General features: G+C 45.4%; 1 protein-coding gene across 3 annotated transcripts; it reads left to right on the top strand.

Annotated features, from left to right (window-relative positions):
- Nucleotides 1-23,776: 23,776 nt before the first annotated feature.
- SPSB4 (splA/ryanodine receptor domain and SOCS box containing 4) lies at nucleotides 23,777-112,336 on the top strand. Of its 3 annotated transcripts, none has more exons than XM_005545943.5 (4): nucleotides 24,395-24,556; nucleotides 38,498-39,344; nucleotides 110,668-110,767; nucleotides 110,872-112,336. In XM_005545943.5, the coding sequence occupies exons 2-3, from the start codon at nucleotides 38,651-38,653 to the stop codon at nucleotides 110,724-110,726; spliced, it is 753 nt and encodes a 250-aa protein (XP_005546000.2). In that variant the 5' UTR covers nucleotides 24,395-24,556; nucleotides 38,498-38,650; the 3' UTR covers nucleotides 110,727-110,767; nucleotides 110,872-112,336. The 3 variants fall into 3 exon arrangements, with proteins under 3 accessions (XP_005545998.2, XP_005546000.2, XP_005545999.2); XM_005545942.4 differs by having other exon boundaries at nucleotides 110,718-110,767; XM_005545941.4 differs by lacking the exon at nucleotides 110,668-110,767 and having other exon boundaries at nucleotides 23,777-24,556.
- Nucleotides 112,337-144,179: the final 31,843 nt, after the last annotated feature.

Below are 144,179 nucleotides of genomic sequence, written 5' to 3' on the forward strand. Positions count from 1 at the left end.
GCCTGTTTGACATATGTATGACAAAATGTGTCCAACATAAAATAAACTTTTATTTTGCCGAGTTCTAACAACGTTGAAATGAACAAAAATCTAGAAGTACTAAGATGAAGCCTATTGACACCTCCTCCAGTTTTCCACAAGAAAGGGTTCATTCTTGTGTGTTCTAACATTTCTGAAGTGCAGACCTTTGCAGGACACTTTCCCACAACAAAGGTAAAGCCATTAGCTCAAATTAGGAGACCACTGAGTGGGAAGAACTTGAAAGGAGCCATGCTAGGTAAACAACGCCCCACTCCATATTGGGAGACTTGCCCCTTGCAACCCCCTTAGATGATTCATTTACTCATTAATACTTATGGAGCACCTCATATGTGTCATATGTGGTGCTAAGTGATAGTGAAATGATTAGCAGCAATTTACTAGGGGAGCCAGATGTTAAACAACAGCCCACAGATACAGAATTTTAAACTGTGATTGATGCCATGCATGAAAAGCATTGATGCTACAAGAATGCATAATGGGGAACTTGGCTCAGCCTGAGAAGTCACAGAAGGCTTCCCTCAGGAGCAAAAAGTCATTTAAAAGGAAGTAAAAGTTAACTGTGTGTGCTAGTTGGGGTAGTTCCAGTTAGAAGGAACAGCATGTGTGAAGATCCAGAGGTCAGAGGGAGGATTGAAAATGCAAAGAATGGAGAGCAGACTAGTGAGCTAGAGCCTGAAGGACAGTGAAATGAGTAGCACAAGATAAATCCATAGAGGACAGAGCCATGGCCAGGCAAACTTTGTGATCCAGTTTAGAAATATGTTTTTCTTTTTCTTCTCTTGCCTCATCTTCCTTCTCCTTTTACCCTTTGTTGAACAATGAAAATAACCTATAGATTTATTCAAAGAAAACCCAGTGACCTTCTCTTGCCCCCTCCCTGTCCAACTCCATAGCGACAACCACCATCGAGGTTTCTAGAACTATTTCACAAACACAAAAACATATGTGGAAATGTAAAGCTTCTTCTTAAAAAAACTGATATGCAGCAAGAAGGGAGATGGGGTTCTATACACAATGTTTTGAACCTTCCTTGCTTCATTTGATAATACACAAAGAGACTTTTCCACATCAACACAGTTAGATGTACACCAATATTTTCAAGAGCTGCACGGTACTCCAGTGAACAGACATGCCATGATTTATTTACTCAGTCCCTGATTGATGGATATTTTAAGTTTCTTCTATTCTTTGTTATTACAAACAATGCAGCAATGAACACTCTTGTAAAGACATATTTGGACACAGGGAGGGGAACAGCACACACTGGGGTCTGTCAGGTGGTTGCAGCAAGGGGAAGGAGAGTGTTAGGACAAATACCTAATGCATGCAGGGCTTAAAACCTAGATGATGGGTTGATAGGTACAGAAAACCACCATGGCACATGTATACCTGTGTAACAAACCTACACATTCAGCACATGTATCCCGGAACTTAAAGTAAAAAAATATATATATATAAAATATATATCATATTTAAAATATATACATATATTTTAAAGACATATTTGGGTATATTTGTGAGTATATGTGTAGGATAAATTAGTTTTGGTGGAATTTCTTGGTGAAAAAAGTATGCACATTTACAATTTTTATAGACATTGCATAATTGTCCCGCAGAGATGTTTGTCTAGGGCCATTTCATCATTAAAATGTTCTGTAGGCATAGTTTATCATTAGGGGTCTAGGAACAGGTTTGGGCACTGAAAAGCCTATATTAGCTTCCTAACACAAAGGGAAACTGCAATTTGAGATCAATAAATATTTCATCAAATAGCTCTACAATGTATTACTTGTAATGTTATTATTCCTAAAAAGTTCATTATATTTGAACAAAAAATTGTAGGCTATATATTTTACTCATTTTGCAGGAATTCACAAGTATGTGAATTCTTGTTGATAAATGGCCTATCATAAATCAAATAGCCTATTATAAATTCAATAGCCCATTATAAAAATTACTTATAGCCAAGACATTTCAAAAGAAAAATTATTTTAAAAACCCTTTCAATATTTCAATATCAGCAAAAATTACACTTACTATGAATGTATGTGTAGTTTAATATATTTTATATACTGTAGGGTATGGCTTTCAAAAGTAAGACTGCCTGAGACCGCCTGAGACCTGTGAAGGTTTTTAAATACCTTAATTGTACAACCATGTAGGAACTTGCCTGTATCTTTATATTCTCATCAACTTGCATATTTTCACAACCTTTTATTTATGCCAATATGATAAGCAAATCTTTTGCTTATTTCTTAGTTTCATATTTATTTAATTACGGCAGCTAAGAACCCTTTTGTGTATTCATATGCCCTTTCTCTCTTTTATGTTGGCTAAAGTAGAGCCAAATTTTTTTGTTTGTTTGTTTGTTTTGATGGGGGTCGGCTCTCAAGGAGGTGAAAATGTGGGTCTGATTTAGGTTATGCTGAGTTGCAATATCGCTGAGATACCCAGTGGAAAAGCAGAAGAACCATGGGAATACCAGAGAGGCAAGCTCTTTTGATAGGATGTTTCCATTTGGATGAATCTTAGTTCCACATTGAGGATCTAAGCTCGACGAACCCCTTCATGGTTTCGATTCATAATGTTTCACTCAGAGAGCTCAACTTGGATCCAGAGATTGGCACAGATTTAAGAAACTGCTGAATGATTTTCCCGCTGGGAGAAAGGGCCATTGGTTTAAACAGAAATACATACTCATTTTAGCCATTCATTTCTGGCTCTAACTTTTTTCTTTTAATTTAAGAATAATATCAAATGTTCAGAAAAGTTGCAAAAACAATACAAAGAATACCGTTTTTATCAGTCACCTAGTGCTAGTTATCAATTTCTGTATAAAGATCTACTCCAAAACCTGATGGCTTAAAACAAGCACCATTATAAGTATATATTATTCTTTTCTATGACAAGAATTTGGGCAGAGCTCAGTTTAGTGATTTACGTTCAATGTGGTGTTCACAGAAGTCATAGGATAGTATTTGGCAAGTGGATGGATGGGTCTGGAGAATCCAAAAGAGCTTCTGGCACCTTGCTGAGGATGGCTGGAAGGCTGGGTCCAATGGGAACTATTGACAGGAACACCTACACAAGACACTTTCAGTGCGGTGGTGTCAGGGAGTTGGATGTCTTATAGCAGTTCAAGGTTCCCAGACAACGTGTTCCAAGAGCCCCAGGTTGAAGGCGTAAAGTTTCTCATGACAGTCCTGCAAGTTGCAAAGCATCAGTTCCCCCACATTCTGTTATTCAAACAAGTCACGAAAGCCAGCTCCAGCCGGGCACAGTGGCTCACGCCTGTAATCCCAGCACTTGGGAGGCTGAGGCGGGGGCATCACCTGAGGCCAGGAGTTCAAGACCAGCCTGCCCAACATAGCGAAACCCTGTCTCTACTAAAAATACAAAAATTAGCCAGGCATGGTGGCGGGCGCCTGTAGTCCCAGCTACTTGGGAGGCAGAGGCAGGAGAATTGCTTGAACCTGGGTGGTGGAGGTTGCACTGAACCAAGATCGTGCCACTGCACTCCAGCCTAGGCAACAGAGTGAGACTCCATCTCAAAAAAAAAAAAAAAAGAAGCCAGCTCAGATTTAAAGGTGGGAAATTGGACTCCATCTTTCAATCAGAGGAGTAGCAAAAAACTAGTGACCACCTTTATTATACAACAACTGACCAATTGTTAACATTTGCCACATTTGCTTTATCATTCTTCATCTGGGCTCGTTGAGAGTAGGTTACATACATTATGCTCCTTTACTTCTAGATACTTCCTTATATACACTCTAAAAACAATTCTTTTTAATTTTATTTTTTAATTGACAAATAACAATTGTACTTATTCACGGGGCACATAGTGGTGTTTCCGTACATATAATGTATAGTGATCAGATTGAAGTAATTAGCATTTGTACCATCTGAAATATTTGTCATTTCTTAAAACAAAGAATTCTCTTACATATCCACAATATAGCAGGAATTTAACACTGATAACCACTGTTATCTATAGTCCATATTCCAATTTTACCAATCATCCAAATAATATCATTTATAGCGAAGTTTTTTCTAGGCCAGGATCAAATCCAGCATCACATATTGCATTTGATCATCCGGTCTTTTTATTCTCCTTTAACCTGGAACAATTCCTCCTTCTTTTTCTTTTACGACCTTGATATTCTGAACGGTATAGTCAGGCCAATTGTTTTACAGAATATCCCTCTATTTGGGCTTGTCTGATATGTCCACATTGTTAGATTTAGATTATATACTTTTGGCTAGAATACCACAGAAGTGATGTATTCTTGTCAGTGCATCGTACTAGAAAGCACATGATGCAGATTTGTTCCATAGTGGTGATGACTTTCATTCCTCTTGCTAAAGTGGTGCTTACTGAGTTTCTAGTTTTCCTTTTCAAATTAATAATTATGTTTGTGGAGAGCTTTGTTGGGACTGCAAATATCTTGATCCTCATCAAACTTTCACCCACATGTTTTAGCATTTCTTGATAATTATGGCCTGTGTCTATTACTAGAATGGTAGCAAAATGGTGATTTTCTAACAGTGTTATTTGTTCTGCATTTATTAGTTGGCATTCTACAGTAAGGAAGAGCTGTTCTTTATGTATGTATGTATGTATGCATTTGTACAAATTTATGAATTCTTATTATATTCATTTGCTTATAATCTATTACTGCTTTATATTTGGATACTTAGTGCCTTCAGGTGTGTCTTGCATACTTTTGATATGGTGCCATTATTTCTTAATTTCTGTTATAGCATCATGTTCCAGATTTATCTTACACTTTTCCTGCCCTAGTCCTTGAATCAACTGTTTCTTCAAGAATTTCTGGTTCTCTTGAGCAGAAGAAAATGTTTTTCTGTTTTTCAGAAACCAAGAATTGTGTGTTAGAGCATGCTCATTCCACTAGAATGTCAGCGCTTTGGGCCTTTGGCTGGACAAAGCCAGAAATACTAATCATCTCTAATTCCAAGCCGCCTCTGTAAGGTTGTGCTTGCCTTGCTGGTTTCGTAGTTATGTCTCCTTAACTTCCACAGTAAGAACTCTGGTTACCAACAACATTAGCGTATTTGCTTATTTGTTCAGATCTGGAAATCATAGAAAATAGTTTCAGAATTCTTACACTTCTACAGAAAACCAGATCTATTAAGTTGAATATAAGATTTATTTGTTTATCTATGCACTTCTTTTTGTTGATAAACTGAAGGTTTATAGTCAAAATACTGTGCTGAAAAATTACTTAAATTCATTCTTTATTCCCCTTCACTATGGATATTCTTTTGAGATACAATTGGGTTCATTTATCTGTTTGTATTCCATTTTAGTCTTCCCCCAATTACTTTAGATTAGTTTGAATATGCAAAACGCTAGCACACTTCTAATATCCAAAACTATGCAAAAGATTAAACTCAGTGAAATGTTATTCCTTCTCCCCGTCCTTTTCTCTTCCTTCCTGCCCACCTGTCTAAGCAACAAACTTCAGTGGTTTCTAGTTTTTATTCCTGTATTGCATTTTTAAACAATGAACAGTTACGTGTGTATTTTCTTATTTACACTTTTTCTTACATGAAAGGTTGCATATTCTTTTGTGCTTTGCTTTTTTTCTCTTGACAGTGTATCATGGAACTCCCCCATATGAGTTCATAAAGATCTTTTTTGTTTGTCTGTTTAGAGATGATCTCGCTCTGTCATGTCACCCAGGCTGGAGGTGAGTTGTGTGATCACAGCTCACTGTAGTCTTGAACTCCTGGGCTCAAGCAGTCTTCTTGCTTCAGCCTCCTTAGTAGCTGGGACTACAGAAACATGCCACCATCCCTGGCTAATTAAAAAAATATTTTTTGTAGAGACAGTGACTGCTTCACTATGTTGCCCAGGCTGGTCTCGAACTCCTGGCCCCAAGTGATCCTCCCACTTCAGCCTCCCAAAGTGCTGGGATTACGGACATAAGCTACCACACTCAGCCATGAATTCAAGATCTTCTGCATTTTTTCTTTACAGCTGCATGATGCTCTATTGTGTGAAAGCATCACAGTTTATTCAACGATTTCTTTCTTTGTTTTTTTTTTTTTGGAGATGGAGTCTCGCTTAGTCACACAGGCTGGAGTGCAGTGGCGCGATATCGGCTCACTGCAAACTCCGTCTCCCGGGTTCACACCATTCTCCTGCCTCAGCCTCCCAAGCAGCTGGGACTACAGGCACCCGCCACCATGCACGGCTAATTTTTTGTATTTTTAGTCGAGATGGGGTCTCACCATGTTAGCCAGGATGGTCTTGATCTCCTGACCTCGTAATTCGCCCTTCTCGACCTCCCAAAGTGCTGGGATTACAGGCATGAGCCACCATGCCCGACCTTATTCAATCCATTTCTTAACATTTTGGTGGTGTCTCATAATTTATAACACAAAATAATGCTGCAATAAATAACCTCGTGCAGATGTATTTTCATATTATTTGAGGTGTATCTTCAGGGTAAATTCTAAAAGAAGGATTTTCTGGATCGAAGGGTAAATGCTTATGACATTTTGTTAGATGTCAATTTCTCCTCATGTGGCAGTACTACTTTGCATTCCCACCAGCAGCAACGTATGAAAGTAATGGTCCTAACTTTTCAACTCTCATTCTTATTTAAAATAATTTTGAGGCCAGGCGCAGTGGCTCACGCCTGTAATCCCAGCACTTTGGGTGGCCGAGGCAGGTGGATCAACTGAAGTCAAGAGTTCAAGACCAGTCTGGCCAACATGGTGAAACCCCATCTCTACTAAAAATACAAAAAATTAGGCAGGCGTGGTGGCAGGCACCTGTAATCCCAGCTACTCAGGAGGCTAAGGCAGGAGGATCACTTGAACTAAGGAGGCAGAGGTTGCAGAGAGCCTGAGATCACACCACTGCACTCCAGCCTGGGCAACAAGAGTGAAACTCCATCTCTAAAACAAAACAAAAAATAAAATAATTTTGACAAGTTTTCTTTTTCTTTTTTATGTTTTGTAGAGACAGAGTCTTGCTCTGTCACCCAGGCTAGAGTACAGTGGTACAATTGTAGCTCAATGTAGCCTCAAACTCCTGGGCTCAAGTGAGCCTCCTGCCTCAGCCTCCCACAGCACTGGGATTGCAGCTGTGAGCCACCGTGCCTGGCCAACAAGTTTTCTTTTTTTTTTTTTTCTTTCAACACAGGGTTTCTCCCTGTTGCCCAGGCTGGAGTGCAGTAGTGTACGAGCACAACTTACTTTAGCCTCAACTTCCCGGGCTTAGGTGATTCTCCCACCTCAACCTCCTGAGTAGTTGAGACTACATATGCATACCACCACACCTGATTTTTCTTTTATTGTTTTTTTAAATTTTAGTAGAGATGAGGTTTTGCCATATTACCCAGGCTATCAAGTTTTCTTCATAACCAAATTCTGTTTGTATATAGGCAGGAAAACCTATTCACTTGAGATTCAAGAGAACTGAGAAAAGGAGCTAATCCAGGGGCTAGGAAATTCATTTATTCATGGAGGACCTTTATGTCAAGTCAAGAAGTCTGTATTTTATTCAATGGGAAGTCAGTCAAGGATTGTGCTGAAAAATTACTTAAGTTCATTCTTTTTTTCCCCTTCACTGTGGATATTCTTTTGAGATACAGTTGACTTCATTTATCTGTTTGTATTCTGTTTAAGTCTTCCCCCAATTACAAGGCAGTACTATGACTAGATGATGTACTAGCAAGATTATGATAATGATTAGGAATCATTTTGACTGCAAACAATGGACTACTGTCAATGGCTCAAGTAGAGAAAAATGTGTAATTATCTATTTTATAACAAGAAGCTGCAATAACGAAAATACTACTTCAATGGCCTCCTAATTTTGCTCCTGTCCTTGTCCCCCTATTTTCAATATCCCAGTGGAGGGCATAGTCATACTAGTCTCTTTGCTGTTCTTGAACACAATATGCAATTCCCTATTTAGGGCCTTTGCACTAGGTGCCTGGGAATTTCTTTCCCCAGTTACATGCATGGCTCACTCACTTACCTCCTTGGGACTTTGCTCCAATCTCACTGTTTCCATGATGCCCCAGTACTTGCAATCACCTTTCCTCTCTTCTGTTCTTTATTTTCCTATATACTCATCACCCTCTTAAATATTCTATATTTTCTATGTGTGCTGTTTATTGTCTGACTTCCACCTCTCCACCCCCGCCCCCATCTAAAAACCACAAGGTTAAAAATCATTGCTGTTCCTTGATATATCTTTAATGCCAGAAACAGTGCCTGGCACACAGTGGTGCTTAATAAATGTTTGTTGAATATATGAATGTAGTCATGGGGTCGTGGTTCCCAGTTGGTTTAGTGACTCAACAACATTGGAATGCTGGGCTGGCATCTCTATGATTCTCTTAGTCTTGTCTTCATGGTTGAGAGGTGTCTACAGCTTCAAGCATCATTTTCTTACAGGGTAATGTCTGAAGCTAGAAGGAAGAAGCAACAACAAGTGGAATTTTCTCCTTTGCTCAAGATGGACCTTCTATTAAGGGAGAAAAACCTTCCCCGGAGAGTCCCAGTAGACTTCCCCTTAAGTTTCATTAACCAGAATTAGTTCACTTGCCTAATCCTAGATCAATCACTGGTAAAATAAAATGTGGTTGCCAGGAAGGACTGAGACCTATCAGGATTCCTCTCCTGAGGCTGAATATATTGCCACTGGACCAAATTTAAAACTATTGTTCTGTTGATGTAAAAGGGATGGGGAAGGTTTTTCGGCATGCAATCAATAGTGATTGCCACATCACCATGGGTGTTATTTTGAGAAGATGGTGGGGAAAGGAGTGAGGACAGGGAGAGGAGACTCGACTGCCAAAGCCCAGGGGAGAAATAATAAAATCCAGAAATCAGAAAAAAGTTGATTTCATGTTGCCTATGAAATCAACTTTTAACTTCATGATCGCCTGTGAAATCATGGGCAATTTCATGTTGCCCATGAAATCAACTTTTCACAGGTCACTTCAGCTCTAGGAGAAAGGAAATGAGTCTGTCTGTAATGCTGCTCAGAGAATTTTTCCAGATTTACTTCTAATCAACAATTTTGGCCAATGGCATGCTTTTCTTTAATTGGCAATTACATATTCCTTTTAACTCTACAGGAATCTCAGATTCTTTTAATAGATGGCATTGTAATTGCAGTTTTCTTCATAAATCACTTTATTTTTGGAGAGAATGAGCAACTATGTCAAAACATAAGATAATTCAGTGAAAAAGATAAAATGCTTGACTACCACACAGGTAATAGCTTACAAGTCTCAAGTGGCAGTAGATTGGGCAGTGTGGAATGGGTAACTTTCAGTTGTGTGGTGGAATATATTCCTGGTTATTAATTCCACAAGTGCTTGAGACCAGCCGTCCTCACTGATGGCTTGAACTGGTTTCCTCTCAATAGGGCTTGTGCTATTCAGGCTAGTCGTGGGGTGTAACAGCAGCAATCAGGGCTTTAGAGTCAGTTAGACCCGTATTTAAATTCCAGCTCTGTTATTTACTGCTGTGTGATGCTGAGCTGTTAAATGAGGGTAAGAAATCCTCTCCCCAGAAGATATTATGTGCCTTGGCTGAAATAATGAATGATGAAAGCCTGGCTAACAGGCACCCTGTAAACGTGAGTTCCTTTCTGTCTCTCTGTGACTTCCATGGCTTTACTTTTGTGCCTTGACAAAGCCCTACTTATCTATCTTCTCAGCCCCAAAGTAGTCTCAGCCTAATACACCATCAACCAGCTATGAGGATTAGACCACCAGAGGAATGAGAGCCAAAAGGAATAATAATTTTTACAACTCTATACCCAGTATTTCTTTCAAGACCCTAGGAGCACTGCTTCTCTCTTTGTAAAGAAAAATAAATAAATGTTTTTGAACAGCCACCCAGTGTCCTGACTCTGTATTAGATTTTTTAGATGATTCAAAGAAGTATATGATATGGTCCCTGCTTTCAAGGGGCTTAAAATGCCCCAAAGGAGCCCAAATAAGCACAATGCAAAGTAGACAGACCTGGGTTTAAATCCAACCTCTGCCACTTACTAGCTCTGTGGCCTCCTATATCATTCATTAAGTTGTCACGAGGTTTAAAATTGCACTACATGTAAGGGACCTGGTGCAGAGTAGGCATTTGAAAAAAATCTGAATTCCATCATCCTCAAACCATATATTAGTTAAATAATAAAGCAGAAAATCTATTACAAGATAACTTATAATTCATTACCAAGTGAAATGCCCTGAAATAAAGGCTCTTGGAGTTCAGTGAAGGCCAGGACCATTCAGACTGAGGTAGGTGGGGTAAATTCCTGGAAAAAGAAGAAAAGTGACTGGCATTTCACGATGGGCTGATTTTCTCTGATGAATCATGGGAGCCTTGGCCCTAAGCCGTTGCTCTGCACTATTGGTAAGAAATAAAGACTTGAGTATCCAACTGATACACTGAAGACTGAGAAAGTAATTCAGGTATTCTCTCAGTGCTTAGACCACTGATACTGTTTGCCCTCAAACTGTGCTTTTACCATCCACCTGCCTCAATGGCCTTCTAGCCTATTATGAATGAAGCATCCCACTTCCTGCAGTGTGAGTAACCAGAGTTCACCGAGCAATCAAAAGCCGAGTGGAGGGCAGAGATATGCCGGGGATAAAGGAAATGTGAATGGACAGAGATGCGTTCACCTTGAGATTCCTGAGAAAGTATAGCTTTTAACAAAAACGTATGTTGCTTTTAACAAAAATATACAGGGAAATTTACCTGCAGAAGAGGCTTTTAATAACAATGATCAGACTGGGCACAGCAGCTCACGCCTGTAATCCCAGCAATTTAGGAGGCTGAGGCAGGTGGATCACCTGAGGTCAGGAGTTCAAGACCAGCCTGGGCAACATGGCAAAATCCCATCTCTACAAAAAATACAAAAATTAGCCAGGTGTGGTGGCTCACGCCTGTAATCCCAGCTCCTCGGGAAGCTCAGGCAGGAGAATTGCTTGAACCTGGGAAGCAGAGGTTTCACTGAGCCAAGATTGTGACATTGCACTCCAGCCTAGGTGACAGAGTGAGACTCCATCCCAAAAAAAAAAAAAAAAAAAAATCAGCTGTGGTAAATTACATTGTTGTTCCCAATTATCAAGTTCCTCTTCTGTAAGAAATATCAAGTGCCTAATATAAGTTCATTTGGTATCATCCTCTTGTCTCTACCATGAGAACAGCACCACATCTCAGATGATTCTACTATCAGCCTGGGTCTCAGAATGAGAAAGCCTTGTGCTCAAGGTGAGCCAAGCAGAGCTGAGCTATGACAGACAGAGTTAAGCAGGCCAATAGACCGGCAGACCCAGGAGCTAGAAATGTTATTGCAAGCCACTGAAACGTGGAGGTTGTTTGTTGCCACAGCAAAAGCTGACTAATTCATCAACAGTAATTAAACACTTGCTCTGTGCTGGCATTGTCCTAAGCATTTAACATGTGTCCTCTCATTAATCCTCGCATTAATCATGTAATGTAGTGTTTCAGTCAGGGTTCTCCAGTGTAAACACCAGAAAACTACTCTGGCTGTGTTCAAAAAGACTTCTGTTTCCAGCCACGATAGAACAACAGAATCTGGATGTACCTTCCCATCTGAAAGAACTAAAAAGGCAGAAAAAACATGTGAAACAATGGTTCTCAAGATATTAGACAACAGGCAATATGGGAGACTGATTTCTGAGAGATGACAAACAAACATAACGAACACTGCAAATTGACTCAGCTGACTACCTGGATAGAGTTTCCAGGCCATGGTGCAAAACAGAAGAGGCCAGGCAGAGCTTGGCAGTCTCCTTGATTTGGGAATATGGAGCTGAGAGAAGGAGGCCAAGGGGACTAAGATTTGTGGGGCAGAATTCTAGAAAGGAAAAAGCTACATAGAGAGGAACACTGAGATTTACATAGAGTTCCCCCTTGAGGATTTAGCTGAGTACAGATCAGCACACACATGAGAGGAAACTATTCAAGACCTGGAAAAAAACAACCAAAGAGAGGGAACAATTAGTAGAGCTCACATAGGACTCAGAATAGTGCCTAGTCTTACCAGGCAGAGTGGACTTTGGGTGGAATACTCACAATTTTTTTTTTTTTTTTTTTTTTGAGACAGAGTCTCATTCTGTTGCCCAGGCTGGAGTGCAGTGGCGCGATTCTGGCTCGACCACTGCAGCCTCCGTCTCCCAGGCTCAGATAATCCTCCCACCTCAGTCACCCAAATAACTGGAGCGACAGGCACATGCCACCATGCCTGGCTAAGTTTTTAATTTTTTATAGAGATGGGGGTCTCACTATGTTGCCAGAATTGGTCTGGAACTCCTGGGCTCAAGTGATCCTTCCACCTTGACTTCCCAAAGTGCTGAGATTAAAGGTGAGAGCCACTGAGTTCAGTCCCTTAGAGGGATCTTGCTCCATAGTTGGAAAAAACTAGCAGGCATACAAAGAAGCAGGTATATACAATCCTAAATTTGGAGAAAAATCCATCACTTGAAACTGGCCTAAAAATGACATGGATAATAGAATGAGTAGACAAAGACATTTTTAAAAGTATTATGACTCTATTTTATATGTTCAAGAAGCTAAAGGAAAAACTAAACATGTTAAGTTAAAGGTATAGATGACATAATAAAGTCCCAAGTTGAATTTTTAGAGATACAACTACAAGGTCTGAGATTAAAAAATATGCTGAAAGGGACTAATAGCAGATTCTACATTGCAGAAAGGAGTGGTGAACTTGAAGACGTAAAAATAGAAGCTACTGAAAATTAAGCACACAGAGAAAAAGGATGAAGAATGTTCAGAATAACAGGACAACTTTAGGCAGCCTATACATGTGTAATGGAGTCTTTGAAGAAAATGAAGGGGGAAGAAAAGTATTTGTAAAAATAATCGCTAAAAAATTTCCCAATGTGATAAAAACTGTAAACCAACAGATCCAAAAGCTAAATGAAACCCAAGTACAAGAAATATAAGGAAACCGCCACAGGACACATCATACTTCCCTTTATTAAAACCATTGATTAAGAAAAAACATTAAAAGTAGCCTGGAGGAAGCAGGACATATTACAGAAAAACAAAGAGGAGAATGGCCTTAGATTTTTCGTCAGAAACAATGTAAGCTAAAGGACAAAGAAGCAACATCTTTAAAGTCTGAAAGAAGAAAAAAAATTAATCAGTCCAAAATTATTTACTAAGGGAAAATATCACTCAAAAATTAAGGCAAAATAAGACTTTTCCATACATGCAAAAGCTGAAAGAATTTATCACAATCAGACCTGCACCATAAGAAATGCTAAAAGGAAATCCTCTAGGCAGAAGGCAAATTATACCAGATGGCAATGTGAATCTATACATTGGAATGAAAAGTATTTGAAATGGCAACTATGTGGATAAACATAACAACTTTAAAATACCTAAATCTCTTTAAAAGATAACCATTTGGGGCAAAAATAACAATATATTAAGGGGTTTATAACGTATCTAGGAGTAAAATGTATGACAACTATACATAAAAGTATACAAAAAAGGGTAAAAATGGAAATAAAAGTTTTGTAAAGTTCTTATACTATACATGAAATGGTATAATATTACTTGAAGGTAGACTATGGCAAGTTAATATGTATCCTATTAATATAAATTCTAAAGCAACCACCAAAATAACACAGTAACTTACAGCCATGAACCAACGAAGGAAATAAAAAGGATTTATAGAAAATAATCAAAAAGAAGGCAGAAAAAAAGACAGGAAAAAGCAGCAAAGAACAAATGGAGAAAATACAAAACAAATAGCAAGATATTAGATTTAAACCCAACCATATCAATAATCACATTAAATATAATAGTCTAAATATCCCAATCAAAAGGCAGAGATTACCCAATCAGATAACAAAATCAAATCACAACTACATGCTGTCTATAAGAAAACCTTTTGAAATATAAGGACACGTGTGTGTTAAAAGCTAAAAGATGGGAAAAGATATATCATGTTAATGCTAATTTTTAAAAGAGTCTAGCATAGTTATATTAATATCAAACGGTAGATTTCAAAGTGGTATTAGCAAGCTTAAACAAGGTAATTTCATAAAGGGACATAACAAACCAAAAATATATGCATGTAAAACAAAGCTTCAAAATACCTGAAACAAAAATGGATAGAACTACAAGAAGTAGCAGACAATCCATAAGTACATTCATAGATTTCAATATCCTTCTCTCAGTAATGGACAGAACAGATAGACAGAAAGTCATTAAGGATATAGGAGACTTGAATAACACAACCAACTTGACTTATTTGCCATTTCCAAAGCACTCCACCCACCAATGGCAGAATACACATTCATTCCAAGTGCATCTGAAACATAAAGATCAACTGTATTTTGAGCTGAAAATACATTTAAATAAATTTAAAGCTATTCAAATCATGCAAAGAGTGCTGTCTGATCACAATAGAACCAAATTAGCAATCAATTCCAGAATGCTGTCTAAAAATCTCCAAATGTTTGCAAAAAATAACACAATTCTAAGTAACTTATGAGTCAAAGAAGAAATTTTTAAAATTACACAGTATTCTGAATTTGAGGAAAATACAAACACAATATAGCAAAATATGTGAGAGGTATCTGAAACAGTGCTTAGAAGGAAATGTATAGCCCTAAATGCCTATATTAGACAAGAAAAATGGTCTTAAATAAATGATCTCAGTTTTCACCTTAACAAGACAGAAAAAGAAGAGCAGATGGATCTCACCGTAGGCAGCATAAAGGAAATACTAAAGATCAGAGTGAAAAAACTCAATAAAATAGAAACCAGAAAAACACAGAGAAAATAAATAATACCAAAAGCTGTTTCTTTGAGAGGATTGATAAATTGCTAATGAGACTGAACAGACAAAAAAAAAAAAAGTAAGAACGAGAGCTGGGGGTTTGGGGGAGATCCAGAGAGAGACCCAAATTAACAATATCAGAAATGAGAGAGGTGACATCATTATAGATTATGCGGGTATTTAAAAGATTAGAAAGAAATAGGATGCACAACTTAATGTCAATATATCCTATAATTAGATGAAATGGACAGATTTCTTGAAAGGTGTTAACTACTATAATTCACTAAAAAAGAGATAACCTGAAGAGCTCTGTATCTATTAAAGATATTGAATTTCCACTTAAAAACCTCTCCACAAAGAAAACTCCAAGGCCCTATTACCTCACTGGTAAATTCTATGACACACTTAAGGACTAAATAACTCCAATTCTATACAAATTGTTTCAGAAAATAGAAGAAAAAACAACACATCTTAACTAATTAAGGTCAGTATTAGTTTGTTGCCATAGCCAGACAAAGATGTCACAAGAAAAGACAAACACAGACCAATATCCCTCATGAGCACAGACGCAAATTGAATCCAACAATATATTAAAAAGACAAATACGTTATGACTAAGTGGGATTTAGTTCAGGATTGCAAAGCTAGTTTCGCATTCAAAATTCAATTAATGCAATTTTCTGTATGAAGAGACTCAAACTGAAAGGAAATTGGGAAACTCACAGAGTGGACGGGGAAGGATGGAAAACCAGATCCAGAAAACAAATAAACAAACAAACAAAAACAGACAGGAACAACAACGACAAATTCTAGGCAGCAGAACCACCACGGAGGAAATCTCGCCTCAAACCCAATCTCGTGAGGCCCACTACTGCCACTCCCAGCACTGATCACTGGATATAGAGGTGACCACCAAAGCTAACATTGCCCATGGGCTCTTCTGCCAACCCTGCCCCCAACAGAAAAAATTCTCCATCCTTGCTTTTTTGAATGGCTGGTCCCAGCTTCAAAAACCTAAGAGGGAGGTTTTGATTGGCCGAACCGTCAGGAAGGCGGAATAGTAAGGAACCAACAAGGGGTCTTAGTTGCTAACAACAGAATTCACTCTAACTACTACATTCAGATAGGGACTTAGTTTAAAAGATTGACTAGCTCACAGAATCATTGTGATTGTTGAAACGTAGGTTCTGAACGGAGTTTTCAGGAACATACCTGTCATTACGCTGCAGAACTGACGCGGTAAGGGAGCTTCTGCCATAGCCAAGAGTAGGAAATTGCTACTCCTACCACTGACTCCAAACAAGAGTTGCATCTTCCTCACAGCAGCCAGAATGAATGCTCTAGCCCTAGAGAGTTTCTTCAAGTAGTTCACTTCTGAGTCAGATCAGTGTGTCCGTTCGCAGAATCTAGATGACATCTGCATAGATTACTAGAAAGGAGTCTTGATCCAGATTCCAAGAGAGGGTTCTTGGATCTTGGGCAAGAAAAAATTTGGGGCAAGTATAGTGAAAGCAAGTTTATTAGAGAAGTAAAGAAACAAAAGAATGACTACTTCATAGGCAGACCAGCCTTGAGGACTGCTGGTTGACTTTTTTTTTTTTTTTTTTTTTTTTTTTTGAGATGGAGTCTCGCTCTGTAGCCCAGGCTGGAGTGCAGTGGTGCCATCTCGGCTCTCTGCAAGCTCCGCCTTTCAGGATCATGCCATTCTCCTGCCTCAGCCTCCCAAGTAGCTGGGACTACAGGCGCCCGCCATCACGTCCGGCTAATGTTTTGTAGTTTTAGTAGAGACGGGGTTTCACCGTGTTAGCCAGGATGGTCTCGATCTCCTGACCTCGTGATGCGCCCATCTCAACACCCCAAAGTGCAAGAATTACAGGTGTGAGCCGCTGTGCCCGGCGTGGTTGACTATTTTTATGGCTGTTTCTTGATCATATGCTAAACAAGGAGTGGATTATTCATGAGTTTTCTGGAAAAGGGGTGGGGATTTCCTGGAACTGTGGGTTCCTCTCTCTTTCTTAGACCATATAGGGTAACTTCTGGACATTGCCATGGCATTTGTAAACTGTCATGGCACTGGTGGGAGTGACTTTTAGTATGCTAATGCATTATAATCAGTGTATAATGATCAGCGAGGATGACTGGAGGTCACTTTCATCACCATCTTAGATTTGGTGGGTTTTGGCCAGCGTCTTTAGTGCATCCTGTTTTGTTTGTTTGTTTGTTTGTTTGTTTGAGACGGAGTCTCACTCTGTCGCCCAGGCTGGAGTGCAGTGGCGCAATCTCGGCTCACCGCAAGCTCCACCTCCCGGATTCACGCCGTTCTCCTGCCTCAGCCTCCTGCAAAGTTGGGACTACAGGCGCCCGCCACCACGCCCGGCTAATTTTTCGTATTTTTAGTAGAGACGGGGTTTCACCGTGTTAGCCAGGATGGTCTCCATCTCTTGACTTCGTGATCCGCCCACCTCCGCCTCCCAAAGTGCTGGGATTACAGGAGTGAGCCACCGCGACCGGCCTGCTGCATCCTGTTTTATCAACAGGGTCTTTGTGACCTGTATCTTGTGCCAACCTTCTATCTCATCCTAGTCTGAAAATGCCTAAGCTCCTGGAAATGCAGCCCCACAAGTCTCATTCTCATTTTACCCAGCCCCTATCCAAGATGGAGTTGCTCTGGTTCAAACGCCTCTGACACATCCGGTGCAAGGGAGGCTAGGAAATGAAAGACTTTTGTTTATTTGATTTTACCAAAAACAAATTGTGAAGAGGGTTTTCAAAAGATTGTGAGCATCATGTCATGACTGAATGCTGGGCTTTTTGGACATTACTGCGAAGTGACTCTGCTTCCTACTTAGAGTAATGTGGCAGGGAATTTCCCAGCTTAGGCAGGGGAGTTCAGCTGCTCAAGGTCCAAAAAGTAACAAATGCCAATAGAGGAAAGTACTTTTATTAGTTCCATTTTACAAATTGGAAACAGAAATTTCCTAGACATTTAGCAACTTGTGTAAGACCACAGCCCAAAGAACAAACATTCGCCAAGCCCTCATATGCATAATCTCCTTTCATCTTCACAATTTTATGTGGTAGGTGTTATTGACCCCATTTCATGTAAGAGAAAAATGAGGATTATAGAAACTAATTAAAAGCTAAAGATCCTGTGGTACATGCAACCCTGCCATAATCTGCCACGCCCACCCCAACACTTCCTTCCAGGGTACCAAGTCATTTTATAGCAGAACTCTCCAGGTCTCCGTGCGTGTGTGTGTATGTCCTTAATATCTTGTCCTACACAAAATTCAGTGATCACTGGATATATTTGGGTATCTGTCACTGAGCCTCACCTGTCTTCTTTCCTACTACAGACTAACTCATGTCTTTTCCAGAGTTCTCCTGGGAGGCTGAGACTTCTGGGCCCCAGTAGGTCTAATTATCTAAGAAGTAAAGGGAAATGGGGCAGGGAATGGAATGGCCTGGAATCAGAAGCTCTGTCAGTATGCAAATAACTTACTTGCATGCAAATAATTCCAAGGAAATGGAGCTGGGTATCCCTTGTGCAAACATTTTTGTCTCCTGTGAATGATGTAAATTACTTTTGGTACATACAACCCTCCTTGTTTTGTGGCTAGATTGAAAAAGTTTTAGCCCTTCATTTGAATAGGCTGACCCATGCTAGACAGTGATGAAGAGGACAACAAGACACAATGATTCCACTCCTACGAATAGACCCAAGAAAACAGTAGCACAGATGCACCAGGGAACCTGTTCAGAAATGTTAATAGCAGCATGGTTTATAGTAGCTGCAAAATAAAATCAATCTGAACACCTATGGAAGGAAAATGGAAAAATTAATTGTGTATGTTCACTCAATGAACTATTATAGAGCCATGAAAATGAATGAGATACTGTTACATGTATCAACATGGATGAATCTTGTTAAGTCCAAATGGCAATTCCTAGAAAATGATATATAATACAGTATCTTTTAATAAAGTTCAAAAATCAAGTAAAGCTAAATAAATTCATGTTACATGTATTTTTAAATCCAAGGAAATGATAAACCATAAAAATCAGGATAGTGGCCAGGCGTGGTGGCTCATGCCTGTAATCCCAACACTTTGGGAGGCTGAGGTGGGTGGATCAAGAGGTCAGGAGTTCAAGACCAGCCTGGCCAAAATGGTGAAACCCCATCTCTACTAAAAATACAAAAAATTAGCTGGGCATGGTGGCGTGTACCTGTAATCCCAGCTATCCGGGAGGCTGAGGCAGATAATTGCTTGAACCTGGGAGGTGGAGGTTGCAGTGAGCTGAGATGGTGCCACTGCACTCCAGTCTGGGCGACAGAGCAGGACTCCATAAAAAATAATAATAATAATAATGATAGTGTTTTTTGTTTTTCTGGTTTTTTTGAGATGGAGTCTCCCTCTGTCGCCCAGGCTGGAGTGCAGTGGTGCAATCTCGGCTCACTGCATGCTCCGCCCCCTGCAGTTCACGCCATTCTCCTGCCTCAGCCTCCTGAGTAGCTGGGACTACAGGTGCCCACCACCACGCCCAGCTAATTTTTTGTATTTTCAGTAGAGACGGGGTTTCACTGTGTTAGCCAGGATGGTCTCCATCTCCTGACCTCGTGATCCTCCCACCTTGGCCTCCCAAAGTGCAGGATAGTGTTTTTGTGTGAAGGGGAGGCAGAAAGATGGGCTAGGAAAGGAGCACACAGGAAGATGTAGGTGTTGGAAATGTTCCAGGTCTTGGGTTCAATAGTGGGTTCATGTGTGTTCATTATGTTATGAATAAATACATAAATTAATAAGTGCCATACTTGGGCTAATGTTGACAATGTGTCATGATCAAGGACTATGATTAATTCAATTCTGATCATTCAATACCTTAAATGGAAGACAGAACTAGAGAGAGAGAAGACAGAACTAGGCAGTTAGCCTTCCTTCCTTTTTTCCTCCCTCCCTTCCTCCCCACCTGCCTGTCTTTCTTTTCTTCTCCTTTACCTTTAATTATTCCACAAACATCTACTGTCTGTTGACTGTATACACTGTGCCAGGCTGAGAACTAGGAACACTGGGATGAATCAGACACAATCCTGCCCCAAAGAGTCACCATGCAATGCGAGAGTCTGACAATTCCTCAAAGGTTTTCAAGGTGCTATGACAAATGTAAAGCAACAAGGTGTGGTAGGGCTTACAGAAGGGGCCCTTAACCCAGCCTGGGCTATTTGGGAAGACTGTGGAGCTTTCTGCTTTGACAAATTAGCAAGAAGAAAATGTGGTTGGGGGTGTAACAGGTATAAAAATGAAAAAGACAGCCTTGCCCTGGAAGAGCTCATATCTTGGGGTGAGGGACAAGAAAGGAGGCCACAACAGTGGGACTTGGGGTTGTGAGAGAGGCAAGCACAGTCTTGAGATGCACATAGGAGGGCACCGTGCTGTGCCTGCGGTGTTAGGAAGGCTTCCTGGAGGAGATAACATGTATATAGGCAGAGAGACAAAGTATGAATTAGTTACCTGGAAAGTCTGTACCAGAAAGAAAGGTAAGCATGTACAATGGCCTGTGGCAGGAAGAAAGAGCATGAAGGGGGCCCCAGTGTGGCCTGGCCCAGAGTGCAAACGAGAGGAGGTGAAACTAGATGAGTAGGCAGGGAGCCAGATTCCATGAAAAAGCGTGACCATTATCCTGTGGGCCATGGGGTACCTCTGAAGGGAGTGGCAAGGGTGGTTTTTCCTTTATGAAGAGAGCCCAGCAGTAGAGTAGAGGTGAGGGGGCTGCTTTCGCTGCTGGGGAAAGAGATGGTGATGTTTGGGTTGTAGAGAGGAACAGAATTTGAGAGCTGAGCACCTGATGGGCAATGCCGCATGGCAGACTGGGCTCAAACACGATTGCTCCTGAGGGGTGGGCAGAGGACATTCAGACCTCACACAACACAGTTTTATGTTGCCACAGACCTCCTGGGAGCAAGCTTCAAGCTCCAAAATTTCTCAGAACTGAAAGTTTTTCCTCCAACTTCTATAAAACCAAGGTAAGTACTTTTGCAAGACAGAGAAGGAGTCCAAGATTTCAATAGCTAAAAACTGGGAAGTAGACTGTATACCATGTCTTGTGGGAGAAAGGCAGGAGGAGTGAGGGTCACAGCTTTGCTTTATCCAAGGGGTTCTGGACTCCTGACTCCAGCAGCTCCCTACTGCACCTTCTGCCCCAGGCATTACTCCGCCTCAGTCCAAGAATCCCACAAATGCTACAGAGCTTGGTCTACTCCTGAGAAGTAGAAGGAAAAAGATTTATTGTGCACCTACTACACGACAAGCTACAACCCACAATTGTACTCGAGACATTCTTCTGTTCCTGTTTACAAATGAGAAAGCTAGGACCCAAAGGCTTGGAACCGAGATTTAAGCCCAGAGCTGTCTGACTATGCCGATGCAATACTGCACATTCTTTAGAGCAATACTGTGGCTAGTTTTTCACAGGTGTAGTTAGACTCACTCTTGGACAGTTAAGAACATCTTGTATTAGTTATCTACTGCTGAATAACAAATTGCTCCAACATTTAACTGATGAAAACAACAAACATTTATTATCTTACAGTTTCCATGCATCAGAAATCTGAGCACAGGTAGTTGGTTTCGGTGATTCACGATCTCCCATGAAGTTGCAGTCAAGGCATCACACAGGGCTGTAGTTTCCTACGAAGGCTCAGCTGGGGGGGCAGAGATCTGCTCCCAAGTTCACTCGTGTGGTTATCAGCAGGTCTCAGTCACTCACCATAGGGCCTCTCTCCACAGTGCCGCTGCAGGATATGGCAGCTGGGTTCTCCAGGGGGGTGATCCCAAAAGAGAGCAAGAGTGCATGCTCAAAACAGAAGCCACAGTCTTCTTATAACCTAATATTGGAAGGAACATCCCATTACCTCTGCTGTATTCTGTTAGTGAGAAGCAAATCAGTAAGTCCAGCCCACACTTTAAGGGAAAGGGTTTACACAAGGGAGTACATACCAGGAGTCAGGGATCACTGGGGGCCATGTAGAAGCTGCTGATCGCAATCTAAAGAATTTTAGTAACCAGGCTATCCTGGCTTCTCCCCAAATAGCAAGTTGTTTCCCTTGGTATCCAGAGGCTGGAGGATTTGGGGGTCTACAGGGACACAAGAGGGCCCTGTTTTGGACCACTCTTTTGTGCCTGGGGCATCATCTCATTGGGAAAGGCCAGTGTGGTGAACCTAACTGGAGCCCCTAAGGGAGAGGGGAGTTGTTTTCTCAAATTATGGCCACTGCTCCCTCCCTCCCTTGTCCTTGAAGCTACTGTGATGCTTCCCAGCAAACTGTGGAAGCAACAGGCATCCTGCACACACACACCCAGCCTGTTAACCAGATTGGTAGAGAAACCATCAGCATGAACATCTTCTTTAAACTTTCCTTTGCTTCTGAGCTCCTTTCCACAAATTTTCTTTTCTTGCTCCCCAGCCACATCCATAACCCCCACAGTAGCTCACAGCAGAGGTGCTCCAGGAGCTTGTCAATAGGAGGTAGGAAGGAAAGACACCAAGTGTGGATGTAGATTAGCACTGTCACTTAGGGCAGTTCAAATGACATTCACTGTCCTCAGCATCTATCCTGTGCTGGTGCAGGCCATCCAGAGATGTGTGAGGTACCTATACTTGCCCTCCAGGGGGGGCTCACAGTTTTAGGAGGGGCAGACATGCAAACAATGATGAAACGTTAGAATAAGTACAATGCATACATGTCAATACATACTTTTGTCACCTCATCATGGTTATCTTAGTTCATAAAGCATCATCTTATGCTTAGACTATTACAATAGCTGCCAACCTGATTTCCTCCATCCACCCATCCACTTGGCTGCTAAGAGGTCTTTCTGGAATGCAAATCCGACAACATCACTACCCTGGTTAAAGGCCTCCCCAAGTAATGGGGAAGGTCAAGCTCTTGATACAGTCCCCACCCAAGACCCTAGACACCATCCATCCCTACAGCTCCATCATACTCCCTCTGCTCATAGCACAGGCTCTGTGCTGTGATAGGTAGCTCTCCAGGTGACCATGTTGTACCCCTGCCTCCAGGAGCTAATTCATGTAGACACATTTACTAGGAAACATTCCCAGTTGCCTTTTCCAGTCTGACAAATTCGCCCCAGAACCTCTCTCAAAACGTTTCCTTCACAGAGTTGGATTGTCTTTACTTGTTTTCCGCGTCCTTGATGAAATGGGCACTCTGCATCTACTCTTTGCCTCTTACCTGGCACAGAGAGGGATTGGGTCAGCAAATGACTGCGTAATGGACCTGAAGTCAATTCTGGGAGGCAGACGAGAGCCACCAAGACAAGAACTTTCAATTTCCCCAAGGAAGCGCAGATACCAGAAGCTCCCTGGCGGCTTCTGTTTTGGCCACGCCCTTTTCCTCAACGCTCAGTTCAGGCTCCCAAAGACGCAGCCCACCATCAGCGCTGGTAGAGCAAAGAGACCGATTTTCTGCGCCTCGAGTGGGCGGGGAACGCTCCTTGAGCAGGTGCGGTATGAAATTGGACTTTAAGAGATGAGTTGGAGCCTGATCTCAAAAATAAAGTGTGGACATGTGTGTGTCCGAGGAAGGTGGATATTAAACCACCCTCTTTTCCTCCCGGCTGCTATTTCCCACGTGCGTTGAGTAAAGGCACCAAAGCTGCCTAGTGACTGGGTGTCTACTCCCCGTCAGGGGCACCCACCCTGGCGCTCCAGGCGCGCTTGAATGAATCCGGGAGGACCCGCGCGCATGAATGAGTGCGAGAGCTAGAGAGTGAGCGCGCGAGCGGGCGGGTGAGTGAATGGCGACCGCGCCGCCGCCTCGGAACAGGGGCGCGGGCGCGGGCTCCACTTCCCTCTCCCGCCAGCTGGTGGCCTCGAGAAGGTGGCGGCGCCGGCAGCGGCCCGGGCTGGGACGGCTGGGGCGCGGGATGGTGGGGGAAGGGGCGTTCCCGGCGACCGCGCCTTCCGCGGCTATTGGATTAGTGGCCTTCAGGGATGAGCTCAGCCAGATCGGCTTTCAGCTGCAGCCTCCGGGCCGGCCGGGAAGGCGGGGAGCGGGCGGCGGCGGAGGAGGAGGGGGAGGCGGCGGCGGCTGCAGCATCTAGAGCTGGCCGTGGCTGCCGGGGCGCCCCGCGCACAAAGGCGCCCAGCCCCAGGGGAGGGCGATGAACACACCACATCCCGGGCGCGGACCCCAGCTGCTGCTTCCGCTGCGTGCGCTCAGGACGCTGGGGAAGACGCCCGGCGCGCCCGGGGCCGGCGGCCGAGGCGCGGCCCGTGCGCCCTGAGCGCGGGACTCGTCGCCCTCCGGGTCAGGCGCCAAGCTTCCAAGCGGCTAAAGCGCGGGCCTTGGAGCGCCCCCAGGATCGCCTCAGTAAGGCGCTTCCCCACTCCAGGCCCGACCCCCGGCGCCTGAGCTCCAACTTCGCGAAGAACGCTCCTAACTCCAGGCCATCCTGCAGCGCAGAGGGGGCGCTGCTGCCGGGCATCAGCCGTGAGGACGCGCCCCTGGCCGTGGGGAGAGAGCGGGCATTCGCGGGTCGCTCGGGCGCCCCTGAGTGGGCAGCGGCGGCGGCAGCAGACTCCTCTCCCGGGAGTCCAGGACCTGCCAGCGCTGGGGATTCTTCCCGAAGAGGCGCTTGCCCTCTCGTTTATGGTGAGTACTCTCCAGCTCCTGGTGAGGGGCGCGCGGGGGCCGGGAGCCTAGATCCGGCTGCACGGACTTTGTGCGGGTGAGCACTCGACACAGCTGGCGCTCCTGGCGTCCCAGTCCCCGAGAATTCCTCTCTGCAGGTTGTGGCAGTTCGAGAAGGTTGATTTGCGCTCAGCCCTGGGGCGTTTGGGGCCCGGCCCTTGGTATCATGGGTTCTCTAAGCCCTTTGCTTCTCTGCGTAGTGGACAACGCACAAAAAACTGCCACCCGATTCACCCGCTTGGGTTTGGATCCAGGATCCGTCATTCACTGGCTGGGTGACCTTGGACAGGGCGACAAACCTCTGTTTCCTCATCCGTAGGATGGGAATAATTGTGCATGTTTTATAGGGGGTATTGGAAAGATCTATGGGATGGTGCTCGTAGGTAGGCATGTGCCGGGCACACAGGAAGCACTCAATCATATGTTAGCTAGTATTATTATTAGCTTTGCGAGCCCAAGCTTGTTATCCAACTTTCCGGAGCTGCAGCAGTTCCCTCGTCCGTGTAATGGGGACAATAATTCCTGGGGATCTGTTCGTCCGGGGTATTCGGAGAGGTAGAAGTAAAGCACGGGTCACGCAATAAGCACCGGTGGCTGTTACCGTTTATTCCTAACGCTGGGGCAGTAAGGCTGGTCCCCTGACCCGAGAGCGACTCGGGGACCAGTTCCTGGCCTTGCTTGAAGACAAACTTGTCTATGCTCGGGAAGGGAGGGGGCTGGGAGCTCAGGAAACCCTGGGCGCGGGGCTCTGGGAAGGAGGTAGGGGGCCAGAGCCTTGAGCGCGGCAGATGTGTCCGCCCTGGTCGCTCTGTAAGTGCCAGGGGCTCCAAGCCAGGAGGGGACGTCGAGCCCCCGACCTCTGACTGGCGGGAGAACCGGGGGAGTGGCTGCTCCCGCCGGCCCCTGGCCAAGCGCAGGCTGCTGCCGATAGGAAGGAGAGGAGGGCACTTCTGTACCGCTGTCGCGAGAAGGTGGAGAGCTCTCAGTTCTGGAGTCAGGCTTGTGTTCGAATCTGTCTTCACCACCAGCTGGTGGTGTGACCTTGGGCAAGTTCTCTAACCTCCCCCAGCTTGGTTTCCTGGTCTGCGCCCCACCCTCCTCCTTGAGGGGTTGGGGGATGAAGATCGGAGTTCACTTATCTCAGACTCTGAGCCCTCTATCCTCCCACCCACTTTCTGCCCCCGCCCCGCCCCCCACCCCCGCAATTTGATGAGCTTAAGTCTGGAAGACGTGAAATGTGTAAAAGCATGATATAAACATCCTTTACCCAAGGGCATATTCCTCTGAGACACATACCCTCTAATTTATTCCACTTTTAAAACATTCTTTAAAAATCGTAATGAAAAGAATTTAAGCCACCTCTGGCAAACCACAAACAAAATTCAACTTACTGGTCATTCTACCCAAGTAGCTCTCCAGTTTGTATTTCTCGTTTATTTTAAAGATACGTTTAATGATATAAAAATAAAATCTGCAGTGAAAAGAAGTCACCAGAAACAGTCAAAAGATATATGACAAACTGTCACATATGACATATGCCACTCCTATCACAACAGGCTCATCTCTTTAAATATGTAAAAGATTCCTGAGGCCAACAAACAAAAGATCAAATGAGCAAAGACACAATTTATATACGCTAAATAAAATAGAAATGATACTGAAACATATGACAAGATGCGTTATCTCAATAAGAAAAATGCAAGTTAAAATTAAAAGATTTTGTTTTTAATGTATCAAATTAGCAAGTAATCATAACCATTTATCAGAAGCATCTTTAAAAAATGTTGATCACATTTCTCCCTAGCTCAAGACCTCCTTAAGGCTGCCACAGAGTAAAATCTAGATGATCCCAGGGATCCTCATGTCTGGTGCTGCCCTCCTCCACCTCTTCATCACCATTTTCCTCTCCCCCGCCACCCACTCTCCTAGCCTTCTTGGTTCTACTCCAACACTCCAAAGGCTCATTCACTTGCTGTTCCCCCGCCTAGAATATTTTTCCTCCTAGTTTTTCATACAACTGAAACTTCCTCATCATTTATATAGACCTGTCCTTGGAAGGGCTTCATTTCTATCCCAGAAAGTGGCCAAGCAGCAGTGGCCAGTGCAGAATTCCTTGCCCTTTTGGGGAAAGACCTAGTACAACTCACCATATGGGAGTTACTTGATTTCCCCTGAGCTGCCCAACCTGTTGTCACACATCCATGCTCTCAAAAAGTTTTTTCTCTGTTGATACAGGAGTGAAGGGTCTCGGGCATGAAAATCAGGGGGTGCCAGGCCCTAGACCGAGGTCACCAGAAGTCTCTGCCTATATATGTACTATATAAGAACATAGTACGTACTCCTGATTTATGTGAACATGACCATCTGTGGCAAGAAAAGATCAACTATAAAAAATTTAAAATCCAGCAACACATTTTTAATCAAACATGGCTCCTCCATAAGCCAACTAATTTATTTGCTGCTGATCAGTTCAAGAAATAGGGATTTGTTTTGAGGCTATAGGAAAAACAGTTGTGGGTAGCGTGTCCTTTGGGAAAGACAGTGGTATACCTCAAACCAGTTATCATGAACTTTGTGGAACTTGAGAAGAACTTTCCTAAGCAGTGCTGATTGCGTGTGATTTTTGCTTTACATATTGAGTTCAGAACTTACTCCATTTAAAACGTATACACCTGGTGGCTCATGCCTGTAATCCCAGCACTTTGGGAGGCCAAGGCGGGCGGATCTCAAGGTCAGGAGATCGAGACCATCCTGGCTAACATGGTGAAACCCCATCTCTACTAAAAATACAAAAAATTAGCCAGGCCTGGCGGTGTGCGCCTGTAGTCCCAGCTGCTGGGGAGGCTGAGGCAGGAGAATGGTGTGAACCCGGGAAGTAGAGCTTGCAGAGAGCCGAGATCACACCACAGCACTCCAGCCTGGGTGACAGAGTGAGACTCCATCTCAAAAAAAAAAAAAAAAAAAAAAAAGGCAAACCATGCTGGAGGTGTAGAGTGGCTAGTCCTTCTTCAGTCTGACAAGCACTTCTTAATGTAACCAGAGGTAACAGGTACAAGGCTGTGTATGAGTATTGGAGATAAAGGCTGGTTGGGTGCTGGCTCCACCAAGAAATGCAGATGTGGTGCAAGAGATAGCGGCAGGAATCAACAGCTAAGATGAAGACAAAGTGGGATGGAGGGCAGAGGGTGCAGTGGGACATAGGGAATAGGACATAATGGGGCAGAGGGAAGAGGATGCAGTGGGCTGGGGGGCTGCCATGGAGGGGTGTCTGGTTCTGCTTCTGCTAGAAGGGGCGGGGGAGTGAGAGAATGTCAGCCAGGTCAGAGAAGATGGGAAGGGTCCCAGGATGTGCTGACGAGGAGAGTCTGGCATGATGGGTCTGAGGTGGGCAGTGATGACAGAGAGTGTGGGAGAAATAAGAGCAGCCTGGAGGGCCCCTGGGTTGCAAGCAAAAAGGTGCAACTTCTCTCTGAAGAAACCACCTGGAGGGTTGAATGAAGAGATTGGTGGGTGTCTTGGTCAAATTTACCCATTGGCAGCATGGAGAGGGGGCTGGCGGGCAAACACTGGAGTCAGGGAAACCCGCTAAGAGACCAGTGAAGTAATCCAGGCAAGGTCTGAACTAGGGGAAAGGTGAGAGGGTTGGGTAGTGGGAACTGAGAGACGGGATCCATGGAAGGAACAGTGACATGGAGAGGAACCTGGTATGTGAGAGAGGGAAGAGGCCAGGCTCAGCCCAGGACCTACAGATTCCGAGGTGCCCATGGACCACAGATGTCCCACAGGGCTGAGAGTGTGGGTGTGTCCATGGTAGGAGGCTTACGATGGAAAGAGGTCAGCTGGCCTTACAAGGTCATTTGAAAGAACACCCAGGCAGGGCTGGCCAGTGGCTTCTAGTAGGTGGGTCTTGTGCTGAGGAGAGTGAAGGCAGCACTGGAGACCCGGCTTGAGAGTGTCTGCAGGGCGCTGGAGATGCAGGTCATAAGAGAAGATGCATGGAGAGAGAGAGTGAGAAGCAGAAACTGAAGTTGAAGCTATGGACTTGGGGGTGCCCCATTGATGGGGTAGGCAGGAAGACCCTGGAGCCAGGAGGACACAGGAAAGCTGCTGTGGTACGCTCTACACTTCAGTGTGCTCATATGTGTGGTGGGAGATGCTGGAGCAGTGCCAAAGTCATCCATCTGAGCTTTAAACTTGTGAAATGTCATGTGCGGTGAACTGGAGCTCTGCTTTCTCCAGAAGCGAGTGGGCCTGGGCCCGGTTTGCTGGCCACAGACATTGCACCTGTTGTCTACCTTTAGGAGATATCCACCTGTTATCTGCATTCTATGAAATGCGCAAGTTGTACAGATTCCTGGGGCTGGAGCAGCTCCCTCCCCGATCCTGCTCCCTTTCTCCTCTCTTCCTCTCATGCTCTCTACTTTCCTCCTTAGTATCTCAAAAATGCCCCGAGAGATACTGTAGGCTTAACAGAGGGATCTTCAGAAATCCCAGCAGGTCCCTGTTATGACCTAGCTCAAGCCAGAGGCATGAATAGTTCTGCTTTTCTTTTAGGCATTCTGTTTCCAGACAAGAGTGATACCAAGTGGGGAAAGTTCATCTTGGGAGGTAAATGAGGGGTTGGACGCAAACCTTATCATGTTTTCATCATCGTTTTCCCCAGAGGGCTTCATTAAATGGCACCCTTCCCATCTTCTCCCTTCATGCTTTGACCCAGCCCAGACATGCTGGGCCTCAGGGAGGCCAGCTGCCCTGCAAACAACCTCCAAATGTGCCTGGGGCAGGCCTCTGGGCACAGGGGCAGCTGCAGTGACCAGGCTGGCCGGAACTGCACGTGGCCTCGCTGGCTCAGTGGAACGTCTCTTTCAAATGACCTTGCAGAGCTTGCTGCCCTGGTCACAGCCTAGCAAACCTCCTTCATCCCATCCGCTGCTCTCCTTGCTGGCTGACAGCCCAGCTTGCACCTTGGGGGCCCCTGGCTCAGTCACGCGTGGGAGGATTCCCATGGAAACCCCAGGAGAAGGAGAGGCTCAGGGAAATCTCATTGATTCTCACTACAGGAAGACAGGCGTGAGATGATTCCACCTGGAACTGGACAGATGGCTCTCTTTGTGAGCTCTTGGGGAAGAAAGGGCTTGCCCAGCCAGTTGTAGCCTGAGCTCCATGTGTGTATAGCAGGGAAAAGCTAATGAACGCCTATGAACAGAACCTTGGGGGTTCTTTAGTTCATTCATTGTTGGTGGGTTCATTCTGAATGAGCATCTTTAATAAAACAGCCTCCCTACTTAATATTTGCACAAGAAAAATCTTAAAAACATTCCAGTTAAACTAAGGTCAGGCACCTATCATTGGTACCTTTGCACAGAGCTAAAAATTGAAAAATAAAGACAGGAAATAAATAGTCTGAGCTCATAGTGCTCTGCATTCCCAGTTCATTCTTACATGTTGGTTCTTTCTAAGGCAGTGTATTGCTTTTCTTCATTTGTTCATCCTTGTGCATTCCATAGACATTCACCCACCACTTTCTCTAAGCCAGGCCCATGGGGACTCTGATGAGAGAGACCCGGCCCCTGCTCCCCAGTCGCCCCAGTCCGATGGGAGGGAGGCAGCCAAACAGACATCATGTCCCCTTGTGGTAAGTGCTGTGGTGGGCACAAGTATAAGGACTGTGAGAGCACAGGGGGCTGGGGAGCTCCCCAGAGTCACTAATATCTAATATCCTGAAAGCCTCAGAGAACCTGTGGAGGATTTTGAGCAGGAGCGTGATTAGATCAACTTTGTACTTTTACAAGTGCTGTAGTATATATTTGAAAGGTATGTGCAGTCTATAAAGGAATTCCAGTGGTATCTAAGTGGATTTCTTTTTACAGTCTTTGTCATTATTCAGATCTGTGGCGGAGTCTGACCCCTTCGGTGTAGGCTGTCTCCCTAAGGGAAAGTGGTTGAGTCTTATGCTTTTCAGCAGCCTGAGATCCCCAGACCAGCATCATTACTGCTGGCTAGATGAAAGAAGGAGACTTGCCCCCACCTCTGGCTCCGGCAAGTCCAAAGCCAGAGGCCACATAGAGAGAAGGGCATTTCACGCAGTCACTACCAATCCCCACAGCAGTCATGTCTTCTTGCAGACCTCGTGCCTGTTGAACTCAGCCAGACAGGCCTCTGTGGCTGTGATTTTGGGTCCCAGGCCTCTGAAGACTGTGCATCATATTTTTCAAACTAATGAGGTTCCTTAAACAGTGTGGCATTGCCACTTCGTGTCTCCTCATTCCCCTGTCGGGTAGGAACATCTGCTAGGGTCCTGGGAATGGCAATTAGCAAATTAGAGTTTTTGTTTTCTTGATCAGCCGTGATTGAAGCCCCAGAGCAGATCCTTCCGGATAATGTCATTAAGCATCCCCATCCAAGCATGATGTAGGAAATTAAGTTTGGTTTTGGGGGAAAGTGACGGAGGCACCCTTTGGCATTCTTCAGGATGCTGGCTGCTTACGGGGTTGAGAGATGATGGTATTCCTATCAGGAAGGTGGATTCTATTGTATGTCCCATGTGCCTGGCCCAGTGCTGTGTGCTGTGGTGGAGAAGAGGAGAGGAGAAATGTGCTAAGTGGCCACTCCCTCTGGCTGGAGAGAGAAGGCAGGGATGAGCCTGAGTTGGCCACTGCTATGCCCCTCGCTCTCAGCTGCACAGTGCCTGGCACTGTGTTCACTAAGCATTTTTTGAACAAATAAATGAGGGTTGGAAGCAGGGAAGGATGCAAAGCAGTAGCTAATAAAGGAGCAGACTGGATATAGCCAAGAGTCAGCTGCTCAGGAGTGGGAGTCCAACTGTGATAGTGGCATTACTGGGCTTCATGTCCCCATATCCTGACTTTAGCCCTGGCACTTTCTCTGCTTCATCCTCTGAAAAAGAACAGAGCATGAGCCCTCCCTGAAGCCCAGCACAACCTCTCCACAGTCCCTCTGTGTGCTCTGCCCCATGTTCAAAGTACCAGGCTTGTGTCTTGCATGGAGGGAGTGGGGCAGTGGCTGGGAGCACAGAAGTGCTGGTGAAAGCTTCCTGCCATCAGAGGAATGCCCTCAAGGTAGAGAAAAGCAGATCAGTAAGGCCTGAAAGATGTCCCCCCTGACTGATGCAAGGGTGGACAGAGGTACAGGGCAGGCCCCTGGAGGCCTACTGGATCCGGGCAGGCTTCCTAGAGGAGGTGGAATTCACTCTCATGGACTAATTATCTCTCGAAGACTCTACCTCCAAATACTGTCACACTGGGGCTTTGTGTTAGGCCATTTTTGCATCGCTATAAAGAAATACCTAAGACTGAGCAATTTATATCGAAAAGAAGTTTAGTTGGCTCAAGGTTCTGCAGGCTTTACAGGAAGCATGGTGCTGGCGTCTGCCTGGCTCCTAGAGAGGCCTCAGGAAGCTTACAATCATGGCAGAAGGTGAAGGGGGAGAAGTCATGTCACATGGTGAAAACAGGAGCAAGAGGCGAGGGTGGGGAGGTGTCACGCACTTTTAAATGAGCAGATCTCTCTCCAGAACTCAGTCACTATCCCTAAGACAGCACCAAGCCTTGACAGACTCGCCCCCATGACCCAGACAGCTCCCACCAGGCCTCACCTCCAGCACTGGGGATTACAACTCAACATGAGATTTGGGCAGGGACAAATATCCAACCTATATCAGGCTTCAACATGTGAATTTGGGGAGGACACAATCAGTTCATAGCAAGGCACATTCAAGTGGTGAGATGGCAATGTTGGAGGACGTCCACAATTTAAAAGAGCACTCACCACTTACTGGAAGCCCTGTGATGTGCCAGACTTTACAGGTGTCTGCTCTGATACTTGCCAAGGCAGGCAAGGTTAGCACATAGTTAGCAGTACTTCCAACTAGTCTCAGAGAGGTTAAGGCCTGGCCTAGGGCCCAACAGACAGGTGTGGATTCACATCCAGGTCTGTCCTTCATTAGATTGCCCAGCTGCTAGTTTCCCTTAACGGCTTGCCATTCATGGACGTGAGCACTCTGCGGTGTGCCCTGTACTGGGGGAGCAGCAAAGGGGCTGTCTATTTACATGCCCACCTTGTCACACCACAGTGTGAGCACCCTTCAGGATCTCTGCCTGCCTCTGGTAGAGACAGAGACTTTGAGACTATGATTGCAAAGGAGAGCACTGTGCTCTCAGTGACCCAGTATGGGCCAAGCCAAGTACTAGTAAGAGGTCTCCCCTGGGGCTGCTGTTTGGCTGTTGCTTTCAAACACGTGTAAGTGTCTTTTCAACAACAGCAACTCCAAAGTTGGCATGGTTGTGTGCAAAGATAAAGCAGTTTTCCTTAGAAATGTTCTGTGTGGGCCACACAGAGCTGGTTATAGTCATTGCCGTGGAGAAGGCATTATTCTAAACAACATGGAGGAAGCCATAAGAGCACAGGCTTGTCATATGGTGACTCTGGGATTGATCCCAGTCCTGCCACTTCCTGGCTGTGTGACCCCAGGTTATGCAAGTTATGCAACCTCTCTGAGCCCAGGCTGCTATTAGAAACAGTGCTGCGTATGTATGCATGTGCTGTGTACATAGGTAGTTTTGTGCATTTGAGAACACATCTGAATACATGCTGGAAGTAGAGTTGCTAGGTCAAAGGGTTTGCACATTTGCAATTCTGAAAGACGGTGTTAATTTGCCATTTGCTGAGGCTAAACCAGTTTATATCCATTTTAGCAATGTATGAGTCTGTCTTTTGTTCCACACATTCTCCAAGCATGCGTTACCCATTTTTTTGACCTTTGATAATCTGATAGACAAAAATGGCATTTCAATGGAGTTCTAACTCATTTCTTTTTCAGTATACATTGAGTATCTTTTCAAAGAAACCATTTGTTTCTGTGTAAACTGTTGATATCTTTTCACATTTTGTACTTGTATTCATTTGTAGGAGTGTGTCATATATTTGTTGGTGTGTTGCAAATTTTTTCCTATGTTAAAACAACAAACAAGTCTAACTTCTTTTACAAGTGCTTTTAGCTACACCGTTTTGTTATTTCCCATATTCATTTCTTATTTTACAGATTTCTGTCTTCTCCCCCATTAAATGATTAAATGGTTTATGTTTTATGTGTTTTTAAAAATTTAGTTACTTAAGTCATGCATTTAAAGTATATTTAGTAATATGTTAAAATGCTAATTACATCATTTTTAGGTGTAATAATCTAAATAAAGGTCCATTATACCAATTTTTAAAAATATAATTTACTATAATTTGTAGACAACAACAAAATAAAAGAGAATAAAGCGAAATTCCTCCGAAAGCTGACAATGTTTATATCTGGTTAATGAGTAGGAGAAAGAGGTGAATTCTAGTTTTTGCCCTTTTTTGTATTCCCTAAAATTTAGACATTTATGTAAGCTTTTCTAATTAATGGGCTTTATTTCTTCAGAATAGTTTTAGATTTAAAGAAAAACTAAACAGATAGTACAGAGAGTTCCCATATGGTCACGCCATTTACCACCCTAGTTTCCCCAATTATTAGCATCTTACATTAGTATTGTATATTTTTCACAACTAATGAACCAGTATTAATAATTATTAACTTCTTTTAATAATTAATATTATAGTTAAGTTATTAGTATTATTAACATATTTTTTCAGATTTCCTTTTTTCCTCAGATTTCAGTTTTTGCCTAATATCCTTTTTCTTTTCTTTCTTTTTCTTCTTTTTTTTTTTTTGAGATGGAGTCTCCCTCTGTTGTCCAGGCTGGAGCACAGTGGCACAATCTTGGCTCACTGCAACCTCCACCTCCAGGGTTAAAGTAGTCCTCCCGCCTCAGCCTCCCAAGTAGCTGGGATTACAGGCGTGTGCCACCACACCTGGCTATTTTTTTTTTTTTTTTGTATTTTTAGTAGAGATGGGGTTTCACCATGTTGGGCCTGGCTGGTCTTGAACTCTTGACCTCAGATGATCCACCTGCCTTGGCCTCCCAAAGTGCTGGGATTCCAGGTGTGAGCCACCAATCCTGGCTCCTAATATCCTTCTTCTGTTCCAGATCCCATCTGGGATACCACATTACGTGGAATTGTTAGGTATCCTTAGGGCCGTCTTCACTATGATGATTTCTCAGACTTTGGTTCTGATGACCTTGCTGGTTAGGTCAGGTATTTTGTGGGATGGCCTCCAAATGGAATTTGTCCTTTGTTTTTCTCATGATTAGAGTGAGGTTATGAGTTTTGGGGAAGATGCCCATAGAGGTAAAGTGCTATTTCATTATATCGTATTAAGGGTACATACTATCAACATGATAGATTAATATAATAGTAATATAGTAATATAATATGATACATTACATGATTAGCTTTAATAGTTTATATGTTTTATTGGTTTGGTTTTTTGTGGTAGAACCAGCTCTTGAGTTTTTGCTTAGTTCTATTATTTCCCTATTTTATTATGCTCCATTCATTTTTAAAAATTTAATATCATAAATATACCAGCCATGATTTCCTCTGAGAACGGCTGTAGAGGCATCCCGCAGGCTCTAGTATATGGAATGCTTTTTGTTATTGTTGTATTGCAGATATTCTGCAATTTCTGTGTGGATTTCCTTTTTGATCTGAGTCGGAGTCAAGTTGTTTAAAGAATTTTTTAAAATGCCCAAGTGATAGGATTTTGTGATCTATAATTTTATGATTAATTTCTAGTTTTCCTTCTGTGTTATCAGATACTGTATTATTTTTGCTTTTTTGGAAGTTTCATTTGTGACCTAAAATACCAGAAAATTTTTTTGACGGTTCCATGAACACTTGAAAAGAACATGCATTCTTTGTTTTCAAGGTATAGAATTTGATGAATACACTAATTAGATCTGTCTTATTAATTATGTAATTTGGTTTTTCTATGTCTTTACTTAATTTTGGTCCATTGGTCCATCATGAGCTAGAAGAGGGAAATTAAAATTATATGCCTCTGATGTGTATCTGTCTAAGGTCCCTCCTTATATTTCCTCTTGCTTTTGCTCTGAATTTTGGGGCTATTTGGTGAGTTCAGTCTTCAACTGTGGATCTTATTCTTTATTATTATTAAGTGTTCTTGTCTCACTTAAAGCCTTTTGTCCTGAAATTAACTTTAGTTGCCTAATATTAAGATTACAGTGCCTGCTTAGTTTGAGTTCACACTTCCCTGTTATGTGTTTGCCTTTCCTTTATTTTCAAAATTGTTAAATCACTTTGCTTTGGGGAATGTCTCTCATATGTAGCATATGGTTGGGGGTTTTGTGTTGTTCCCCAGTCTTAGAATCTTTTTTTAGCAGTTTACTACAGCCATTTAATGACATGGTTAATATTTTGGTCTTAGTTTTACTATCATATTTCATGCTTTCATGCCTCTCTTGCTTTCAAACAAAATCTTTCAGTACATGGTCTGTTTTATTTTGTATTGTGTTCAAGGTTTGTATTTGCAAGATGTGTATTTTTATTTTTAGTTCTGGAGATTACCTTTATAACTAGGGAAAATGGATTTAATCTTTTGTTGAGCCCATGCTAGTTGTCTCCCTTCTGAAATAATCAATTATAAAATTACTTTACAACTTTGGTTCCCATTTTTATCTGCTTTGTGACAGCTTTTTTTCAGGTGAGTTTGCTTGGTTTGCCGTGTTTTGTCCTTTTCGTTTATTCCTTTCTTTCTTCTATAGCATCTTCGACTATATCCTGTGCTGGTTCCTCTTTGAAAGAGGTGAACCTTCTTGGATCAGCATTTTGCAGGAGACGCATGTGGAGGAGGTACCAGGAAGAGGGTAGGATTGCTCCCTGGTTCCCAGGAACTTTGTTCACAGGGTTGTCTTAGTGATTTCCGTTAGTCTTTGCTTCTACTCAGTCAGCAGAGTTCCGCAGCTGTGGGCTTTTCCCAATTCAGAGCCCTGCTCTCACTCTGCCTCACCAACACACTGCTTCCTGTGAAAATGGCGGGTCTGTGGTTTCCTCTGTTGGCCCTGCCCTCCTCTTCCTCCAAGGCGTAGAAGGCAGCTCCCACTACCAGACCACATGCCCTGTTCCCATTGTTTCTGATAAGGGATCATTAGTTTTTTCCTTCAGGGAATGCCAGCTCCTGGTGGCTGTGCCAGCTTTGTCTGAGATCTGCCACCACAGGTGTCTTCTCTAGGTGTTTTCTCACAGTATTTTTTATCTTCACTGCTTTTGGCAGCCCTTGCCTGTTTTTGGCAGCCTTTCCTTATAAGTTGTGGTTCAGGTTACAAATGTGTTCTAGTTTGCTGAAGAAGGAGTTTGCATTTCTTTTTTTCTCCTTGATTTTGGGTGATTTCAGATATGAAAAGGAGTAACTTTATTCTGCTATCTTAAAACTGTCTAGTGTTGCAAATTGTTATGTGTTCTGGTATTCCCTCAGATTGAACATTAGCCAGAGCTCTCGGAATAGGGTCAACATCTGCTGAAGCTGGGATCTGACAGTAGAAACGAAAGAATATGAGAGTTAAGAATAAAATGGAATGGTGAAAAACCCACAGGATACTCGTCTGTGCTGTGTGGCAGCAGACTTCTTTCCTTCCCTACCTGGGCTTTGGCTAGGGGTGCACCACTGTCTGGGTGGGAGGTTGAGGTCGGGGAAGGCAGGGCATGAAAAACACCCATCCATCTCCTCATCTGACTCAGGAGAAGTTGTTCTGGGCCCAGCAGCTCTCAGGCCAGGGAGGGGAGGGCACATGCCTCTGCTCTGGACAGAGCTTGGCTCTCCATCTCTCCCCATACCCAGGGCCCGTCCAAGTAGTCCAAGCTCCTTAGGTTCTGGCTGGTTTCCTGGTAATGGTGGCCAATTCCTTTTCCATGAAAACCAGGATCCTGCCTCAGGGAAGGCAATCTGGGGTCAATGCTGTTAATGGTGTTTACATGGCTGAAGAAAGAGCTCACCCATCCAAAGGGAGGGGATCCACATGGGATGCCCAGAAAACAGAGCCAGAGAGGAAAACCTGTTGGCCGAGTTCCAGGACCCTTTATATTATGGTCTCTTAAGTTCCCCCATCACCAGAGGGAGGTGTTTTATCCTCATTTTACTGGCAAGGTATCTGGAGTATCCAAGAGGCTAGGAGGCTTTCCTGTGGACCCACAGTAAGAGATGGAGAGAGGGATTTGGATGCAGTTCTGTCTGGCTACAGAGCCTGGACACCGGCTCCCTTATCCTTCCTCCTCACCTCTATTTACCTCCATTCACCTGCCCATGGAGCCCTCACTCCATCTTCCCACACTGCCTGATGTCCATGTCCCTGGTGACCCTGCTGCACCCTTGTTCTGTGTCTTCCCTCTCAAGCCTGGCTACATTTTAGGAGGTTATTTAGGCTCCCCAGGACTCCAGGGTTGGGAACCAATGGGCCACACCCTACAGCCCTGTGTCTTGAGCAGCTGTGTGCCCCCGCAGCCTTGGCACAGGGCTTGTCCCTGGGATCAAATGCACCTGGGTTCTCATCCAGGCTCTGATCTTGAGCAAGTCACAACTGCTCTGGGCTCATGCCTTATTTCTAAAATCAGACTCCCTATGATTGTTCTACGTCTGGAACACAGATCCTGAAGCCAGATGACCTTGGTTTGAATCTTGGCTCAGTCACCTATTTGCAGTGGGACTTTGGCTAATCACTTAACTTCTCTCTGCACTTCAGTGTTCTCATCTGTAAATGGTGAATAATAATGTATATCTCTTATAGGGAGGTGTTAAGGTTTAAACGAACTAATAAACATAAATCATTTAGAACACTGGCATATGGCAAGTGCTAGATTAGTGCCAGATACGAGTGTACGAATTAGTACTATTATTGTGCATGCACAGGGCTCAGCCAAGGCATGGACATAAATGAAGGGATTGGCAACTGGCTGCTGCTGCTGCTGCTATAACCCGTGCCCTTTGCTTCCTTCCAGGAGCTTGGGCCCCTGCCACAGCCCGGTAGAGGCTGTGGAGGTCTACCGTCCGGAAGCCTGGTTCCCAGCCCCGTGGCCCATTCCTGGCTACGGGGAGTGGAGGCTCCCACGAGGTAGCGGTGGCCTGCAGCGGTCCCCTCCCGGCAGTGAAGCATGGGCCAGAAGCTCTCAGGGAGCCTCAAGTCGGTGGAGGTGCGAGAGCCCGCGCTGCGGCCGGCCAAGCGGGAGCTGCGGGGTGCAGAGCCCGGGCGGCCGGCGCGGCTGGACCAGCTGTTGGACATGCCAGCGGCGGGGCTAGCTGTGCAGCTGCGGCATGCGTGGAACCCCGAGGACCGCTCGCTCAACGTCTTCGTCAAGGATGACGACCGGCTCACCTTCCACCGGCACCCCGTGGCCCAGAGCACCGACGGCATCCGCGGCAAGGTGGGCCACGCCCGCGGCCTGCACGCCTGGCAGATCAACTGGCCAGCTCGGCAGCGCGGCACCCACGCTGTAGTTGGTGTGGCCACGGCCCGTGCTCCCCTGCACTCCGTGGGCTACACTGCGCTGGTGGGCAGTGACGCCGAGTCGTGGGGCTGGGACCTGGGCCGCAGCCGCCTCTACCACGACGGCAAGAACCGGCCCGGCGTGGCCTACCCGGCCTTCCTGGGGCCCGACGAGGCCTTCGCGCTGCCCGACTCGCTGCTCGTGGTGCTGGACATGGATGAAGGCACACTCAGCTTCATCGTGGACGGCCAGTACCTGGGGGTGGCCTTCCGAGGTCTCAAGGGCAAGAAGCTGTACCCGGTGGTGAGTGCCGTGTGGGGCCACTGCGAAGTCACCATGCGCTACATCAACGGCCTTGACCGTAAGTTGTGCCGGACTGGGGGGCAGGGCTTTCAGTTGTGCCAGGCCCTGGGAAAGCAGGGCAGGCCACGCCTCCATCGCCAGTTGGGAGGATCCTGCAGTGTGGAGGAATAGTCGGGACCTGGGTTTCAATCCTGACTCTCTCCTTTGCTGGTCTGGTGATTTGGGGCTGTGCCTTAGTTCTCCCATCGGCAAAAGCATCACTGTGATAGTAATCTAGCTCACAGCTGTGAAGATCAAATAAGATCACATGTGTGAAGTGCTCAGAACAGTGACTGGCACCTAATAGGGGCTTTGAGTATTGATGCCAATTACCAGTCTTCTAGTCTGTACAAAGGTTGTACCAAATGACCCAAGCTAGTCACAATGGGAGGATACTGACAAGTCCCCAGTCCCTGCACTTAAATGCCATGTACTCAAGTTATTGGTAAGTAATAAGTAATGACAACCGTCCTTTATTGGCCACCTACTGTATTCGAGAGGCTGAATACCCCAATTCTAGTGCTTACGGGCCATCTGCTAAGGGGGGCAGCTGCCTGTCATCTCCAGCCGACTGTCATCTCATGGGAATGAAAACCCTGGGTTGTGGAATCTTGTGACTTTTTCCAGGAGAGCTCAGAAATCTAGATTGTGTGAACTATTCCAATTTTTAAAGTTGACAGCTGCTGAAAACTCTCTATGGGCAAACAAAATACCCTTGCAGGCTACAAACCATCCCACAGGCTGCTGGGGTTGACCCCTGACAACTCTACAGCTTGCTCTCATTTAATATACACAACCATCCGGCAAGATAAAAAGTATAGGAACAAAGACGGTTATTGGTTTCGGGAGGGAGTCACTCAGGAAGACAGGGTGGCCTCTGGACCGAGGCACACGTGGCTGCCTGTCCTGAGCTGAATCCCAGCTGAGGGGCCAGGAGCCAGGCACTTGTGGGCTTGCACACTCCCCAACATCAGCCCACCACCACCCATCCAGACTTCCTGCCACACCCCTAATGAAGCTCTCAGAGGCGATGCTGAAAGGTAGAATTTCCAGTTATTCATTCTAAATAAGAGATGTAATTACCAGCCCCTGAGGCAGATCCTCCTTTTAGAAATAAGGAAACTTAAGAGCAGAGCTACAGAGAGCCAGAATCAGGGTTCCCCCAGTTCTGATGGCCCTGAAGTGCACTCTTTCCCTGTGTTCTCCCCTTTAGATGAGGGACTGAGAGTAACACCCCAGAAAAGAGTAACACTTCTCCAGAAAAGAAGTCAAGGACGAGATTTTACTCAAGCAAAATTTACATTTACTGGAGCCCGGGAAGGGGACATTTGATGGTTTCCAAGGGTGGCAGGCTAACGGAAAAGTGGCTGGTACGCTCAGCGCTCTGGTATAATTGTCAACGTTCTTGCTCCTATTTTATTTCCATGATCGTTGCCTACAATTGCCATTGAATGGCAAAATGTTGTTCCATTTTCTCTGTTTAATGGGTTAAATCTAGGAACTGATGATTATGTCCCTGAGAAGGGCAAATTTAGTCATCACGGTGCCTTGTGGAAAGTGTCTGGAGCCTTCTGAGACATAGTGACCAGGCAAATCCCAGTGGTGAGAAAACCAACAGAAACAACAAACAATCTTTATTTAATGGAATTGGAAAATTTATTTGCTGGAATTAATCACTGGACTAGAAGAGTGGCCTCGGTGTACCAAGGCTCTGGAGTCTGATGTGACTTATTTCCAAGTGTTCAGTGGTTTTCTGTCTTTGGTGAGTCACTCTTACTCCTTAAGACTCATTTTACTCATCTGTAAAATGGGATAGTATCAGGTCCCCTTTTTGCTGCTGTAAGCTCTTGTGTGGTAGCACCAATAATATGGTAGCTGAGATTTAAGGCCTGACATTGACACCCAGTGGGAGCTATCAGAGCCAACAGTTATACTCCTGCTGTAGGCTTCCTCTTGGCTATTAATTCACACTTGGGTTTTATTGGGTGCCTGGTTTTCAGGTACAAAGCCAAGGTGCTAACAGGGTTCCAGCCCGTGGGGCTATGCATGTTGGGATCAGGAGCAAGGACCTACCTCAGGGAGGTTGGGTGGGGAAGGGCAGTTGTGTTTGGGGTATTTTAAGCTTATGGGTCCTTCAGGTGATTGAAAAAGTTTGGTGGAACTAAAATGTGAAGTGTTCTATCCTCTTCCTTACTGGTAGTGAATATTCAGGTTGGCTGAATCTGGAATATTGAATCTAGGAGGCAAGAGAGGCCAGATGTCATGGGATGCAAGCCTGGAGCATCTTCCGTTCAGTGATAGAGTTGGCTTATCTGCTATGGCACTAGTGTGTTCTCTAGATAGGGGTAATGTTCTCTCTCTCAGACAGGAGTGTGATTGCAGAAAAGGGAAGCTCAGCTTCTCTGGTTTTGAAAGGTCTATTCATGGCCAGCCTGGGACAATCTCCAGAGCGGGCCGTAGGAGAAGCTGCAGTGGAGTCTCGCAGGGATAGTTGGGAAGGGACTGTGTGATGCCTATAGCCTGTGTCCTGGGCTGAAGTCTACCATGAATCCCCGGGTTTGGGACTACTTTGGCTCTAGGGAGTCCCTGAGCAGGGAAGGTGACCCAAGGTGGATTCTGTGGATGGAAAGGATTCTGAGTTAATGTCGGTTGTGGACATGGTGGCAGGTCCCCAAACTCAGACATGATTGGGGTGTGAGGGACCAGAGTCAAAGACATGCTCGGAAGCAAAAGGCAGGCCAGCTCTCTGGAGTTGCTTCCCCACAGGATCATAGGAGAGAACTCTGCCCGGGGCCCCTCACAGAGCCGGGTCAGACCCGGGCCCCAGCACTCAACAAATGGCTGTTGGCGATTGCTTCCTCTTTCTGAACTTCAGTGTTCTCCTTTGAAAAAGGACGAGGATGATAAAGCTCACCGGCACAGAGCAAACACATAGCAATTGGTGCCCCTGCGTTGATGAACTAGGTGAGCTGAGGCAAACTCTGGGGTTCATCTGTGGCTTAAAGCAAAATGGCCTTAATAGAGGCTTTTCCTCTGACATGATGAAAGTAAGGTAATGGATATCACTTTCTCAGTTTTTGAATTTTTATTACGGTAAAAGCAAGACTTAGAAAGGGCTCACTACATTTAACTCTGGAAGCATGTGTTTGTTGAGGGCAAGAACTCCTGGAGGTGTGATTTCCTATTGCAAATGCATAACATTGTCAAACCTTCTGCAAGTGGAATTGTTTTGCTGCACTGTGGAGTGAAATGGCTTAGCATCTCAAAGCTAACTACAAAGAGCTGCAGGATGCACGGGGGCCCTGCCATTTAAGTGAACTGAGAAGCATGGAGCCGAGGCCAGGCAAATGGAGAAGCTGTCCCAGGTTGTCCAGGGCACAAATAATAATAATAATAATAGCAATAACAGCAACAACTAATACTTATGTAGTGTTTAGTCTAAGTGGGTAAGGGGGGTAGTATTCTAAACACTTTGCAATTTCTTTTCTTTTCTTTTTTTTTTTTTGGTTTTGTTTGTTTTTTAGAGACAGAATCTCACACTGTCACCCAGGCTGCAGTGCAGCGGTGCAATCGTAGCTCACTGTAACCTCTCACTCCTGGGCTCAAATGATCCTCCCCTCAGCCTCCTGAGTAGCTGGGACTACAAGGATATGCCACCACTCCTAGCATGTATATAAATATGAATGAAACTGGCTCAGGAGGTAATGGCTAATTTATTTTATTTTATTTTTTTTATAGAGACAATGCTCTCACTATGTCACCCAGGCTGGTCTTGAATTCCTGGCCTCAAGCAATCCTTCCACCTCTGCCTCCCAAAGCACTGGGATTACAGGCGTGAGACACCTCACCCAGCCATTTTGCAAATTTTAATTCATTTAATTTTTGTAATGACTCTTTGCACTAGTACTGTCTATATTATCATTTTCAGTGTGTGATGAAGAAATTGAGGCACAGAGAGCTTGAGTAAGTTGCTGAAGGGGACACTATGAGTAACTAAGAGAGCCTGGATTCAAATGGAGGCGCACATGGGCACCTTGTGGAGACATTTACCCTCAAGGCAGGGAGAGAATGCGCAGGAGCATCTACTCCATCTGGCTGGTGACCGTGCAGCCCAGGGCCAGGTCCTTGCCTTTAGCAGTGAGTTTGGGCGAATCCCAGAAATGCTGTCCCTGTCATTTTTCCTCCTCTGACTGGCTTTACCTCCAGCCCTCAAAGCTCTTGGCTCAGCATGGAACTCTGCAGGGTGTTCTGTTGTACAAAGGCATCCCCAGCAGTGGCCATGGATCAGGCATTCTTGATCACTAACAGGGGAATGTCATTGTAAATGTCTCAACTACTGTGAGGTGTGGGCCCCTGGGGTGGGCCAGGCCTTTGGAATCTGCTCTGGGCTGCTTTCTGGAATTGCTCCATGGCTCCCCAGCTCCTCTCGCCACATGCTGGCGGCGGGAGGGCTGACAGAATGGCTCTGTCTCACATCTCGGAGTTCCTGGGTGGTGAGTGGTGTGTGAGTGGCACCGGAAGCGGAGGGGAGTCTCAGACAGAGACAAGCGGCCTTGGGGTCCCAGGCAGCTTTGATTTGGGGGTATTGATGACACTTTTGTTGGCTCCCATCCATGTTCTGTTCTGTACCCTGGGCTTAGGGTTTTACTCGTATTTTTTTTCTTTTCATCGCAATAAGCCATGAGGCAGTATGACTGTTAGCCCCATTTTGTAGATGAGGAAAATGTCTTGGAAAGGTAACGAATTTGCCAAGGCCACACAGCTAGCAAATGACACAGCTGTGCTTATACCCAGCTCTGCCTCCTATGCCTGGGCCAACCTGCCCAAGCCTGCCTACCGCCGAGCGTGGCCCGACCCCACAGAGTGGACACCAGTGTCAGGGCTGACTTTCACAGGGTGGGGCGTGGAAATGCAGGTATCTTGGGCCTAACTGGCTGAGAGGGCTTTCCCCCTGCACGGAGCCAAGGAAGCTGTATTTCCAGACGTCTTTCCTAGATGGTTTAATTGATCTGCCAACAAGTATTTATTGGTTCAATGGCTGAGCAGAGGAGGCTGGCAGCTAGCCAAGGCTTCTGGTATTGATGAAGGCCAGAGAGAGTTTACTCTCCCGATGACTACAAGGACACCATCTCCTTGCCAGAGCTGCACTCCAGATCTTCTCGCTAGACTCCCGTGCGTCTCACGGGGTAGTTTGGTCCTCCTAACCTCCGGGACATCTGGACTTGGCTCCTCTGGGCCTGGTCGCCCCTTTGCCCCCATCCCTTATCAATCTGTCCTGACTCCAGCTCACCCCCAGGCCTCAGCTGAGGACTCCGTCTCTGCACCGGGAGTTTAGCGCTGACTTCTCCTACATCTGCAGGGTTCACTCATTTTTCCACCCATGCATAGGCCTTCTTTCCCCAAGTGGTTATGAAGTTCCTCAGGGCAGGGATGGAGACCCAGGAGGCATGCATGGTGAACTGGGAAGATTAGGGACGTCATATGTGCCTATTTACTTGATATCGCTTGGATATTTGTTTCTTCCAAATCATGTGTTGAAATGAGATCCCCCATGTTGGAGGTGAGGGTTGGTGGGAGGTGATTGGGCCACGGGGGCAGATCTAACATGAATGGCTTGGCGCCCTCCTCGTGGTAATGAGTGAGTTCTCACTATTAGTTCGTGTGAGAGCTGGTTGTTTGAAAGAGCCTGGCATCTCTCTTCCTCCCTCTCTTATCATGTGACACACCTACTTTCCCTTTGCCTTTCGTCATGAGTAAAAGCTTCCTGAGGCCCTCAGCGGAGCCGTGCCATGTTTGTCCAACCTGCAGAGCGCTGAGCCAAATAAACCTCATTTCTTTATAAATTACCCAGCCTCAGATATTTCTTTATAGTGACACAAGACAGACTAAAACATTGCTCTTGAAAGGAAAGCTGTACGTGTGGCAACAGATTTGAATACTACCAAAGGGTATATGGTGAAGTAACCCCTCCTCTGTAGCTCGGCTGCCGTCCCCTCCTGCTGGCAGCCACTATTAGCAGTTTCTTGTCTTTCCAGAGATATTTGTGACAGATAATTTTTAGATCATACTGAAAACATTCCCCTATATCTTGTTTTCTCCCTTCAATGGACCTTGGCAGTTATCTAATATCAGTTAATGCAGAGCTGCTTCATTCTTTCTTAACAGTCGCATGAGGCCATGATATAGTTGTGTTATAATCTAATTATTCAGATCCCCATATTTGGACATTTAGGCAGTTTCCAATCTTTGAACATAAACTTTTGATCCCAATTGAAATTTCCTTTCTGCCCCCTCTGGCTAATTAACATCCCCAAGTCTCAGTTCTCCCATCTGTGCGGTGGGAATAATTATATGTACCTTGCAGAGTTGCTGTATTAGAAGTGATGCAGAAATGAAGCATGGTCCAGCACGTGGGTCTCAGTAGGTTAATATTGATATGCGTATCCTGAATTTCTGATTGCGATGCTGAGCTCATCTTGCGCACCTGTTGAAGGCTCATGAATGACTTTGTTTCTAGTTTAAAATACAGTAGAATCACATTAATTTTTTCTCTTTTTAAAATTTATTAATTTGATATTAAGGAGGCTTCAGACACATTGTTGGATTAAGATTATTTGAGGTGTCTAATTCAGCCGGTCCTTACATAGTGTATAGTCAACATAAGACACCTAGCCCCTTACTTCACAGAATAGGCCCATAATGTGTGTGTTTTGCTTTTCTGTTATTGCTGCTGCTGCTAATGCTGAAAGTGGTGGCTCTTTGCTGTGGCAACTGCATCTTGGCCTTTTCAACCACCCTATAGCAGCCCTTGCAACAGAGTACATAGTACGTGCTCAGTAAATGCATATTAATGTCCTGGCCTCCCACCACCTGAATAAGCTTTTCTTTCCTCTGCCACAGGGGGACTTGAGTCACAGTTGGCTGGAGCAGAGGGGCTGGCTATGAGCTGCCCCCCCCGCCACTTGAAGCCTGCCCCGAGTGACCCTTTTCCCACCTCTCATTGTGTCCTGTGTACAGCACATCTGTCCCCGCACACAGGCCAGGCATGTTAATTCAGGATCCTGACATTCAGAAACTCCCCCTACCCTTTGTTTGAAAGGAACAGTCTCCCATTTGAGAAAAGGCCTCGATCAGATGCTGTGGCCCTTCTTTGAAGGAGGTTTTCACATTAACATAGTCATAATTAGGTTCATGGAAGTCTGGCTTGCAGAAAGGTGGCTTGAAATGCAGGTGACAGCATTTGAAATCAGGCTTAATCAGGACAAGCATCACCGTGGGCCACAGCATGGTCTTGTGGGAAGCGCAGGGTTCAGGGGTCTTCCAGCACTGGCTTGGCTTCTAATTAGCTGTGACCCTGAACAAGTCATTTCACGCCCAAGCCTTCATTTTCTCATCTGAAAAATAGAAACTTACTTTGTCATGAGGTGTCAGGATCATGGATTACTATATAGAAAGTGACTGATCTAGTGCCTAGAACATAGCTACTGAAAAAGTGGTAGGTTTAAAAATGGCTAATTATGACTATTACTGCTCTCATAAATTGGTAAAATTACTGTTATTAAATATAGAAATAATTCTGGTTATTAAATTTTGGTCCACACCGTGAAACTGAAGGATTTCACACGAGGGAATTTGTGACGGTTTGGACGGTCTTGGTCTCGTTTCTAAGATACATGATGGAAATGCTACCTGAGGTTCAGAGGCCATTGTGAGTTTGTTGCAAATGAACTAGGAGTGTTTAGCCTTCCCTGTGAGCGGTTTCAACTGTTTCTGGCTGCAGGTCTTATTCAAGCGGTTCTCTAAAAGGCCGCAGCTTCCAGTGGTGACTTGCCTGGTGGACATGTGTTCACAAGGATACCCAAACAAGCAGCACCTTCACCAGCTGTGTGCAGGCAGACATTCAGCAGAGATGAGCTGCCAAGATGGCGGCCCTGAGGGCCAGCGTCCACCTCTGCAAAAATAGTGACTTGGTCTAGTTGTGGGCTGGCCATTATTGAAGGACCTTTGGGAAAAAGGGAAGGGGAAGAGGTAAAGGGTCTCACCTTTTCAGGCCCTGGCAGAAGGGTGAAGGCAAGGCCCCAGACACAGGGATAGAAGAGATGATATCTGGCAGCCAATGCAAGACCCACATTTTACAGGTAGGAGCTGACTGGACCAGAGAGCTGGGAGGCTTTGCCCAAGGTTACCTGCCAGTTAGTGGCAGAACCTGAACTAAAACCCAGGCCTCCAATCCCCCTTGAAAATGTTCCCCGTCAGAAACAAGGGAGTGAGAATTCAATGCCGTTTATGAGTCTGTATTGGAAAACACAGCTGTGGGAGGATGTAGGTGCTTAGGAGGAGAGGAGAGTGATTAGGGCCGGGTATGACGCTGATGGGTCAGAGGGACTTTCGCAGGGGAGGCCTTGGAGCCTGGGCAGAGTTTAGACCAGCGTCTCCCCACAACACACGCAGATGAAGATCCTCCATGGCTTCTCAGTGCCTCCTGCATGTCAGAGACCCTGCCCTGGCCACCGCTCAGACCATACAACCAGGGGGTCAGCACAGTCACAGATACCCAGGTAAGAACTGGTCTGTCTGTTTAGTACCTGCGTGACCTGGGCATACGTTTCCTGACTTTGCAGTTCCTCGGTATCCTCACCTGTAAAGTGGATATAGTGATGGTACTTACCCGTAGAGTTGTCAGCAACGCTGCTCAAACCTCAGTGTGCGTTCAAGCCACCTGGTGACCTTATTAAAATGCCGATTCTGACTTAGTAGGACTGGGTCGGGCCCAAGATTCTGCATCTCTAACAAGCTCCTGGATGATGCTGCTGAAGAGTGTGACACAGAGCAAGGGACCCCAATCACAGCTTGTCCCCATGCCCCACCATCCACTCGTCTACCCCCATGCTGAATGATCTGGCAGCCAAGCTAAAATGCATATTCCAGCCGGGCGTTGTGGCTCACACTTGTAATCCCAGCACTTTGGGAGGCCGAGGCAGGCGGATCACTTGAGGTCAGGAGTTCGAGACCACCCTGGCCAACATGATGAAACCCTGTCTCTACTAAAAATGCAAAAAAAAAAAAAAAAAAAAAAATAGCCAGGTGTGGTGGGACATGCCTGTAATCCCAGCTACTTGGGAGGCTGAGGCACAAGAATCATTTGAACCCAAAGGTGGAGGTTGCAGTGAGCCGAGATCAAGCCGCTGCACTCCAGCCTGGGCAAGAGAATGAAACTGTGTCTCAAACAATAAAAATAAATAAATAAGATAAAATAAAATGCATATTCCTCTGTGCCTTGGTCTGCGTTGCCCTCTTTGTTGGAAATGGCCCACTTCCCTGATGCCAGCTCAGCCTGGGGTTGCCGAGCCTGGCTCTGCCCTCGTCCTTGCCACCTGGCTGACTCCAGGCCAGTCTCAGGCCTTCCTTGGCCCTGCTCCTGACAAGGCAGCTATGCCTTCTGCATTTCCTCCTTTTCACGTCCGGCCTTACTTCCCTCCCCAGCTACCAAGTGATTCCATTTATGTGCCCTGGAACCCAAATTCTTATAGTTGCCAATGCAGTGTACACAAGTAAATCCACACTCTTATCCATGAATGTTCCTGTGAGGGTGACTTTGTTTGGCAAGGGATTACTGCAAATGGAAACAGCTCTTTGTTAAACAGTCATTGATTGAGCACTCACAAAAGGCCAGACACTGCCCAGCTCCACTGCCCCACACAAAGGCTCGTCAGCACCCTACACGGGGTAGCTCATTTAATCCACGGGTGAGGAGAAGTGCGGCTATCACAGTCTGCACGTGTGGATATTGGGCCTGAGGGAGATGAAGAGCCAGCACTTGCTTGGGAGGTATCTGTCCCGAACTTGAGTCCGGGCCTACTCCAGCGCCCACACCTGTAACCTCTGTGCTACTCAGGGTCACTTTGAGTCTTCAGTGGTTTTGCAGGTGGTCCCAGGCCTTGGATTGACTGTGCTTAACAAGAGTTTGCTGAAGCCAGCGTTGGCAGCCCCCAGTATCACAGCGCTTAGATACCCTTAAATACAGTACAGCAAACTGCATTCACTCTGAACTCTTCTGACTTGCTGATGATTCTGAGTGGGTGGTGCTGGGAAAGCATTGAATGGAGGAAGCAAATTTGCCGGGGTGGGGGTGGGGTGTAAGTGAGCGGGGAGAGCCAACCGCCTGCCAGGCTGGCGGCAGCCTTCATTTACAGGGTCGGGAGCCAGCTGATTTGCCCAGTCTCGTCCTTTGGTTAAGGCAAGGGGGCGGTTAGCGTGAGTTACGGCCTCGCCCAGACACTAATAAGGCTGCTTGTCTGAGGCCTTCCATAATTCAAGCAAAGGCTGTGCCGCTTAATGGCCCGTCTTCGTCAGATCTTCCAGGACTCAGTGCCTCCTTAATGATTTATTTGCTTGGGATGAAATTAAGCCAAGACAGCGTGAGCTTGGAAAATACTGCCGTGCAGGCTCTCCCCGGTTCTTCATCCTTCACAGTGGCTGCTTTCTATAGAGCCGTGAGTCCTGCTTCATGACCCGCCTGCTGGGAGCCCCAGGGGGCACCTGGTGTCCCCCATCCCTCCTGTCTCCCACGCCCATGATCTCACTAGTGAGCAGCAGGGGGCTGGAACTGCCAGCAAAGACCTCGTCATCGTCCCAGCTTTGAAGTCATTTAAGTAGATGCTTCTGAGTCAACCCAGGGAGCCACAGCTGACTTCCAGATCTTGCCCTCTTTGTTGATGTTTCTCCCTCAAAATGCAATTCATGAGGAGGTCCCAGGGTGAGAGCATGTTTGCTTCTGGCATGTTCTGGGGTAGAGGACAGCTCTCTGCCTGATGTTTGAGCCTCACAAGGAGGAGCATGGGAGATCCCGTTCATCTCTTAAGGGTGAGGGGTCACAACTGAGGGCCACTCACAGTGCTTATGCAGAGGCCAGGCCAGGTGCCAAGAGTGGGAGTGGGCTGTTTAGTGGGGCCTCCTTTGGAAGCCCAGAACTCACAAATTGCCTCAGGGACGTGGTGAGCATAAGGCTGCATGTGGATTGTGGGAGGCAGCAGGTGGTCCAGGAATGAGAAAGCCTTTAGGCACCCCATCACTGCATCAACTGCACGTCTGCCCTGGTCTCCCCACCACTCCCAACCTCTCCTCTATCTTTTCTGTTCCCTCATAATTTGAGGTGCCCCTTGGCTTTGGCTCACTGTGGCCCTGGCAACTTTAATAATGTGCTAGCTGGCATGCTGTGTTCCCAGATCTTGGTTTAAAATCCTGTGAGTGTCTGATGGGCCCGGTGCTTCTCCTCAGGTGCAGGCAGAGGCTCCTACCAGCCCTTTGGTTGGGATGGGCCTAGCTGCTGCTTCTTCAGCTGTGGAAGAGCTTGGCCCTTAGCATACTTGCCTGGACCTCAGCATCCTTCAGGGCATGTGGAAGACACAGATCTCTGCTGTCTCTCACCTACCAAATCAGAAACCCTTGTAGTGGGACTTGGAACGTGTGTGTCACAAGCTTCCCAGCTGACTTGTGCCATCTGTCCCAGCACTGGCCAGAAGTCAGCTGCCTGGAATGCCTGGCCGGAAGGAGAGTGTGGGGAGTGCAAGGTCCTTAGGGGCAGGGTATGGTAGAGGGAGCCGCAATGCTCCAGATTCCCAGGGTCGGGGAGCTCGGTCTGGGGCAGAAGCAAGGGTCGGGCTCTCCGTATTGGCTGGAACAAGCTTGGGGGACCTGAAGATCCTTTCCGTCGACTCCGCCACCAAGGAAAGGTGTGTTTAGCAGAATTCAGTGGCTTTCCTCTCCAAAGGGAAAATGTGTCCGTGCAACCTAAGTACCAGTGGTAGGTGCTCTGATTTGAAAAAGCAGCTTCATTTCACTGTTTCTTGCTGGGGCCTCCTGAGGGGCCTCTGGGTTAAGCGCCAGTGCATGGAAGCACTCTGCCGAAAGCCAGGCCCTTTGCTGCAGTTCCGGGAGGTGCGGTGCTCTCGTGGGTGCCACTTCTGCACCCTCAAGATTGTGCAGTACAGTCTCAAGTCCTCCCAGTCGCTGCCCCTCTCCCGACAGCAGGGGGCTGTCCTATTTGTCCTGACATGTCGTGGGTTCTGTGTGTGTCTGTTAAATGAGCTGCTGCATCACTCACATGCCACACTGTGGGATGAAAAGCACATTTGGTTGGCAGCAGAGGCAGGGAAAGAGTGCCTGCTTCCCACAGCATCCCACGAAACAGAAAGAGTATAGACAAGCTTCTCACTGAAATTTTGGAGAAGGGAATCCTGAGAAATTTCCAATTAGCTACTAATAGTCAATTGAAATTCATTGCACCCTGCCCGTAGCTACTTAATTTGATATGAGTGTAAAGAAGCCATCGCTGTTTCCTCAATCACATGCAGTCCTGCTAGATCAATCAGCTGAGCCGCGTGGGGAGGGCAGTGACACCCGGTCATCTATCCCTGCACTGTTGTTTGTGAAGAGCCTGTGGTGTGCTGACCCTCAGCCGGGAGCCAGGCAGCAGTAGTGGGCAAGTCAGGTCCAGTTTCTACTCTCAAGGAGGAAACAGAAAAAAACAAGAATAAATGCTTATGAAAATTCATAAATGCTTATGAAAATCCAGATACAGAACAAAGTTGGAGAATATGATAAGGGAGGGAGGTCAGCTGCTGCAGTGGCCCCCTTTGAGGGAGGGGCATTTGAGTGAGACCTAAATGATGGGGCGGAGGGAGCCATGTGAAGATCTAGGAGAAGAGCGAGTCACTGGCGACCAACAGGCAAGCCTGTGGCTGGCAAGGCTGGGGATCGTGGAGGGTAGAGTCGGGGTGGTGAGGCTCAGGGCTCAGCAGCAGGGAGACACCAGCATGTCTTTTCATCCTTCAGACTCCAGTCATTCCACTACTTTTTAAAAAGTTATACACAATCTCATTTGAAAGAAGCAATTCTTACTACCAGTGTCTTTTTCACTCGGACAGGTCTCCCCTGGTGCTGCAAAATGGCGCATTGTTGGAATTTTGGTCAGGGTGGCCTTTGGTTGAAGTGGATATGGCCATTCGCATTTTATAGACAAGTTGATTGAGGCCCAGGGTTGCTCCATGAGTGGTAGAGCTGATTTGAACCCCCATCTTGTGCTTTTCCATCTTGCCACTGTTCCAGAAACTGAATTCTAGGCTTTTTAAGAAAGTGTAGAGTTCCCTGAGTCTACTAAGAACCATCTGGCAGTCCAGCCATAAAAAGGGGCCTCTGTAAAGCAGTGAACTCAGTGTGAGCCTCAGTAAGTCTCAACTCTGGCCTGTTCTGGGGCAGGGCATTTGGGTTTCAGTCTTCCCTACCTGGGGCAAGCGAGTGACCCAGGGCTTGGAGCCCATCCCGACCTCTGTAGCTGTGACATAGGTCCCCCGCCTTGTCCATCATGCTGCAACCTCTCCACATTCTTGGCTGGACCCTGGGAAGGCAGCACCAGGGCAGGGCTCTGCTTGGGTGAGCTCTGCCTTCCCCTTCTGTCACCTGGGATGGTGGAGCTCAAGCTGGCCTGGGCGCTTGTCACTGCCAGGCTGGGCAAGCCACCCTGGAGCGAAGTGAGGGCTTGTATTTCCTTTTTGGCTGACATGGGCAACCTTCCTTGGATATTTAAGATGTTCTGCCAGAGTGGACTGTTCAGATATGTGAAAGTTAAAAAAGCATACTCACCCTGAACTGAGTTGATGTACTCAGAGTCTGGTGTGGGATTATAAAAGAGGCAGGAGGCAGACAGGTCCTGGAAAGAGCACTTGTCTGGGAGTCAGGAAACCTGGCCCAGCGGGCTCCAGCTTGCCCACTAGCTCTGTGACCTCGGGGAAGTCAGCTCCTCTCTTTGTGCCTCAGTTTCTCCATTGCAAGGAGGGGACTGGGTAAGATGACCTCAAGTGGTCTCCATCATTCTGCAGTCTCTGAGATTGAGGGACTGTGCATCTCGATTTTTTGGTTGACAAACACTACCCTGTGGTGCTACAGCGGCTCCACGTCTGCCCTATCCAATGTGGGAGCCACTAGCCCTAACCATATGTGGCCGTTTCATTCAAATTAAATAAAGTTAAATGTTCAGTTACTTGGTTGTGCCAGCCACATCCGAACGCTCCACAGACACTCACGGCTGGTGGCTGCCCTACTGGATGAGCCCATGTAAACCATTCCCACTACGGCTCAAAATTCTAGCGGATGTGGCTGCTTTAGAGCCACTGCAGAGGGCTGGGTAGCCCCAGAGAGAGAGAGCACAGGCCTCTGTTTCTGCCATGGGACTTCTGGGCCAGTGGTCTGCCGAGTGGCTCCAGGGCCCAAGGAGCGAGTTCAAGTGGGGGCGGGTGTAGGAGAAAGATTTAGCCCAGATACCGGCCAACGAGTGTCAGGCTGCAGGATCAGAAAACCTTAGGAGAATGTCAAAGGTCCTGGGTGGTGGGGGGTGGCCACTGACAGGAGGTATGCCAGGAATGCTGAGGAGGGCCCGGGGGACAGCAGGGGCCAGGAGCTCTGCAGGGGGAGGGGCGCTGTGCAGAACACAGCAGCAGTTCTGCAGCAGGCCTCTTGCTAACTCCGTGTCCTTGGGGACGTCCCTGAGCCTGCTGAGCCTCCATTTCTTTGTGGGTGAAATGGGAAAAATAAGAAAGAGGGCTGTTATGGAGATGAAATAAAGCAAAACCTGTGAAAGCCCTTTGTAAATGGCAAAGGCCTGGACGGTGTTAGGGGCTACTTCATATGGCGCTATTATTTATCTCAGCTTGTAATAAAGCTGGTTTTGCCTGCAGCTCTTCCTGCTACAGTAATCCTAGACCGTCCTCAGTTATGATTTTAAGGTTCTGGGGTGTCCATCCTGTCTTTCTGATGGGACTCTAGACTGTTTAGAGAAGGAGGCCAGCCATGTCCCTCTTGTATCCCCGACAGCCATGAACAGCGCTGGTGGCCGCTGCATGGGGAGCCCACGTCTTTCTCTTTTCCTCCTGACCTGGTGGCCTTTCACCAGGCCATATTCCTGCCCCGAGACTTGTTGAACACGTTCCTTGTCCCGAACACATGTGTGGATCTGGCTGGGTCTGGTTGTCATTTGCTGAACCCATGGCCCATCCTGAGCTCTGACCCCAGCTCCCCACCTTGTGAAAACAATTCAGGGGCAGAGGTCAAAGGCCAGAGCTGGGCTTTGCCAGGTCTCCCAGGGAGTGCGCCTGGCGGGAAGTAGCCCAGTGCCAGGCTGCATCAGGCGGCCCCTCCCCAGGCTGGGCCAGGCTCTCATCCACATCCGTGGTTGGGAGGTGGCATTTCCAGCTGACTTATTGATGATGGATTGTCTGCTACACTCTAGCCCTGAGTGGGTTCATTGCTCAGATCTGGCTTTGGCTTTTCATGAGGTCCACACCACAGACATGCATAACATAGAGAGGAGTTTGAACCCTGCCAGATAAACTTTTGCTGTCACAGAGCTGCTGTGCTTCCCAACAATATTGGCAGTGAAGAAAAGCCAAAGTAACCATTTGATGATTATCTCCTTGCCCCAACCCAGGTGCTATCTATCTATCTATCCATATTTCCATTAAATCCTTTTAGCCCTATGTGGGGAGTGTTAATAATATCCCCATTTCACAGATGGGGAAACTGAGGTTGTGAGAGGCTGAAAGGTCTCAGGGCTGGAACTAGAATTTGGACTCTAGTCTGCCTGATTTCAGGCTCAAAGCCTCCCTTTTGGGATGTCCTGAGGGCTCCTTTCTTCCCTGCTGTCTTCACTCTGACCATGATGAGCTGCACCAGGCTTTCTAAGTATCTGAAATGCTCTACGCCATCCCTGCTTTCTTTGTTTGGCCTCAGTGTGGTGATCTGGGCTTCCTCAGATTTGGGTTTAAGGCCAGGTTTTGGTGAGCTGTGTGACCTGCGTCCACCACAGACCCCCCCAGACCATGATGAGCTGCACCAGGCTTTCTAAGTATCTGAAACGCTCTACGCCGTCTCTGCATTCTGTGTTTGGCCTCAACATGGCGATCTGGGCTTCCTTAGATTTGGGTTTAAGGCCAGGTTTTGCTAAGCTGTGTGACCTGTGTCCACCACAGACCCCCCAGGTGCCCTCACTAGAGTGGGGGTGCCTGGCTGGCTTATTTGATGGAGGAGATGGAGGGCTGGAGTGCCACGTGCATGGCTTCCCCGGCTGGTTTGGAGGGCCCATGGGGACTGTGTACTGTGACTTTTCCAAAGAGACTATCACTGTTGTCTCCACACTGCCACACTCCACCCTCTGTAGAGCCCTGGGTGGTGCCCCTCATGGTCCCAGGGCGTGTCCAGCAGAAGATATGAGAAGGGCCCCAGCCCCACTTGGGGCTTAGGCCTGCTGCTTTCTCTGGGCAGGGCCAGGGAGGTGACCCTTGTGTGTGAAACCCAGCACCACAGCCTGCTTCTCCACCTCCCCCAGCAGAGGAGTGTGACCTCCCAGCCCTCAGTACAGCCTCCACATCCCCTGGTGGGCAAGTCTCTGCCTCCACGCTTCCGCTTGTGCTGTGCTCCCTGCTTGATGCCAGCCCACTTCTCAGCTATCCTTTCTGAAGGCTCCGAGCAAGGCCATCTTGGTTTTTAAAGTCCTCTTTAACGACCTTAGTCCCTATTGCCCACTCTGTTCTGTGCTGCTGGAGCACATTTGCGGTGGTGAAGGGGGTCTGAGGGGTCTTTATAAGGCACGGCCCCCTTCTTAGTGAGCAATCCTCACAAGCCTTTCTCTGAGACTCCTCGTTTGACTCTGGCCCCTGCTTACCTCCCTCTCCTCTGAATTCCAGAATCCTCTGGAAGCCCTGCAGGGTAAAGGGGAAGGACTCTGCAGCTGGGCAGAAAGCCTGGGTTTGACTCCCAGCTCTGCCACTGCAGGCTGTGGGACTCTGCTCTTTGGCGTCATCATCTGCAGAATGTGGTTAATAAAGGCAGAGAGAGGTGGATGAGGCCGCAGTGTGGAAAGCCCGGCGTCGCTGGATAGAGCTCATGTGGATTTACTTCCTCTCTGGAGAGTAACAGCATCCAATGCAGACCCAGGGAGACAGTGGGCACACAATAAATACTTCTTGACTTTTCTAATACTTTCTTTTGTGATGTTTCTCTTAAAAGCAACCTAAGGCACTCTATGGTCTGGAGCAGAAGCACAGGCTTGCTCAGCCTCTGAAGGGGCCTCTAACCGTCCCTTCCCTCCACCTCCCCCCAAACCCCTCTCCTGGCCTCTCCGTGCCCTCACCCTCATGCCGCCTGGGTGGCTGAACTGGCCTATAAATCAAACGGGTCCCTGGAGACCTTTGACCCAAACCAGATGGCTGTACTATGCCAGCGCAGAGTAAGCTTAGCTTCCAACAATGCTTGGCCCCCCTCCCCCTGCCTGCCCTGGGGCTTGGAACTTTTTAGGCAGCTGCCCTGTCAATCACAAACACTTGGTGATCCAGGCCCGGGCAGCAGCTGGGGGCTGTGACCTCTCCAAGACATCAGGGACCATCTTGGAGATATTCCATTAAGCCATATAAAGATCTCTGGAGGGTCTGTGGTGTCTACTTGTTATGGCACAGGCATTAACCTGGACCAACAGACCAAGCTGGCATTCCCTGTGCCGCTATCTCTCCCTCCTCCTCCAAGAAGCTTTTCGGCACCACGGCAGCTGCTGGAGCTTCTATAGCTCAGAATGTCTGACCCCTCCAGATGCTCATTCATACCTTGTTCATTCTTTCTGCAAACATTTACTGGGCTTCATCTGCCTGGGCCTATGGGGAAGATCAGACGCTGCCCTTGTGCCAGTCAGTCCCAAAGACAGCTATGGATACAGAATTGTAGGAATCGGTGATAGGGGCTGTAACTGAGCAGGAAGGCCAGGGTACTGTGGGAACTCAAGATGGATGCACTGCAGTGTGAGAATCCAGGACAGCTTTCCAGAGAGCAGCACTTGAGCTGGGTCTTGAAGGATGAGTTGGCATTTGCCAAATAGATCGGGTGGCAGAAGGGTGCTTCAGACAGAAGGAACAGCATGTGGAAGGAAGGTACAGGCACAGGATGGGAACCAGCTTGATGGATTCAGGGACCTGCAAGCTGGACAGCATGCTGGAAGTACAACTAGGGGAGAAAATGAGGAGTTGGAACTGTATCAGTGAGAATTAGGTCTGCTTGTTTGCAACCAAGAATGCCTAATACTATGGACTTAAACAAGAATTTACTTCTCATGGAAGAGAAGTCTGGAAGCAGGCAGTGCAAGGATATTGGGGGCTCCATGGTCACTGCCCCTGGCTCCTTGTACCTGCTGCCCCACCTTCCTACCTCGTGGCTTCCATTCCCATAGGTACCTCATTGACCAGAATGGCTGCTAGAGCTTCAGCCATTGCACCCACATTCCAGGCAGCAGCGGCATGGAAGAGCTAAAGGAGGGCACATGACTCATCTTTTAAAATATTTTTCTGAAATGCCTTACTATGCTTCTGTGCACAGCCCAATGGCCAGAACATTATCACATGACCACTTTCAGTGCAAGGAAGCTGAGAGATACAGTTCGGATCAGTAGGTGCTACGCAGAGCACTGTTCTGCAAAGGATTCTGCAGCCCAATCTTACTTCTGTGGGAAAGAACACTGTGATCAATTAATGATGCCTCCCTTTGGTGTGGGTGTGGAGCCAATAGCATGTGTCTTGCTGGTCTTCTGCCAGAAGGTCCTCTCCCTAGGGATTCCCAAGGCTTGGTGCAGCTCCTGCAAACAGAGCTGGCACAAGGCCCACCATCCCCCAAAGCCCCAAAGCAGAGCAGAATTTAAGTGAAGGGTTTCTTGGTGCTCTGCAGTCTGATTTTATTTCTGATCTGCAGCCTCCTTAAGGCATCCATTGACCTTCAGCAGGGCTTAAGTCTGCAGAATGCTCTGTGTGGTTGGAGCATGAATTAGGAGGAAGAGAAGGAAATACGATGTCACTAATGTAGCTGCAGTCTCATCTCCTGGTGAGAGGTTTTCCAGAATGCAATAATACCAAAAGAATTTGAGGGAAGTTCTGAGCCATTTTATTTTCACACCTGGAAATGCACTGTGTTTGGTTTAATTTCACTCCTGCTGTGTGTCACAGCCCAGTTTCCTTAGCTGTGAAAGGGGGTAATACTACCTTCCTTGAAGGGTTTTTAAAAGGATCACACAAAATAAAAGAGGGCAAAGCAGGTGAGAGACACAGAGGGTAGCAATTGGGTGCAGAGGTTGTGTTCAAACTGTCTGGGTTCCAGTCTTAGCTTTTCTGCTTGCTTGCTGTGTGATCCTGCATCTGTTACTTAACCTCTCTGTGCTTCAGTTTCTTTGCCTGTAAAATGGAGATGCTGATAATAGTACCCACCTTATGGGGCTGTTTTGAGGCCTGTACATGTGACATATACATAATCATCTTAAGACCTGGCACACAGTGTGGACGTGTAAGTGGTAATGGCTCCTTTGGTCATGATACAGTATTTGGATCCAACAGGTCTGGGCTATGATCCTGGGTAAACTACTCCTCTAAGCCCCAGTTTCTTTTTTTGAAACAAGGATAATACGACTTGCCTTGCAGAGTGAGGATTACTGACAGAATAACTTTAAAGTCCTGACACATAGGACATAAGCAATAAGTTAGAACTATGGTGGAGATTACAAACGAATGAAACCGTGTCCCAGGCTCTGTTATCAGCACTTTATATGTGTCACCTCTTTTACCTCGTAAGGACATTATAGAGGCAGGTGGTGTGAACATTCCTCTTGGGGAAACTGAGGCATAGAGGCTTGCCCAAGGTCATGTAGCTGGTGAGAAAGGAAGCTGAGAGTTGATTTCCTGGGTCAGCTGACCCAGAGCCTGTGCTATCCTGCTTGGGAACACTGATTCTGCAGAGGAGCAGGCTCTGGGTTTAAGAGCAGAAGGAAGGGGAGAAAGGTGGCCCAGAGCTTCAGGACCAGCTGCCTGGAAGATGACGTGCACACAGCACAGAGGACTAGGGCTTCTGAGCCTTCACAGTCAGATTTGCATGCAGGACCCTGACGCTTATTTAGGAGGATGAGCTCTCTGAGCCTATCTTGAGGGGGGGCTGTCTTCCTGCGGCTGGCGTAGCAGGCAGTGTGGACAGCAGTATGGCCGCAGTAGGTTGACAGGCCAGGAGGAGACCTCCAGGAGGCCTGGAGCATGTGGCTGCAGAATTTAGACTGCCTGTAGGCAGTGGGAGCCAGGGGACAGGCTGGCGGCGCATGATGAAAGCCACGTGTTAGGATTTTCCTTTAGTAATGTGGTACGAAGCACCAGGGGGCCTTGGACAGACAAAACTGAAGAAGGTGGAGGGAGGCAGGCCACACAGGGAGGTAACCCAGGAAGAGGGTCCCAGTATGGGGTAAAATGTCCAGCGTATGCTCAGGGAGGCCCCAGTTGTAGGACCCCAATGACATCAGGCACTGTGGCAGCTGCTTTACATCCATGACCTCATTTGATCCTCAAATAGTCCTGGGAAGTGTGTGTGATGTACCCATTTTCCAGATGAGCAAACAGAGCCTCGGAAGGTCAAGTGGCGGCTTGAGGTTGCAAGGCCAGGGAGTGGCAGAGCTGGACCAGAGCCCAGGGCTGCATACCAAGCCGCAGAGTCCTGCATTCCCCACGTGCCCGCCAAGGCAAATGCGGGCAGGGGAGAGGAGGAATGGGAGGGGTGATGGCAAGTATCTCTAGTCGCCTGTGAGGAGTTGCTGCCGGATGCGTTCTGGCCTTGTCTGTGGTAGAGGTGGGGAGTGGTGAGATGCTTCTGTACTCCACAACCTTAAATGATAGACTTTTCTTTAGGAAGCAAAAGTTTGGTTGGGCTCAATGAGCAGGAAAATGGAAGTGACCCTTGAGCGGAGATTTAAAGCCCTGTTGGCCATTTAGGCAGCACCGTGTTTAATAGCTGAGACACAGCATCAGGGTGATAAATCCGCAGTGTGCTGTGGGGTGGGGAATGGCCCAAGGGGGTCTCCCTGCTCTCTGAGTTCCATCTGGTCCTGAAACTCCTTCCCCCAGGGCTCTCTTGGAAAAGGACCCAGGAGCTGCCCACCCCTTGCCCTGGACTGCAGACGCTGTTAGTGCTGGTTTCAAGGGAAGTTGTTGCCAGCGGTACACAGGGTCACAGAAAAGCGCACACAGTTAAATGTACTGCATACATCCATGCTACAAAAAATAATGCTGGGAGGTATATTCCAAACAGGCTCTTGGCGATTACTTCTAGGTGGCAGGATAAGAGGTGAATTTGCCTGCCTCTTTGTGCTTTTATGTACTTCAAATCAACACATACAAAAGGATATAATTGTGAAAATTCTGAAGTGCCTGTATCCCCACTTCCTAGCAGACTCTTGGGGTGCCCCCACCACATCCTCTCAGCTCACCTGGTTAAGTACTGCTGTGGATGTCAGCCAGCTTTGCTTTCTCCTGAGCTGCAGGTAGCCACTCAGCAGGATGCAGGCAGCACCGGGATGTGCAGGGGAGTTAACACCCTTGGAGACACCCCTCAATGACTCAGAGACAGGAGTCCATGGATAAGTGCCCCCAGCTCCCCAGCCTCCAGGGGCACGGTTCTGAAGTTCATCCTACACAGGGGCTCAGAGCATCCTAGTGAATGAGCCCAGGATGCACACAGTAGTATGCGGCTCATTGACACATTCCCTCTAGTCTTCCTCCCTTCTCTGTCTCGCTTTCTCCCTCTCTCATTTTCATCTCCTGAGATTGTCCCACAAAGCCATCTGCGCCCACATCTTTGTCTCAGGAACCCAAACCAAGGCCCACTCTGACCAATTTCTCATAGAGCTCCACAGACATATTCTAGGCATGTATATGCGCATGTGTGTCCATATCCAAACACTGACATACACACTTTCTTTTTCACAGAGTATAAACGGGACCACACTGAACTCACCAGTGTGCAACTCACTTCCTTCATGATTCAATGAAATATTGCAGGAGGAATTTCAGGCCAAGCAGCCCTTCCTGGCAGCCTCAATCCTGCTTAGGGGGTCACCCCCAACCCCCAAGGTTGGGACCAACCCAAGCCAGAGGCTACTGGTCCTTAAGGAAGGGTGTGTGTGACAAGTTTTTGTTCTCTTCAGATGGATGAGTGTCTAAACACTGGCTGACCTTCCCCACCTGCGCCGGGAGGCCAGACCAGGACGGGGAGTTGCAGCCACAAAGATTGGCCAACACGGTTCCAGCCCGTACGTCCAGCAGGAGTAAACAGTTCAGTAAGGACCCCAGGTGCCCACAGACCTCAGAAAGGAGACACAGGACACAGAGGAGTCAGGGAGTGAAGGGAGGGCTGTGCAGAGGAGGTGACACTCTGAGTCCTGGAATCTGTGTATTTGCCTAGTGGGGTAGAGCCTGGAGGAGAAGGAGGGGCCTAGCGGGAAGGCAAGGCAGGCCAGGGGCCAGCTTGAGCAAAGGTGGGGGAGGAGGTGGGTGTGGGGCAGGTAAGACAGTGAGCAGAGGTGGTGTTTCCAATGTCTTAAGCCTGTAGTTTTCCTGGATGGCAATGAAGTCTTTTATCACAGACTTTCACAGCCAGGCCTGTGCCGGCAGCCTCAGGGTTGGGAACCAGATGAGATGATGGACACATTTGGACAGAACCTCTTGCCTTATTCTTTGGGGGAATTTGTCAAAAGCCAGTTATCTTTGCAAAACCAATTTTCAGGGATTTCACAGAAATCATTTCACAATGTTTGGGTGTTGACAGCTCTGCCATTAATCAGCTAGGGTGACCTTGGGAAAGTCACTCTAGGTCCTGCTTTGAGAATTGCTCTTTTTGTTGTTTTGAAAGCAGCTGGTGAAAGCTTGCAGTGGGGTGGGGAGGTCCATGAACACTTGTCTTGGTTGGTGTTGGCCACTCCCTCCCTCCCCCATCCCTTGTGTTCTTGCTCCTGCCTCCCTTCCAGACTGCGTATGAATGAAGGGAGATGCTAAACAGAACAGTTCTTTCCCATCCCCTCCTCTCCCCCTCTTCTCCTGCTTCCCAGATTGGGAATGTATTAATATGTTGGCATTAGCCCAGAATTTAAACTCCCAACTCTACCACCATGTGTCCCTGAGAAAGTCCATTTTTAAATTCACTGAATCTGCACATATTGAGTACCTACTATGTGCCAAGCACTATTCCAGGCACTGATGATACAAAACAGCAGGGGCAAAACAGACAAAAGTCTCTGTCATCATGAAGCTTATATTTTAGTAGGTGGAGACAGAAAATCAGTCAATACATGAACAGTAAAGTGTTAGCTAACTATAAGTGCTATGGAGAAAAATAAAATATGTAAGGGGCTGGAGTGTGTCAGAGGAGGCTAGGGTTGCAATTTTAAATAAGATGGTTGAGAAACCCGTGAAGAAAGTGACATTTAAGCAAGAAAAATGTGAAAGAGGGGAGGGAGTGAGCAATGTGGGTATCTCTGGGGAGGGCTATCCAGGCAGCAGAAACAGCGTGTACAAAGGCCCTGTGGCACATGTATTGGAGCCCAAGGGCGAGGGAGAGAGGAGCAGGGGCTGAGACCAGAGAGAAACCAGGCACAGAGGTTAGCAGATCAAGGATGATGTTTGACTTTTTCTGAGTGAGACAGGGAGTCACTACAGACTTTTGAGAAGAGGGGTGGCATGATTTGCCTTAGGTTTTAGAGGGATCACTTTAACTGCAGTCTTGAAATTAGACTGTAGAGGGGCCAGGGCAGAAATAAGGAGGCCAGCTAGGAAGGAGGCTATTTCAATAAAAGTAAGAGATGCTGGTGGCTTGGATCGGGATGGCAGCAATGAAGATGGTGAGAAGTGGTTGGATGCTGGATTTATTTTGAAAGTGAAGCCAACATAATTTGCTGTAAGGGATAAGAAAAGAGTCAAGGAAAACCCCAAAGCTTTGGGCCCAAGCAACTGGAAGGATGAAGGGGCCATTCACCAAGATGGGGAAGACTGTAGGTTGGGGAGTGGCCAGCAGGGGCTCAGATTTGGACATGCTATGGTTGAGATGCCCATCAGACATCCAAGAGGAGGTTCTGTGTGGACAGAGGTCAAGCATCCAGATTTTTAAAACAGTCATGATGTAGCATGAAATCCCCTGGCTAAGGAGGGTGGCTACCGAAGAGAAGAGGTCCCAGCACCAAGCCCTTGGGCACTGTAATGCTTAGAAACCAAGGCTCAGTTTCCGCTTCTGTAAAATAGGGATAAAAGCCATAACCACCTCATGAGGGTTGTCATGGAGATTAGTGAGACAGTGCTTATAATAAAGTGCATAGAGTAAGAGTAACAGAAACATGAGTTTCTATTAATGACAGAAATTATTGTTTCAACGAGCATAATGCTGTCTACTTATAAGTGCTTTTCAACTTTTGAATCTGTTTCCTATTATTTTTGACCAACAAAACTGTCCTGAGCAATAAAGCAGGACATAATTCTTCCCATGTGACAAGTGAGAACCCTGAGTTCAGAGAGTGTAAGGGAAGTGCCCAGATCTCCACCACATGTTGGTGACAGAGCCAGGGCTGTCGTGGAAACCCCAGACTCCTGCTCCTCTCATCTCTCTGCCACGGCCTGTTACTGCTGACAAATGACTTAATTAAAGTGGTGCAGGTGCCGTTTGCCAGTAATAATGTGGATGCTGACTGCTCAGGACAACCCAGTGGCACTGCCCACTACAGGTGGTACCAGGGACCCAGGTTCATGCTAAAAATGGCCAGGGAACACAGGCTACAACCCACAGAGGTGGCGACAGGGCAGAGACTTCCTTTTGTCAGACAGTTTCCTTTTGGAAGGTAGACGAGCAGGCAGAGCTCATTCCCTACCAGCTCCCTTCAGCAAAGCCTGTGTCTCTAGAGCCTGCTCACCCCAGATGCTGCTTTTCTCAGTAGTCAATGTAGCATCGAACACAGCAGGGAGCAAACTCTGGAGGAAGCTATGAACCCAGAGCTAGCAGCATGGGGACAGTCAAGGTCTGGGTTTGTGGGAAGCAGAATGTCAGTTTTGATTCAGATGGAGCTGGGTTCAAATTTCAGCTTCCTTTATCCTGAGCTGGGAGACCTGGTGCAAGTCATTTTACCTCTCCGAGCTTCGGCTTTCTCTTCTGCAAGATGGGAGGGTAACCCTTGCTTCTCAGCATTGTTTAAGGATTAGAAATAACAATGTAGAGTGAGAGGCACAAACAAGGCCTGCTAAATAGTAGATATTATTATTAGCATTAGCATATTAGCAAAAGAAAGACCTCCAGGGTGAAATCAACCTACATTCAACCAAAGCCCTTCTCCTTCACTAACCACATCTACCATTCTCGACTGTCAACAAATGATCAGTCAAGAAGCATTCATTAGAGCCGACTACACGTAAGGCCATTGTTGTTGACACAACTAATATCTCCATGTGCCCCTGTGCACCAGGAGTGCGCCTTGAGACTGGGATGGAGCTGGACTCTGCCAGAACAACTCCGGGCAGCTGGGGCCTGCTCAGGCAGCTACCACCTTTGCCCAGACACCCCTTCCTGCACTGCCCCACCAGCTGGCCCTTTAGAGGCTTGATTGGCATGCAGGCTTAGACTCTTGCTGTGGGGTTTACTGCTGCTGAGGCCAGGTGAGCAGCCTGTGCACTGTCCCAAGGCAGGGAACGAGGAGGCAACATTCCCTGCACAGACAGGGAATCTTCCTATGTGGCAGTGCACACTCACAGTCTTATCCACTTCCTCACACCTGCACTGCTGCAGGGACGGACTGCTCTCCCATTTGATGAGGCTCAGAGAGGGGAAGTGACATGCCCAAGACCACACAGCTGTTTTCAGGCTAGTCTGGTGCTTGGGCTCTGCTCTTTTTCCTCTGCCTGCTTTATCCCTCCCCAGGCCTGGCTCAGAGGAGGCTGTGGTCACACCGTGGTTGCTGGCCTGCAGTACAGGCTTCAGGGTGGCTCTGGGAAGGGGGTGGCAGTGGGGCTGAGACCGCCTCACAGGAAAAGGTGTCAGGAGCCCTATACCTGGATGGGATGGGAAGAGGTGGTGGAAGATGGGGCAGCTGCAGGGATGTGGGAACATTTGCAGAGGGAGTGCAGGGAGATGAAATGGTTCTCTTTCATAAGAGTCTGTAGAGAAGAAAATCAAAGCTTCTTGGAACTTAAACCTAAAAATGCCAGCTGAATATGATGACAACAACAATAATAAAATATCTAGTAATGCCATACATTGCGGTAAGCACTTTTCATATTGTAAATCTTCCCAGCAAATCTGCAGAGTAGGCCTTAGTTTCTTTTGCACTTAATGGCTCAGAGGGGTCACATAACTTGCCCAAGGTCACCCAACTAATAAGTGACAGAGCCGGGATCCAAACCTGGGTCTGTCTCATTCCAAAACCTTACTCATTCGGCCATACCGAGGTGTAATTCATCACAGTGTTTGAGCTTAGGTGACACAGAGGAGGCCCAGAGAGGTTAAGCTGGGCTTGAGATCCATGGTGGATTAGTCACAGCCAGTGAAGCTTCCGGTTCTCCAGAGCCACCTTCCCACCCTGCGGCGCTGGAGAAGGGCCATGCCGGCTGCCAAGGCTCAGCTGTGCCTCCCTCCCATCGTCCCACATGCATATTAATCACACACGTAGACTCTAATGAGCAGTCCAACCTCTGCAGCAGGCTCAGACCAGAAGCCAAGGGTCCTCACCAGCTGGGCATGAAGAGCCCTGTGCCCACTCCTCCGGCCCTCCAGAGCCTGAGCCGTGCCTTGCTGAACTCCAGCCTGAGCCGTGCCTTAGCCCCCTCTTCTAATACCACACAGATCTCCCATGTGACCTTGTTCTGGTCACTGCTGTGTTCTGAGCCTCTGTTTCCACCTCTGGGAAGTGGGAGCTAGCAGCACCAGCCCCATGAGATGTCTGTAAAAACAAAGCCAGCCAGGTCCTGGCAGGCAAACTCTCCCCCGGCCTGGCCAGGTTCCCTGTAGTTGATGGCAGCCGGGCATGCTTGCTGTATGTCTAGAGCAGTTTGCTGCAGCCTTGCTGCCTGGGGTCAGCTGGGGCTCAATGGTTTGCCCTGAGGCTGACACTTCTCATGGCCACCTTCTCTTCCTCCTCCAGCTCCCAGTCCTCTCCCTCCATGGCCCTCCTCACCTGACTGTGAGCCTGGTTGGTCTGTGCACCTCTGGCCTCCAGCACTGGGCCGGCGCAGAGCAGGTGGATGGGAACCTGGTGAATGAATGAGTCATTGCATTTGTGTCTGGCTGTTTCCAGATCTGCACTGGCTGCCATGGGACATCCGGGGGACAGTCTCCGCTCCTGCCCTCTCCAGGTGACCATGGGGAGATGAGGCAGCTCCTTATCTCTGTCAGTCGCCTCGGAGGGAGCTGAGCTGGACAGCTTGTTGCATGCGCTTCTGTGCCCTGAACCCAGAGAATGGCTGGTGAGAGACTCAGGGAAGGCCTTTTAGAGGAGGTAATTTTTTAACGATGCCCTGAAGAAAACATGGGTTGGATATTGTGTTTACTCCTGGGCCTTTTTTTTAAACCACCCCCAAAAGTCCTGTAACAAAATGCTCTCAAGTGGAAACCGCCTTATTGCACCCTGAGGAGGAAGCTGGTTGCCTGCTAGACTGAGATGCTGGCTTATTTCTTGGCCTGAAGGTTTTCCCTTGTGCCCTGCCCGCTCCCCGCCGAGTCCCCCACAGCCCCCCACCTGTGCCCCCTGGGAGCGGCCCTCAATCACTGTCTGGAGGGTTGGTGTACACATTCTCCAGCCCCCTCACGCTACCCCTTGTGTTGGCTCACCCTGTAGCTGGCTGAGGACAAGCCTTCCCGATGTCACTTTCCCACTATCCTGCCTGTGCTTCCCTTGTCTCCAAGACCTCATCCATTTTCTCTGTGGCTGCACTGCTCCTCCCAGAGAACACCGGAGATTTGGAAGTACCTTAGAGGCCACTAGGGATGCATTGTATCATGTGAGAGAAAAGCCTCCACTGGCTGGCGGCGTATTCTGCTGCCAAACGGGGTGTGTCTCGTCCGTCCGTATTTGGGTTAGAGGTGGGGAAGAGGCCGAGGCAGGCCAGGGGTAGGGGTGAAGACCGCTTCAGCCACCGTGCAGCAGTATGCCTGTGTGCTAGGTGTGAGGGTGATGCCGCAGCCCTGCGCAGTCCCCGGAGAGTTGCTGTGCTGCCGAGACTGCGGAGGGCATGTTCAGGAAGGGATTTCCGGGCTACTCTGAGGCGGAAAATTTGAGACTATAAGCTCCTCAACAGCTGTGTCCTCTGTATTGTTTGGGTCGCTGCCTGGAGCACCATGGCTACGGAATGAATACAAATGCATAATGGAAGAGGCTGTCCTGGGGCGCAGAACAGACTTATTCATTCCCCACTCACCCACCTGCTCCCTTCCCGCCTCCCCTGAGACTTTGCTGGGACTTGGTGTTGTCAAAAGTCATATAAATCCTAATGTCATCTGGCTCTGTTGTCCCCCACTGCCCCGGACATCAGGCAGAAGAAGGGATTTTTTGCTTCTCTCTGTGAGAAGGATGGATGAGGAGGGCCTGTGCCCACCCAAACTTCCTGGGAAGCTGCCAGGACCTGGACCCATTGTGTCCTGTCCCCTCGGAACATTCTGGAAAATCTATCCCAGTGCTTTCTGCTTATGAGGCTGGGCCTGGGGCTAACCGGGGTGGAGCTGGCACTGTGGGCAGAGGTACTCTCCCAGGATGAGGGAGGCCCAGGGAGGAGATGTGGCAGAGATTATTGGAGATCTTGGATCCAGACTCAGTGGAGAGCCAGGAGACTCCTGAGAGCAAGTCTGGATTGGGACCCAAGGCCTGGATTTGGGCAAGAAGAGCACAGGTCTTCCTCATCCATCCTTCTTACAGCTAAACGTAAAAACTTCCTTCTTCTGCCTGATGTCTGTGGCCGAGGGGAACAACAGAACCAGATGACATTAGGGTTTATATGACTTTTGACAACACCAAGTCCCAGAAAACTCTCAGGGGAGCCAGGAAGGGTCCAGGTAGATAAGTGGGGGAAGAACAGAGGTAGGAATAATGCCTGCGGCAGAAAAACCGGAGGTACCTTCTGCCTCAGCCGAAAGCCTTTTTTATGCTTCCTTGTAGAAAAGGAGCCAAACCTAGAATGTGACAACCACCCAGGAGCACAAGGGGAAACATCTAAATAGCTGAATAACATGGCACATGAATGTAGTGACCAAAGGAGGTACATGACGTGTTAGACACTTGGGACCTCCTAAAACACAGGTTGTAGTAGGACCCTCACCTCCCATCATCTGGACCTTATACTTCTTTTGATGCAGCCTCTGTTAGTCTTAGCTAATTGAACAGCCAGCTCATATTGCCCTGTCTCAGAGAACTTGTGACTCTCTTTCATGGAACATATTGCCAGGCCAGCTCTCCCTGTCCTGCCAGCTGGATTGATCTCCAAGGCCTAAAAACAGGACTTTACAGGAATTCCTAATGGGTTCCATCTAACTGCACTATGACAGATTTCCTAGAGTATGGAGACCATTTGGGTTTCTAATTCCATATTCTTTGTGCTCTCTCTCTTTTTCCAGCATGTGCTGCTCACGTATTTGTTAACATCATAGTAAACATATTAAAGTATATAGCATCCTACATTAAACATAATGGATGTGTAACTAGGATCCAAGTTGCATGTGACTTCTTGACATAATGCTCTTTTTTTTGGTAGGTGTTTAATTAAAACATATTCATTTTAACTTTCAGTAGTTTTTGAACCAATAAGTTCACCACATGTCTCAAACATTTTTTAAAGCCCTTGAAAAACATGTAGTCCAGAGCCCTGTGCCTGGAATGAGTACCCCATGGTTGAAACGGGCCCATCGCCTTCTTCCCGGTGTCCTGGTCAGCTGAATGAGCATCCCAGCCAACCTTCCTGTCTCTGGTTCCTCGTCCTCAATCTACCGTCTTTGTGCATGGCTTCTAAATTCATCACCCTGAAATACCCGTTCTTTCCATTTTCACCCTTTCTTGACAGTCTTGTGATGGTGACTGGAACCAGGCCATGCCACTCAGCCTGCATGGGGGCTCTCCATCAGGAGCTCCCAGCCCCCATGTGACCCAATGTCCCTCTGCCCTTACATAGGCCATTGCTGTAGTCTGGCCAGGGCCTTTGTTGGCCCTTGGACCCGCCATGCTGATTCCTTCATTTCTCCCATTGTTCCTGCTCTTACCTAGACTGAGAATGGGAAGAGCTTCACCAATACCATCCTAGACCCAGGGATGGTATTTCAACCAAGGCTTTCAAACTACAGAAACTGTTTCTGAGACTGCCCATGTTTTTCTCCAAAGACACCCATATTCTTTTTTGTTTGTTTGTTTGTTTGTTTTTTGAGACACGGTTTCCCCATGTTGGCCAGGCTGGTCTTGAACTCCTGACCTCAGGTGATCCATCCACCTCGGCCTCCTGAAGTGCTGGGATTACAGGCGTGAGCCACTGCGCTCAGCCACAAATTTCCCATATTCTTGACCCTCTCTGAGAACTATCTCCTAATGCCTCTTCACTTTAATTTTCTGCTTGTCTCTCATAGAGGAGAGAGACTGGCCTCCCTCCTGTTCAGTGAGGAGGAATGGTCTCTGGGATCCGCAGGTAGCTGTATTTGGGAGGGAGGACCTGACAGGGAACTGAGATGTGGCTGCTCTCACAGAGCAAAAGGTCAGTGAGCCTCTGATTGGGTGGCAGATTGATAATATTTAATAACTAAAATAATTTTAAAAGAAAATGTAATAACCAATAATAAGAAAATTATTGATAATAATAGTGACCCTTTAATGAGTAGCCGTTGTATTGGAGTTCCTAGTCTGAGCACTTTACATACATTACCTTACTTAATTCCCACAATATTCACATGAAACAAAAACAGGCTCAGAGCAAATACCAGAGACATCTAAGGTCACATGGGCTGGGAGGACAGCTCAGGCCTGTCTGGTTCTCAAATTCATGCCCTTTCTTCTTCACTAAACCATTTTCTTACTAACCAGCAACTATTTGCCAGTTTCTAGAGAAATGCAGTGTTCCACTGATCCATCTAGTCCTTCACCGGTACCAAGTGGTTTTGATTACTGTAATGCTATGGTTAAAAATCTGTTTTAATAGCTGATAGGACCACTCCCACCTCACTCCTCTTTGTTTTAGATATTTTTCTGTTTCTTCTTTTGTGTTTGTTTTTTTGAAGAATTTTAGTTAATTATTTTAGTATGGTCCCCACAAATTCTATTGGTATTTTTATTGAGATTATATGGCATTTATAGATTATTTTAAGAGATAAATGATATTTTTTAATTGTTAGGTATGCCAATCCAAACATAAATGTCTTTCCATTTATTCAGCTTTTGTTATATCTTTTAGTATATTTAATTTTTTCTTACAAGTCTTACATAATTCTTGTCATGTTTATCCCTAAGTATTTAGGGATACTAAATTGTTTTTATTATGAAAGAAGCCTAACTTTCATTATATTTCCTAACTTGTTATTTGTCTAGAAGGAAGCTGATGATTTTTTGTTACCAACTTTGTAATTATCTGCCTCACTGAATTCTAAGTTCCTCTAGTAGATTCTCTTTTGATTCTCTAGGGTATTCTAGGCATACCATCAAGTCATCTGCAGATAACTACAGTTTTGCCTTCTTTTTTAATGTAATTATTTGGCTAATACATCCAGAACAGTGAAAGGTAATAGTGGTGTTGGTGGGTGTCTTAGTTCATTTTCTGCTGCTAAAATAGAATTCCAAAGACTGGGTAATTTATAAAGACAGAAGTTTATTTGTCTCACGGTTCTGGAGGTTGGGAAGTCCAAGAGCATGGCGTTGGCATCCGGCGAGGGTCATCCCATGGCAGAAGGTGGAAGCGAGCACATGAGAAAGAGACCAGATGGGGGCCAGACATCCTTCTGTCAGGAGGCCCCTCCCAAGATACTAGCCCAGTCCTGTAGTAACAGCACTAACATATTTCAGAGCGTGGACCCCTCAGGACGTCTTACCTCCTGAAGGTCTGATCTCTTAATACGGTTACAATGGCAGTTAAATATCGACATGAGTTTTAGGGGGACAGTTAAACCATAGTAATGGGATAATATGACTTTTAATGACTAAATAATGTGTCACCATTTGGTTATACCATAATCCAATTAATGTCCTTGATTTTGTATGTATAGATTGTTTATAATTGATTAAGTAATACTGCGGGGAATGCTTTTGCTTATACATTTACCACCCATGTTATTTATATCCATGTGGTAGATTGTTAGGAGTAAAAATGATGAGTCATGGAATAAAATTGTTTTTGACATTGCTGATGCTGAATGCCATCTGATTTCTCAGAAAAGATTTCTTTGTTAACCAAAGTGTATACTTCAAAGCTTCAGATGTTGGTTAGTGCCTTGCAGAGTCTTAGGATTGTGGGGGCATTTCCTGAGAAGGGAATTTATGTTGTGTGAGCTTGTATGTTAGTCTTGTTGGGAAGGTGTTTTATTGTGAGCTTAGATTTAGTTAAGAACAAGACATTGTGGCACCAGAATGTGCTGCTACTGAGGCCATCCCCCCTAACCTGAGGTCAATCAAACAAAGCCTCTGTTTACCTCTTTCTGAGAATCCCCTTCCATTAAGGACTGCTATAAACCATGCAACCATCAGACACATGCCCTAGTATGGTCTTGACTGGTCTTGTCCAAGCCCAAGAAGCCACAAGTTCATGACAGTGGCTCTCATCAGCCATACAGCAGCCATGTGGCCTCCTCCTCTGGCTCCCCATGGCTCTGCCCTCTGTGCTGACTTTGAACAAGTGTCTCACTCTCACTCATTCTCTCTCATTGCTCTCTGGTGGTCAACCCAACTGCCCTGTAGTCAGCTGCTGGGCTGTGCCTTGTTCTTCCCTGGCAGCTCTTGTTTTCCCTTGCAGAAAGTAGACAGAAGTGTTATGAGTTGATTGTGTCCCCCGCAAATTCATATGTTGATGTCCCAACCCCCAGCACCCCAGAAAGTGACCTCATTGGGAAATGAGGTCATTGCAGATGTAATAAGTTAAGATGAGGTCATCAGGGTGGGCCTAAATCTGCTGTGACTGGTGTCCTTATGGAAAAGGGAAATTTGGACATAGATGTGCACACGAGAAGAATGCTCTGTGAGCATGAAGGCAGAGACCAGGGAGATGCATCTATAAGCCAAGGAAAGTCAAAGATTGCCGGTAAACCACCAGAAGCTAGGGGAGAAGCATGGAACAGATTCTCTCTCACACTCCTCAGAAGAAACCAACCCTGTAGACACCTTGATCTTGGACTTCCAGCCTCCAGAACTGTGAGGCAATAAATTTCTGTGAAGTTACACAGTCCATGGCACTTTGTTACGGCAGCCCCAGGAAACTGATACCCAGGGTTAGGGTGCATCTCCTCAGCCAGTGTGAAGCAAAGGTTCTCCACTGCTCAGGAATGACTTGTCGTGGTGGCTTGAACAGGTGAGGCCAAGGATGGGGAGGGGGCAGGAGGAGAGAGGAGAGAAAGCCTGTGGAGTGGGTTCCCTGAGTCCTGGGGTGTGGTAGCCCTGGGTATGGGCAGGGGCCTAGGGAGAGAAGGGAGGGCACCTTGGTACCCACATCGTAGCCCTCTGGTGAATGCTTGTTTTATAAACTCAACAAAGGGTCCCTGTGAAGTGGTTGGAGGTCTCTTTTCCAGGACCCAAGACAGACAGCTGCCCCTCTGGTGGTGGGGATGCGTGATGGCCAAGAAGGGAATGGAAACTTCCAGACAGCAGAGGGCTGGGTCTCCCTGACACCTGCAGCTCTGTGAATGTGGAAGGATGCAGTACAAGTTGTCATGGGTGAATGGCACTGGCCCAGAAAATGCCACCTGGACCTTCTGAAGCTGGCAGTGAAGGAGCCCCCTGAGGAGAATGGTGGGCAGAGCTTAGAGCCCAACTCTTGTCCCCTTGGACACTGCCACAGCTCCACCAGGTTGACACTGCCATGCTGTAGTGACCTGGCCAGAGTGATCTGAGGGCCCACCCTTTGCACCTCCCCTTGGCATTGCACTAAGGCTGGGAGGTCAGGAGAGACAGACCTGGCAGGACCAGGGGCTGGGAACCTTCTTTCCATGACAGCACTTTTGTCTTCAGCCTAGGGACACCTGCCTGGTGAGGAGCCCCTGCCTAGCTCCTCACTCCGCAACTGGGGCAGAGACATAGGAGTCCAGCTGCCAGGGGGAAAGCCCAGCTGTGCCCCAAGCTAGTTCTGGAACCACAGCTGAGTTACTCAACCTCTTCAAGCCTCTGTCTTCCCATCCGTAAAATGGAGACAATAATCCCCACCTCGCAAAGTTCTCCTAAGGATTAAATAGTAGAATGGGTATAAACTGCCCAGGACGCTGCTGGCACACAGAGGTGATCACCATCAGATGGCTTTTATTATTACCCATGTAATATTCCCCAAATGATGGACACCTAAGTTCTTTCCCACGTATTAATGTTTTTACCTTCCCTTAAGCTAAACAACTGACAGCACACTAAATAGAAGATGCACCGATAACACATTGCCCATCTTAAATTAGTCATAATAGGTTCTGCACTATTCATTTCCACGCACCAGCCCTTGCTCACTGGAGACCTGTAGGTTTCCCTGAAGCATTTAGAGAGATGCTTGTAAAGTCATCGTGCTTCCCTGAAGGCAGTACTCCTTCTCAGCGGCCTTTTCTTCTGGGAATGCTCCAGCCCCACATTTCATGCATTTCCAGTTGTGCAGTGGATTCTCACATAAGTCACCAAAAGTTCTAATAGTTTGTTTATTCATGCTTTCATTGATTCATTCATTCCTTCATCAAAGAGTAGGAATTACTCAGGCAAGAAAGGTGTATCCAGGCAGAAAGAGCAAGAAATCGGAGTTATGAGAGGGCTCAGGGTCTGGGGCAGCTCAGTGGGGCTAAAGCCAGAGTGAAGGGTGTAGCCACTGAGTAACTGAGTAATATATACAGAGCGGGTACTGTGGCCAGGCCCTGTGCTAGGTACTGAAGATAAGGCAGTGAACAGGCAGCCAGGGATCCTACCCCATGGAACGTACAATTAACAAGGAAAACATACAACCGATTACAGAAATTAGCCTGTGGTTACTAGTGTGCAGGGTGGCATGTTGGGAAGGTAGACAGCCCTGGGAGAGTGTATGAGTGGTGTCTGGTCTGTCTTGAAGCCAGACAAGGCTAATCTAAGGAACCGCTAAGCTTAGAGGAGGAATTAACAGGCGAGGTGCCTGTTTGGGGGTGAGGGATGAATAAAAAGGTATTGTAGGCAGCAGCAGCAGCATGTGCAAAGGCCCTGTGGCAAGAGGGAACCTGGCACAATTTAGGAACTCAGGTGGCAGGTGGCATGCAGGGAGCATGGCAGGAAAAAAAGCTGGAGAAGCAGGCAGGGTCTTACAGAGGATAAAGGAGCCAAGCAGGAATGGAAACTTTGTGTATATGAAAATTTTTAGTAAGGTAAGTTGGGGTATAGGCAAAATTGCAGACTTACTAACAGGTAAGTGGCCCCTTTGAGATGCCTGGAGTTCAACGCGGTTGCTCAAAGAAAGCATGGCCAAGAGGAGAACACTGCTTGGCAGAATTCATCAAGCCCTAGGGCAGCCAAGCTTCACCCCGCTCATGAGGAGGAGGCCACATCTCTGCCTCTACCTCATACTTGGACTCCAGGGACTCCTCTCTGTTCCCAGACCCTAAAAGAGGATTTCCTGCAGCCCAAACCAGATATGGTCACTTACGAAAAAAGGAATGGCTCCCAAGTGGCCGTGCCTGTCCTGTGTGCTGCCTAAAGCTGTTTGACATCTCCGTTTTCCCAATACCTGATGGTTAGCAACAAGGCTTTAGGAATCCCGGCGGCAAAGGGGCAGCCTCTGAAGGCAGCAGCCTACCCTGGCCTGGAGCCATGGCCCTCTCTGAGCTGGCTCCATTTTCAGACCTAGCATGCCCTTTCAAGACGCAATTAATTCTAAAGCAGGAGCTGATAACAGTGAACCCTGGGGTAGGTCACATCCTCCAAGGCAAGTCAACTGGGACTTGTTACTGAGCTACTCCAGGTCAGGCACAGTGTGGACACAGAGGGGCCCCGCGACAGGGAACTAAGGGCTTCCCATCCGGCTCACTCATCAACCCAAGGAAATGGCAGCATCAGAACAGCACACACCTTTGATGCCATCAGCTCTACACAGTCCTGACCCTGAAAATGAACGGAAAAGACTCACTTGGTGCCTGGGAAGGAATCAGCTTTTGTCCTGAGTATGTTAAAGAAAGGTCTTCTCAGGTGCTACTTGCTTGCAGTTCATTTACACCTGCCTGGTTACCTGCCTCCCATTCCCTCCACAAATGAGCATGAGGGATAGGTAAGGCCAGAGACAGGCACACCAGCCGCAGCCCGCCAGTAGCCAACTGCATACCCACACGTGGGACACAGAACAGCCACAGCAAACAAGAACTCTTAAAGTGCAACTATCCAGAGCCATTCAGCAAAGGGGCATGAGGCCCAGCCCTCAGGAGCCAGGCAGAGCAAGGTTGCAATACCAAAAATGACTTTGCTTTTTTTGTTTGTTTGTTTGTTTGTTTTTTCTAATTCTGAATCCTCCAAAATGAATTCAGTTATGTTTAGGGTGATTGTTTAAGATGAGGGAATAATGGGTCTTAGAAAAATTCCCACCCAAAGAGATCATGCTCAAAGTAGGTTGGTCATTTAAAAGGACCATTGATCAGACAAATTCACTCATGTTGAGAAAGCTTTCCCCAACAGTTTCTAATAAATGAGGTGTCAGTGAAATGATCTCAGCCGTGAAATAAGTAATCCCAGCATTAAACAATAAAGCAGCCCCAAGAAGGTATGATTATCTAGTGAGGGGTACAGACAATGAGTGCCTGCGGGTCCCTGCGGGTGCAGAATGACAGAGGGACTGGACTGAGAGGAGGACCTTGTGCCACACTGAAATGGGGCAGGAATGGGCTGGAGGGAGAGGGCAGGGGAAAAGCACTCCAGGCGGTGGGAATGGCAGGAGCAAAGGCGAGGGGCTGGAATGTGCTTCGTTTCTTGGGGAAGGGGGAGACAGTACATGAGCCTGGCAAGTGGGAAGTTTGTGGGTAGATTCCTTGAGGAGAGCCTGCTGGGGCCAGACTGTGACCCGGACACACTGCAGACACCTCCCGGGTGGCTGCCACTGACCAGCCACAGAAGCTGCTTTGAGGGCCTCCCAGACACACCCCCAAGGATCTCCTCAGCATGGCAGATGGCTGGGGTTGTTTTTGGCAGCTTAGATTCTGGAAGTCTGTGGGAGGAGATGGCCAAGCGGGACTGAAAGGCTGCCAGGCCTCATGGCCTGCACACAGGTGGCCGGTGTCAGGCAGGCAGTGGTGTCTGCAGACTTCGCTGCCCAGACCTGGGCAGGGCCTGCCAGGGCGTCCTGGGAGCCGGCACAGGCTGCGCGGCCGGCCCATCACAAGTGAGCCTTTGTGGCCCCGGTTTACGAAACCAGCCAAATATTTTCCCTGTCACTTTACGAGGTGCTAGCTCTACCCATTCAAGCTGGGAAAAATAAAGCGTCACATAATTTGCGCCGTTAGAGTTGAGGAGGTTTGAAGTGAACCAATGCTCCTTTTAAAAGAATTCTGTGCCCCTGGGAAGGCCTGTCAGCCTGAGGGGGAGCAGTACACTCAAGATCCCACCTCTGGAAGGGATGGGTACCATCCAAGCCGCCTGCGGGTTTTGCAGACGTAGAGAATGAGGCCCTGAGTCTGGAAAGTCTTCAGCCCACAAGGCGGATGGCGTCAGACGAGTGAGGAGACTGAGTTCCTTACACATCTTTAGCACCACACATTCAGGAACCATTTCAGCCTCTTTTTCACAGGTGAGGCCAGAGAGGCTCAGAGAAAAGGGTGGCTGGGAATTCTCTTTCAGAACTTCACCACAAGGCAGAAAGGATTCCAGAAGGGCATTGAGACTGAGGTGCGTGGTGAAACGGGATGTTACACACTGAAGTTGAAAAGCATCCGCCTTGTGCAGTAAGCCAGTGGGCAGCCACCATTGCACTGTGATTCCTGGCCTCCCACTGAGTTCCCACATCCCCTACAAAGCCCCATTTCTTACTGCCCACGGCCTATAATTTCATTGGTAGATCTGCTTCTCTTTTGCCTCTAGTAGTAAGTGTCATTTCTTGGGTACTTGCTATATTATGCCAAGCATTCCAGTAGGTACCTCATTCATTCATTCAGCTGAGATTTATCGAACACCTACTATATGCTATCCCCCGAGGATGCAGCAGCCCTATCTGTCGTAGTATTGAATCCCTTGTTACAGATGGATCATTTGAGCTCAAAGAGGAGTGACTTGCCAAAGACATACAGCTAATACATGGCAGAGTTGGATTTCAAAGCCAGGCGGGTCTGACTTCAAGGTATGGCTTCTCTCCACTCCCTCATTGACAGGGTTAGGAAGAGGCAAGTAATTATTAAAGAAGACACAATGTAAGTAATCAGAATTCTTTTCTTTGCCTTCGAAGTTATAATAAAACTGATCAAAGTTTTAAATGCCTACTACCTTTTTAAAAAAAAATTTCTTTTCCATCTCCCTTTCCATTATCTTTTAGATGAAATAAAGATACACTTTCATAAAAGCGAATCCGCGATGGCCACTTAAAATTCCACGCTACATGCGGTAACTCTACATCGCCACCTGGTGGTAGAGATTTTGCATAACGGGATGTAAATCAAGAGCAAAGACAACAGCTATGGGCCTTTGGAAGGGACTACGATCTGGAAGTGAGAATTCAGAGGTTCTAGTCTGTGGTCTGCCTAGACTGGCCACGGTGGCACTGAGTCAGCCACTCCAGCCCTGTAGGTGGCAGATCCTTTTTTGGCAGTTCCTGTGTGGGCTGGTGCCCCTGGAGACTCCCTTTTAACTTGGACATTCCCTGACTCTTTGTTGTCCTCTTATGTTGCGTTGAACTCAAAGAAAAATGCTCAGGTGGGTTTTGAGGTACCAGTTGGGGAGACAAGGTGGGGCAAGGCTTTCTGGAGCAGCACCTCCTCCTCTAAGTGTGCACCTTGGCCTGGCCTCAGGCATCCCATTATGGCTTCTCACCCTCCCTGGGATCTGCTCTGACGCAGTCCTTTTAAGGGCAGTTCTCACCCTATGCCTTTCTTCACCAGACCAGAGACCCTCTACCACACCCTAGGGTATCCATCAGGAATTACCTCCAATCATAATTCAAGAAACCATGTTCAGGGTCTAGGATGGACTTAGCACAGCAGAAGTAGTTTATTAGTTGTATTCTTTTACAAGGAACAGAAGACCTGACCCCAAACTTCCTTACGTTAATAAAAGGAATATATGTGCTTTTATCACTGAGTAGTTGTAGTTGTTTCAGCCTCACCTGTATCCCAGGTTCAAACACCATTGGCAGGGTCTGGCATCTCTCTCTCCATTTCTCAGCTCTTCTTCCTACGTGTCTAGTGGCACCTTAGGGGTGTCTTATGGGGCTTTAGGCCCCACACCCTCAACCTACCCGAAATAACACGATCTAAGTAGACAGTGTTTCCTAGATCTCCCATCTCACAGACCACCACTTCTGAGCCCCTCCTACATACACATTCTAGAGGCCCCTCTACGGGGTCATCTTTCTCAGGTCCCCAAATGATTTCAAGGAGGCCCTTCTTATTGCAGGCCATGCCCAGCATAAGTCCTGGAATCCATTCTTATGGGCTCCACTGGGATCTCAGGCTCACCCCTGAACCAATCACGGCAGCCACTGGACTGGAATGTGCTGATTGGCTCAGCCTGGTCAGAGGCTCCAAGCCTGGGGTTGGGATGGGGCAAAGCCTCAGGAAAAACACACTCCCCAAGGGATCTGAAGTGTTTTACCTGAAGGGCAGGTGGAGGATGCTGGAGGCAAAACCATCAGAAATCCATTAGTAACTAACATAAAGGTTAGTAGAATGGAAGTTCATAAATGATTTATCTTTTGAGTAAATCAGAATGATAAGACTATCTTCATGGTAATGTCCCTTCATTCACTGAAAAGGCATGTTCCTAGGAATGCAAAAGGCTTAGGAAAAAATAAATAAGAAAAGAGAAAAGTCTGTTCAACGACAGAGAAAACTGAGTTGGGCCTGGCCTCTGTCTTGTCCCCACTACGCTTCCATCCAGGGCAACGGCAAGGACAGTATTGGTGAAGACATGTTTCAACAGTGCCTTCAACTCAGCCCTGAAGAAGAGAGGTAGTCCCTTAGGTTTCTGAGTTTCCCTCGGGGAGTCTGTCTTGCATGTGAATATCATCCTGTAACTAGTGGGACAGCCTTACATCCCCTCTGCTAGTCTCTAATGTTGATTTGAAGATTTTTATTTGTGCCCGGGCACAGTGGCTCAGGCCTGTAATCCCAGTACTTTGAGAGGCCAAGACGGGTGGATCGCCTGAGGTTAGGAGTTCAAGACCAGCCCGGGCAACATGGTGAAACCCCATCTCCACTAAAAGTACAAAATTAGCTGGGCATGATGGCGCGTGCCTGTAATCCCAGCTACTCGGGAGGCTGAGGCACGGGAATTGCTTGAACCTAGGAGGCGGAGGTTGCAGTGAACCGAGATCACACCGCTGCACTCCAGCCCGGGCAACAGAGCAAGACTCCGTCTCAAAAAAAAAAAAAAAGATTTTTATTTGTCTGCAGTGGCCTCTTTCACTGTTCTGTCCTGCTTGGGCTAATGTTTAAAATTCCAGATAGAGTGTCCAAGTGGGCAGGGCCTTAGGGACTCTGGTGCAAGCCCCTTCTGCTATGAATGGGGGCCAGCGAGGGTCAGGGTCTTACTGAGTTCTCAGAGCTAGTTAAATCACTGAGCTAGTTAAATCACTAAGCTCAGGAGCCTCTGCCTGGCAACCCCTTCTCATGGGTGTCTCGTTACCACTGGGTTCCCAAGCAGGCAGACAGAGAGGCAGCCAAGGTGAAGGCCCAGATGACACCTTTGCTATGAATAACCCACAAAATCAATTACCGCAATGGGCAGAGCAGCAGCCCGGCCCTTCGCTGTGTGCTGCTGGGCATGTGTACTGAGATCACTTCTTGCTGCAGGGCTTCCCTTCCTAATTGTATTTTGCTCAAACTAATGTTAAAAATTAACTTTCCCAGCATTCAGATGAGGCCAAAGTGGGAGGTGGAATGAGAGAAAAGACTTAATTTTTAGTGGACAGACCACCTGGGATAGATGTTCTGTGTGTGTGTGTGTGATCTCTCAGAGACGCAGAATATTTACTGAGCAGCATTCTGTGCTAGGTCCTGGGGTACTCCCTAGGATCAGACCCAGGCTCTGCCTCAAAGAGCCCCTAGTTTATCAGGTAGCCACACAAGTAACAATCATGATAATTCTGTGAGATGAGCATTAATAAAGGGCTCTGGGTTGTGCAGGAGGTGTGGAGGAGAGGGAGAATATCAGGTGTTTGGGTCAGCTGTGGCATCGAGGAAGTGCAGACAGAGGAGGAATAATTGAGTTGAGATTTAAAGACTCAAGTATCCCTTTCCCTAGATGGAGAAGACTGAAAACGGCATTTCAGGGGAGGGTATAGCATGTGCGAAGGCACAGTGGCTTTAAATTGCACAGCAGCGCTCAGGAGGTTGTGAGAAGTCCAAGGAGCAGTCAGCAAAGAGACCAGACCATGGAGGGTGACCTCACTGCTCTAACTGGTATTCATTCATTCATCAAAACCTGGGCCTTTTGGAGTCCAGTTTTTTAAATTTAGATTTTATTTATTTTGAATACCTTTATAAGGTTTTATCAAAACATGACAGTGACCAGTCTTCGACCAACCCCTGTTTTCAGCCACCCTCCCCAGAGGCAACCAATGCTGTCAGATTCTTGTGTCTTCTAAGGTGTTTCGCACAAATACACAAGCAGCAGCAGTCCGCTCACACCCTGCCGTGCACCTTGCTTCCGTCACTTCATATATCTTGGAGGTGATTCAGCACCTGGAGCTTCCGCCTTCTCCTTGACAATGGTGGGAGCTCAGTTGTTAGTCCTAGCTTAGAGACCTTCTCATTCCACCCCTCGTCGTACCGTGGAAAGGCCCAGAGAAGGTGGGGAGCAGCTCCAGCTCACCTGCTGTTCAGGGACTGAGCCAGGCCTGAAACTCCCTCCTCTGCCTTCCATACCCACCCTGGGCCAGCCAGATCCACTTCCTTGCCGGCGGTCCTCATTTGCTAGCCCATCAGCTGGGTGAGGCTGCCATTTTTCGTAGCCATTATGGGCAGAAGCTGGTGTTTCCATCGGCCTCGTGATGTGGATTTTAGACTTCCACAGTAATCTTTATCAATGTTTTCTCACTTTCCCTTTCTCTCTCGTCTTCCTCCTCCTCTTCCTCCCTACCTTAAATCTTAGCAGCCTTGTATCAAGCCTTTGCTCCATCCCGGTCCCAGCAACTGGTCACCATGGCAACAAGGGCCTTCCATCAAAAAGCGGCCTTCCAGGTATTTTATTTTGAGCCCCAATTAAGCAGGGCAGGCCACAGGCTGGGAGCAGTGCAGAGAACAGTGTTTTATGGCCTGTGAGAGAGCCCAGGTGCTATTTATAGCTCCTTAATCCGCGTTGCTAAATGGGTCTTAACGCAAGTCCTGTGGCAACTGCACATTTTCATCACAGAGAATCTCCGCCCCACAGCCTCACCCCCTCCATCTGTTGGCCTGAGGGAGAAATGGCGCCTCCTCTGTGCTCAGCAGCTCTCAGCAGGCCGCTTGGCCCTTCTGACCTCCTCCTGACATGCTCCGGCCCTTTGCAGCCCTGCCTTTGGGGATATTTGGTCCATAGCGGATGCTTCTGTCAGGAACCCAGAGGCCTCAGGAGGCTGCCTGTCCCAGGGCTGGAATTCTGTCTGCAACCTCCCACCACCTTTTCTCAGCCTCCCCATCAAACCAGAGTGATAAGAGGGACATGTAAGACAATATATCCAGGTTTTTACGGATACTCCAAAAATTCTTTTCATTAACATCTCATAGGTTAACAAGCAGTTTCACTCATTAAAAGAGAGCAAGTTAACTGTTTCTTACAGTTGGGGAAATTGAGGCTGAGAATGTGAGAGGGAATTAACAGATACCCATTGCCACACACTGCCGTGGAGATTTATGTGTACCATCTCATTCAATCTTCACACAACTTGTTTTATAGAGAAGAAACCTATACCAGTCAGGATGGCCCAGGTTTCGCTGCAGTAACAGACAGTCCCCAAACCTCATTGACTTCAAACAACAAAGGTTTGTTTTTGCCCATACTGTGTGCTCATTGCTGTTCAACAGGAGGCTTTATTCCACAAAGTATGTCCTCACTTCGGGTCCAAGGCAGAAGGAACAGCCCCTAATGGTGACTAATGGAAAAGTGAAGGCAGCAAAAGTCACCCTGGCTCCTAAAGCTTCCAAGCAAAAGTAACACATATCACTTCTGCTGCCATTTCCTTAGCAAGTCTTATGGCCACACCTAACTTCAAGTGAGTAAGGAAGGGTAAGCTGATCATTGCTGAGAGGGCAAGAGCCAGAATATTTGAGAACAACTGCAATGACCTCCCCAGAAGCTGAGAGTCCCAGAGGTGAAGTGATTTGCCCAGATGCCACGGCTCCAAAGTGGCAGAGCAGGGATTTGAACTGTCAGCTGTTTCCCCCAGAAACCTGTGCATATAACAAAGTGGTTATAGACTTGGACTTTAACGTCATACTTCTGGCTTGAACTCTATCTCCAGTATTCACCAGCTAGGTTATCCTCATTAGGCCAGTCATTTAACCTCTCAGAGCCTCATTTATTTGTTAAATGAAGACACTAGTGCAGGACTATGTTCTGAAAACCAAAACTTTTTTCATAAGTTTAGGGCAAACTCATGTGGCAGCCAGACTCAACTTGAACTGAGTGAGACTATTTCTATCATTCCTTATTCCACTTGGTGTGAATATTCATAGGTTTCACTGTAGAAATATTAAAGTGTTTGATTGCAGGCCACTGGGGATGCTATACCATACATGGCATATGCAACCTAATTACTAAACCCTGGAAACTTTCTTTTTTTTTTTGGATGAGGGACAGTGGTCCTGTAGTACCTCCCTAATAGGTTCATCATAAGGGAAATGATTTGTCAAAAATTCTGAGCAAGGGCCCAGCACATAGTGAGTGCTCCATGCTTGGTGGTTATTTTTGGTCCCTAGATTGAACTGTCGAGGCAGGAAGAGGCCTGGGCTGCGAGAGACTGCCATACAAGCTGAAACCACAGCAAGAAAAGAGTGGGAACACTCCAGTTTGCACAGAACCCACATCAGCGGGTCTCTCAGTTTCCTGAGTGTTCTGTCCTAGAAAATAGAGGTTCTTTAGGGCCCCATTAATCCTCTAGGGTATTTTTGGAATGATTCACTCTGAGAGCAAATGGAGTGTTTGGGTCCTCGGAAAAAGACAAAGTGCTTTGTAAGTATAAGGTATTGTTTTCACACTTATTAAATGTGATGTGCCCTTACCATCGGGCAAGAGTCTAGGGCTTTGTCATGTTCATTTCTCAGAATCGTGGAACCCAAAACCTTGTTCCTGGGAAGACCTCAAAGCCCTGCCTCACGGTTAGAACCCGAGACCCCATCCTCCACTCTGAGCAGCTTCCCGTCTCTCTGCTAAATAGACTGGATTCTGCGTAAATTTCATTTGGCAGAGTGTTCTGCTGTTGGGAGAAAACTCGCCCTTCTCCTCGCAGCTGGAGAACTGCAGCCCGGGGAGGCACCATGCGTGGCAGTCAGAACCTGGGCTAGGACTGTGGTGGGATCCCCACTGATCACTCACTGGCTCCAAGATGCCCTTAGGCAGGTGGTGACCCCCCTGTGATTCACTTTCCTTATCTCTAAATGAAGATGTCAAGGGTCGTTATGAGGATTCAATGAGCTAATTTGCAGAAAGTTGTTACAACAGTGCCTGGTGCAGTAGACGTACTGGTGATGCTGGCTATTATTAATATTTTCTCACGCGAGTTTGTGGTAGAGCCAGTACTTGGGCCTTCTATCAAAAGAGAGAAGGAATCTTGTTCAACTAAATTCATGGATTTGCCCTCTGCCTGCTGACTGGGCCGTCCCGTCATGACCTTAGATGGGTTATTGGGTGCCAGACCCTGCTCCTCTCAGTCCTCGGAGTGGCCAGGCAAGGCATGGGGCAGCAGAGCCCGTGGACAGACCACTTCTGGCCTCAAGGAGCTTTCCAGGGCCTCTCAGCAAGTGGCCCACGTAGAGGGGTTCTGACAGCGGCCTATGAGGCCCCTTTAGGTAGCTAGGACAATGGGCAAATGAATTGTTTGACCATGTCTTGGACAGATGCCTGGACAGAGCCCCTCCAGGTTACCCCAGCTGTTCTCCTATCTTCTTTGTATCTCATGCTGAGCAAAAGGTCAGGAAGCAGTGCTTTAAATTCAGTGCAAGGATCCAAACCACAGTGAGATGCCACTTCATACCCACTAGGAGGGTTATAATTAAAAAGCAAACAAGCAGAACAGAAAATAACAAATGAGGAAGATTTGGAGGAATTCCTGGTGACAATGTAAAACGATGCAGCTGCTGTGGAAAACAGTTTGGCAGTTCCTCAAAAAGCTAAACATAGAATCACCATATGACCCAGCAATTCCTTTCCTAGGTATATACCCAAGAGGAATGAAAACAGGTAGGTATTCAAACAAATACTTATGCATGAATATAGCAGCACCATTCACAATAGCCAAAATGTGCAAACAGCCCAAAGTGTCCACCAGTGGATTAATGGGCAAACAAAATGTGGCATATTGATATAATGGAATATTATTTAGCCATGAAAAGGAATGATATTCAGATACAACATGGATGAACTCTGAAAACATTGTGCTAAGTGAAAGAAGCCTGATACAAAAGGTCTCATATTATATGATTCCATACAATCATATAATATTCTGTATTCATATTCTGGGTATGGAATATCCAGAGTAGGTAAATTCATAGAGACAGAGGGTAGATTAGTGGTTTCCAGTGGCTGGGGAATGGAGGATGGGACACGACTGCTTAATGGGCACAGGGTTTCCTTTGGAAGTGATATAAATGGTTTGGAACTTGACAGAAGTGATTGTTGAATAACACTGTGAATGTATTAAACACCACTGAATTGTATACTTTAAAATGGTTAATTTTGGCTGAGCATAGTGGCTCATGACTGTAATCCAGCATTTTGGTAGGCCAAGGCAGGCAGATCGCTTGAGTCCAGGAGTTTGAGACCTGCCTGGTCAACATGGTGAAACCCCGTCTCTACAAAACATTAGCCAGACATGGTGGCGCATGCCTGTGGTCCTGGCTACTCAAGAGGCTGAGGTGGGAGGATTCCTTGAGCCCAGGAATTTGAGGTTACAGTGAATTATGATCACACCACGGTACTCCAGCCTGAGTGACAGAGTAAGACTCCATCTCAAACACAAAATAAATTATTAATTTCATGTTATGTAAACTTCACCTCAATTAAACAATTATAAATAAATTCAGTGCAAGAAGTTACCATCAGAATTCAGTCAACAGGTCAGTTGTGTTCATGTGGAAAATATCAGGGGTGAACTCAGTCAGTCGCCCTGAGCACGGCCCTGGGGGAGCACCCTTCATTCCCCATGAGCCCAGGAAACTGTGCACTCCTTCAGCTGAGGGCATCTTACTCATTTCCAGCTCCCCTGCACCTGATCTGGCACAAGACAAATTCTTAAGAGATTTGGAACTAACTCCTGTGGGTAATTGACGAAACACAGTGAATGCACAGGTACCTGTCCTCCACTCGCTGGCTTTGCAATATTGTGCTAGAAGCTTAATCTCAGCACTTAGTTTTCCTCACTGTGAAGTAACATGGGACAATGAGGCCGAGTCTAGACCCACTATGCTGGCCCAGCAACGGGATGCATCTAAACCACCATGGCCAGGCTGGGCGCATTGGCAGGGCTCTGCAAAGGGCATCTGCTGCTTGTCTTAAGTGGTTATCATTGTTATCCATGGTCAAGGGCATCTCGGTCTGTGGTCTTTCGAGAAACTGCTTTTGCCAGTACCTGAACTAAGATATTTTTCTGCCTTGTCCCAATTCAAAAAAAGTTCATTTTCTTTGTCATTTTTCTCTACCAATACATTTTTGTCCATAAACCTCTAATGTCTGCTACCCCTCTAATGTCTGCTATGCCTTGTCTATGGTAAAATAAGAAAGAAAGTGTCTGGTTTTATGGAAAAAGTAGATATCGTAGGCATTGTACATCAAATGTGTGAATGTTCTGGGCATTGACCAGTGTCTTGTGAGGAACACAAGAGTCTCGTGAGCCCAGTAGCCCTGCCGATGCTGCCTGCGTGACCTTGGAAATCATGTGACCTCTCTGTGCCTGAGTTCCCTCATAGGGTGTGAGGAGGACTGAGTAAGTTACTGCAGGTCAGGTGCTCAGCCGGCATCAGCACAAAGTGAACTTCCCAATCTGGACACTCAGACACTAAATGGGGTTTAAAAGCAATTCTGGTTTTTTACGTAGTTACGGACATCATAGCTAGAGTTGGTTGAGGTATGGAAGAACAATGATCAGATTCCTGGATGCAACTGCATTTGGGCCTCTGTGGCTGGATCCAGTCTCTGGCAGTTTACTGAGGGATCAGCTGTCCCCTGGTGGTGTTGGCAGGTACTGACATCCTTAATGGTGGATGAGCCTTATTTTGCAATAGAAGTGATACTGTCAGCTCAGGGCTGGATCTGGGCCTAGAAATACTTTGTTTGGCCATACTAAATTAAAACAACATAGAAATGTCACATAAAAACCTGAATTTTGGAGTTTTCTGGAAAGAGCAGGAAATGCCCCCTGCCCATAGCTTACACCTGCTCCCCACTATTCACTTAGGTTACTTGCCTGGCACCATGGACACTGGAGTTTGCAGCCTTTGATCTAAATTGCAAATGTATTTGTGGCACCTGACATAGTTTTCATTGATGCACTGATCATTAACTTTTTAAAAATGTATCTAAAACAAAAAATCATTTGCCTTGAAACCAGAAGTGGAAGTAAAGTAGCTGTTTTTAAATTGGCCAAGTATTATTTTGTATCATGGCTGTTTATAAACTGAAAACATTTTTTTCAGACTTCATCATTTACCACTTCTTCTTAGACACAATTTTCCTCTTCTGGAGTATCTCATAAATACTGAGTTCCTCTTGGGCCTAATTGGATCATTTGACTAAAGGAGGAGGGGAGCTCTGGTGAGAAAACTGGGCAGACTCCATCCAAGAATTCAGTTTACTCATCAGTTTTGCTTAACTTAAGAAAAACAAGCTTCCACCATCCTCCTCTGGGCCTCTTTCTGAGCTCACACTTGGAAAGGTCAAATAAACACCATAAATCCATTAGAAGGCCTTCATATTAAGCCCCTGGGGCTTATACTATTTAGCAAGAGGCTAAGGGATGACGTTTCCCAAGTAGAGGAAGTTTGCTCAAGCATCGCTGTTTGCTAGAAAACAGGAGTCAACTGTGCCAGGTAGTCTCAGCGGTTGTGAGGAGCATAGCCCCAGGCTGCTTCAGGAAGGGGACTTGATGGTGGTGGTTCTGGTGGCTGGGTCTGGAGGGGAGAACACCCCCTTGTGGAGTCCGTGTCAGCTCCCTTTCCCTTTCCAAATTCTTCAGGCCAAATCCCAGTTGGAATTAAGTGGATTGAACCCGTTAGTTGCTGCCCCGCACTAGACAGAGTCCCTCACTCTGGCTGAGCTTGGAAAACCAACTGGCACCACCACATGAAGCAAGGCTGAGGGTCAGGGCCATGGGGCCCCTGGGACTCAGGAACAGAACTGATAGGGTTGGTGAAGAGGTTTCCTTTGCAGTGACCGTCATCCCACTTCTTCAGGGGAGTTGGCAACAGAGAGTGCATCCCAGAGCATGTTGCCCCAGTTCCAATCCCATTCTCACCACTTAACTGTGGCCTTGAGCAAGCGCCTATCCCCTCAACTGCCTCCATTTCCTCCAGTCTGTAGCTGTGCATTCATAATGGTAACTACCTCATTGGGTTGTTATGAGGATTAAATACAGTAAGACAAAGAAAGTGCTTAGAACGTCTCATGACATAGGAAGTACTATGTAAGCTACCACTTACTACAACTATAATATTACTATTATTATTGCCAAAAAATCAGTTGAAGAGTCCAGTAAGAGCACGCAGATGGACTTTGAAAATATGTCAACACTCATGAGTTTCCCAAGGCCTCTGCTTCTGATGAGAAGATTAGAAGGAGGATCCTGAAGAGTGGAGCAGGCTGATGGGTGCAGCGGGAGCCGTGGGTCACACGGAGCTGGCTCTGAGCCCCAGCTCGCGGATGCATCAGATGCTATGTCCTGTGCAGGCCTCTGTTTGGAATTATCTGTGGTTATTGATGTAGAGGCATCCTACCTAGGTGTCCAGTCCTCAGCTCCCTACACCAGCTGTCTATTTTTCACCTTGTCCCAAAGAACACTAACTTCTCTGAAATATTAATAATAGCTGTCATTGATTCATTGCCCACAAAAGACAGGGCCTATGCTGGGTACCTGGACTCTGTCCCTCTTCTAATCCTCCCAGCACTCCCCATGATGCAGGTGATGTTCCCATTTTACAGAAGAAGCGGCCTGCCCTGTAAAGCCAGAACTTGACTCTAGGTCTTCTAAGTCCAGGCCTGGGCTGCTGTTTCCTTCCAGCTCTGCCTTTGTCCAGCCACGCTAAGTTCTAAGCAGGCATTATTACTCCTTAGCTAGAATTTATAATTCATCTTCTGGCCAAGCTCTTTGAGTTTCGTTGGGGCCACCTCATAACTTTCTCATTCACTTCTGTTCTCTCTCTCTGTTTATTTTTATTTTTATTTAAGTTCTAGGGCACATGTGTACAATGTGCAGGTTTGTTACATAGGTATACTTGTGCCACGTTGGTTTGCCGCACCCATCAACTTGTCATCTACATTAGGTATTTCTCCTAATACTATCCCTCCTATAGCCCCCCACCCCCCAACAGGCCCCAGTGTGTGATGTTCCCCGCCTTGTGTCCATGTGTTCTCACTGTTCAACTCCCACTTATGAGTAAGAACGTATGGTGTTTGGTTTTCTGTCCTTGTGATAGTTTGCTGAGAATGATGGTTTCCAATTCAACCAAGTCCCTGCAAAGGACATTAACTCATCCTTTTTTATGGCTGCATAGTATTCCATGGTGTATATGTGCCACATTTTCTTAATCCAGTCTATCATTGATGGACATTTGGATTGGTTCCAAGTCTTGGCTATTGTGGATAGTGCTGCAATAACCATACATGTGCACGTGTCTTTATTGTAGCGTGATTTATAATCCTTTGGGTATATACCCAGTAATGGGATTGCTGGGTCAAATGGTATTTCTAGTTCTAGATCCTTGAAGAATCTCCACACTGTCTTCCACAATGGTTGAACTAATTTACACTCCCACCAACAGTATAAAAGTGTTCCTATTTCTCCACATCCTCTCCAGCATCTGTTCGTTCCTGACTTTTTAGTGATCACCATTCTAACTGGCGTGAGATGGTATCTCATTGTGGTTTTGATTTGCATTTCTCTGATGACCAGTGATGACGAGCATTTTTTCATGTGTCTGTTGGCTGCATTAATGTCTTCTTTTGAGAAGTGTCTATTCATATCCTTTGCCCACTTTTTGACGGGGTTGTTTGTTTTTTTCTTGTAAATTTGTTTAAGTTATTTGTAGATTCTGGATATTAGCCCTTTGTCAGATGAGTAGATTGCAAACATTTTCTCCCATTCTGCAGGTTGCCTTTTCACTCTGATGATAGTTTCTTTTGCTGTGCAGAAGCTCTTTAGTTGAATTAGATCCGATTTGTCTATTTTGGCTTTTGTTGCCATTGCTTTTGGTGTTTTAGTCATGAAGTCTTTGCTCATGCCTATGTCCTGAATGGTACTGCCTAGATTTTCCTCTAGGGTTTTTATGGTTTTAGGTCTTACATTTAGGTCTTTAATCCATCTTGAGTTAATTTTTGTATAAGGTGTAAGGAAGGGATCCAGTTTCAGCTTTCTACATATGGCTAGCCAGTTTTCCCAGCACCACTTATTAAATAGGGACTCCTTTCCCCATTTCTTGTTTTTGTCAGGTTTGTCAAAGATCAGATGGTTGCAGATGTATAGTGTTATTTCTGAGGCCTCTGTTCTGTTCCAATGGTCTATATATCTGTTTTGGTACCAGTACCATGCTGTTTTGGTTACTCTAGCCTTGTAGTATAGTTTGAAATCAGGTAGCCTGATGCCTTCAGCTTTGTTCTTTTTGCTTGGGATTGTCTTGGCTATGCGGACTCTTTTTTGGTTCCATATGCACTTTAAAGTAGTTTTTTTCCAATTCTGTGAAGAAAGTCATTGGTAGTTTGATGGGGATGGCATTGAATCTATAAATTACCTTGGGCAGTATGGCCATTTTCACGATATTGATTCTTCCTATCCATGAGCATGGTATGTTCTTCCATTTGTTTATGTCCTCTTTTATTTCGTTGAGCCGTGGTTTGTAGTTCTCCTTGAAGAGGTCCTTCACATCCCTTGTAAGTTGTATTCCTAGGTATTTTATTATCTTTGTAGTAATTGTAAATGGGATTTCACTCATGATTTGGCTCAGTTTGTCTGTTATTGGTGTATAGGAATACTTGCGATTTTTGCACATTGATTTTGTATCCTGAGACTTTGCTGAAGTTGCTTATCAACTTAAGGAGATTTGGGGCTGAGATGATGGGGTTTTCTAAATATACAGTCATGTCCTCTGCAGACAGAGACAATTTAATTTCCTCTTTTCCTTATTGAATACACTTTATTTCTTTCTCTTGCCTGATTGCCCTTGCCAGAACTTCCAACACTATTTTGAATAGCAGTGGTGAGAGAGGGCATCCTTGTCTTGTGCCAGTTTTAAAAGGAAATGCTTCCAGTTTTTGCCCATTCAGTATGATATGGCTGTGGGCTTGTCATAAATAGCTCTTATTATTTTGAGATATGTTCCATCAATGCCTAGTTTATTGAGAGTTTTCAGCATGAAGAGCTGTTGAATTCTGTCAATGGCCTTTTCTGCGTCTATTGAGATAATCATGTGGTTTTTGTCATTGGTTCTGTCTATATGATGGATTACGTTTATTGATTTGCATATGTTGAACCAGCCTTGCATCCCAGGGATGAAGTCAACTTGATCATGTTGGATAAACTTTTTGATGTGCTGCTGGATTCAGTTTGCCAGTATTCTATTGAGGATTTTTGTATCAATATTCATCAGGGATATTGGCCTAAAATTCTCTTTTTGTTGTGTCTCTGCCAGGCTTCAGTATCGGGATGATGCTGGCCTCATAAAATGAGTTAGGGAGGATTCCTTCTTTTTCTATTGATTGGAATAGTTTCAGAAGGAATGGTACCAGCTCCACTTTGTACCTCTGGTAGAATTCGTCTGTGAATCTGTCTGGTCCTGGACTTTTATTGGTTAGTAGGCTATTAATTATGGCCTCAATTTCAGAACCTGTTATTGGTCTATTCAGAGATTCAACTTCTTCCTGGTTTAGTCTTGGGACGGTATATGTGTCCAGGAATTTATCCATTTCTTCTAGATTTTCTAGTTTATTTGTGTAGAGGTGTTTATAGTATTCTCTGATGATGGTTTCTATTTCTGTGGGATCAGTAGTGATATCCCCTTTATCATTTTTTATTGCATCTATTTGATTCTTCTCTCATTTCTTCTTTATTAGTCTTGCTAGCAGTCTATGCATTTTGTTGATTTTTTTCAAAAAACCAGCTCCTGAACTCATTAATTTTTATTGAAGTGTTTTTTGTGTCTGTATCTCCTTCAGTTCTGCTGTGATCTCAGTTATTTCTTGACTTCTGCTAGCTTTTGAATTTGTTTGCCCTTGCCTCTCTAGTTCTTTTCATTGTGATTTTAGGGTGTCGATTTTAGATCTTTCCTGCTTCCTCTAGTGGGCATTTAGTGCTATAATTTCCCTCTACACACTGCTTTAAATGTGTCCCAGAGATTCTGGTACATTGTGTCTTTGTTCTCATTGGTTTCAAAGAGCTTATTTATTTCTGCCTTCATTTCATTATTTATCCAGTAGTCATTCAGGAGCAGGTTGTTCAGTTTCCATGTAGTTGTGTGGTTTTGAGTGAGTTTCTTGTTGTTGTTGTTGTTGTTGTTGTTGTTGTTGTTGTTATGGAGTCTCGCTCTGTCGCCCAGGCTGAAGTGCAGTGGTGTGATCTCGGCTCACTGCAAGCTCCGCCTCCCGGGTTCATGCCATTCTCCTGCCTCAGCCTCCTGAGTAGCTGGGACTACAGGCGCCTGCCACCACACCTGGCTAATCTTTTTGTATTTTTTTTAGTAAAGACGGGGTTTCACTGTGTTAGCCAGAATGGTCTCGATCTCTTGACCTCATGATCTGCCCACCTCGGCCTCCCAAAGTGCTGCAATTACAAGCATGAGCCACCACGCTCCACTGGCCTTGAGTGAGTTTCTTAATCCTGAGTTCTAGTTTGCACTGTGGTCTTAGAGACAGATTGTTGTGATTTCTGTTCTTTTGCATTTGCTGAGGAGTGCTTTACTTCCAATTATGTGGTCAATTTTAGAATAAGTGCGATGTGGTGCTGAGAAGAATGTATATTCTGTTGATTTGGGGTGGAGAGCTCTGTAGATGTCTATTAGGTCCACTTGGTCCAGAGCTGAGTTCAATTCCTGGATATCCTTGTTAACCTTCTGTCTCGTTGATCTGTCTAATGTTGACAATGGGGTGTTAAAGTCTCCCATTATTATTGTGTGAGAGTCTAAGTCTCTTTGTAGGTCTCTAAGGACTTCCTTTATGAATCTGTGTGCTCCTGTATTGGGTGCTTATATGTTTAGGATAGTTAGCTCTTCCTGTTGAATTGATTCCTTTACCATTATGTAATGGCCTTCTTTGTCTCTTTTGATCTTTGTTGGTTTAAAGTCTGTTTTATCAGAGACTAGGATTGCAACCCCTGCTTTTTAAATTTTTTTTTTTTATTTTTTGCTTTCCATTTGCTTGGTAGGTCTTCCTCCATCCCTTTATTTTAAGCCTATGTGTGTCTTTGCATGTGAGATGGGTCTCTGGAATACAGCACGCCCATGGGTCTTGACTGTATCCAATTTGCCAGTCTGTTTCTTTTAATTGGGGCATTTAGCCCATTTACATTTAATGTTAATATTGTTATGTGTGAATTTGATCCTGTCATTATGATGTTAGCTGGTTTTTATGCCCGTTAATTGATGCAGTTTCTTCATAGCATCAATGGTCTTTACAATTTGGCATGTTTTTGCGGTGGCTGGTACCAGTTGTTCCTTTCCATGTTTAGTGCTTCCTTCAGGAGCTCTTGTAAGGCAGGCCTGATGGGGACAAAATCTCTCAGCATTTGCTTGTCTGTAAAGGATTTTATTTCTCCTTCACTTATGAAGCTTAGTTTGGCTGGATATGAAATTCTGGGTTGGAAATTCTTTTCTTTAAGAATGTTGAATATTGGCCCTCACTCTCTTCTGGCTTGTAGGGTTTCAGCCGAGAGATTCACTGTTAGTTTGATGGGCTTCCCTTTGTGAGTAACCTGACCTTTCTCTCTGGCTGCCCTTAACATTTTTTCCTTCACTTCAACCTTGGAGAATCTGACAATTATGTGTCTTGGGGTTGCTCTTCTCGAGGAGTATCTTTGTGGTGTTCTCTGTGTTTCCTGAATTTGAATGTTGGCCTGCCTTGCTAGGTTGGGGAAGTTCTCCTGGATAATATCCTGAAGAGTATTTTCTAACTTGGATCCATTCTCCCCATCACTTTCAGGAACACTAATCAAACATAGATGTGGTCTTTTCACATAGTTCCATATTTCTTGGAGGCTTTGTTTGTTTCTTTTCACTCTTTTTGCTCTAATCTTGTCTTCTCACTTTATTTCATTAATTTGATCATCAATCACTGATATCCTTTCTTCCACTTGATTGAATCGGTTATTGAAGCTTGTGCATGCGTCGCGAAGTTCTTGTGCTGTGATTTTCAGCTCCATCAGGTCATTTAAGGTCTTCTCTACACTGTTTATTCTAGTTATCCATTCTTCTAACCTTTCTTCCAGGTTTTTAGCTTCCTTGCAATGGGTTAGAACATTCTGCTTTAGCTCGGAGAAGTTTGTTATTACCAACCTTCTGAAGCCTACTTCTGTCAACTTGTTAAACTCATTCTCTGTCCAGTTTTGTTCCTTTGCTGGTGAGGAGCTGCAATCCTTTGGAGGAGAAGAGGCACTATGGTTTTTGGAATTTTCAGCTTTTCTGCTCTGGTTTCTCCCATTCTTTGTGGTTTTATCTACGTTTGGTCTTTGATGTGAGTGACCCCTACAGATGGGGTTTTGGTGTGGATGTGCTTTTTGTTGATGTTGATGCTATTCCTTTCTGTTTGTTAGTTTTCCTTCTAACAGTTGGGCCCCTGAGCTGCAGGTCTGTTGGAATTTGCTGGAGGTTCACTCCAGACTCTATTTGCCTGGGTATCACCAGCATAGGCTGCAGAACAGCAAATATTGCTGCCTGATCTTTCCTCTGGAAGCTTCATCCCAGAGGGTCACCTGCCTGTATGAGGTGTCTGTCGGCCCCTACTGGGAGGTGTCTCCCAGTCAGGCTACACGGGGGTCAGGGACCCACTTGAGGAGGCAGTCTGTCCATTCTCAGAGGTCGAACACCGTGCTGGGAGAACCACTGCTCTCTTCAGAGCTGTCAGACAGGGACATTTAGGTCTGCTGAAGCTATCTGCTGTCTTTTGTTCTGATATGCCCTGCTCACAGAGGTGGAATCTACAGCAAGGCAGTAGGCCTTGATGAACTGCAGTGGGCTCTGCCCAGTTTGAGCTTCCCAGCCTCTTTGTTTATACTGTGAGCACAAAACCACCTACTCAAGCCTCAGCAACAGTGGACGACCCTCCCCTCACCACGCTGCAGCATCGCAGGTCAATCTCAGACTGCTGTGCTAGCAGTGAGCAAGGCTCTGTGGGCATGGGACCTGCCAAACCAGGCACGGGAGGGAATTTCCTGGTCTGCCTGTTGCGAAGACTGTGAGAAAAGTGCAGTATTTGGGCAGGAGTGTACCGTTCCTCCAGGTACAGACTGTCATGGCTTCCCTTGGCTAGAAAAGGGAAATCCCCCAACCCCTTGCACTTCCTGGGTGAGGCGATGCCCTGCCCTGCTTTGGCTCACCCTCCATGGGCTGCACCCACTGTCCAACCAGTCCCAATGAGATGAACCAGGTACTTCAGTTGGAAATGCAGAAATCACCTGTCTTCTGCGTCAATCTCACTGGGAGCTGCAGATCGAAGCTGTTCCTATTTGGCCATCTTGGAAGCTGGGCCTAAATCCTCTCTCTTTGTTTTTAACTGAACTTCTGATATACAGAATTGGATTAAACATAATCCTTAGTTGTAATACACTGTCATCTTTGGTCCTTTGCATAGCCCTCTTTAATTCTAATTTCCTTGTTTATGTATTTACCCCTTTATAATGTAATGCACACCCAAGAATCCACCACCCAACCCAGTGCCTAGAACATTGATAATCAAGCACCTTTATGTCCCTCGTGTCATCTCCGCCAATCTGCACCCTTGCTGCAGGCAACCACTCTTAGAATTTTGTGCTTATTATTCCTTTGCTCTTTTCCTTATAGATTTTTTGTGCATACATGTGTACCTCAATAATGCCTTGTTTCATTTTAGTTGTTCTGCAACTTCCTAAATTACTTACTCCTATACCAGTACCACTCAGTGTCATTGCTACAGCGTTAAATAGCCTGATATCTGGTAGGTAAGTCCTGCTGTCCCCACATTCCTGCTTCCTTTTTAGAAGGAGATGCCACAGGGAACTGGGGACTCATTCCTGAGGACTTCACCCTGCCCTGGATGAAATTAGCACTAGCTGTCTCTGCAAGCACCCTTCTGCTTCCCCTGCCTGCTCTCCCATGTTGGATGTGTTTCTTTCAGTACCTGTAGGGGCGGCTGGGTTGTTCTAGTGCTGCAGTGACAGAGAACACTGCAGAGGTTGGGAAGATCCGTGGAGCAGGGTGCATGCCAACCCAGAGGCACCCCCACCTGACACTCTCCCCATGTGACAAGGGATGTCCCATCCGAGGCCAGCACGTCCAACCATTGTGCAGCTCCCCGGGGCAGGCTCCAAGTTAAACACAGTCAGATTTTCTGGGACAATTTTAAGCTGAGTTAGGAGTATCCTCTACCAGACCGAGGAACTGGTGCAGTGTTACTAATTCTGTCTGCCTGCAGGGCCTTGCTGGGGTTCTTCAGTGGACTCAGGGCAGTATGAAAGAGCTACTTTTCATTCATTACCTGCATCAGAAGACCTGGGCTGCATTTTCCTTTGTAGAGATGCAGGCTAATTTCAGCTGCCTCCTCTCTTCTGAACACCAAGTTTCTCATTCTTATTGACCCAGCACCCACAATATCCAAAGCAGAGCGGTAAGGGCTGGACAGTTAGCATGAGACCCAGCCCTGCCTGTGGGAGCCCATAGGGGTGAGGACAGCTCCAGCAACAGGGAATGGTTCTACAGCGATCTAGGGTAGTCAGGGATTTCCTGAAGTTTGAGGGCAGGGAGACCACATTTCCCAAACCCCAAATTAGGACAATGAGGTCTGGCAGCAGGACAGAATATTTCAAACTAGGATCGTCTCATAAAACTCTCAGGTTTCGTCACCATAATGATGAGAACCATTCACAGGCCTCTGCCTGGGAGAGTCTGATGAGGGTGTGGAGAAGGGCTCACAGCAGCAGGTGTGAGCTGTGTTGGATGGGGGCAGAGAAGGGCACGGAGACCGAGGGAGGCTGCGTTCCTGATGGAGTCAAGAAGATAGAAAGGATGGAGCACTGAGATGTTTAGGAGGTGGACATGAAAGCACTTGGGGGTAGGTTGGGCTTGGAGAGCAGAGGAGGGACATCATGAGTGTGTCTGAAGGCCTCAGCCTGGTAACACGGCTACAAAGACAGGGCTCCCACTAGAGAAGTACAGCAGTAAGAAGGAAGGGCAAGGAACTTGGTTTCACTGCAGAGCATTTTCATGTCTGTGAGGTCACAGACAGGGCGTGTGGACCAGTGTATCAGAATCACTCAGATCATGTTAAATTGTTGCTTATGATGCCGTAGGTCAGGGTGGAGCACGAGATCCTGCATTTTCAACAGGCTCCCAGGTGACACCGGTGCTACCAGTCCACAGACCACATAGCCAGGCTAACGAGGGTCCCAGACAAGGACTGGGCAGAGATCGCGTGTGACAATGTCCCTAATTTGGATAAAGAGTTAAGTACATGTTGAATTGAGGTATGTAGTGTCATTTTTCACTTCTCCCCACAAGAAAAATGTCTCAACTTCCAGGAAAACCATTATCAATCATCCTGATCAAAATCCAGGAATGCAAAAATGGAAGGGGAGATGTGCCTTTATATTATTTTTTTCATATGAAGAAATGATTCCTGTAACTTTCACAGGTATGACTTTGGTTGTAAGCAGTTGAACAGAGCCATTTTTTTCTTTCTGCCTCTTCGGAACTGAATTTTCTGATGAGGTTAGCTCCTTCTCTGCGTTTCACCCATGCTCTCACCAGCACAAGGTGACAGGATCTGCACTCAGACAGGAAGTGGCTGATGTTGCGGTAATATTAGAGTCAGGGCAGCTCTGTGCCTTCATCACATCATGACAGGGGAAGAATCAGAAGGTTCAGAACGCTAGAGACCAGGACTCCCATGCCTCCTCCTCATGATACCTGGACTTAGGTGTTCTCAGGCATGTCCATTAGTATGAATTGAAGTCAACATGTGCCCCCTGCCAGTGGTCAGTCTCATTCTGAGACCACAGTCTGCCTGCAGAAATAAGCAGTGAAGGAATTTCAGGCACAGGCCCAGGGTGCAGGGGGATGTATGTGGTTCCTCTGAGAATCAGGAAGCTGCGTCCTGCCCCAGGGTTGTCTCTGCAGACCCCTCTTCCCTCCGCTCATATTCAGGGAAGGGTTGCAATTCGGCTCCTGTATATTGGGCTTATTTTGAACTTTAATGACACCAAAAAAAAAAAAAAAAAAAAAAACAGTTGATTTTGTGACTTGGTTTTTTTTGGGAGTTTTAAATAAATATTACTATAGAAATATCATTCTCCTGGTCCAAGGCTTCTCTTCTAAGAGGTGTGGAGACAGAGGAGAATCATATTGGATCCTGGCCTTTCCCCTGCTCGTGGAGATTTTGTGGGAAGGCCAGTCAAGCTTATGGGTGCCCCATGCAGACAGCTTTGAAAGACCTGCCTGAGAAAGGGGTTCTGGTTACATCCTTGCCACCCCACCAAATGCTCCCCAAGGCTGTGGGGTTTTATGATTCCCCACAAGAGAGTGAGCCCCAGCATTTCAGAACTGACCAGATGCTTAGAGAAAATCTCGTTCAGTGGCCTCAGACAGGAAAGAGAAGCTCAGAGAGGGAAAGAACGTTGTAGCGTCCCAAGGGGTTAATGGTGGAACTGAGATTCAAACCCCTGTCTCCTGAACCCAGTCACCTCTGCCTCCACCTCCCTGCCTTCCTTGACCTGAGGAGTGGCATTCACTGCAGCAGCCCAGGTCCCAGCCAGCCTTTCATCCCTGAGGCCCTGGGCTCAGGAGATCTCAGACTCAATCCTGAAGAGAGAAGATGGAGCAGCCTGTTGGAATGGAAGCTGATCCCAAGTCCACATCCATAGAGATCAAGGCTCCTGGACCCCAGTCCAGTCCTCTGTTTTTCTCCCACTTTCCTTCAATTTCCAACCAGGGTTCCAGGCTTGCTACCAACATCCCAAGGGTGACATTTCTCTAGGGACACCATCTGCCCATTTTATCTACCCCAGAGGATCTTCTTCCACAGACCCAGGGAGACCAAATAACAACAGCAAACCAAACATCAATGGCATCTGAGCGTATGTCAGACCATGCTTTAATCCTTTCCATAGGTTACCTCCTTTAATTCACACAAGCACCATCAGAGACAGGTCCACGAGCTGAGTTTGCTAGGACCTTGGCTGGAATAGAACTTGAATTCCTCTGTGAAAATAGAGCCCACTCCGACCCCTTCCATGGATAGATTAGTGGTGGATCTGCCTCTGCTTTCGATGGTAAGAGGCTACTGAAAGAGTCTGGCATGGGCCTTGCACGAGGGTGGAGGCTGAGCTAGGATTCATCTCCAATACAGCCCCCCATGTCCCAGCCCAGGCTCTCAAAGCCTGGGCAAGGGATGGGACCTTTTTCCACCTCTTCACTCCCTGCCCAACCCAAACACAGAGGTTTCTCCAAGATGTGTATGCTTCGAGGTCAAGAAGACCTAACAGTGGTCCTGGACACAAACCCCCAGGAGGACCCAAGTCTCCAGCGCCTTCCTGGAGCCAGTCATTCTTCCTCACAGCTGGGAGGGGGTCAAGAGTGAACACCCATGTGGCTCAGCAGGGCTGGGGTGCAGCAGCAAGCCAGCAGTGGACAGACAGCTTAGTGCTGCTGAGCTCTTGGCCAGGAAGGCAGAGGCCTGTGGAAGGAAGGCCCCCAGAGAGGGGTTCAGGTCTCTAGACCCCTTGTTCCTTTGACAGTGCTAGTGTGAGCCCATGGCTAAAATGAGCCTCACCTGTAAAGCTGAGTGAGGCCTCAGTTCAGCCAGTCCTGCCTTTGATAAGAACAGCAGCTTGAACCTGCCTTTGGGCCTTGTTCAGCCCCACCTCCCCGAGGAAACCTGCCTGGCCTCTGTCTAGAGCTCAGAAGCCACATCCCCAGGTCTGCAAGGCTCTTCTAACATTTATCTCACAGACATCACTTGCCTTGCCATTCACTTTTTCATGTGCATTTTTTTTTCTATCAAATCTAATTTGATTTGGTACAGTCAAGGCCCTTTCACTGCCAGGATTAAATGTGATTTCTGTTCTGCCAAACGTCAACCAGTGCAGAGGCGCCTCAGCCATCATGCCAAGCCATTTCCCACTCTGATGGAGACACAAGCTGGAGAAGGAAGGCGAGGCTACTCTGCCAGCTGGTGGCTGAGACTGGCCAGGCACCCAGGGCTCCCAGTTGCCCAGCTGCATGGCAGGTCAGGGAAAGGAGGACAAATCCTCTCTTAGGCCCTGCAGCGGAACTGAGGTCTAAGAACTGAGAACCAAACAGAATTCCAGATGTTCTTTGTTCCCAGTGCGTTTCCTAGTCCCTGGCCCTGCCCCTCCCACAGCCCCTCACTGGCTACCCCATTGGCCTGCCTGGCCCCATACCCTTGGTTCCTGGCAATAGTAAATTGTTCAACTGGATGAGGAGGGGAGGGGAAGAAAAAGAAGGCTGGTGGGTTGAGCAGATCTTAAGAGATGGCCCTGTGGCCTCCAGGTTTCCCTGAGGGGAAATAATGGTTATGGTCAGTGGGGAGGGAGGTGGAGTGTGGCGATTCATTGGTCAGAGACTGGGGTGCAAGAATGGGTTTAGGGGTGATGCTGAGGTTCATGGTGGCCCAGGTAATAGTGGCTGGGTGGAGGAGAGGGTCCCTGAGGATCTGGCAGTCAAGAATCAGGAGCCTAAGTGATGAGAAAGTGATCCCTGTGGAGGAATCATCAAGGGGTGGCAGGTATGGGTGGAGAGAGGGTGTGGGAGGCCAGGCCAAAGCCCTGACAAACGTGGGGCCAGCGGTCAGTGGATGACAGCATCAAGGAGTGGAGAGAGGACTGAGCCAAGTGGTGTGAACCACACAGGAAGGGGGATTTCTCACAACCAGAAGGTGGGTGTGGAGCTTTGTATGTGGCAGAGGAGCCAGGAGAGGCTGTGCCCTGCCTCCAGGCCTGAGTGAGTACACAGCCCCCAGAGAAGGTGGAAGGGCAGCGGGGTGCCGGGACAGATGCTTGGTCCAGTTAAGGCAGTGGAGGGGAGCTCACAGAGAAGAAGCTGGGGTTGCAGTTTTCATTATGTGGAGTGGCAGTTCCAAAGGGTGCAGTGGAAGATCTGAGTGGTGGGGAAGCTGAGGGCTGGAGTCAGAGGTGAGGGGGACAGAGCATCATCGGGGGATGGCTCTTTAGCAAAGTCAGCTGCTAGAAAGAGGTTCTACTAAGCATCAGGATCCAACAGAACTTCAAATTGTTCCATTCTACCTTCCTTCACTTCAAGGTTACATTCACCCTCCTCTTTTTCCGGAGGTGGGTACCATCCTGTTTCTAGGGCTCCTTTTTCGTTTTGCTGGAATGCCTCCTTGAGTAACTTTCAGACTAGGGGGACAGAAGCTCTTCTTTCAGAGCCACTGCACACATCCAAAAAGGAAGCTGCTGTTTGCTCTGCAACAGTGTAGCTCCCCTTAGCCTGGGAGAGTGAGGAGTCTGGGTGAAAATATTTTGCCAGACACACTCTCCTGTCAGTACTGAGTCAGGGAGCTGACGGGAAGGCCAGACCCTTGAGTTCTTCATCGAAGTGGAGGTGTCTTTCCCACAAATCCTGCCCACCTCTGTTGTGGAGGTTTTGCCCATGCTTTATTCAGCTTCTCTATTGGACCCTGACACCTCCAGGAGCCTCTCCCAAAGGCTGCCCTGCTCAAACAGAGCCGGATCAGGCTCTGCAACTGGGGCAGACAGGAACACAACTGTCCCAGATGTTGGGATTACAGTTCTTTGAGGATTACCCTATATTTACTCCTTGGAGCTTGGGATTTCTCTGGGACTCTTTTGGTGAGAGCCCTGTGCACCCCTGGTACACAAGGCTACTGGTCTCGCTGCTTGATTTCTCCACCATCCTGTCGCACCTGCTTCCTGTCTTCCTGGAATTTACCATAATGTCTGGCTGCCGATGGCCTTTCTTGTTTTCCAGCACCCTTATCCTGTCTCTTGTGCACACGCATGCACACATGAGCGAATCTTCTGTCATTTCAGAGAGACGCTGGGTGGGAGGGGTGCAGTGTGTGGGCCCAGGCTGCCCCCTTGAGCACCCTGCCTTCGTCCTTTGAACAGCCCCATGCAGTTCAGCTGGAACATTTGAATGGAATTTTTCAAGCACTCCCTGTTCTGAGTTGTCCCCTTTGGAGGTTTCTCACATCCTTGCTTTGCAGCGTTGCTAGGGAAGGCCATGCATTATTTAGGACTATTTTCCTGTGCAACACTCCTCTGTGCACAAGAAGTAACTTGATAGCTCCCTATCCCAGGGAAAAATGAGGGCCCCACCTGGACTGTGGGGACCATCTGTGTGGATGACGCTTGTTGGCACAGAGTTCATTCGAAGATGCTGCTTGTGTCCCAGCTGTAGTCACAACCCTTTTTACTGGGGAAACAGTGAAGCTTGTCAACAGAAAACTCTCCAAATTCCAAATGCTTCCTAGACGGGAGCTGAGGTCTCTGTTGCCCATGACAGGGCCAGTCGATACAGGGATGCCATATTTTAGAAGTATCATTACTACAGGTAATGATACACTTGACAATTTGCATGATTAAGTAAGTGGATTGACACCTAACAGGTGCAGACCCTGAGGGCAGAGGAGCCAAGTCATTGAGGAAGAGGTGACACTTGATTTGAGTCTGGAAAGATGAAGCATGCTCCTGGCAGGAAGTACAAGGAATAGTGTTCTAGGCAAAAGGAGCAGCATGAGGGGAGTCTCAGGGGCATGAAAGCAATTCTGAGGCTTCGGACACCAAAACCATATTCTGTGGATAACTGATGGGCACAGTGTCTGCCACAGAGTGTGTGTGTGCTTGCACATGTATGTGGGGCTCCTCCTCGTTTCATTCCCTGAAAACAAGCAGTGCCCAGGTCTATTTGAGTTCAGCTTTCAGGACTGTCGCTCAAACCCTCCACCGTCGGCTGACCATTGTCTAAAATTACCACAAGATAATTTCACCTCTTGACCCTAAGATGTTGATTTTTTTTCAAATATAAATACAGGATTGGGATAGGGTAGTGACTTGTGTCTTGGCATGTTCTCACCACAGGCAGAGAAGACTTCAAAGGGCCCAGGGAAGCAGCTTAAGCCACCAATCTCTGTGCCAAGATCTCCACCCATTTGCGTCACAGAAACAGACCATCATAACCGGATGCAGAAACTTTCCCCATTTTATTGATAGCTAAACAGAGTCCCTGGGAAGTCCAATGGTTCATCTAGTCCAAGTCCAATGGTTAGTGATGGAAAGTTAAGCAATATTCAGGTCACTGGAGAACTTTTGAAATGATTACCTTGTCATATTTTTAGCACAAAACCAGACATCCATCCCTGGCTCCAGGAAATCTTCTTCAAGAGCAGAACATTGTTGTCAATTAGGATGATGTACTGAGGCATCTGTAGAGCCACAATAAGTAAATTATGACTATTTTTAAGGGTGCTTCTTGGGCTGATGGCCTGAAATAAGACACACTTTAGAGAGAAAACACCTTTAAGGCAAGGGGCCTGTTATGTCATACCATCATCACAACAGCCCATAGATGGAGGTGTTGCTATCTCCATTTTACAGATGATAAAAATGTGGACCCACATTTTTCTCCTCTAATAAATGGGTGGTGGGAGCAGAAGCTAGGATTCCAAGCCAGCTCCTTCCCCCTACTTTTTCCCATTAGGGCAGGCAGGCAAATGCTTCACTTGTGTTGCCTCTCACCAAGTACTTCTGTCAGTGATTTTTTTCTTTAATGTAAATTTGTTTTTGAAGTATAAGATGTATGTAGACAGCACACAAATCTTAAGGGTGCTGCTTGATGATGTTTACAAACAACAGGCTAGTAGAACCAGAACTCAATTCAAGCAGTAGAAAATACCAACCCCCCCCCGCCCGCCAAGAAATCCCTCATGCCTCCTCCCCATCACTAACTACTCCCTTAAGGTCACCTCTGCCTAACTTCATCACCTTGCTTTTGCTTTTATACAGAAGATGTCACACAAAATGTACTTTTTTTCACTCAAAACTATGTCGAAAGATTCCTCCATGGTTTTACATATAATTGTGGTTCCTTCATTCTTGTGGCTGATTAGTGTTCTATATGAAGTTACACAATTTATTTTTACATTCCACTGTTGATGGACAGTAGAAGTGTTGCTTCCAGTTTGGTGCTGTTACAAATAATGCTCCTATGAGCATTTGTGAATGTACATTTTGGTAAACATGCATATGCTTTTCTGTTAGGCATTTGCCCAGGAGATTCAGCAGTTTTAGTCAATGTGCCTAGCTTTCCAAAGTGGTTGTGCAGTTCACATTCCCACTGAAAGCATTGTGAGCATTCTGGTTGCTCTACATCCTCATCAGCACTTAATACTATCTTTTTCATTTCAGTCATTCTTTTTTTTTACTTTCTTAATTTCAATAGTTTTGGGGGAACAGGTGGTTTTTGGTTTCAAGGAAAAAGTCTTTAGTGGTGGTTTCTGAAATTTTGATGTCCTACTCAATGTGTAGTCTTTTATCCCTCAATCCCCTCCCACCCTTTCCCCCAAGTCCCTAAAGTTCATTTTATCATTTTTTATTTTTTAAATATTTATGTATTTATTTATTTATTTATTTACTTATTTTTGAGATGGAGTCTAGCTCTGTCGCCCTCGCTGGAATGCAGTGGCACAATCTCAGCTCACTGCAACCTCCGCCTCCCAGGTTCAAGCAATTCTTCTGCCTCAGCTTCCCGAGTAGCTGGGACTACAGGCAAGCACCACCATACCCGGCTAATTTTTTTATTTTTAGTAGAGACGGGGTTTCACCGTGTTGGCCAGACTGATCTCAAACTCCTGACCTCGTGATCCGCCCACCTCATCCTCCCAAAGTGCTGAGATTGCAGGTGTGAGCCACCGTGCCCAGCCTCATTATATCATTCTTACGACTTTGCATCCTCCTACCTTAGCTCCCATTTAAAACTGAGAACATAGATGTTTGGTTTTCCATTCCTGAGTTACTTCTTTTAAAATAATGGTCTCCAACTTCATCCAGGTTGCTGTGAATGCCATTATTTCATTCCTTTTTATGGCTGAGTAGTGTTCCAAGGTGTGTGTGTGTGTGTGTGTGTGTGTGTATGTGTGTGTGTACACATATATATATACACACACATTTTGTTTATCCACTAATTCGTTGGTGGGCATTTAGGTTGTTTCCATATTTTTACAATTGTGAATTGTGCTGCTATAAACATGCATGTGCAAGTGTCTTGTTCATACAATAACTTATTTTCTTCTGGGTAGATACCTAGCAGTGAGATTGCCAGATCAAGCAGTAGTTCTACTTTTAGTTCTTTAAGGAATCTCCGTACTGTTTTCCAAAATGGTTGTACTGGTTTACATTCCCATCAGCAGTGTAAGGTGTTCCCTTTTCACCACATCCACACAAACATCTGCTATTTTTTGACATCTGTTATTTCTTAAATTATGGTCATTCTTGCAGGAGTATTTCATTGTGGTTTTAATTTGCATTTCCCTGATAATTAGTGATGCTGGCTTCATAGAATAATTTAAGGAGGATTCCCTCTTTCTCTATCCTTTGGAATAGTTTCAGAAAGATTAGTACCAATTCTTTGAATACCTGATAGAATTCAGCTGTGAATCCATCTGGTCCTTGACTTTTTTTGGTGGCATTTTTTAAATTTCCATTTCAATTTCACTACTTGTTACTGGTCTGTTTGGAATTTCTATTTCTTCCTGATTTAATCTAGGAAGGTTGTATATTTGAAGAAATTTATCTATCTCCTTTAAATTTTCTAGTTTGTGTGTGTAAAGGTGTTAATAATCCCCTTGAATGCTCTTTTGTATTCTGTGGTATCAGTTGTAATATCTCCTGTTTTGTTTCTAATTGAACTTATTTGGATCTTCTCTTGTCTTTTCTTGGTTATTCTCATTAATGGTCTATCAGTTTTGTTTATCTTTTCAAAGAACCTGCTTTTTGTTTTATTTATCTTTTGTATTTTTTTGTTTCAATTTCATTTAGGTCTGCTCTGATCTTTGTTATTTATTTTCTTCTGCTGAGTTTGAGTTTAGTTTGTTCTTGTTTCTCTAGTTCCTTGAGGTGTGACCTTAGATTCATGTTCTTTCAGCTTTTTGATGTAGGCATTTAATGCTATGAACTTTCCTCTTAGCACTGCTTTGACTGTATCCCAGAGGTTTTTATAAGTTGTGTCACTATTATTGTTCAATTCAAAGAATTTTTACATTTCCATCTTGATTTCATTGTTGACCCAAAGATCATTCAGGAGCAGATTATTTAATTTTCATGTATTTGTATAGTTTTGAGGGTTCCTTTTGGAGTTAATTTCCAATTTTATTCCACTGTGGTCTGAGAGGATACTTGATATAATTTCGATTTCCTTAAATTTATTGAGACTTGTTTTGTGGCCTATCATATGGTCTATCTTGGAGAATGTTCCATGTGCTGAAGAAAAGAATGTATATTCTGCAATTGTTGGGTAGAATGTTCTGTAAATATTTGTTAAGTCCATTTGTTCTAGGGTATAGTTGAACTATATTGTTCCTTTGTTGACTCTGTCTTGGTGAACTGTCTAGTGCTGTCAGTGGAGCACTGAAGTCCCCCACTATTGTTGTGTAGTTGTCTATCTCATTTCTTATGTCTAGTCATAATTGTTTTATAAATTTGGGAGCTCCTGTGTCAGGTGCCTGTATATTTAGGATTGTGATATTCTCCTCTTGGACTGATCCTTTTATTATGATATAATGTCCCTCTTTGTGTTTTTTTTGGGGGGGGGACAGAGTCTCACTCTGTCACCCAGGCTGGAGAGCAGTGGCGTGATCTCAGCTCACTGCAAGCTCCACCTCCTGGGTTCACGCCATTCTCCTGCCTCAGCCTCCCGAGTAGCTGGTACTACAGATGCCCACCACCACACCCGGCTAATTTTTTGTATTTTTAGTAGAGACGGGGTTTCACCATGTTAGCCAGGATGGTCTTGATCTCCTGACCTTGGGATCCACCAGCCTTGGCCTCCCAAAGTGCTGGGATTACAGGCCCGAGCCACCGCGCCCAGCCCCATCTTTGTCTTTTTAAACTGTTGTTGCTTTAAAGCCTGTTTTGTCTGATATAAGAATAGCTACTCCTGCTTGCTTTTGGTTTCCATTTGCATGGAATATCTCTTTCCCCCCTTTACCTTGAGTTTATGTGAGTCCTTATGTGCTAGGTGAGTCTCTTGAAGACAGCAGATACTTGTTTGGTGGATTTTTATCCACCTTAATGTGGTGCTCTCCTGCTTCCCCTAGGGATGGGGCTACCTGAGAGCTGGACTGCAAAGATTGTTATTGCTCTTCTGGGTCTAACCATGCAGCGGGGCTACCAGGCTCTGGGCTGGTGCTGGGAAATGTTTGCAAGGAGTCCTGTGATGTGATCTGTCTTCAGGTCTCCCAGCCATGGATACCAGCACCTGCTCTGGTGGAGGCGGCAGGGGAGTGAAGTAGACTCTGTGAGAGTCTTTGGTTATAGATATGTTTAGCGTACTGGCTTTCTCTAATGCTGGTTATGCTAGCAGTGAGGTTGTAATATGGACAGACTTGGGAACCAATGGTTAGCCAGGATTTGGCAGGCAGTGGAATTAACTCCTGTTTTCTTCTTCCATGGAGCAAGGTTGTTCTGTCGTGAGTTGCTGTAATGTCCTGAGTTGGTTGGCCTCCAGCCAGGAGGTGGCGCTTTCAAGAGAGCACCAGAGTTCTTTTCCTGTCTCACAGAATTTGCAGTGGCTTGCCACTTCTTTTCATTAGGTTAATTACATCTGAGGGTTACAGACTGAATACAAATTTAGAAATAGACAAACATATGAGTCCTCATTTTTACATTAATATATAAATTAAATATAAGTAGACAATAAAAAGTAGAAGAAAAGCCTATTTTTAGAAAAGACCAAATTAATAGCTCCTAACAGTGTCAGGGACATTTATTTGTTCATCAGTTGAGTCTGCATAGACAATCTTGGAATCATCACAGCTGTTTGAGCAAACTTGGATTGGAGGACAGGCTGTGCAGTTAACTCTGGGTATGAATTTTGGCTAAATATTTGACAACTTCTAAGCAGATCCTATCAGAGATCTTCATCACTCCAGACTTCAGTCTCAGGCATCACAGGAAAGAGGAAATCATCATTTTAGTCTTCCTTGTTGGTATGTAGCAGAGTCATATTATGGTATTAATTTCTACTTTCCTGATGATTCATGAAGTTAAGCACTTTTACATATGTTTATCGGCCATTTGGATATTCACCTTTGTGAATAGTGATTCTTTTTCAGTTTTAACTTTGGTCAAAAAATAGTTCTAAGAATAGTTCCCATACTGGAAAATTCTGTGCTTCACTTCCTATCTAGGTGATTATTTCCAAGCTTTGACATTTGGTAGTTCTAAGAAAAGCCTCAAAGCCAGGGGAGGTGAGAAAGAAGAGCCAAGGGAATGGGCACAGCCAATGCTGGGCATTCTCTGAGCTCTTAATGTTCCACAGTGGGGGCAGGAACTCAAGGACTTTCTCTGTGCACTTTGGGATTGTCAGTTTACTCTCCCCTCAGAAGTGAGGAGAGATGATTTATATTTCACATTTAGAGCTAGCAACGTACTCTGAACTCCTTTTCTTTCTCCTTTTGGAATTTAGACTCTAGATTGATTTCAATGACTGCAGAGAGATGAAGATAAAAGGCATCTGTCCTCTTCAGCCCCTAATTGGGCAGGCAACACACAAGGAGTTGGGTTTGCTGACAAGGCTAAGCATTTTGGACGTTATGTGCCTAGGGTGTTAAAGTGATAAGAAAATCTCTTAAGGTCTGCCAATGATTTTGAAATTTTAACAGCTCAGTTTTCCTGATGCCAGATGGGGGACAGGGAGTGGGAGAACTGGGTACAAGGGTGTTGCTGGAGGAGAGATGGGGACACCCTGAGGGAGGGTTGTCAAATGTTGGCCTAGGCACAGTGATTGGGTGACTGGAGGTGAGCAATCAGCCTTCTGGGCCTGGAAAATAGGGCATGGCTGGGCTTCCCCTGTCCAGCCTCATTTTCTATGAGGATCAATATACTGTCTCCATATTTGACTGTTCTGGAGGTTTTGTACAAGTGGAATTATACAATAAAAATAATAAATAATTGTTTTAAAAAGAGGATACAGAGGTGAGTGTTTGAAGCCACTAGTGCTCCCTGCAGATAGCCTTGGGATCTGGCCTCAAGTGAAGGAGAGCTGGATGTACTCTTGTGCACAGCTTCCAAAGCATGTGCCCCGAGCCCCACTTTCATTTTAATGGCTCCCCTTATTAACTGTGCGGCTCAGGTAAATAAAAATTCCTGTAAAACATATTCTTGACTCTTGACTACATTCCCATGTAAAAAGTACTTCTCACTGCAGGTCGTGATAAAAAATGTTTGAAAGCTGCAGGCCTCGGGTGGATCTGTAGAGGGCCTTTCTCTGTGGTACTATTCCTATCACAGTTCTTGTGTTAGTATTCACCACTCAACAGTTTTATTGTATCTTAGTATATTATAGGACGTTTATGAAATATCATTTATTCTATTACCAAAAAAAGTATTAAGATGCAGGTTCAGGCTTCCAGCCTGTAGGATTGGGGAAACCAGGCCTGTACAAACCATACCAGATGCCATGTGACCACCATCATCATCTTCCTTCCAGCTGGTACTAACTGATCAGCGCTGTTCCTCTCCCCACAAACTTCCAGCCTGTCCTGTTTTATTCCTCTTTTGCCTTTGCCTGTTCTCTCTGCCTAGGATACCTTCTCCACCCTCATGTGTCTTTAACACTCCTATTCACTCTTCAAAACCCCATCATATGTCTTCTCTTTGAAGCTTTCAAACAGCTCTTCTATGTAAGAAATTCCCAGTTTCTGTACCTGTATATTTAGGAATTATTGCATATATTATACTCTATTAAAATGATTCACGTATTTAAAATCCCAGATCATGAGCCTCCACCTCCCACTCCACCCCCACCCTCTTTCAGAGCTGCCTCTGGTGTTAGCTTAGTTATCCCTGTTTCCCCAGGGCTAATCATAGGGCTTGGACCAGAATAAGATCTTACTAAAGGTGTCTGCAATAGACCTAGTTAAACTTGGTTTAACTGGTCCTATGTCCCGGGGTTCCATTATTTATGGATTTTAACTTACAAATTTTTCCAGAGCTAGGTGCTGGAAGAAAATGCAACCTGCTGCTGACCATCAAGGAAAGCTATAGGGGAAGTTTCAGGGTTCACAGGCATTCCAGGCAGCCAGCCTCTCAGAATCTAACTGGTTTGTAGAGGAAACCCCTCTGCAGATCCACCCAAGGCCAGCAGCTTTTAAACATTTTCCATCATGGCCTGCAGTGAGAAGTCCTTTTCACATTAAGACACACTAAACACCTACATCAGAGACAAGGCTTTCATGAAACAACATTTATCCTTTCTATGGGTATTGCTCCCATTTTCTCTTTTTTTAAAAAAAAAAATTATTGCTGGTCACCACCCACTGAATTGATTTTGTGACTCTTTAGTCTCACTGGTTGCATTCCACGGTCTGATGAACACTGCTCTACGCTTTCAGCTTATGTAACCAGAGAAATCTTCTCAGAGGAGAAGCCATCGGCCCTGAAGGTCAGTTCAGAGGAGCGGGCAGGAGGCGTAGTGCAGCGGGGGCTGGGATGAGAAGGTGCCAGGACGGCGCGGGGCACATTCTAACTGCTTCCCTCTCGTTGCAGCGGAGCCCCTGCCACTGATGGACCTGTGCCGGAGATCCGTCCGCTCGGCCCTGGGCCGCCAGCGCCTGCGGGACATCAGCTCCCTGCCCTTGCCTCAGTCTCTCAAAAACTATCTGCAGTACCAGTGAGCCGGGCCTGACAGGCAGCACAGACACACAACGCAGGGCCCGGCCCGCCTGTCATTCACAGTCCCGTGGCACATAGGGGAAAGGATCCACCCTTCCTCCGGCTCCCCAGGACACTCAGTTCTTTCAAAGACCAGGATGTGGTATCAACTTTGGAAACGAAAGGTCTGTTGCCAACAGTATCTACTGCCCTCGAGGCAGCCCTCCCGAGTCAGACACCTCCTTCGGAGCCACAGAGAGCCTGGAGTCTGCACCTGCTGGAAATCCTGCCACCAACCAGGACACAGCAGCCACTGTATTGATCAGAGAGCCTGTTTCCTTATTCAAGAGAATGAATAAAACATTTAGGCAGGAGACTTTCTATTGCGTACCCTGTTGCAGACAGGGCCGGGGAGAAATTAGCCAGTGCAGGGAGAAAATTGCCTCTGAATAATGAATGATGAAAGCAGCCTGACGCTGTGCCCCTCCTGGCCCACACCCCTTGCCAGGGCAGCAGGATTGTCATGCCATTTTAGGACTTTGTGCCACTTTGAGGGACTGTTCCCAGGAGGCCCAACCGCAGACCTGGCAAGTGGACAGTGCAGTGTGGAGACACCCTCCGGCTTACCTCTTTGAACGTTGTTTACCTACCCCTTTCCACGTGCCCCGCTTCCCAGCCACTGACTCACAGTTCTCTGGATGCCCAGACACCTCTCTTCAGGGAAGAGGAGTCTGACTGGTTCGCCCCAGGGAAGAGCATATCCTTACCATTATTTTAAGTAGCATTTGCATTTTAAAAGAGGAATGCAGAGAGGACAGTACTTAGTCCAAAGGTGCTAACAGGGGAACAGGGGAACCGGGGACATGGTGACACCCAAGTCTGATGTGTCCTGGGTTGGGGGGCCTTCCTGGAGTGTCAGGGTCTCTGGGCATCGTCCATTCAGGGCGCAGCATGGCTGTCACAAAGCTTTATTTGAGGAAATTATTTTTTCACTTCAGGAGACTCGTACGAGTCTGTTTCCTGTTTCAAATGTGTGTGTGATGTGCTGTTTATTTATCAGCTGAGGTCTGTGGGGGCGGCCTTGTGACTGGAAGGGTGGATATGGGAGACACATTCTCCACCCGCTCCGAGCCTGGTCCTCTCGCAGGAATGCTGCTGCTGCCTCCGCCGCCACCTCTTATATGTTTCAGACACTCTCTGCCCAGACTCATTTTTAACTGGAAATCATCACAGCGGTGGGATATCAGAGCTCCAGACAGCACTGCCTCTCCCTACCCGCCCCCCCACTGCCCCCATCTTAATGTGAATTTGACTGATGAATGAGGAGCGTTTCTAATAAAGTTTGTCATTCAGTCCTTCAGCTGCGTATTAAATGTTGTCTGGGGAGGGACCCTGAGAGCTTCTTCCATCAGCCTGCCTGGTCCTTCCGCAGACCCATAGAAGCCAGGCACGTGACTCCCTCTTTACACATTTCTTGTCTCATCTGACTTGTGGTCCCTGCTTGAGCCCAAACTGCAGCTATTTTGCAAAGGCCTGCCCTGGACAAGAGAATGTGCCTGTGTCCTGGGTCCATGCAAAGCTGACCTTAATGGTGGAAAAACAACTCAGCCTCCTGTTGCCAGAGCCAAGGGGTGGCCCTGCAAAGGGGCTTAGGGTCAGGGAGGGCAAACCCAATGGAACACCAGTTTCCAAGTGGACTGGAGGTGGGGCTGGATGTGACTGTGATGAACGTATATTGTCATCAAGGAGCAGTGCCAATTGCTGAAGGTGAGTGTGAAGTAAGGCCAGGCTCTGGGCTGGTAGCAGTTCAGGAGTTAGAGTCAGTATGGGGTCTGGGTAAGGACTGGCATAGCATTCACTCAGCAGTACCAGCCAACAGCACGCACTATGCCAATTTCCAGGGACCCAGCCCCCAGGCTGATATGTCTCATCCCCAGAGACGTGTAGTACAGCATAATAAAGTGAGAAGGAGCTCATGAAGCGGGGTGGATGAGAGTAGAGTATGAAGGGAAGGCTTCCTGGAGGAAGAGGCACTCTCCAGACTTTTAAGGGCAGACAACCTTCCTGAGGACCACCAAGAGACCAAACTTGCACCTGCCCCCAGGGGCAATGTTCCCAGCTCTGACCTCAGGGCTGGGCTCTGCATCAGGCAGCTTTCAGTCATTTTGTTTGCCAGGGGCAGCTTCCTGTGGCTGTGGCATTAAGGCTTTGTGGCTTTGTGTGTAGGAAGCCTGGGTTTGAGTCCCAGCTTCATCGTTTTTGTGCTGTGACCTTGGGGAAGTCACTTCCTTCTGTGCACACTATGCTGGCTGAGCCAGGTAGCCAGTAACTGGGGACTCTTCCTCTCCCAGCTCATGGAGTCCCCATCTCAGCACCAGCTTTCCAGCTTAGATGCATCTGCCTTATCTTGGCTTCCAAGCCTCACTTATGTGGTTTCCCTCACCCCAACAATGTCCTCCCCGTCTTTACCCTCTCCAGGATCTGGCTTACAGTGGCCCTCCAGGAAGCCCTCTTTAACCACTCCCCCCATCTCTGCCTCCTCTGAGAATTCAGCTCTTCATGTCCTGGCCTGAGGATGCCACTCCCGGGGCCCAGGACCCTCTCCTGAGTACTGGGACTTGAGATCCTCTGCCCTGTGGTCTCACCTGCCCAGGGATCTATGGACGTTTGACGGGTGGGGCCTCTGCCTGCTCCTTCCCACACAGCCCAGAGCAGACACATGGGCTCAGCGAAGATGGAGGGGTGGGTGGAGGTGCCTCAGCAGCTGGGATGACCATGGGAAACTGCAAGGAGGAGCAGGGAGGGGAGGATCCTCCCAGAGCCAAGAACCTGGCCTTGGGGCCTCCCGGATCTCTTGCCCTTTCATTCCCTCACCTTTTCCCAGGTATTTATGAGGCATTTTTCATGCACCCAGCACTATTACGAGGACATGAATAAGGAAATCTGGCCCTGCCATATCAGAGCTCACATTCTAAGGGAGAGACAGGACACACAAGCAAAGAAACAGATGACGTCAGAGGGTGGAGATGAGCAGCGGGTGGGCTACAGCGGGGGAGCAGAAGGGACCCAATAATTGAGGGTGATTGGGGGGTGTCCTCTGGGAAGATGCTGAGTACTGAAGAAATGAGAGGGAGCCAAATACCTGAAAGGGCTTGGATCTCCAGGTCGAGGGGAACTTCTGGCTCTCCCAGCCTACTCAAAGTGGGAACTCCCAAGCCCAGTGAGTTGAGCTGAGGAAAGGAGGCCCCTGTGCCGCCACTCCCACCCAAACTGCAGCTCAGCGTCCCGTGTATGTGAGCCCCACATACCTCCGGGCTTGCTCGCGCAATTGTGCTCCCTGCAGGTGTGCAAGTGCGCCCACACACAGACACACACACGACCAAGGGCCTGTCCCCAGTAGACATCCTGGGAGCTCATGACCACCCCGGCCCCCTAGTGCCAGAGTACATTATAACCCGGATCCAGCCCCCTCCATGCTTGGCACATTCTCTAAAGTTTGGCCTCTCCATGACCCATTTCCAGCAGGGGCACTTGCCAAACCAGTCCTGCTAGTCACTTTGTAATTGTCTACGAATAGAGCGTATGGTGGCACCGTCCCCCACAGATCTGATGATCCCCACGAGCATCCTAGCTCGCTCTACCCCATCTGACATTCCCATCTTCTGAGTAAAGCCACCCTTTTTCCCTTGCTTTCCTCCTCTGTCATCTACACTAGCAGCTGGCTCCTGTGTGGGTTATCTTTCACTAGGAAACAAATATTTCATCTCACAGTGTTACAGAAGTGGCAGCAGGTAGCAAGTAACCCCATTATATGGCAGTTGATGTGTGCCAGGGCAGCTGTCTCTGTCCCCAGGGCCTTGGTCCCAGCCACAGCCTCTGAACAGGGGGCACATATTTGCCAAGACAGAGGAACAGGGAACCACACAGCATTACACTTCAGGTCCCTAACAAGGAGTGGAAATGCCCAGTTTTAGTCCAGAACACAAGAAAATTGGTGCACTCTTGCCTCTAGCTCTGGGTGCTTGGATCTCATTCCAGCCTACAGATTTGTTTTGTTATACTTTGTGTGTGTGTGTGTGTGTTTGTTTTAATAAAATTGAGCCTAGCAAAGAAAAATCAAGTAATTTAACAGAAAAATCCAGATTTCAGATTTCTCTTGAAAACTGGGGAGATGTGTTAAAGCCAGGCCCACATTCCTTCATAGTGAGGTTGGCCAAGGCTGAGTAGTGCCAGTCCCTTGAGAAGAAGCCTCTGCTCTGTGGTCCAGCCCTCCCACAACACAGCACTGGGACCTCTCACCGCCACCTGCCTGAAGGCCGTTCACTCCCTGCGTCTGCGCTAAGGCTTCTGAGTTTGCTTCTCTGGACTATTGGTATAAGATACATCAGTGGGTAGTAAGTACCCACACATAGGCGTGCACACACATACATACACACACGCGTGCACACACACACACACCCCCGACCGAGGGAGGGCACAGGAGGGGAGAGTCTGCTGGCTCTGCATTTGACCTTGAAGTCTCTCCAGCCTCAGCCACTGATATTCAAGGAGCTCACAGACACCCAGGATCTTTACTCAGACACCAGAGAAACCCAGGTGTTCCTGGCTAGATGGTGAACTCCTAGAGGACAAGGACAAGAATTCTCAGGGCCTATTTGTAATGAGCTGGGTGACGTGATTAGACAGTCTGGCTGCACATTAGAATTCCTTGAGGAACTTTGTAAAAAGTCCCAGTGCACAGGCCCTTCTTCAGTCCAATTAAATCAGGACCTCTGGGGGTAGGGCTGGGCCATGGCAGTTTTTAGAGCTCCCTAGATGGTTCTATGCTCAACTAGGGCTGAGAACCACTGGATAAGGTGCTTAATTAAGTCATCTCCTTGAAGAGGTGATTGACGTTTTTGAGAATGCACATCAAGACCAGAAAATGCTGGCCCAGGCTCCCTGCATTCCCAGAGCCAATGGGATGCTGAGTGGTGGGAGTCCCCAGTGTGGCCAGGTCCAAAGGCAGGGAGTCCCTCCCAGCCCTTCTTCCCCCTTTCCAGTGATGCTGAGCTGGTTGCTCTTGAGCGTGGGGGAGAAAGGACCAGCCACACCTGCCCTGATGCTGCACAATTCTTGACAAATTGACTCCAGCCCCACCCACTCCCTGACTTGTGAGGCCCGTGCTGGGGGGCGATCTTCTGGACAGCATTGTCCTGAGCAATCAGAATAACCTTAGAATCAGAAGTGAAGAGCAGACTGAGAATGGCTTGGTCTTCAATGTGCTATTTTGAATAGAAAAATTTGAGATTATGAGAATTTGAGATAGTGAGTGGTTTGGTTCCTAGCATTTCCAAACCTCGCTTTCTTAAGGCCAGGTAACACATTTGGCCAATAATAAATAATAAATTATAGTTAATTATATGCTTATAATTATAATTATATTTGTAATTTATATTTGTATTTATACATTATATAGCTATAATTATAAAATTGTGCCCTTTGCACACGCACTTCTAGGTTTTAGAGTAAAATGAGCCATGAACAAGCCAAGCCTGGCTTGGTGGCAGTGTTAGTGTCCCCAGCTGCTCTGCCTCTTCAGCAAGCAGGGCTCTTTTCCTGGGAGGAGGCCTGGTACCGGGTGAGTGCAGCCCCGTCAGCCCATGGAGGAGGATCAAGGTAAGTCATTTCCCTTCCTCCAACCAGCCCCAGGGGCCTCGGTAACACTGCTCCTATGCCTGGGGATTTCCATCCAAGGGAGATAATATGTTGATGATTTACTGCACAGTGATGGCATTTAAAAAAAAGAGTTGCCTGTTACTTGCCTGATTCAACAAATGGCTCTGTACCAAGTTCTGTGCAAGCTCAAGAACATTCCTGCTGCCCGAGAGTGCCCCTATACCTCAGGGAGACCAACAGGCAAACAGGTGTCAACTGCCTGCTGACAGGGTGGGCAACAGGGCCAGTGGAGAGAAGGCACAACAGAAGCAAGTGCTGGAGCGTGGAAAGCCTAGAGTGTGGTGGGGAGTGTTGAGGAATCCCAAACAACAGAGGAGAAGCTACACAGGGTAGTGGAGGAGGGCACACAGTGATGAAGGGTGGGGCCTTGCAAGTCACACTCAGGAATAAGGGGTTGGGATGTGTCTTAGTAAGTTCGTATTGCTATGACAAAGTACCACAGACTGCAGAGCTTGTAAACAACAGGAATGTAAATATTCCCCACAGTTTTAGAGGCTGGAAGTCCAAGATCAGGGTGCCAGCGTGGTCAGTTTCTGGTGAGGGCCCCATTGCGGGTTGCTGACTGCTGACTTCTCATTGTGTCCTCACGTGGCAGAGAGCAAGAGAGCTCCCTGGGGCCTCTTTTATAAGGGCACTAATCCTATTCATAAGGCTCCACTCTCACAACCTAATTAGGTCCCACCTCCTAGTACCATTATGTTGAGGGTTAGGATTGCAACACATGAATTTTGGAGGGACACAAATAGTCAGTCCGTAACAGTATGGGTCAGCGTTCTAGGAGGAAACAGCTAGCACAATGAAATGGTAGACTGAAGAGAGAGTTCAATAAGAAAGGGACTATTTACAGAGGTATGGGCAGAGTTCAGGGAAACCAGCAGCTGAGTGTGAGGAACCCTGCGCTGGCAACACTGGGAGGGAAAACCATTAGCATCCCTTGGTTCAAAGGGCCAAGAAAAGGGAGCAGTAACTGGGAAAAGAAAAAACCATAGCTACAAGAGAGAGCCACCCAACAGGAGATGCAAGGTTAGATGGAGGAACACAGCCACAGCCACTGCCAACCAAAGCCTGGCAAGGAGGAAGCAGGGCATAAATATTCTCACTTGCTCTTATTCTTCCTCTCATCTCCTGTCTGTGCCTCCCACTGGCTGAAACTCAGGAGCACAGCAGACAAGGGAACCTGATTGGTGTCATCCACAGAGGTCAGCTTTCTACCCACAGAGCAGGACAGAGGAGGAGGGAGAGTGGATGAATGTCAAGAGAAGAATATATGCAACAGACTTTATCTATAGGATAAACAAACAAAATTGCAAATATGCAAAACTTGAGTGCATAAATAGATAAAAGCTAATTTGTTTCAAATGTGGGTGGGGGATTTTGAACTCCTCTGCCACCCTAACATCAGATGCTAAACATCTGAAGCATCTCCAAAGAGCCTTAGGTTAGTATCAAAATTACATTCTTCCAAAGTACAACCCAAATGTGTGACACAAAGAGGCAGGTCCAGAGCCTAGAATTAGATTTTGTAAATGCTGTTGCAAGAGCGACAGAGGATTTGAAGTGGGAATTATGAGGTCCAGTTTGCGTTTTTGTATGGTTTGTGTTTTTGCAGGAATGCAGGGTCTTTGGATGGGGGCTTAGCAAGTCAGCGGGAGTAGAGGTGGGTAGCGGTCATGGTGGCTCATGCCTGTAATCTCAGCACTTTGCAAGGCCAAGGCAGGCAGATCACTTGAGGTCAGGAGTTCAAGACCAGCCTGGCCAACATGGAGAAACCCTGTCTCTACTAAAAATACAAAAAGTAGCTGGGTGTGGTGGCCCTTACCTGTAACCCCAGCTACTTGGGAGGGTGAGTCAGGAGAATTGCTTGAACCTGGGAGTCAGAGGTTGCAGTGAGCCAAGATTGTGCCACTGCACTCCAGCCAGGGTGATGGAGCAAGACTCCATCTTAAAAAAAAAAAAAAAAAAAACCAGAGACAAGAGTACAGGTGGGGAAATTGAGGGAAAGGCTGTTGGTTCTAGGGAGAGAAGGAGGGCCTAAATGAAGGCCATGGGAGTAGGGGCTGGGAAAGAGAGCTGGTGCAAACAGACCAAGTCCACAGATATTAGTGACTTGGTGCATGCAGGACTCCAGCAAGAAAAGAAGTGAGGACACTCGCAAACCATTCACTCACTTGTTCTCAATACGTTTATTCAGGGCCTGCTATGTGTGAGGCACTGCTGTTGATGCAGAGGACACTACAATGAAGAAAACAAATATAAAATCTGCACCCTTGGAGAGCTTATACTCTAGTAGGAAAGGTACATAGACAGGTAACCGGGTAAATGTAAAGTATCCCACATGCATGCTAAGCCGGGAAGAGGAGTAGAGAGAGCAGATGGCTGCGCTGCCACAGTGGTGTGCTTGTAAATGTTTAACAACCATCTCTCTGGGGATAAGTAAAAAGCCCTGATTTGTAGTGTTTGCTGTTTTCCATAATGTAAATACTCCCACCACAGCCAATTTTAAGCTCCAACGTGATGCCACTGAATGCAGATTGGGAAAAGATGATCAGTAGCCAACCAACACAGAGTGTTTCCAATCATACAGATATGGTAGATGTAAATGATCTGAAGAGCAAAGATAATAATGAAATGTAGTAACATAATTAAAAAGTGATGAGTTTTCAGTATTTGTTTTTAATGTAATTTATTTAATTGTGCACTTATATAATTTAATTTTTAATAATGACTGTAATCAATAGCCAGTTTGAAAGATTTCCAAAGTTTTAACCATCAGCGTTTGCAAGCCAGTATGAGCTGGCTCCAGGATACTACTATGCTGCTGACATTGGGATTATCCCATATTAATTCTGACCTTGTTTGGGTACTCTACCAAGTGTGAGCACATTTCACTCGGCCTAACATTACAATGGTCCCTTTTCTGACATGCCCCTTGATTAGTGATGAAGATAAGCTGGCTTAGAGTAGATGGGAGTGAGGGAAACCAAGCCTCAATGAAGCTTTCACAGCAATGACCTACGCAGAGTCTGACCCATGTATGAGAGTTTATACCTCTAACTATTCCTGGGCACCCAGCATGCACACAACATTACCAGAGACACTAGTTCAAAAGAGAGATGCAAAGATCTTAAAATGTTAGCAAATCAAACCAAGGAGTATATATATCTCTTCATCATGACCAAAGTGGATTTATTTTATGAGTACGAGTTTGGCTTAATAATCAAAAAGTGATATAATCGTATTGTCCAAATTTTAAAAATTACCATCTCAATAGAGGTAGAAAAATTATTTGCTAAAATTCAATACCTGTTTATGATTCTGAAAAAAATTTTCATAAAACTAGGAAGAGATACACTTACTGAAACTAGTAAAGGATATCTATGAAACACCTACAGTTAATACCATATTTAATGAAAAATTATTGAATGCCTCCTTTTGAGATAAGTAGCAAGAAAAGTTGTCCATTATTACCACTTCTACACAATATTGTATTGGAAACCCTAGGCAGTTTAATAAGACAAAAATAAGAAATTAGAAGGTGTAAAAATCAGAAGGAAAGAAACAAAATCACCATCATTTGCAAATGACATCATTGTATGCATAGGAAAAAATATAGGAAACTGAGAATTCATAAGGGAATTTAGAAAATATGAATACAAGGTTAATATTTTAGAAGTTGTATTTCTACATATTAACAATAAACAATTAGAAAATGAAATGTAAAACAATGCCATTTATAGTAACAAAAATAGAAAAATCTAATGAAAAATGTGCAAGACCTCCACACTGAAAATTACAAAACATTGGGAAAAGACATGGAAGAACTAAAGAAATAGAGGGCTCTACCGTGTCAATTGGATAATCCAATATTGTTAAAAATGTCAGTTCTACCCAAAGTAATCTGTAGAGTCAATGCAATAACAATACAAATTTTCTGAGGTTTTTTTGTGGAATTGACAAGTTGATTCTAAATTCATTTGGAAATGCAAAGGACCTTAATAGCTGTAACAATATTGGAAAAGAAAACAATGTCAGGCCAAGATGGTGAACTAGAAGAAGCTAGTATGTGTGGCTCTCATGGAGAGGAACAGAAGACATGAGTAAATACAACACCTTCAATTGAAACATCCAGACACTTGCACTGGGACTAATCAAGGAAACAACTTGACCCATGGAGAATGAACAAAAGAAAGACAGGACAGTGGCCCACCCGGGAGCAACACAGAGCCAGGGAGACCCTCCCCTGCCCAGGGAAGGGTGAGTGAATGTGAAACCCCAGGAAACCACACTTCTCCCATGGATCTTTGCAACCCTCAGGTCAGGAGATCTTGTGAACCCACTCCACCAGGGCCTTTAGTCTGACAGACAGAGCTATGTGGACTCTTGGCAGAGCAGCCATTCAGGCATGCTTGGAGAGCCTGGAGGCGTAGGTACTTGGGCTTTCCAGCAAAAGTAGCTGCAGGCCCAACAAAATGGGAGGTTAGACTCCCGTACATACCCCTAAGAAAGAGACTGAATGCACGGGACTGAGCAGTGACAGCCTGCAGGCTCCACTTCCACAGCACTTCACAAGATAAGACCCACTGGCTTGGAATTCCAGCCAGCCACCAGTAGTGGCATTGCACCTCCATAAGAAGGAGCTCTTAGGGGGAGGGGTGGAACACCATCTTTGCTGTGTGGGCACCTTACCCATTCCAGCCTTCAAGCTTTGGAGTGTCTGAGCCAATGGGGGGCAGAAGGGATTCCCCACAGCACAGTTGCTCTACCAAAACATGACCAAACTGCTGCTTTAAGCAGATACCTGATCCTGTTCCTCCTCACTGGGTGGGACCTCCCAACTGAGTATCCAGCCACCCTGCCCATGTTCACCATCTGACAGAGATTTGAATTCTCCTGGGACAGTGCTCCCAGAGGAACGGGTGGAATGCCATCTTTCCTGTTTGGGCCACCTAGCCAATCCAGCCTTCAGGCTTTGGAGAGTGAGCAACTGGGGGCAGAAGGGATCCCCCAGCACTGCACAGCTGCTCTACCAAAATGTGGCCAGACTGCTTTCTTAAGTGAGTCCTCAATCTCATTCCTCCTCACTAGGCAGGGCCTCCCAACCAGGGTTTCCAGCCACCTCCTACAGGTGCCTTTGAACTGGCAATAGGCCTGTACGTTTTGGGAATGAAGCTTCCTGAGGGCGGAACAGGCTGCTATCTTTGCTGTTTTGCAGCCTTCACTGGTGATACCTCCAGATACTGGAAAATGTGAGGTGACTAGGGACTGGAGTGACCCTACAGAAAAAGTGGCCAGACTGTTACATGGGTGTCTATTCCCGTATCTCCTCACCAGGCAGGTCCTCCAGGCCTGGGCCTCCAGCCACTCTATGCCAGAGCTATCAAGCCACTAGCAACTCAGCAATTCCCCGGACAGAGCCTCCAGGGACAACTGAAAGCCTCTCTGCCACTGCCTCTGCAGTGGAACTGCCCTGCCATCCTCTGACTAATGAAGGTGTAAAGACCCTAAGTGCTTTATTCATACTTCCAACAAGCTGCGGTCGACCTAAGGAGAGGAGGCCCATCTGTCTCCCAGGGGTTCCACACACCTCCCACTGCTTGTCACCAGACAGGGAATCCCTTGCTTGAGCCCAAAACATACCCTCCATCCTGGGCTGATTGCACTGAGCAATTGCTGACCCAAAGCTCTCTGGGGTGGAGCTCCCAGGAGACAAGCAAATGACCCTCGGCCACAACCACTACTAAGATCTCTTCCTCTGCTGCCTTCAAGTTGGGGAAGAAACATAAGCACTGAGAGAGCCCCAGAGCTAAAGTGAGCAGCCCAAGAGTGCCAAGTCATGATCTATAATCAGGACTCAATGGGGAGAGGAACCCACACTTTCAGAGCATTGAGAGGGGACATGGCTGCAATTGTGAGGAAACATAGGGGAGCCCCACAACCAAGCAAGAGTCTACCAACTGACCAATATGCCTGAGTGCCACCTGCTGAATCACACCCCAAAGCTTCAACACCAAAAATATCTCACTAACATACCACTCTCTGAAATAACGGACAAGAAGTCAGCATCAAATAAAGACCCTGCACAAAGCCTTGACCCAGTGAAAACATTCAGAATAAAAGTCTATTGACTATACTCAACCTACACTGCAATCAAAGGAATACCCACATGCAGAGATGAGAAAGAACCAATGCAGGAACTCTGGTAACTCAAATGGCCAGAGTGTCACATGTCCTTCAAACAACAGTACCAGTTCTCCAACAAGAGTTCTTAACCAGGCCAAACTGGCTGGGATGACAGAAACAGAATTCAGAATATAAATAGGAACAAAGATCATCGAGATTCAGGAGGATGGCAAAACCCAATTCAAGGAAAATAAAAATCATGGTAAAGCAATACAAGAGCTAAAGGACAAAATAGTTGCTATATAAAAGAAACTAACAGGTCCAACAGAGCTGACTAACACAATACAAGACTGTTTCTCTGAAATAAGACAGTCAGACAAAAATAAAGAAAAAAGAATAAAAAGGAATTAACAAAACCTCCGAGAAGTATGGGATTCTGTAAAGAGGCCAAATCTATGAATAATTAGCATCCCTGAAAGAGATAAGGAGAAAGCAAACAACTTGGAAAGCATATTTCAGGATATCATACATGAAAACTTCCCCAACCTTGCTAGAGAGACCAGCAGTCAAATTCAGAAAATACAGAGAACTGCAAAATTCTACACAAGAAGTTCATCTCCAAGATACATAATCATCAGATTTTCCAAGGTCGACATGAGGGGAAAATGTTAAAAGCAGCTAGGGAGAAAAGGTAGGTCACCAACAAAGGGAAACCCATCAGGCTAACAGTGGACCTCTCAGCTGAAACCCTAGAAGCCAGAAGAGGTTGGGGGCCAATATTCAATATTCTTAAAGAAAAACATCTTCAACCAAGAATTTTAGATCCAGCCAAACTAAGTTTCCTAAGTGAAGAAGAAATAAGATCTTTTTCAGATAAGCAAACATTGAGGGAACTCATTACTGCCATATCTGCCTTGCAAGAGATCTTGAAAGGAGCACTAAATATAGAAGGGATAGACCACTACCAGCTAATACAAAAACACACTTAAACACGGAGACCAGTATCACTGTAAAACAACTACACAAACAAGCCAACATAATAACCAGTTAACAGCACAATGACAGGATCAAATCCACACATATCAATGGCAACCTTGAATGTAAACAGGCTAAATGTCCCACATAAAAGACAGAGATTTGAATTCTCTTGGGATAGTGCTCCCAGAGGAAGGGGTGGGCCACCAAGCCAAATTTAAAAAAAAAAAAAAAAAAGCAAGACCTAATGGTATGCTGTCTTCAAGAGACCCGTCTCACACTTAATGTCACTCATGGGCTCAAAATAAAGGGATGGAGGAAAACCTACCAAGCAAATGGAAAATAGAAAAAAAAAAAAGAGTTCCAATCCTAATTTCAGACTATTCAACATAGTATCGGAAGTGCTAGCCAGAGCAAAGTCAAGAGAAAGAAATAAAGGGCATCCAAATAGGAAGAGAGGAAGTCGAACTATCTCTGTTTGCAGAAGACATGATTCTATATCTAGAAAACCCCATAGTCTCAGCTCAGAAGCTTTTCCTGCTGATAAACAACTCCAGCAAAATTGCAGGATACAAAAATCAATGTGCAAAAATTACTAGCATCCCTATACTAACAACAGCCAAACCAAGAGCCAAATAAGAATGACAGTCCCATTCACAATTGTCACAAAAAGAATAAAATACCATGTAGTTGAGCGGTTTTGATTGAGTTTCTTAGTCCTGAGTTCTAGTTTGATTGCACTGTGGTCTCCTGGGTACATAACGAAATGAAGGCAGAAATAAAGATGTTCTTTGAAACCAATGAGAACAAAGATACAACATACCAGAATCTCTGGGACACATTTAAAGCAGTGTGTAGAGGGAAATTTATAGCACTAAATGCCCACAAGAGAAAGCAGGAAAGATCTAAAATTGACACTCTAACATCGCAATTAAAAGAACTAGAGAAGCAAGAGCAAACACATTCGAAAGCTAGCAGAAGGCAAGAAATAACTAAGATCAGAGCAGAACTGAAGGAGATAGAGACACAAAAAACTCTCCAAAAAAATCAATGAATCCAGGAGTTGGTTTTTTGAAAAGATCAACAAAATTGACAGACCACTAGCAAGACTAATAAAGAAGAAAAGAGAGAAGAATCAAATCGACGCAATTAAAAATGATAAAGGGGATATCACCACCGACCCCACAGAAATACAAACTACCATCAGAGAATACTATAAACACCTCTACGCAAATAAACTGGAAAATCTAGAAGAAATGGATAATTTCCTGGACACTTACGCTCTTCCAAGACTAAACCAGGAAGAAGTTGAATCCCTGAATAGACCAATAGCAGGCTCTGAAATTGAGGCAATAATTAATAGCCTACCAACCAAAAAAAGTCCAGGACCAGATGGATTCACAGCTGAATTCTACCAGAGGTACAAGGAGGAGTTGGTACCATTCCTTCTGAAACTATTCCAATCAATAGAAAAAGAGGGAATCCTCCCTAACTCATTTTATGAAGCCAACATCATCCTGATACCAAAGCCTGGCAGAGACACAACAAAAAAAGAGAATTTTAGACCAATATCCCTGATGAACATCGATGCAAAAATCCTCAATAAAATACTGGCAAACCGGATTCAGCAACACATCAAAAAGCTTATCCACCATGATCAAGTGGGCTTCATCCCTGGGATGCAAGGCTGGTTCAACATTCGCAAATCAATAAACATAATCTGGCATATAAACAGAACCAAAGACAAGAACCACATGATTATCTCAATAGATGCAGAAAAGGCTTTTGACAAAATTCAACAGCCCTTCATGCTAAAAACGCTCAATAAATTCGGTATTGATGGAACGTACCTCAAAATAATAAGAGCTATTTATGACAAACCCACAGCCAATATCGTACTGAATGGGCAAAAACTGGAAAAATTCCCTTTGAAAACTGGCACAAGACAGGGATGCCCTCTCTCACCACTCCTATTCAACATAGTGTTGGAAGTTCTGGCTAGGGCAATTAGGCAAGAGAAAGAAATCAAGTGTATTCAGTTAGGAAAAGAAGAAGTCAAATGTCCCTGTTTGCAGATGACATGATTGTATATTTAGAAAACCCCATTGTCTCAGCCCAAAATCTCCTTAAGCTGATAAGCAACTTCAGCAAAGTCTCAGGATACAAAATTAATGTGCAAAAATCACAAGCATTCTTATACACCAGTAACAGACAAACAGAGAGCCAAATCAGGAATGAACTTCCATTCACAATTGCTTCAAAGAGAATAAAATACCTAGGAATCCAACTTACAAGGGATGTAAAGGACCTCTTCAAGGAAAACTACAAACCACTGCTCAGTGAAATAAAAGAGGACACAAACAAATGGAAGAACATACCATGCTCATGGATAGGAAGAATCAATATCGTGAAAATGGCCATACTGCCCAAGGTAATTTATAGATTCAATGCCATCCCCATCAAGCTACCAATGAGTTTCTTCACAGAATTGGAAAAAACTGCTTTAAAGTTCATATGGAACCAAAAAACAGCCCGCATCTCCAAGACAATCCTAAGTCAAAAGAACAAAGCTGGAGGCATCACGCTACCTGACTTCAAACTATACTACAAGGCTACAGTAACCAAAACAGCATGGTACTGGTACCAAAACAGAGATATAGACCAACGGAACAGAACAGAGTCCTCAGAAATAATACCACACATCTACAGCCATCTGATCTTTGACAAACCTGAGAGAAACAAGAAATGGGGAAAGGATTCCCTATTTAATAAATGGTGCTGGGAAAATTGGCTAGCCATAAGTAGAAAGCTGAAACTGGATCCTTTCCTTACTCCTTATACGAAAATTAATTCAAGATGGATTAGAGACTTAAATGTTAGACCTAATACCATAAAAATCCTAGAGGAAAACCTAGGTAGTACCATTCAGGACATAGGCATGGGCAAAGACTTCATGTCTAAAACACCAAAAGCAACGGCAGCAAAAGCCAAAATTGACAAATGGGATCTCATTAAACTAAAGAGCTTCTGCACAGCAAAAGAAACTACCATCAGAGTGAACAGGCAACCTACAGAATGGGAGAAAATTTTTGCAATCTACTCATCTGACAAAGGGCTAATATCCAGAACCTATAAAGAACTCAAACAAATTTACAAGAAAAAAACAAACAACCCCATCAAAAAGTGGGCAAAGGATATGAACAGACATTTCTCAAAAGAAGACATTCATACAGCCAACAGACACATGAAAAAATGCTCATCATCACTGGCCATCAGAGAAATGCAAATTAAAACCACAATGAGATACCATCTCACACCAGTTAGAATGGCGATCATTAAAAAGTCAGGAAACAACAGGTGCTGGAGAGGATGTGGAGAAATAGGAACACTTTTACACTGTTGGTGGGATTGTAAACTAGTTCAACCATTATGGAAAACAGTATGGCGATTCCTCAAGGATCTAGAACTAGATGTACCATATGACCCAGCCATCCCATTACTGGGTATATACCCAAAGGATTATAAATTATGCTGCTATAAAGACACATGCACACGTATGTTTATTGCGGCACTATTCACAATAGCAAAGACTTGGAATCAACCCAAATGTCCATCAGTGACAGATTGGATTGAGAAAATGTGGCACATATACACCATGGAATACTATGCAGCCATCAAAAAGGATGAGTTTGTGTCCTTTGTAGGGACATGGATGCAGCTGGAAACCATCATTCTTAGCAAACTATCACAAGAACAGAAAACCAAACACCGCATGTTCTCACTCATAGGTGGGAACTGAACAATGAGATCACTTGGACTCAGGAAGGGGAACATCACACACCGGGACCTATCATGGGGAGGGGGGGCGGGGAGGGATTGCATTGGGAGTTATACCTGATGTAAATGACGAGTTGATGGGTGCAGCACACCAACATGGCACAAGTATACATATGTAACAAACCTGCACGTTATGCACATGTACCCTACAACTTAAAGTATTATAATAATAAATAAAAAAAAAAAAAGAATAAAATACCTAGGAATACAGCTAACCAGGGAAGTGAAAGATCTCTACAATGAGAATTACAACACTCTGCTCAAAAAAATCAGAGAAGACATAAGCATCCCATGTTCATGGATAGGAAAAATCAATATCATTAAAATGGCTATATTGCCCAAAGCAATTTACAGATTCATTGCTATTCCTATCAAACTACCAATAACATTCTTCACAAAACTAGAAAAAACTATTTTAAAATTCATATAGAACCAAAGAAGAACCCAAATAATGAAGGCAATCCTAAGCAAAAAGGAAAAAGCTGGAGGCATCACATTACATGACTTCAAACTATACTACAAGGCTACAGTAACCAAAACAGCGTGGTACTGGTACAAAAACAGTCACATAGACCAATGGAACAGAATGGAGAGCCCAGAAATAAGGCCACACATCTATGCCCATCTGATCTTTGACAAAGCTGACAAAAATGAGCAATGGGGAAAAGACCCCCTGTTCAATAAATGGTGCTGGTACAAGGGGCTAGCCATATGCAGAAGATTGAAACTGGACCCCCTTTTTTTACAGCATATACAAAAATCAACTTGAGATGGATTAAAGACTTAAATGTGAAACTCGAACCTATAAAAATCTTGGAAGACAACTTAGGCAATACCAGTCAGAACATAAGAATGGGCAAAGATTTCATGACAAAGACATTGAAAGCAATTACAACAAAAGCAAAAATTAACAAATGAGATTTAATTAAACTCAAGAGCTTCTGCACAGCAAAAGAAACTATCAACAGAGTAAGCACAGATTTGGTACTGGGCTTAATACCTGGGTAATGAAATAACATGCACAGCAAAACCCTGTGACATGTGTTTACCTATGTAACTTTCACATGTACCCCCAAACCTGAAATGAAAGTTTTAAAAAAGCTAAAAACCTATCGAATGGGATAAAATATTTGCAAAACCCCCGTGACATGTGTTTACACATGTAACCTTCACATGTACCCCCAAACCTGAAATAAAAGTTAAAAAAAAAAGTTAAAAAAACAACCCTACAGAATGGGAGAAAATATTTGCAAACTTTGCATCTGACAAAGTCTAGTATCTATTATCTACAAGGAACTTAAACAAATTTATAAGAAAAAATCCAAACAACCCCATTAAAAAGTAGGCAAAGGACATGAACAGACACATTTCAAAAGAAGACATACATGCGGCCAACAATCATATGAAAAAAAGCTCAATATCACTGATCATTAGAGAAATGCAAATCAAAATCACATTAAGATACCATCTCACACCAATCAAAATGGCTATTTAAAAAAATTTAAAAATACCAGATGCTGGCAAGGTTGCAGAGAAAAGGGAACACTTATACACTGCTGGTGGGAGTGTAAATTAGTTCAATCATGGGGGAAGCAGTGTGGGGATGCCTCAAAGAGCTAAAAGCAAAACTACCATTCAGTCCAGCAATCCCATTACTGGGTATATATCCAGAGGAATAGAAATTATTCTACCATAAAGACACATGAATGCAAATGTTCATTGCAGCACTATTCACAATAGTAAAGACAAGCAATCAACTTAAATGCCCATCATTGGTAGACTGGATAAAGAAAATGTGGTACATACACACTATGGAATACTGTGCACCCATAAAAATGAATGAGATCATGCCTTTTGCGGGAACATGGATGGAGCTGGAGGCTATTATCCTTAGCAAACTAGCACAGGAACAGAAAACCAAATACCACATGTTCTAACTTAAAAGTGGGAGCTAAATTATGAGAACTTATGAACACAAAGAAGGAAACAACAGACACTGGGGTCTACTTGATCAGGGAAGGTGGAAGGAGGAAAAGGAGAAGAAAAGATAACAATTGTGTACTGGGCTTAAGGCCTCGGTAATCAAATAATATGCACAGCAAACCCCTGTGACATGTATTTACCTATATAACCTTCATATGTACCCCCAAACCTGAAATACAAGTTAAAAAATAATAATAATGAAGAAAAGAAAAACAAAATAGGAAACTTACATTACCAGATCCTGAGATAACTATGAAGATATGATCATTGCTATGGTTTGAATGTGTCCCCCAAATTCATGTATTAGAAACATAATTCCCAACGCAACAATGTTGAGAGATGGGGCCCTTAAAAGGTGGTTAGGTCATGAGGGCAGCCCTCATGGATAGATTAATGTTGTTACCTTGAGAATGAGTGAGTTATCATAGGAGTGGTTTCCTGATAAAAGGATGAGTTTGACCCCCTTCCCTCTCTTTTTCTGGTGTGTGCTCTCTTGCCCTTCTGCCTTCTGCCATAGGATGATCCAGCAATAAGGCCTCTGCCAGATACAGGCCCCTTGACCTTGGACTTCCCAGTGTCCAGAACTGGAAGAAATAAATCTCTATTTCTTACCAGTTACCCAGTCTCAGATACTATGTTTCAGCTGCACAAAATGGACTAAAAAAATAATTAAGATAGTTTGATACTGGGGTAAGCATAAAAACAAATAGACCAATGAATAGAACAGAGTCCAGAAACAGACCCACACTTACATGGTCCATCGTGATGCTGCAATTCAGTGGGGGAAAAGACGGTGTTTTCAACAAATGGGACTGGATCAATAGGATATCCGTATAGAAAAAACATGAATCTTCACCCCTTCCTTACACCATAGACAAAAACTAAATGGAAAGTGATTATAAACCTAAACATGAAAAGCAAAACAGCAACAACAAAAAAACTCCTAGAATAATACATAGGAAAAAAAAACTTTATGTTTTTGGGGTGATCAAGGCTTTCTTCAACAGAACATTGAATGCAATAACAATAAAGAAAAAGACTAACATTGTGAACTTCATTGAAATTAATAACTACTTTTCATTAAGAATCACATTAAGAGAGTGAAAGGCAAGGCACAGTCTGAGAAAAGATAGTTGCAATATACATAATTGATAAAGGAGAGTATTCTTAACACTCCCAAATTGGAAACAATCCAAATGGCATCACTGGTAGAAAACAAAAATAAATAGTGGCATATTCATACAGTGGAATACGATACAACAATTTTCAACAGAAGAAACACACTACTGCTTACACACCGCATAGATGAAGCTCATGGAATGTTGAATAAAAGAAGCTACACATGAAAGATTATATGATTCCACTTAGGTGAATTCAAGAACAGGCGAACATTATCTATGATCGTGGAAGTCAAAATAGTGCTACTCTGGAGGGAGAGAGGCATGTTATTGATTTTGGGAATGAGAATGAGGGAGCTTGCTGGGGTCCTAGAAAAGTTTCACATTTCTATCTGGGTGATGATTATATTAATTCATACATATATAAAAGTGTATCAAACTATGTACTTAGGATTTGTGTACTTTGTTTATGTATAGTACACCTAAGTTGTTGTTGTTGTTGTTGTTTTGAGACGGAGTCTCGCTCTGTCGCCCAGGCTGGAGTGCAGTGGCGTGATCTCGGCTCACTGCAAGCTCCGCCTCCCAGGTTCACACCATTCTCCTGCCTCAGTCTCCCGAGTAGCTGGGACTACAGGCGCCCACCACCACACCCGGCTAATTTTTTTGTATTTTTAGTAGAGACGGGGTTTCATCGTGTTAGCCAGGATGGTCTCGATCTCCTGACCTCGTGATCTGCCCGCCTCGACCTCCCAAAGTGCTGGGATTACAGGCTTGAGCCACCGCACCCGGCCCACCTAAGTTTCTTTTTAAGGAGGAGGGAGGAGTACTATCCCCAAACTTCTGTGTTTAAAAAGTTACTACCTTCTCACTAGAAATTCTTTGGACTCAATGCAGTGTTTCCCTTGGCAGTAACTGCATCTGAGCAAAGAAATGGTTCCACGGCAGAAAAAAGAAAGGGGGGCTGAGAGATTGGAAGATCTGGAAGAAGGAAGAATCCTGTTGTCTAGTGAAAACAACTCCCAGAGCTAACGCCCTAGAAGCACTCACAGGAGTTCAACATCTGTTCAGTGACTCCCTGGATCAAGTGACCTCCTATAAAGCAAGTGTGGGTGCTCTCAGGAGCCCGACTGCACACAGGCCATAGGTTCTAGAATTGCAAATTTTTATCTAAAATGCACATTCTTTTCGTGGATGAAGATAATGTTACACAACAGCCTCTGGGATTTTCACAAAGAGCTAAACAGGATATCACTGCCCACTAGCTAGAGAAAAATCAGTCTTTTTTTTTTTTTTTTTTTTTTTGTAAACAGAGGAGGTAAACCTTTTCTTTTTCCTTTTCTTAAAAGAAAAAAAAAATCTCCTGGCAGGTAAATCAATTCACTTTTCTCAATGTGCAGGCAGTCCCATATTCCTCACCAATTCCTCCAAAATTTTCAGATGAAGTTGCCAGGACTGGATTTGAATTATTAGAAATACAAAACAGAGACAAAAAGAAAATCCTTTTCTTGTAGAAAAACAAACACATATTTTCAGATGAAATAGCATGATATTTGGAACTGGGGCAAGGAGAATGGATGGGCATATAAAGATGAGACAGAATTGTCACGGCCAGGTGCAGTGGCTCACACCTATAATCCCAGCCCTTCGGAGGCCAAGGCAGGTGTATCACCTGAGGTCAGGAATTTGAGACCAGCCTAGCCTGACCAACATGGTGAAACCCTGTCTCTACTAAATATATGAAAATTAGCCAGGCGTGGTGGCAGGCGGCTGTGCTCGGGAGGCAGAGGCAAGAGAATCGCTTGAACCCAGGAGGCGGAGGTTGCAGTGAGCAGAGATGCCACTGCACTCCAGCCTGAGTGACAGAACAAGACTCTGTCTCTAGGAAAAAAAAACAAACAAACCCAGAATTATCAATGAATTGAAAATTGTTGAAGCTGAGTAATGAGAACATGATAGTTTATTATACTCTTTGTTCTAATCTTGTTTGAAATTGCCCATAATAATTATAATACAAGAATTCTCTGCGGGTGAATTGATTTGGAAGGTTGAGCATTTACATATGATCACATGAATTTATAATCAAGGAGATTCTGACTGATTTAATCAACTTGCCATTTCTCATCAAGCTTGGAAAATGAAAATAAAATTCCCTGATTTGATACCCAAGTCCCTAATTATTTTCTGCTTTCAATTGTTCTTCACTAACTGGTGTCCAAGCTTTGAGTTTAATATCTTGTTATTTTCATTTTTGATTGCTAAAGAACATATTGGTTCTTCTGTACTCTTTTTTTACCTGAATTCTTTCAGATAAATAACAGCATGATTATCCATGTTTTTAACATGTAGTGATAGTTAATTCCTTTTTATTACCGAATAGTATTTCATTGCATAGATATACTACAATTTGTTTATCTGCTCACCATTGATGGCATTTGGGTTGCTTCTGGTTTGGGGCCATTACAAATAAGGCAACTGTGAGCATTAATGTTCCAACATAGACTTTCTTTTCTCTTGGGTAAATACCTAGGAGTGGAACGGCTGAATAATACGGGAGGTGTATGTTTAACTTTTTAGGAAACTGCCAAACTGCTTTCCAAAGTTGTGTCATTTTACATTCCCACCAACAGTGTATAAGGGTTTTAGTTTCTTCACATCTTTGCCAACATTTGATACGATCAGACTTCGTAGTTTTAAGTATGAAGTGGTATTTCATTGAGTGTTTAATTTGCAGATCCTTAATAACTAATGAGATTGAGCATCTTTTCATATGTTTATTTACCACTCATACATATTTTTCTGTTGAAATATCTGTTCAAATCTTTTTCCCATTTTTAATTGGTTGGTTTGTTTTTAATTAAGTTTTGAGAGTTCTTTACATATTCTGACTGCATATTCTTTATAAGATACATGCTTTATTTTCTCCCAGTGTGTGACTTGTCTTTTCATTCTCTTAACCGTGTCTTTCAAGAACAGAAATTTTTTACTTTGATAAGGTCCAGATCATTAATTTGTTCTTTTATAGACTGTTTTTGGTGTCTTATTAGAGAAATCTTTGCCTTACTCGTGATTCCAAAGATTTGCATCTGTATTTTCTTCCAAAATTTTATAGCTTTAAGTTTTATATTTAGGTATTTGATCCACTTTGGGAAATTTTTGCACATTTTGCCTTAGAGGAATTGATCAAAGTCTTTTTATTGAGTGTGTATATCCAAATATTCCAGCACCATTTGTTGAAAAGACTATCCTTTCTCCACCCAATTGCCTTTGCATCTTTGTAAAAACTGAGTTGTCCCCATGTGTATGATCTTTTTATGGACTCTTCATTCTGTTCCATTGATTTATTTGTTTTTCCTGATGCCAATATTATGCTATCTTGACTACTGTAGCTTTCCAATAGGTCTTGAAATCAGATAGTATTAATCCTCCAACCTTGTTCTTCTTTACGAAAGTCATTTTCACTATTCTAAGTCTTTTGTATTTCCATATAAACTGTAGAATCAGCTTGTCAATATCTCCCAAAAGGAAAACTTACTTGAATTTCAGTAGAAAGTGCATTGCATCTATAGATCAGTTGTGGACAGAATTGACATCTTAACATTACGGAGTCTTCTACTTTGTGGAAAAAAATATATATACCTTTCCATTTATTTAGGTCTTTTTAAATTTCTCCCAAACATGTTTAGTAGTTTTAGTGGACAAGCCTTGAACTTCTTTTGATAGATTCACCCCCTAGATATTTAATATTAATTTAATATTAAATTGGCATAAAAGTAATTGTGGTTTTTGCCATTACATTTTAAAAACCTTCAATTACTTTTGCACCAGCCTAATATTTGTTGATGTCATTGTAAATTTTTAAACAATTTTCTACTTTGGATTCTTGGTTGCTGACATATAGAAAACCAATTGATTTTTATATATTGATCTTGTATCCTGCCAACATTGCCATAGTAGAAAATTTTTACTTATTAGTTCCATTGTCTTTTTGTAAATTTCACTAGTTTTTATACATAATTGATCATGGTGTCTGCAAATAAGGACAGCTCTACTTCTTCATTACCGATCAAGATGTCTTTTATTTCCTTTCCTTGCCTTATTGCATTGGCCAGACCCTCCAGTACAATGTTGAATAGAAGCAGTGAGAGGACATTCTTGTTTCATACCTGATTTTAGTGACATAAGTATTCAGTCTTTCACTGTTAACTAAGATGTTAGCTGTTTTTCATAGAGGCTTTTAACAAGTTGAGAACATTTCCTTTAGAAGAAACACTAGTTTGTTTTGAGTTTTGATCTGGAATGGATATTGGATTTTATCAAATGTTTTTTCTGCATTTACTGAGATGATTATATGGTTTGGTTTGGTTTTTAGTTTGTTTATTATTTATTTATTTATTGAAACAGGCTCTCATTCTGTTGCCTAGTCTGGAGTGCAGTTACAGGATTATAGCTCACTGCAGCCTCAGATTCCTGGACTCAAGCAATCCTCCCACCTCAGCTACCCCAGTAGCCAGGACTACAGGTACATACCACCACATCCAGCTACTTTTAAGTTTTTTTTTGTAGACCTAGAGTCTCACTATGTTGCACAGGCTGGTCTTGAACTCTTGGCTTCAACCAACCTTTCCACCTCCCCAAATTTTGGGAATACAGGCATGAGCCACCACACCTGGCTGTTGTTAGCTTATTAATGGGGAAGATCACATTAATCAATTGTGACATGTTAAACTAACCTTGCATTCCTGAGATCAACCCTACCTGGTAATAATTTGTTATCTCTTTTTACACATTTTTATTAATTTGCTAACATTTTGTTTTAAAGTTTGTATTTGTGTTTGTGAGGGATGCTAGTCTGTAGTTAATGTCTCTTGTAATGTCTCTTATCTGGTTTCATGTAAGGGTAGTATTGGCCTCAAAATGAGTTGGCAAGTATTCCCTCCTTTTCAATTTTCTGGAAGAGTTTGTGTATAATTTTAATACTATTTCTTTCTTAAATATTTTATAGATTTCATCAGTGACGCCAACTGTGCCTGAATTTAATACCTGTTATGGAGATCTATGATCAGTAATCTTTGATGTTACTATTGTTTTGAGACACCATGAACCACACCCATATAAGATGGCAAACTTAATCAATAAATGTATGTGTTCTGATGGTTCTACTGACCAGCCATTCTCTCTCTGTCTTTCCTCAGGCCTCCCTCTTCCCTGAGAAACAACAGTATTGCAATTAGGGCAATTAACCTTACAATGGCTTCTAAGTGTTTAACATTTCTCACTTTAAAAGCCAGAAATAATTAAGTTTAGTGAAGAAGCTGTGCTAAAAGCCAAGACAGGCAAAAATCTAGGCCTTTTTCACCAAATAGCCAAGTGGTAAGTGCAAATGAAAAGTTCTTGAAGAAAGTTAAAAGTGTTACGTCAGTGAATGCATGAATGATAAGAGAGCAAAACAGGCTTATTGCTAATATGGAGAAGTCTGAGTGGTCTGGATAGAAGATCAAACCAGCCACATTTCCTTAAGCCAAAGTTTAATCCAAAGTAAGGCCCTAACCTAATTTTATGAAGCCTGAGAGAGATGAGGAAGGTGCAGAAGAAAAGTTGGAGGCTAGCAGAGATTGGTCCCTGAAGTTTAAGGAAAAAAGCCATCTCCAAACATAAAACTGTAAGATGAAGTAGGAAGTGCCGCTGAAGAAGCGACAAGAAGTTATTCAGAAGATTTAGCTAAGATAATTGATGAAGGTGGCTACACTAAACAACAGATTTTCAATGTAGACAAAACAGCCTTCTATTAAAAGAAGATGCCATCTAGGACTTTCGTAGCTAGAGAGAAGTCAATGCCTGGTTTCAAAGCTTCATAGGACAGGCTGAGTCTCTTGTTAGGAGGTAATGCAGCTGGTGACTTTAAGTTGAAGCCAGTGCTCATTTACCATTGCAAAAACCCTGGAGCCCTCAAAAATTATGGTAAATCTACTCTTTCTGGATGATAGCACAACTGTTTCCAGCATGGTTTACTGAATGAGTATCTTAAGCCCACTGTTGAGACCTACTGCTCAGGAAAAAAAAAAATCCTTTCAAAATATTACTGCTCATTGACAATGCACTTGGTCACCAAGAGCTCTGATGAACATGTACAAGGAGATTAATGTTGTTTTCATGCCTGCTAACACAACATCCTTTCTGCAGCCCTGATCAAGGAGTAATAACTCTCAAGTCTTATTATTTAAGAAATACATTTCATAAGGTTGTAGCTGCCATAAATAGTGATTCCTTTGATTGATCTAAGTAAAGCAAATTGAAAACCTTCTGGAAAGGATTCACCATTCTAGATTTCATTAAGAACATTCATGATTCATGGAAAGAGGTCAAATATCAACATTAACAGGAGTTTGAAAGAAGTTAATTCGAACCGTCATGGATGACTTTGAGGGGTTCAAGATTTCAGTGGAGGAAGTAACTGCAGATATAATGGAAATAGCAAGAGAACTAGAATTAGAAGTGGAGCCTGAAGATGGGACTGAATTGCTGCAACCTCATGATAAAACTTGAGCAGATGAGGAGTTGCTTCTTACAGGTGAATAGAGGAAGTGGTTTCTTAAGATGGAATCTGCTCCCGGTGAAGATGCTGTGAATATTGTTGAAATGATAACAAAGGATTTAGGATATTACGTAAACATAGTTGATAAAGTAGCCCCAGGGTTTGAGAGGATTGTCTCCAAATTTGAAAGAAAGTCTGTTGTGGGTAAAATGCTATCAACCAACATTTCATGTGACAGAGAAACTTTTCATAAAAAGAAAAGTCAACCCATGCAGCAAACTCCACCGTTTTCTTATTTTAAGAAATTGCCATGGCCATACCAACCTTCAGTAACCACCACTCTAACCAGTCAACAGTCAACAACATTGAGGCAAGAGCTTCCACCAGGAAAAAGATTACAACTCTTTAAAAACTAAGATGATCATTAGCAGTTTTTAGCAATAAAGTATATTTAAATTAAGGCATGTACATTTTTTAGACATAATGCTATTTGTGGAGTATGTGTAAATGTTATGTTTATATTATACCATAGTCTACCATAATAGATGATGGGTGAGCTAGCCTGGTGACTAGCTATATTACATTTATAGTCTACCATAGTCTGTTGGTGACTCACCATAATAGACTATGGTATAGTATAAACATTTGTATACACTAGAAAGACAAAAAAATTGTACAACTCACTTTATTTGTGATATGTGCCTTATTGCTGGGCCTGGAACTGAACCCACAATATCTCTGAGGTACATCTGTACTTGAGAGAGATCCCCCTGTTCGTGACCAGGTTCTTTCTCTGTGCCACTCCCTCCTCTTCAGTGCTCTGCCCTGTGAACTCTGGCCACCTTGGCCTCCCTGGACTATCAGCTCCATGTCCTCAAGTGCAGAGATACCACCAGGCTCCAGGGATTGCTCTCTTTACACCTTGTCCTGGAGCTTCTCTTAAGGCAGTAAGCTGGTGCAATTCTAGGCCTCACCTTGTATTTCTTCTGTCTTCCAGAGAACATTGTCCTTTGTTGCCTGATGTACAGTGTCTTATTTCATATGTCTTGTCTATACTTTTCTGTTTGTTTGGGGTTTTTTGGTTCAGAGAGGAAGTTCAATCCAGTCCCTGGCCCTCCGTTTTTTTCTGAAAGAATTAGCGATCAATTGATTTTCAACAACATTGCCAAGGCAATTCAATAGAGCAAGGTAAGATTTTTCAACAAATAACACTAGTGTGATTTGATATTAATATAAAAACCAATTCTTATCTCACGCCATACACAAAAACTAATTTCTATTAGAAAACACATGAAAAGATTGTTGCAACCTGGGAATAAGCAAAGGTTACTTGGGGCCAGAAAAGCATGAAACATAAAGCAAAATGTTGATAAGTTGGACTTTATAAAAATCTTTTATTCCAAAATACACTGCTTAAAAAAAGGCAAGTCACAGAATCAAAGAAAATATTTTCTATTCTTAGATCTGAAAAAGTGCTTGTATCCAGAGCATATAAAGAACGTTTACAATTTAATATAAAGTTATTCAAAACAACATGAAAATGAACAAAGCATTAGAAAAGAAACTTCAGCAACTTACAAATAAGCAGAGATACCACCAGGCTCCACTCGGGATTGTTCTCTTCTCACCATGTCCTGGAGCCTCTCTTAAGGCAGTAAGCTGGTGCAATTCTAGGCACGCAAAAAGATGCTAAATATTATTAGTCTGGGGGAAAAGCAAATAAAAGCCACCATGAGAATAGCTAAAATTTAAAAAGCGAATTAAAAATGCTCACAATACCCAGTATGAGCTAGGATGTGAAGCATTGGAAACTCCTATGCTCTGCTGGTGCTATGTAAAATGGTAAAACCACTTTAAGAAATTCTTTATGAGTGTTTAAAACTTGAACATTCATTTACCATACAATCCAGCCATTCCACTCCCAGATAATTTCCCAAGAGAAACTAAAACCTAGTCACAGAAAGACATGTCATAAATATATATAGCACCTTTATTTAAAATTTTCCCAAACTGGAAATAACCCAAATGTCCATCAGTAAGTGAATAAATAAGCAAAATATGGTGTATCTATAGAATGGAATTCTACTCAGCAATAAAAACAAGTGGACTACTGATAACATGTAGCAACATGGATGAATTTCAAAAATACTATGCAGAATGAAGACAATCATATTCAAAAGAGAATATACTATATCATTCCATTTATGTAAAATTCTAGAAAATATAAGCTAATCTATAATAACAAAATGCAGGTCACTGATTGCCTGAGGCTATGATGGAATGCAAAGGGTATGAAGGAACTTTGGGTGGTGATAGAAATGTTTTGTATCTGGATTGCAGCACTGGCTTTATTGATGTGTATACATCTGAAAAAGTGAAACTGTAGACTTTAAGTGGATGCACCTCATTATATAAAAATTATACCTACCTAGAGTTGATTAAGGAGACTCTAATATTTGGAACATTTCTTTTCTTTCCTTTTGGTTTTCTTGTTTTTTGTTTTTTGAGACAGGGTCTCACTCTGTCACCCTAGCTGGAGTGCAGTGGCACACTCGTAGCTCACAGCAGCTTCAACCTGCTGGGTTTAAGCCATCCTCCCACCCCAGCCTCCTGAGTAGCTGGGACTACAGGCACACACAACAATGCCTGGCTAATTTTTTTTTTTTTTGGTAGAGATGGGGTCCCACTATGTTGCCCAAGCTGGTCTCAAGCTAACTCTTGGACTCAAGCAATCCTCCTGCCTTGGCCTCCTAAAGTGCTAAGGTTATAGACTTGAACCACTGTGTCTGGCCAGGATTTCTGCTTTCACTTAGAACCTAGAAAGTTGCAAGACAATTCCTCTAACTATAAAAATGACAGGTAGGACTGTGGACAAAACCGAAATAGGCCCACAAGAATAAAACAGATAAAGAATTCAACCAAAAGAATATACAAAATTTTATATATAAAGAATAAAAGCTAATGAAGATTGAAAGTGTGTCCCATAAGGGAAAAAAATGTGAAAACACAGAAAAGGCACATAAAATAAAGGAAACCGTATATTAAAATAAAAAAGGACTCACCCCGAATTCTTTCTTGCATGAGATCCAAGAACCCTCTCTTGGGGTCTAGATCAGGACCCCTTTCCAGTAACACTGGGAGGGAAGGAACTGATGAGGAAGTGGAATAGTCTTGAATTGGATGAGTTTAAATCTTCAATTGACACATTTAAAATCAGTTCTGCTAAGGTGGCTTCAACTAGTACATTTAGTTCTTTTTCTGAAAAGGGAGTCTATCAGTCACTCAAGAAAAAATAAGGTACATATTTGCATGTCTGAATTAAGATTGCAAATTTTTATACTGACCACCTGTTAGCAAATTCCATTTCTGTCTTCATTCCTTTTTATTGTTACTTTGCAAGTATCCAACATCTCCAGACTCTTTACCTCTGTCAACCTAAATAACCAACAGAGAGGAGCTCTCTAAAAAAAATAATATTTATTTGGGAATAAGGTATTGCAATGGGAATACACATACCATTGTAAACTATGTGTGTCTTCAGGAAAGTAAGGGAAGACAAATGGTTTTAAAGAAAAAATGAGGAGGATTACATAATTGTTTTGAGATGATCACCCTTGGCTACAAGGATCAATAACAATGGTGACACCACTCTGAGTTTGGACAGGCAGTTGATAGGCAGATATCCCTGCAGAATTATCTTTTGTGTAAGGTTGTGATAACCTCTGTGCAACGTTTTGGTTTTTGTAGAATCTTTTGTGATACTTTTTATTATCAGGCACTTGTGCATAAAAACCCTCTCTTTATATCCTTTTTAACTCTACTTGTCAGAGTTTTTGGTTTGTTTGTTTATTTGTAACATAAATGACTCCATTTTGATTTTGAGTCAGAAAACTTGCACATCTGTGGTATGTCTGTGTCCTCTGATTGTTGTAAGATTTCCCTGCTAGAACGTTCACAGAAAGGAAGCCCATTCTCCCCTCTGTATGAAGGAAAATGTTCCAGGAGTCCACTGGCAATCTGAATAAACGGAGTTTAATAATTTGGTGCATGTAAATCGACATTGGACCAGAATTTCAACAGGACCATGGATACCAGGGAAATTTCTATTTTCTGAAGAGAGATCATTCCAGTGATTTATGTAGGGGCAGAGAAAGTCATAAGCATCAAGAAAATTGCAGAAAGGTATTCGAAGGCCAGTTCCTGATAAGATGGAAAGATGAACACAGGACCGTGTCCAGTCAGTACTCTGTACATAGTAGACGTTCAATAAATATCTACACACTTTTTTAATAGATAGAGAAATAAAAAATTATTATTGTCCCTCACACTTTTAAGTTCATATGCTCTTCCTCCCAGAAGTTTCAGCGTTTCAACCTAATTGGTTATTCAGAGATTGCAGACTTCATCCCACCTAGAGAGGGATATGACAGCCATCATTCTTTCTAGGTGCCTAGCTCCCATGAACTGAATTTGGGGAATCCCCCACTGTATGAATTGGGCCCTCCCACTAGAGGAGCTCTCTCTCCCAGCTTCCCTAGCAGCGAGGGACCAGCCTGAGCCCCACCCTGAGTCAGCTGCCTCCATGCCAGACTGTAAATCTAAAGCTGATGATAAGGAAGGAATGGGTCCCCATGGGAGCAACTCAGCAAGGATGGCAGCAGCAGCGGGCTAGGGCCGGGCTCCCCCAGTGCCTGTGCCTACCTCCCAGGGAGCATTACTCCTGACCATGCAGCCACCTTGCCTGGATTTCTGACCCACCTGGAAATTCTGTGAGCTATTTAATATTCTCTAAGCTTTGCTACTTTCAGTGAGATGGATGGGTCAGCAACGGCATCACCTAATTAGAAATGCAGAGCCCCAGGCCTACCCCAGACCTACTGAATCAGAATCTGCATTTTAACAAGTTCCCCAGGGACCTGAATTTGCATTAAAGTTACAAAGCACCAAAAGATTTCTCAACCATCCACAAAGGGTTTCTATCATTTGTGATAGAATCCTGCTGATGGGAGTACTCATCTCTGTGCCCCCATCTTCTCATCTGTACACTGAGAAGGCTTGACTTGACAGCCTTGAAAAAAAGGAAATTGTGACACATGCTACAACATAAGGATGTTATGCTGAGACAAATAAGCCAGTCACAGAAGGACAAAAACTGTGTGATTCCACTTGCACAGGTCCCTAGAGTAGTCACACTAATAGAAAGTAGAATGGTGGTTACTAGGGGCTGGGGTTGAAGGGAAAGGAGAAGGAGCTGTTTAATGGATACAGAGTTTCAGTTTTCCAAGAAGAAAAAGTTCTGAACATTAGTTGCACAGCAATGTGAATATACTTAACACAAACTGCACACTTAAAAATTGTTAAGGGCCAGACGCAGTGGCTCACGCCTGTAATCCCAAAACTTTGGGGTACTGAGGTGGGCAGATCACCTGAAGTGAGGAGTCTGAGCCTGGCCAACATGGTGAAACCCCATCTCTACTAAAAATACACAAATTAGTCGGGCATGGTGGTGTGCCTGTAATCCCAGCTACTTGGGAGGCTGAGGCAGGAGAATTGCTTGAACCCTGGAGGCGGAGGTTGCAGTGAGCCCAGATCCCATCACTGCACTCCAGCCTGGGTAACAGAGTGAGACTCCATCTCAAAAAAAAAAAAAAAAAAAAAAAAGAAGGAAAATTGTTGGCCAGGCTCTGTGACTCACGCCTGTGATCCCAGCACTTTGGGAGGCCGAGGTGGGCGGATCACGAGGTCAGGAGATCGAGACCATCCTGGCCAACACGGTGAAACCCCGTCTCTACTAAAAAGATACAAAAAAATTAGCCAGGCATGGTGGCGGGCACCTGTGGCACCAGCTACTCTGGAGGCTGAGGAAGGAGAATGGTGTGAACCGGAGAGGCGGAGCTTGCAGTGAGCTGAGATCGTGCAACTGCACTCCAGCCTGGGCGACAGAGCAAGGCTCCATCAAAAACAAACAAACAAACAAACAAAAAGCACATGAAAAGTTGTTCAACATCATTAGCCATCAAAGAAATTCAAATTAAAACAAGGCTAAGATAACCGCTACACAGCTATCAAAATGGTTAAATCCAAATTGGGGAGAATACCAAATGCTGGTGAGGATCCAGAAGAACTGGATTGCTCCTCTGTTGTTGGTGGTGGAAATGTAAAATGGTACAGTTCCTTGAACTATGGAAAATGATTTGGTAATTTCTCAAAAAACTAAGCACAGAACTACCATAAGACATAGTAGTTTCACTCCTTAGCATTTATGCCAGAAATGAAGACTTATGTTTACACAAAACTCTATATATAAACATTTACAGTAGCTGTAGTCATAGCAGCCAAAACCTAGAAACAGTCCAGATGCCCAATGGTGAATGGTTTAACAGTCACACATCTATACCATAGAATATTACCCAGCAATACAAAGGAATTAACCACGGAGACATGCAAAAACCTGGATAAATCTCCAAATAATTATTCTAGATGAAAAAAGCCAATCCGAACGTTACACGAGGTAATGACTCCATTCATATGACATTTTTAAAATGTCAAAATTGTGGAAATAGAGAACAGATTAACAGTTGTGAGGGGTTAAGGAGAGGGTGAGTAGGAGGAAGGTGAGTGTGGCTACACAAGGGCAACCCGAGGGATGCTTGCGGTGATGCAAATGTTCTACCTTGACTATATCAATGTTAATTTCCTGGTTGAGATATTGTACAATAGCTTTGCTCAGTGATATTATCACTGAGGGAAAGCAAGTAAAGGGTACATAGGATGTCTCTATATTATTTTTTACAACTGCATATGGATCTACAATTATCTCAAAACTAAAAGTTTGATTTAACAAACACACACACAAAATTCCTTGATTTGGACGATAAATTACACAGTCATCCTGCTTATACGGCTCACTGTGACCTGAC

The sequence above is a fragment of the Macaca fascicularis genome, chromosome 2 (assembly GCF_037993035.2).
Source record: "Macaca fascicularis isolate 582-1 chromosome 2, T2T-MFA8v1.1".
NCBI classification, from domain to species: Eukaryota; Metazoa; Chordata; class Mammalia; order Primates; family Cercopithecidae; genus Macaca; species Macaca fascicularis.

Coding starts and splice junctions, on each gene's coding strand:
- SPSB4 (XM_005545941.4), top strand. CDS start 38,651: ATGGGCCAGAAGCTCTCAGGGAGCCTCAAGTCGGTGGAGGTGCGAGAG. Junction 39,345..110,871: donor CTACATCAACGGCCTTGACC/GTAAGTTGTGCC, acceptor CTCTCGTTGCAG/CGGAGCCCCTGCCACTGATG.